Source organism: Pezoporus wallicus, unplaced genomic scaffold (assembly GCF_028554395.1).
Source record: "Pezoporus wallicus isolate ANWC-B61680 ecotype Strahan unplaced genomic scaffold, APGP_CSIRO_Pwel_v1 contig_5231, whole genome shotgun sequence".
Classification (NCBI taxonomy): Eukaryota; Metazoa; Chordata; class Aves; order Psittaciformes; family Psittacidae; genus Pezoporus; species Pezoporus wallicus.
The window spans coordinates 517,368-661,546 of NW_026635973.1; the positions used below are offsets into that span (position 1 = coordinate 517,368).

Sequence of the window (144,179 nt, forward strand, 5' to 3'; positions counted from 1 at the left end):
ACGGCAGCGACTGGTTTACGTGCAAGAAAACTAAAGGAATGTTGTGCTTCAGAGCGAGGTCGGGACAAATGTGGATACTAAAAGGGAGAGAAAAAAGCGCAAAAGACGATTTCATCAATTTCTCCCTAAATTATTGCAGTGGATATAGGTAATAATTGCATTCTAAAGGGAAAAATGGGGGTGATTCAGTTATCAGAAGTTTGCAAAATTACAAATGGTTTTCCAGGTGAGCTTGGTGTGGAAACAGATGCAGCCTCTCTGCTGGAGAACACGGAAAATAGCTGTAGAGCTACATTATGGACAAACCATTATTGATTAATTAATTAATTAGTCGCTGCTAATGAAGGATCCAGCGTGTCCTGGGCCCGACATAGCTCAGAGCTCTCACAAACTCATACGCTGCGTGCCTCAGCACAGAATCATTTTCTTCCAGACTATCCCAGGCTCATTTACCCGGGAAGGAAACGCATTTCCTCGGGAATCATTTCCAGGAGGACCGAACTGCTTCCAATCGCCAAGAACTGGTCTGCGCGTTTCTTTCAAACGGTTGGAAATCGCTGCAGCAAGAGCAGACACATTTTTGGGGGTGGTGGGTGTAAAAGTCAAGAGTGGAATTTGAGAGGGAGTACCCTGAGGGGCAAATCAGTTCGGGACAGGGCGTGCGTACGGGACACCGCGCAGTTGCGCGCAACTGCGCGCAACTGCGCGGTGTCCCGTGCCCACGCCCCGGCTCTTCATGGGCGTGTTCTGCAGGCGGTGCTGCCCGGCCGAGCCGATCGCCCATTGGAGGCGGGGAGAGAGCGAAGGCTGATCCGGAGCCGGGAGTGTCGCTGCCAGAGAAAGTTTTAGGGAGGGGTAAATAATACCCCCCCCTCCCCCCCGCGGTGCGAGGAAAGGGGGTTTGGTTTGAGTTTGTTTTGTTTGCGCTGCTCCTCGTCCGCTCGCTCTCTCCGTCTCGCCGTGGGTTTTGGGGACTTTTTTCTTTTTCTTGCTGTTTTGGTTTTGGGTGGTGGTGATTGCCCCTCCGGCAAGTGCTACTCCACCAGCCGCCCCCCCCCCCCCCCCCCCCATGAGCCCGGGGCAGCGGGCAGCTCCTCGGCGCGCACCCGGGAGCTGAACAGAGAAACGCCGCGTCCCCTCCCCGGGCAGGATGTACACGGCCGGGTTGGCTCCTTTCTACGCCTCCAACTTCAGCCTGTGGTCAGCGGCTTATTGCTCTGCATCGGGGCCGGCAGCCGGCGGCTGCTTCCCGCTGGACACCGCGGCGGGAAAGAAGCCATCCTTCTGCATCGCAGACATTCTTCACGCCGGAGGAGAGGCGGCGGGGGGACCCACCGACAGCCTGCCCGGAGCTCCCGGTACCGGGATGCCGGCGGCCCTGGGAGCCGTCCACCACGGCGGTCCCTTCCATGCCACCGCCTCCCCGCTCCGGCCCACTCCCGTCGTGGCCCCCGACGCCCCGGCCGCCGCCTTCCCGCCGCGCCTCTCGCCGCTCTCCGCCGCCTACCACCCGCACCACCGGCCCCCGCACCACCGGTCCCCCGCTGCGGCGGCGGCTGGCGGCGGTGGCGGCCCGGCCCCAGCACGGCTGCCCGGCGCCCACACGCCCGGTTCGGCGCCGGCTCCCGCCAGCAAGGACCTGAAATTCGGCATCGACCGCATCTTATCGGCGGAGTTTGACCCCAAAGTCAAGGAAGGCAACACGCTGAGAGGTAGAGAAACCGCCTTGACCGCTTTCCGTGCTCCTTTATTTATGCTCTAATAGTATTATTCGCGAAAGTTTTAAAACTTTATGATCTAGCCGAGAAAAGAGTTATTTGGGGGTTAAAAAAGAAGCTTTATAAATCCAAGCCTCTAATAGAGCTCCCCAAACAGCCCGGCCCCGCTCAGGCAGCACTTGCGCCGTTGGCACACATAGCGATAGCGGGAACATCGAGATCGGAACGGCCTCACTTCCCTAAGCGAGCCCGGGGTTTTTGCCTCCGAGGGCACAGCCTGTTTTAACGGCTTTCGCTGCAATATCCCCCCCTTTATCTCTCCGGGGAGTATAAACATACTGGTCAAGGGAGCGAATCCACCGGAGGATGCCGGATCGCCGGGGCACGGCCGCCTCTCCTAGGAGAGCCCCGGGGCACAGAGGCGGCTGCCCGGTCTCCCCAAGCCGCTCCGCCCGGGGTTGCCGGGTTGTGTCGGTTTCGACCGCGGTGTAACAGAGCTCTCCTTGTTCCTGTGCCCACAGATCTGACCTCCTTATTAACTACCAGCCGCCAAACTGGGGTTCATCTCCCCACCTTGCAGCCTTCCGCCGGCCAGTTCTTCGCGTCTCTAGACCCCATTAACGAGGCCTCTGCTATTCTGGGTCCCTTAAACACAAACCCAAGGAGCTCAGTTCAGCACCAGTTTCAAGATACTTTTCCAGGTACATCTCGTCCCTCGTCAACACTCCCTCCCGCGGCACAGGGACCTCCGCCCGGAGAAGCCCGGCCCCGGAGGGATCGGGTGTTTAATAGCGAGGCTCTGATTTTGGGCGAAAGCCGGGCTGAGTGGGGGGGAGGAAGAGCCGATTAGGGTCTGACACAAAGCACCGTCCCATTTAGAACAAAAATAATAACCTGCGCTGAGAGAAAAGGGGTAGGGAGGGGGGAGAGGAAAACATTCCGGTCCCAAACCGCTTCACCCTTGCCCTAGGAAGCACATGCTACCCGGACCCAGCTGTGCCGGCCCGGGCCTTGCCAGCACCGCAGGCCAGCTGTTATTTTGATCGATTTAAGGCCCCCTTTCAGGCACCGACATTAATAACGCTGTCTCCTTCTCCCTCTCTCTTTCTCCTCCTGCTTTTTCCCCCCCCCCCCCCCCCCCTTCCCCCAACAGGTCCGTACGCAGTTTTAACCAAGGACACGCTGCCCCAGACATACAAGAGGAAACGCTCCTGGTCCAGGGCTGTTTTTTCCAACCTGCAGAGGAAAGGCTTAGAAAAACGGTTCGAAATCCAGAAATACGTCACCAAACCGGACCGAAAGCAACTGGCGGCGATGCTGGGACTGACGGATGCTCAAGTAAGAACGGCCTCGGCTTTATTTCAAAACTTTACTTCCAGTTTATAGGGATACTGGGGGACGTGGGGGTGGTGGTAGTGTGTGTTTGCAAAGCGTTTTTTCCTTTCTTAATCCCTAGTGGGGTGGATGAGGAGGGGGGCTTCCCCCCGAGGATCTCCTGCTCGCAGGGCTCGCTGCGTTTCGCGGCCCGGTGCAGAGGTTTCGCCTTTGCTTTGGGCCACGGCCGAGGCAGATGATCATCAGTGTGTGCTTTACTGAAGTGCAACTCGCTGTAGGAGGCAGTTTAGGTCAAAGGAAGTAGAAGCGAACACACTATTTTTAATGTGTATCGTTTCCACCCCCCCCCCCCGTTTTATTCCTTTTTTCTTTTTCGTTCTAAATCTCTCCCCGCGTTGTGAAATCCTTAGTTCTGGGGAAGTGAAAAGTCTTCTTCAAACGGAATCATTAAACGCCACTCTGTAATGATTCCACTTTTGACGGCCCGCAGCGCACAGAATTGTATAACGCTGTGGTTTCTTGAGCAAGAGCTGGTTTCCTGGAAGAAGGAGAGAGAAAAGACAAAAACAAACAAACGAAAAGAACCCCAACCCAAAACACCAGCTCGGAGGGGGGTGTAGGTGGTAAATATAAACTAAAGCCACCTCTGCCGCTCACGGGTGCGGGCAGAGGGAGCTGAGGCCGGCGCCCCCTTTTTTTCCCCGCGCTGCCTGTCCCCGGTGGAAGGCTTTGCGGCCGGGAGGTGCGCGGAGCGGTGCGCGGAGCGCGGTGCTGGCCGTGCCACCCAACTGAGGGCGGTGCGGCCGCAGGTGAAGGTGTGGTTCCAGAACCGGCGGATGAAGTGGCGACATTCCAAGGAAGCGCAAGCCCAGAAGGACAAGGACCCGCCGCCGGAGCCGGAGGCCCAACAAGCCGCCGCCCAGCCTGCCGCCGCCGGGGACCCCGAGTGCAGCCCCAGCCGCTCCGAGGGCGACAGTGACAGCAGCGACGCCGACTCTCTCGACATGACCCCCAGCGACACGGAACGGACTGAGGGTGCCGAGCGGAGCCTGCCCACCGCCGGGCTCGGCAAGTCCTCCGGCAGCACCGGCCTCCCCTCCCCGCCGCAACCAGCCGCTGCTGCTGCCAGCCCGGAGCCGCGGAGCGGCCTATAGACGAGGCGGCCTCCGCGCCCGGACCTGCGCGCTAATTTATCTCCCTTCATCCCCCCCGGGAGAGCGGTAAGGCCGGCCCGGCACCGGCACCATCACCGGCCCGGGGCGAGGGGCCGAGGATGCGGGAACCGCAGCCCTGGGAGGGCGGTGCGGAGGGCGGCCTCTCTCCCTCCGCGCTGCTCGCAGGAGAGCGGGATTTCTTTATTCCCCACTTATAGTTTTTATTCTCCGTCTCCTGGCCCTTGTCCTCTCCAGGGAAATCCGAATGAGGGACTCTGAGAACGTGCTCTGAAATCCCTCTCTTTTCCACCTCTCCCCCCCCCCCCAAACCAATTTACAATGTGAAGTATTTTGCCAACGTCCTCATCGGTTGCAACGTGTTGCTTCGAATAATCCGGCCAAGAAATACTGCACTGACAAAATATAGAAATATATATATATATATCTCCTGTAAATAAAATGTTTGCTATGGTTTGTAACCACGCCAGTTTGTTGACCAGGACGCAGAGAGGAATGCTGAGGCTGCCCTGGCTCCTTCACCCCTCTCCAAAGGCAGCCGCTGTCTCTCCCACCGGGAACACAACACACACCCCCAACCCCCACCCTGAGGCAGAGCCAGCTTGTTTTTTTTTGTCCCTTTCCCCCCTTCCTTTTCGAATGGAGGCGATGACAAGAACTGGATTTGATGAAGTGAAATTATGCCCCCGGTGCGAAAGTTGCCAGTAACGTTTTGAGATGCGCGTGTCTGTATGCGGATCTTGCGAGGCGGTTTTGGGGGGTTTAAGGCAGGACGGGATCGCACCGTCTGACCGCTGGGGTGCTGCGGAGACCCTGCGGGGCTGGTTTTGTGGTGCGGGGTTTGTCTGTGCGTTTGCTTTGCCTTGGTGTCGTTCCGATTTGCCGCGCACCTCTCTGCAAGCCCGCGCGGCGGCGTGGGGAAGAAGTGCTCTATGACGTCACATGGGTGCTCTATGACGTCACGCAGGCGCAGAATATCGTGTCAGCATGGTTCCGCTCCTCTCTCGACGGGGCTCCCGGAGGGTTCAGGCCGGACTCCGCTAGGGCTCATCGTCGGCTTCGCTCCTCGATGAAGCGGTGTTTGGTGCTCTGCTCCTCCCGAGTCACCGGAGAGGACGGGGGGGAGGGAGGGGGGACCGCTTCTTGTTCAGCCTGCTTCTCCCTCCTCCCTTACCAGGCAGCGTCGATTAAAGCAAAAGCCGCAGCGGTGAGGAGCCCCGTCCTTGCCCACTGTTTTGTGTCTCAGGGCGTTTTGCGAGGCCCTAACAGGAGCAGTTATGTTTCCACACACCCGAGGGGCTGCGGAGGCCTTATCCTGTCCCGGGAGATCGGGGCGAGGGCAGGCGAAGAGAAGCCGCTCCCCCTCCTCTGGGCCGATGGGCGCTGAGCCTGTGACACCGCTGGAAAGAAAGAGAGGACGGAGAAACAAGGCGTAGGACCGATAAGTTCTTTGGGGCTGGGGGGGGGGTTGCCGGGGAGGACGCTATCCTCGGGGACACGCCTGCTAGCAGGTAACTCCAGTAGGAATAAACACCTGCTGAAGGCACAGAAAATACAGTATCCCCCCGCCACAAATACCAGGGAGAAGGAGCTGGAGCGAACGGCAAGCCAAGAGGCTGCTTTGCTGGGGGAAAAGGGGACGGTAAAGTTTTAAATAAGGTGTAACCGAGCGGGTAGAGGCATGACGGGCAGGTTCATCTCCAGAAGGGCCGCGCACAAAGCTCTGTTGCGCACCCAGATGAGCCAGCCCCCGCGCAGGGCAGCGCCCCAGTGGTGCTGAGCCCGTCCGAGCCCCGCTGGGGCAAGGAAGAGGGGAGACGAGTTGAGAAGGGGCTTGCGAATTGGTTTTGCCTTTAAAACGCTGTCAGGGAGGAAACGGGGGTGTCACGGCTTTTCGGGGTGCAGAACGGGCCACGCCGTTGGCTTCCAGCCCAGAAAGCGTTTGTTCCTCGGGCTGCTGCTGTGCCCGTCAACGCGGGGATCGCTATGGGATTGGTTGTAATTTCCCCCGAGAGTAAAGAAACCCATGGGATAGATGTCTGGCGAAACACTGCTGGTCCTCCTCCGACAAACCACCGTGATGTGGTGTACGGACACGCAGGAATTTGTTGGTTTTGCTTTCCTCTCCCCTTCCGTGCGGGAGAGAGGGGTTTGAGGTGGCTGTTAACAGATGAGAAAGGAAAAGCGCGTCGGGAAAGAGTTTCTTTTCCCCTGGGTTAGAAGAATCTGTGCCTCTTCCAAGCACAGGGCTCCCCCTTCACCTCCCTGAATAACAGGAGAGCAGTGCCCGGCTGGAGCCCGGGTGGGGGGGGTTGGGGGGGGAGAACAGGAGCAGCACCTTTATGGCACCTTTTGAAGGTAACGCTGCAAAAGGGGGTAAAAAATAGCACTGTTAGGACTCAGCAGGCTACGGGGGAAGATTCTCAGATCCGAATGAAGGAGTTCGGATGAAATTCCTTCGCCCTGCAGCCCATTTTGCTTCCCTGCCTCTCCACCTCCAGGTTTTGGTGCTCCGCGTGCCTCGGGCTGCTGCTGGGAGGTGGGGTTTTACAGTGATAGGGAAAAGAGAATCTCTCCCCTCCATTGCTGCCGTTGTGCACTTCCTCGGGCAGGTAGAGGAAACCCGTGAAAGCGAGTTTTGGGAAAGATGCGCGGATGGGGGGATTTGTGCCCGTCTCGACAGGGGGTTTTCGCTGTCCTGCGCTGCTGCAGTTACTACTCAATTTCTGCGGACAAAAAGTCGTAACAGTGTCGAGACTGCAGGCAGCTCGATCGCCATTCATCGGCGAAATCGACCTGGCAATAGCCAACGCACCCCACCCGCGCCGAACAGGTCAAAAACCTCCTGGGGTGCCCTTTTTTTGTTTGCTTTACTACCAACTGATAACGGGAAAGGCTTTTGACTCCGGTGATTTCTGAAGGAGCCCACGGTTCCCCCACCGATCCAATTCCTCGACGGTCTTTCAACGAGGGGGTTGCAGATTTTCTTTGCCCCCCTCCCCCAAACCCGTTGTGTCTCTTTCCAGACCCTTGGCAGCCGATCTCAGATCCCTTGGGTTGGACACCCCCCGCCGACACGAGTCTGTGCTGGAGCAGCACCCCCTGCCAGGGATCTCCTCTTAGGGGCCGATAGGGGCTTCCCCGGCGTTGCCCTCGAAGTCCGCTGCTCACGCCAGGCCAAGGCCAGGCTCTCCGGCACAAACCCGCTCTGCTTTCCCTCCCCGACTGCCGGGCACAGATTTTTCGAGCTTATTAGAAATTAGTTGTACGGGAGACCAAGAAACAGGAGCGATACGCAAAGAACCGAGGCTTCCCTGCCTCCTTCCTGCATGGCATGTGTGGGAAATGGGGCTAATACCGAAACAGGAGGCCGCCCCGACGTCCCAGCCCCGTCAGGAACATTCACACCCGCTGGGATGCACAGCCGGGGTGGTCAGAGCCAGCTCCTGCCAAGCTCCATCCCGGGGAGTAGTTCCCCAATAACCCTCCTTTCCCGGACTCTGTGTTAAGGTGTCCAACGAGATCCTTTTCCCCTCCCCTGATTTCTTCACAGAAACCTCCCATCTCCAAAGAAACTGGAGTCGAACTCAGAAATCATCGCCACGTTGGAAGAAAAAAAAAACCAACAAAACACAATAATAAACCAAATCAGACGCGATATTTTGAGCGATTTACGGTGCAATAAGGGCCGGGCGAGGAGCTTGCTGTGGGGTTTTGGGAAGGGGGGGTTAAAAGGGTCCCCCTCGACTCCCTGGGTCGATGCTGCCCCCCCTGCAGTCCCCGTCGGCAGCGAAACCCGAGTTCGCCTCCCTCGTTAGGTGAGCTCGGCCCGGCTCCTTAGGAAAATATTTTTGCTTTATTTTAATGTCGGGCTTAAGCTGTTGTCTTAAAAAATAATTGTTTTCAGACCCCGTTCCGCTCGGCATCGCCGGTTCACACTCGCAGGCACACACAGCTCTCCCTGCAGTTCATGCCTCGGGACTGCCTGGCGTCGGCAAGACAAACTGCAATCTCCGAAATGTCAACTTTTGCCACAATCTCGACTAAAAAAACCACCCCCTCCTTATTGCTGTTGAGCGCCCATCAGAAATAATGGCTGTTTACACAAAACCTTTATTCACTTTCTTAAATAAACACCAGTGAATTCAAATAAAGCAAACCCTCAGCTATAATTCAAGCACAACGTTTGCTCTGTGTATTCTCGGCTGCGGACCTGGAGAGACTCCTCGGAGAGAAATATGAAGTCTCCTTTCATAGTCCACCTCCATTAACTAAATATTCTAGCTCACCTCGTCAGAGCTTATCCTACCCCAGTGTTCCTTTCCCCCTCTTTATTTGATGTTTTCCCATATCTGAAGCGGAAATGCTTCCTCCTTTCCTCTGTCCGCTTTTACAAAGGTGAGGTCTGGATGGTTTTCTTTACAAATCACTTCCCTTTGCCTGCTTCCACAGCTCCGGGCTGCTGCGGGGGCTGCCCGGCTTAGCGGAACAGGTCTGGCCGAGGATGCTCGAAGCTCGAGGGGGGACTAAGGGTGCTCAGACGAAGGGGTGAGGAGGTGGATGAGCCCGGCAAGGTGATGCCAAGATCTCGTTTATTCGATAAAGCCGGCTAGAGATTGAGTTCACCAAACCCGTGAGCTCTGGCAGGTAGCGGAAAGCGGCAGGTACCCTCGGAGGAAGCCTGTCTCTGGGCGAAGGGAGCGTTGCCTCCCCGCTCACTTCATCCCCCCCGTCCCTGTTGCCTTCATCCCCCTGTTCCCCTCATCCTTCTGCTCCCAGGCCGGGACTCGCGGCCCCAGCCCTAATGAGATCCATTAAGCGTATTATTGATGTTGAGGTTCTCTGTGAGGTCCTGGCTGGAGGGAAGCGGAGCTCTGCTGCAGATACAGGCGCTCTGATCTGCACCACCTGGCTGAAACCAGAGAGCCGTCACTTCATTAATGGGTTTAGCCTTTGCTAATTGGTGTCTTTAGGAGCCTTGCCAAATTCAGCTCCGGGATCTTTGGAGGCAGCTTTTGTTTTTCCTTCTGCCGGCGACATTCGTTGACGGCAATTAGACCCGATACCACTCCCGCTCCGGCGGGCAGCCAAGGGGCCGGTTACTGCCTCCACCATCATCATCCTCATAAGTGCCGCAGGTAAACATTGAGGTGGGGGACACAGTCAACACTCCCTTCACCTCGGTGGCGGCTGCAGCAGGTGACACGAGTGGAGAGGGGGCAAAAGGCGTCCTGTACGCCCCCCAACGGGGCTGCGCTGCCCGTTTGCGGGTAAAGCGGCCGCATCCAGCCAGGCTGATCCCGGGGCCTGCGGAGGGAGCCGAGCCGAGCCGAGCAGGGGCAGTGCCCGGGGCCGTGCCAGCCCCACGGTCGCAGCATCCCGGAGCCGCCGCGGCCCTCCCCAACCCGAAGAACCGGCGCCGTGGCCGAGCTCCTTTCGCCACCCGCCCCTGGGGTCAGTTTCGTCCTCGGCCCGCGGCCCTGACGGGGTTTTCTGAGACTCGAACGGCCGTAGTTAATGAAATCCGCTCACCGCAAATCACAGACCTCTGCCGTACGCTATAATCAAATTTCTGCTTGCCTTAAAAAACCCAGGCCACCCTCCTCCACCCCTGTTCTCCGGGCAAACCCCAAATCAAAGGTTTCCAGCCATCACACCCCTCCAGCTATGCTCGGTCCCAGGCTATGATCTCTCCCGGCCTTCATCGCCTGCTCTCCCCCCCTCCCACCGCGATGACCGGTGCCTTTCCTCTATCTCGAATCTGTCCGGGAGTCCCCCAGCCTCCTGCATGCTGGAATTAGATGCCGTAGGGGATGGGGATGATGGAAGAAACAGGGGTGCTGTAGGGGATGGGGGCGCTGGAGGGGACAGAGAGACTGGAGGGTTTCCTGCATCCAGCACCCGAAAAGAGGGGTCGGGGAGAGACACTCCACAAATCACGCCAGCCCCTTTTCCAGGGTAATGTGTCACCGGCCACGTAAGTCAACTATTCAGGGGTCAGAGACTGCTGATAAATCACGCCGAGCTGGGATTTTATCCTCCTAACGGCACCACTGTCAGCGGGCTCTGTTCACCCGCTCCGTGGGCCATGCCCGGTACCGGCCCCCAGCAAGGCGGCAGCGTAGATGCCAAATTAAGAGGCACTTTCTCTCTCCCACATCTCCTTTTCCGTTCTCCGACTCGAGCAGCAGCCCAAAGCCGTTGTCTCTGGAAAAATGCCGCCTGCCACGGTGCCGCCGCCTCGCAGGGACAGGGAAGTGGCGGCGGGGTTATCAGGAGGGATAACCGGGGCTCTCCACTTCTTCCCCCTTTCCTCCCTTGACTCAGGCACTCTCTCCCTTCACTCTCCCGCTAGCTGGCTGCCTGCAGGCGCTAGAGCCCACCCGGCCCTGCCCGATTTAAGCCGGGCTATGGAGGACACTGACCCGTGAGGGACCGGAAAGAACCCCCAGCTCTGCCTGAAGCCCCAAGCCTTCAGCCTGTGCCTGATCACAACCCCGGAAAGAGGAAGAAAGAGGATGAGATGTGGCACAGAACCGGCCCGTCACCACGAAAACTTCCCGGTACAATTCGGTTCCCGATACTGCGTTTCTAAAGGCAAATCCTGGTGTGGACGCTCTGGCCCGAGTGACCCCAGCCCGGGAGAGCCCCTCTCAGTCCTCAACCACTCGTGTGATCGTAGCCGTGGCCCGTTAGTAATCAGAGGGAGAGGATAGGATGGTCCCTGCTTCCTCCCCCTAGCAAGCGCTAGGGGACGTCCCCGGGGGGTGGGAAAGTACCGTGCCGATGGGCTCCCTCCCGGGTGCGGGGTGTGCAGGTCCTCGCCGGCCCTCGCTCCTGCCGCCGGTGCCCAGTGGGCACCGGCCGGATCGGGCCCCTCTCTCTGTCTGCAGTAGACGTGTTTATTTGTGCGCCTACCCCTCGCCATAAATCCCACCATCTATAATAGTTATCTACATGGAAATATTTGCCCCCCCCCCCCGCCCCTGCAGCCCCCAGGACTTCCCCCTCCCCTCTAGTTAGCGGTGATGATTTTAAAAGCATGCGATGATCTAAGCCCTAATACTAATATTATGTATCATTTGGACAGGATAACCATGCCACCTTGTCAAACGCCGCCTCTTTACACAACCCATTTGCTGCATCGCGGAGTCATAACGGCGGTGATGGATGGGCCGGGCCCCCCCGTTTCCCTCCAGCGCGGGGAGGAATGCGGGCGGGCGGAGCCCCCGCGCCCGCAGCCGGCCCGCACCCCGCCGGCGGCAATTTATAGTCTGTATATATTTGCTGGCTCCAGATATCGGCAATGTAATGGATGGTTCTATATTTTATGAATCCGAGGCTCGGATCGCGGGACTCGGGAGTCCCTTCTCCTTGTATGGTGCACTCCTGTCTCGCCTTTAATCCGCCCGGCAGGCAATAAACTTCCCCGCTAAATGTGACGGGAGATAACAGCCAACTCTTATTGATTACAAGAAAATGCTCGAAGCTAAATAAAGGGCTTTTATGAGGATCCCTGCGAAGAGCCTTTCCCCCGCAAGCATTAAGCGCGGTACCGACGTTTTACTGTGTGTAAACTGTGAACTCGTTGAGCTCTAAGCGTGTGGAAGGCGGATGAAAAGCGAAACGCACCGGCGGTGTTGTGCCGGGAGGAGCCGGGCTAGGAGTACGCCAGGCTACAAACTGGAAGGGTTCCTTCCCCGACCCTCTCCCTCCTCCCTTGGTAAAGGCATCGATCCGGGAAGCGCTCCCAAACCTAAACCCAGGGAGCTCTGGGGAGGAGCAGCAGCAGCGGAGATGCCGGGCAGGGGAGAGGGCGGATGAAGCGGGACCCCACTCGCGTTTTAGGGTGGATGATCCCGGGAGGTTCATCCTCCTTCCCCATGTTTCGATGGGCCTGGGGAGAGGCTGGTTTTAGGGGTATATATTTTATTTCGACCATCGTCTTTACAGTCTCAAAGGTGTGACGAGTGTTAAGAGTTTCCACCTGGAAGAGGTATGAATTTTTGCTCAAGATGTTCCGTGGTTTCATTGCCGGTGTTATTTCTCTCCATAGGCGGCCGGTTTGGAAGTCACAAACACATTATTTTTCTCCTGCAACCTCACTGCCAGCCTTCGAGAGCGAGCGGCAAACGGTGTTTAGCTGGTTTTAATTCTTGTTGTTCTTTTTGCCACTCTTTAGAAAGGTAACTGTAAAATCACTCGGTGTCTGCGAGTTGTATCGCATTTTACTGCAAAGCTATAAAACTGTCGTATTCCCTGACGTTTCTTGATTAACTTAGGAGCATAAAGGAAATGCTTGAATAGTTCCCTCTGCAGCTCTCTTTCAGCAAGGGGAAGCCAAGGGAAGATGCTAATATTGTCATCTTATTTTACAATTTATACCGGCTGCCCGAGCCGTGTGTGTATACAAACGAAGGCTCAGTGGGGTTCAGTTTCTTAAATGCAGCCCATATATTTCAGAGATCATACTAGCCTTGATATCTGGCCCGGCGAATTATTTAGCCTGCCCTTTATTGCTGTTAAAACGTTGGCTTCCATTTAAATAAACAAAGGGATCCAGAGCCATTTATCAATTCCGCAGAGGTCCAGTTAACAGGATGTCCCGGCAGCGCTGGTGTGTGCTTACGCCCCCAGCAGACCCTCTGTTCCCACCGTACAGGATTCCCCCCTGCTAATAACCTGCACATGGGCCCTTGGCTTCCCCATGCAAACTCCAGCCTGCCATGTGCTTACACTTAACTTTATCTCTAACGCATGTGGATATCTGAGCATACACATAGAATATTATGCTGGGAACACATGGCTGGCCTTTTTTTTTGCCTTTTTTTCTTTTTAAATTAAGTTTTTTTTTTGTTTTGTTTGTTTGTTTGTTTTGTTTTGTTTTTTTTTTTGTTGAAACTGCAGTTTTGTGAGGCATACTTAGCCCATTAGCTGAATTAGCCATTGAGAAACGAACACAGAAAGGATGCGAGCATTGCTACTGGCAGAACTGGAAAACATTTGGAGGGTTGTTTTATACTGTTCAGGTAATGAATTAATTGTTGGTGTATTCTTCAATCAGGAAAAAGCCATTAAGGTTTGTTCAGCTCTAGTGTGTGGGAAAATGATCTCTTTGATTGAGTTTCCCCTAAAGACCCCCATAAGTTTTCTCTCCTCTGTCATGAACAGTCTGCTCTTTCCTGTCTTCCGGATGGAGGGAAGAATAGGACCTCCGGAGAAAAGCAGCTTTCCAGCATCTTGAATTTCACTTTACATCTGTCTTCCTACCTGCTGATTTAATTTCTCTTTGCATTCGGGACCTTTCAAAATCCATCAAGAGAAAACTATGGAATAATGAGTGGTGTATCACCTTTTATCAGCTTTTTCTTCCTTGCTGGTGGCCAATATTGCAGCTTTGAAAGAAACAGACATCTGTGTGTGTGTGGGGGGGGGGTTGGGGTTGGTGGTGGTGAGGCAGGCTAAAAGCTGGGAAAGCATGGCATGGGAAGAAATTCAATCTGAGGAATGAGAGGAATGGATAAAAAAAGGCAAGGCTGATGACTTTTTCATTGCATAGATTTCCTACAGGAGCAGTGGTTACCGATCCCTCGTCTGCTTGTTTATTTAGCGTGTTTCTGAAATGCATGAGCTCCTAAGCTGGCCCATGTTGCTGGAGCACTCTACACTGCCATGGATGAGGCCCAGACCCGGCCCACAGCCTTGCTGTTAGAAAGAAACACTCCAGTCCTTCCACATGCTAGGTCACTACGCACCATTTAGTAACTTGCTCCTCACCCCCTCTGGAGTCACAATGAACCTCAGAGACCATCAGGCTGCTGGAAGGCTGGGAATTTGATATCGAAGGGCCACCTGCCCTGAAGATGCCATCCCTCTTCCCATTCCAATTTGCAGGGTGCTGTTTTAGGGCTCTCTCTGGCTGATGTTGATGCAGATGCAGGTCAGAGGATGTGCTGCGGCAGAGGAGGTGGCAGTGCATAGATGGTAAACTGGCAATGGTGGAAATCCAGTGGGGTGTGAGCTGGTGAGCTCCCTGTGCCAGGAGCAGATGTGCTGCTGAAGCCTTGAGCCCTGCCCAGCTCTCCTTCACTAAGTGCCCCATGGAATACTTCAAACACAACCTTCAATGTCCCTTCAGTAGGGCCCCAGCTCTTCGTCATTTTAGTCTAAGACTGGTGATGGGTTACAACATGATGTGGTGTGTGGGAATTGGCCTGTGCAGCAGTGCAACCTCGTGAAAGTCCTGTTGTTAAAACCAGACACATCAAGACTTGTCCTGAGAAACAAAGAGCACTCTTTCCATCCATCCTTCACTTTTGCTAAAGGTTGAGGCAAATCCACCATATAGATGTGTGCTTTTGTGTGGACCTTTGTGTGATGAAACCCACTGAAGTCAACAACACAGGAACCTGAAGTGATGAAAACCCATGTCAAGATCCATCCTGCTAAAGGTAGTAACTGAGCTAGGAGTTTTCTGCTGGAGGAAGTTTTAGTACTGGCCCTAAGTTTCACTGGGCATGAGATAGGCTTACTTAGGTTTCACTTTGTCCAGGATTATTTGCCAGTTCTACTATAACCTTGAATGAGGTAGAAGAATAAATAGGGCAAAAAGGAAAAGCAATAGCACTAAGCCTGCTGGGGGAAAACAGATTGTGTTTGTTTAATCAATTTTTGACCTTTTTATTTTTTTTTCCATGATGAAGTATTTTAAAGGCAATTCACACAAAGCACAGCAGGTAAGATTACTTGACTGACATTGTTTAAAATGCCTGGTGTGGAATAGTAATCAGAAAAATCAGAAAAATGAGTCAAATAAGAGCCCAGGTCCTCCCTGTAGGAAAGAAATGCTAAGTGGGCATTTTTCATCCATAGTTGTCTTTTTTCATATTAAAGCAGTTTCCTAAAATATTCCTGTGATACCAATAGTGGGCCTCGCACACGTCTTCTTGAGCAATTATTTAATCTGCTCTTGCACTGAAATGTTGAATTATTTTCAGTTTTGGTTTTCCTAATCCTGTCTCTAGTGTAGTGAAAGTTTTTGCCTTGGTACTAACTAGCTGTGTGCAAGAACTGTTTCATCATGGTTTGGTGCCCAAAGCTGCCAAGTGTGAATTGGTTACCCCTTCTGACAGAAGTGTTCAGAAGTGAAGCTGAACTGTTCCCCTCCAAACCAGCCTTGCTAAAAGGCAGGATACACCTTCTATGAATGAATATTTCTGGGAATATTTTTTTTTTCTCTTTCAGATTTATTTTATCCCTTGAAATGTGAGATCAATCCAAAGTGCCTAAGAGGATGTTGAAGAAGGTTCATCTCAGGTGAGATGTGGTGATCCTTGATAAGACGCTGTTAGCTGAGAGAGGGAGTGATGATACTTTTTATTATGAATCTTAGGATTGATTGAATTTTCTTTTAATAGCTGGAAACGTGACATGAAAATGCATAGGTATCCTATGCTTGACCAAGCTAAAACATTCCCATCCACAGTGGAGTGGCTCCTGAGAGACAATTCCTTGTGTAACTCCCTTTTGCTGACTGACAGATTCAGTTTGTTCTCACTCAGGCATGTGAAATGAATCCAGCTTTCAGCTGCTATATTTATTCTTCTGTTTCCAGTGCAGATCCATTTGCTTGGTATCATTTTTACAAAACTTTGACTTTTGAATTGCACTGTCAATGTTAATGTTCAAGGATTGAGCTTACTCTGCTGGTGGAGGTGCCCTACTGCAAGACCACAACAAAGCCTTGCACAGCACATTGAAAAGCCACCTGTTGAAATAGTAGAGATCATGCCATTTTTAACATGTGCACAGTAAAAAACTGAAAAGATGGGCTGTCTGAGATTTCCAAAGCCAGGGGTTGTTGAAATCTTGATGGAAGAACACACTCCTTCACTTCTATGCTTCTGAAATACAAAATACCCATTAAAAGCGACAGACTTGAAGCCAAGGCAAACAGTTTCATAAGTTAAACTTGAATACTTTACTTGCAAATACTGATCTTGTGATGACAGATTCATTTTTCCAGCTCTGGCAAATTTGTTTCTACTGTAGCCTGCTGGAAATTACCCTGCAAGTGTTTATACTACCATCCTACTGTGAAGGACTCCATGTAGGACGCACTATTCAGAGGGAGGGAGGACCTCATGGCTATCAGCAAGGTGGGTCTACATAAGTATCATAGAATTGTAGAATAGTTTGGACTGGGATGAATCTTAAAGCTCATCCTGTTCCAACCCCCTGCCACAGGCAGGGACACCTTCCAATAGACCAGGTTGCTCCAAGCCCCTTCCAACCTGGCCTTGAACACTGCCATGGATGGGACATTCATAACTTTTCAACAAGTAGTTTTGGGTTTTGCCTTTTGCAATTGAAACCTCTGGCAGTCTTACATCACACTGCATATAACTGTATTTTAACTTGCTTTTAAATAAAAATAACCAGACAGTGCTTTCCACAGTTGTTAAACAACTGTTAAATACATAAATAGACATCATGTACTAAAATACTGTGTTGATATGAGCCATATAAACAGAAGAGAGCAGAAATACGGTAGTCTTTTTAACTTAATCTAATTTGGTGTCTAGACAAGCTTTACTCAGCACCAGTTTGCTTCAGTGCTGCTTACTGGTACTTGGAGAGAATACAGTTCTGGTAGGCACAGCACAGTCTTGTTTCCCAGTGCTATTAATTTTCTTAGTGGGCTAATGCCTCTAAGAAAAAAGGCAAAACCCCTTCCAAGACTGCCACTGGAGTCTCAGAATGTTTTCCCTGTGCATCTGTGGGTGCTCGGTAACAGCAAGAGTTGTTGGACCGAGAGAGATGTTTGCAGCCCTTTAGCACTATTAATATCACAGTTCTGCTTATGGCTGATGGGATACTTTGAAGGAAAAGGGAAAAAGTAAAAGATGAGACAGAGATGGAGGAAGCGCATAAAGCTTCCCTTTTTATCTGCATTTTTGTGTGCAAAAGAATAGGACTTCTGCCAAGGCCTCTATTTATCCGTTGCTATGAAAATCACTTTGTGTCCTAGTTTCAGCAGCATTAATATATTTTTCTTCAGTAAGTGATCATGTTTTATGACCAGTTTAGACTTATATGGAGGTGCAGTAATATGCTATAAAACTCTACACCATAAGCTGTATACAGGACACATCAACTAGTCTAAAGTGATTACATTAATAAGAGAAGAGCAAATCCTTCTTACGATTTCATGTTACAGCAGATGAGCTCACTGCTCCTGAGAAAGACATTAAATCACATTTGTGTAGAAGGTAGAGGGACCTGCTACATGACTACTGTTTCAAGAAAATATGATGCAGATACAGACCTAGATCCAAGTATAGAAATTAGCTGGTGGGCCCCTCAGGCTTTCTGGCAACCCACATGCTATGGAGGAAGAAGAAACAGCTGCTTCAGCTATCACTGGAAAAGATGACAATGAAGGAAATTAAGCCTGCAAAGGGGTCCATGTCTTGCTGAAGGAGCCAGGGAACCTTGGTCTGGTACTATCATGGAAAGCTGTGGTGTCACCAAACTGAGCTCCACATCTGGCATGCCCTGAAGCAGAGGATGAGTTTGCTGGGGGCTTCAAAAGGAGATGCATGGGGTATCTCACATGCATGCCTGCACACATGTCCATGCACAAGCGTATACCTGTGCTCTCCTTGTCCCTGGTATTCCTTAGTCAGGACAAGAGATACCAATCTCTACTGATACAATAAATACACGTGACTGAGGTTTACAGTTCAAACAAGCTATGAGGAGCCACCACAAATCAGCTTGTCATGTTGCCACCAGCTTTACAATCAATCTCCCGTAAAGGGCTTAGGCTCTGACTCCTTTCTTCAGTTTGCTTATTTTTGTGGGCTAACTGGCTGCAAGGGAGTCACTAAAAGATGAGTGGACACAGACCTTTGTGTTTTAAAAAGAGTGAAGCACTCTTACACTTCAGCAGTAGAGCCCACTTGAAAAAAAGAAGGGATCAGGAGAAAAGCAAACAAAAGCCATCCACCTCTGTGCTAATGGTTTGGGTCTAGCCCCAACAGTCAGAAAATGCTGCTGAGGCGGGAGAAGCTATGGGCAGCTAGGGCTGGAGCAGTTGTGTTATACTATAGTATATACTATAATAAATGAAACCCTGGTTTGTCCTGTCTGAATGCAGTGCAGTTAATCCCCATCATACAGTTAGAATTTGGATTCCCTTATCGTTATGTCTTTCCCTTCTGGCTTCAGCCCCTGTCCTGCTTTCCCTGAGGATGGTCTCATGGAGGAGTTTGGCTTCAAAATGAAGCATATCCCCTCAGCAAAGCAGGTACATGTGGCTTCTGGTGGGTGCCAGGTTAGGTCCTGGTGATTTCAACATCCATGTTTTGGCTGTGGTGGTGTGAGTCCTGAGGATGTGGTCCCTTGGCATAGGCAGGGGGAGCTTGGAAGTGCTGAACTATGATCTCCCCTTGGTCCTGCTCGCTGCTTTGGCTGGTTTACTTTTCCCATGCAGTTGGTGTCAGAGGGGCTCCCCTCCTCTGGCTTTGGCAAGCCAACAGGGCCCTCTGCACTTGGTGGGGACTATGGGTGACCTGCTGTGAATGCCTTTCTCTGGCACTGTTGAGATTTCTGCCCTAAATGCTTTGGACATTTTGGGTATGGGGACACCTTACCTAGCTGAATGGAACCCTCACTGTTAGTTGTCAATGTGAATGCCACCACAGCAACAAAAACAACTAGAACTCAGAAATAAGGCACTCAACTAGAGCATCATGCAAAAACAACACAACTTCTTTTGCTTTTTACCTTTCCTGCTACTCTGAACCGGGCTAATGGTTTCCATGTTTTTTTCCACAATGACTCCCAAATGTTTTTTCCTGATCAGCATGCTGAATGGCTGTTTCATTTAGCACATAATCATTAGTTGCACTCATTGCTACCAGACATGTTATTTTGCCTTTGCAAAATACTGAAAGGCATTTGCCATCTGCTGATTCACTCATAACAATATTGGTGTTGCCATATTGCTTTTAATAATAATAATATGAAGAATAATTATACGCTTGGCTTCCTTCTCGTGCTTTTCATCAGATCTTAAAGCGCTCAGAAATCCGAATTGCTCTGAATCCTGTTACAAAACTCATCATCACCAACTTTATCCATAAATGCTGCAGTCTGAGTTCAGCTATCCAGTTTCAGAGCAGAGGCCCCCTTACTTTTTGTATGAAATTCTCCTATCCCAAATCAATCTTTTTGATTTTGTAAAGCAGTTTTCTACCTATTTAGTTCCAGAACTCTCCACCTCGGTCCTAACTCTTGTATTGCCTTCTGTTGTTTTATCTGTATGGCAAATCCCCCTGTTGATAGGCCACCAGCGACACCCCCAGCGATATGTCAAGGTACTTGGTTACAGATTATCCCAATCACTTTTAGATTCATATTTACTGCAAATGACTGTAAGGGAATCTAACAACATCTTAGCACATAACTTTCAGCTGATGAAGTCAGAAATGGGTGTAAATAATACTGATGCTCCCTTTCAAATTTGGCTAAGCTGAATTCCTTTTTCTTTCCCATTCAATAATGTCCTTTAAGATCTCAGCAAGTGTCAGGCTCCCTGAGATAAACTCTTGATGTCACAACTCTCCAGCCACCTACTAAATATCTGTCACACCTTTCTCAGAATGCTTGTCTAGTATTTTATTTTGTCTTACTTTATTTTAATTACTCTATTTAGTAAGTAAAGGTATTAAAGCAACTACTCTGGGGGTTTCTTTTCATTGCCAGCTTTTGTACCTCACTTCAGGATTGTCACTACCGTTCTTATGTGGCTTGTCTTAGCCTGGAAAGCCCAAATTAGCAGAGGTAATACTGTGTGTATACAGAACAAAGCAAAAAGTGAAGAGAATGAGAGAAGTGATACGAAGGGATTTTCCAGCTCTGTCAATAAATTTACCACAATAATTACTTCCTTCAACATGTTTGTTACTATTAGACCTGCAATACAGAACTACTTACAGCATAATACTTCTGGAGATCAGAGTTCTCTTTTCTGTTTGCAGGATATCTGTGCACAGGGCTGAATGCCTGTAATTTTGTTATTTAGAAGCTATTCTTTAGCTAGTTGCCAATCTCGTCACTCACAGGGCATACGCATAGTGCTTGCTTATCTCGCATGGTGTAGCTGCCATTCTCTCCCCTGTCATTAATACCTCTTAAAGGCCTGAAGATCACCTAGGTCTGACTAAAGCTACACTTTAGTGCTCCCAGTTTAATATGGAAGTATGAAAGGACTCAAAGGCATATTCCCGAACACAACCAAGCAGCATCAAATGGGAGTAAAGATGAAGGCCGAAGACAGAGGAAGATGAACCAGACAATGCCTTTCTAAGGGTGCGGTGGGTGCTAGAAGATAACAAAACTCAAGAGGATACAACTTATTTGTGCCAGAAATACATGCAGCATCCCTGAGTATGTGAACTCATAAATGTCAGAAGTCTTAGAAGTGGGTAGAGGCAGGAGAGCATGAGGAAGGGAGCATTTAATGCACCCTCCCTGTTCTTACATTCACCCCATGCAGTTTCCAGCAGCCCTGCTTGAAGACGCGACTCCAGGTCAGAGTATTTGGTCCGCTTAAGAAGGCTCTGATTGCAAATGTTAAGAGGTGAATTTTACTTCAGACGCTCATTCTCAGGCATGCCAATCAAAATTGCCCCTTTCATTCACGTTATTGTCAGCGAAGAGGTACTTCCACGGAGAATGGTGAAGAAGTGCAGAAACAGCTATGGGAAGCAAATGCCATTGAACACACAGAACTTCACTGGGGCAAATGTCTGTGGGACACTTGTCTAAGTGTTTCCCCAGTGCTCACAGCTTAATTACACTATTGCAGAAATAAAGAGAGCAGATACTTCTCACAGGAAAAGTAAAAGCCTCCGTTCCTTGCCGTGTTCCGAACTCATTAAAACTTGAAAGCCTTTCACCCTCCCCATTAAAAAATGAAGGAGCAGACAATGCAAGAACTCACTGTGACCATCAAGGAAAATGGGACTGAAGGATTGACCCAAGATGGGGGCAGGCTCATCTTTTTTTGGGGGGGAGGGATTACAGCCACTGACCATGGATCTGTTGCTTGTTACTGAAGATGGCACTAAGGTGAAGATGAATGCCAGACACATTAGGTTTAGCAGGGTGGGTTTTACCAACTTGAACATGTGGATGAAAAAAGGAAAGCTAATAAATCAGCCACAAAGAACCAGACTGGGAAAGCCAGTCTTTGGGTTTTTCTTTTTTAGTATAGGAGGCTTCTGGGGCACAAACAAATACTGCAGACACATATTTGTTGTTTAAACCCAGTCATATTTGCAATCTGTTTAGAAATTTGGCTGACTTTAAACACTTCTTGATGTAAAACCAGGCTGAGAATCAAAGCCAATAGATTAACCCAGCCACTGAGAAACAGGCACTTCACTTCCCCTGGTTAGTCTAGCATGTGCATGAAAAGGACACCCCTCTTTCACCTCTCTGGCAACCATTTTTAAAGCATGAAATTATGGCAAGCTATTAAACAGTCCACTATTGTACTCATGCAATGGGATATATCATTGCATTTTGTGGTGTACTGTGAATTAGCCTCGAGTTCAAACCAGGCTGTAATCTGGAGTAGGTTGTAATGAGGACCAATAAACTCTAGGAAACAGATCTGAGTGTAGGGACCCTTTCTCAGGTCCCGTAAGAGCAAATTAATGCAGCCACCAGCATTAATATAGTTCTCTGTATCTTAAGATATATTTATGCACCTTTGCCAAGCACACTTTTTCCTAGGGCTTTTTTAAAGATAAAAACAAGAAAAGAGAATCGAGGAGAGTCTGAACTACGTCCTGTTTAAACCTATGTGTACCTGGCTGGAACTGTGGGAGTTACTTATGCAAAGATAGTTTTGCTTCCTAAGAAAATATGAGGGGGAACTTGAACCGTGTCTTCCCGTATTTGCTGCTCCTGCTTCCAAGTTGCTTCTTGCTCCATTACAGTGGTTCTCCATTAAGGTGAATGATGTTTTCCTGAATGGTGATTTAAGGAGGTATTTTGGAGGAATGCAAGAGCTATTTTAATTTCTGTAGCTATACTTAATAGCTGTTTAATTTACTAAAACATGGGTTTGCAGAAATCTGACTCAGAAATACTTATATACCAGATAAAAAATGCAGGGTGACCAGAACAGTGAAAGGAGGTGTGAAAAATAAAGCTTTTTCTTTCTATTATTTGAAAAACCATCCCCCCTCAACATCTTGCATGTCTGTCCTTCTTGATTCTATACAAATATCAATTTTCCAATAGTTTCAGATGTTTTTGAAAGGATTTGTATACCCAATCAATCCAATGAAACAGCGTGTAATAATAAATGCTGGTAAAATAGTGAACAGAAAATAGCAGGCACTTCCATGATTAAGCCAAACCATTTCCTTTCTGTGGCTGACGATCTGCAGGGTGTAAACAGGCCAGGTAAACCTTTCTTTCTCCTCTGATCTCATCTAAGAGTGAGTTCTTCTGACCACAGAATTCAGCTTCTTTCTTCATGGAGACAGGCTTGGCGTGACACATGTACATATGAAACTCCTGTTGTGAACTCATAACCTTAACAATACATATAGGCACACAACAACCAAGACTGCCTCAAGGCATTCACTAAAACCACTGATTTTAAACTGGGCTACTTGTAAATTCCTGGCAGAGAAACCAGATTTGTACGTTTGTGATTTGTACTGTACCGACTAATTGCATCCTTCCTGAGCAGAAACAATGCAATGGGCTTGCTGTAAATGCCATCGACACACCTTGCGCAATGCAGTGGCTTGCAAATGCTTGGCAGTTCAAGGGGCACTTAAGGACATTTGTAAATAGCTAATGCAGAGATTTCCACCTCATGCACACAACCCATTCACAAACGCAAACTGACAGCACATGGTGATCTGTACGGACAAATTACTGGGGAGAAATGACTTACTCTGTTCTAACACCCTGCTTTCTCTAAGGAAATTCTTACCTGTGTAATTATGTTGAAATAATTATTATTCCCTTTCTGGTTCAAAGCCCCACGTGCATTTTTTGCAGTGTCTTAAAGCAGTGTTTGCACTGGGGTAACTTCCTACAATGTGATATCTCCCTTTTCCAATGGGGAGCCCCAGGGCTTAATACATGCAAAGGTGTACACAAACACACATGTATAAATTGCACAGATAGGCAGATACCATATACTGGCTTTCAGCTAAATTAAGTGAACGCTGTCCTCAGATTATAATAGTTAAAGGCATCTTAGACAGTCTTCCTTTAAAGTGGACTCCGTGGAGTTTTCAAGAAGTATTAGGCTATTTTTCAGAGGTCAAATGAATGAGCCTTAAGCTCATGAAAAGGTAAACACACTGACGCCTGCATAACTTTTTTGGGTTTATGAGATATTCTGGCAAAGGAAATACAAAGAACCACCTTAAATCCTACTGTGCGCAGGTACCTAATTCCTGGGGTGCTGTGGAGGGGTTCCTCTGCCATTCAATGCGATTTCCCCTGAAACTATTACTGTGAAATAATAAATCAAGTAGAAACATTAGGAGCATGCTTTAACACAAGAGCTTTTTCTACAAGCCAGTTCTGAAGAAGTCACTGCATTTCAAGAGGGGGTAGAAGATAGATCAGGAGACATCTTCAGCCATGCTGTGTGGTACCATTTTGACACTACATAAACAAAATATTTAGTTGCAGATGAAAAATAACTCAGGATTACAGCCTGTGTTTTACAATCAATCCCTCTGAGCTTTTTATATTATCATTATTTTAATGGCAGTAGAAGCATGTCAGAAATCTCTTTCAGCGCATTCATATGTGTATATATAGATATGTATTTGAGTATACACATATACACATACACACATAAATGCATATTTATATATAAAAGCAGTTTATTGCAAATACATGCCATTCTATAAATGCCTAGACTATGCAAGGGTATAAATGTCTTTTAAAGACCTTTTCATTAGAAGAGCTCAAATTATAGGCTTTCTCATTTTTGAGTCCTGGCTTTAAAGAAATCTGGATGGATGTCAATATAGATGCCTTTAAATCAGTGACTGTAAGATCAGTTTATAAAGCAATGTAAGCTTACTTTTACAAACCAGGGCTACTAATGAAGAGAAACTGGGTTCGATAACAGCTTCTTCTCACAACTGCAGCCCTCAAACATGACTCAAGAGTAGTTATTTTTACCAGTAGGATACCAGGAGGATGCAGACCTCTGTTCTGGTTGGGGCTTCTCTGCTCCGTACAGACCAGGGGTTGACCTTGCCTCTTTTATTATTTTATCATAAATGAGAGAAACCTGCAAGTAGCCTCTGTGTGTGTGTGCAAATGTGTATCTTTTATTAATGCCTGATTTGATTTTCCCATTTATACGTTCTCTGAAGATAAACACAGGGAGATTGCAATTCAGTTAAGAGTAGTATTTTGGTAAAACACCCCCAGAAATCAGGAGAGGCTGATGTTATTTTAAATGGTCCTTGTCTCCATTTATACTAAGCAAACTGAGCCTGGGGTTTGTCTAAAACAGAGCAGAGAGACCACCGAGTAGTCTCATCAGCAGAGCACTAATTGTGGCCATTTATTATAGTCACTTATCTGATAGTAGCTTCTTTATCTGTGATAGTTTTACAGGAATAAAATCCACCAGGCATTTGCACCAGTATATAAACATGTTACCTTGTGGCAGTGTCTGTTACTTACTGTCAACACTTGCCTGCAAAAAAATGCCTGTCTCTAGCTTATATGAAGTAATGATGAGTTTAATATGCCCCAGTGAAAGCTGCAGAATAAACAAGGCATCACAAGTGTTTGTCTTGTCTGGCCTCTTAAACAAACAAAGGTGACTGAGATGTACAAACAACACCAGGTTGGGGCTTATCGGGGTGATGGTGGCAGTGCTGCTAATGTAAGCTCTCCTGGAGAGCCAGGGCTGTGTGCTGCTAATTGCTACAGTAAATATAGGGAGAGCCCTTTATAAGAGAAGTCTCTTCCTTAAGGCAATACTTTGGCAAAAATATTGTATATGAGGCTATAACATCGTGGCCATTTCAGAGCTAGTCCTGCTATGCCGGTGCGCATGGGGATGAGAGTGGATGCTACCCAGCACACAGCCTCAGTTCCACCAGCTTAGCCTGGCCCTGGTGACTCAGGCCAAGCAGCGCTCTCACGTGCAATTGTCCTGCTCAGCCCACCTTCTCCTCTCAAATACAGTGGGTAAATGAGGAAGACTCATGTTGGTGGTGTGAATTCCACTCAGTCAGAGGAAGGACCACCAAATCACGCTTGGGGCTTTCAGATCAGCCAGAAAAAACTCATTTTGCATATGCCCTCAATCACTGTGACCAACAAAATTGGACTGATGGACATAAACTGAAGATCGACACTTCAGTCTCAGTAGAGTCTTTGTTAAGGAATTGTCCCTATTAAGGGAGGCACTTCAGACCATCCATCCCCTGACTGACAATAAATAAGCTAGCACTTGCTTGGCTGCAGTGTTGATCTTTTGATAAGTGATGGAAATACATCCCATTTGTCATAATGAAATATCAGGGACAAGTGGAGTTAGCTACCTAGGACAGCTGTGTTTAATGTCAAACACAGCATGAAATCACCAGAAAGGGAAAATTCAATTACAGGTTGAATGTTTTGTAGGGGATCTTAATTTAGTAATCAGTCACAGCCCATGAGAGAGGATCCACACAGGCGTACACCTTACACAGAAATTGCAAAACCTCTTACAGTTGGCAGAGGTGTTTGGCAAGCATTGATACCATTCCTCAGCCTTATGGGACGGTTACTGATGTTCAGCTTTGCAGACTTAGCTCACCATGTTCTCCACGCAAAACACCACGTGTAAAGTGCGTTTGCTTGTGACAAATGGACGTTTCTCACGCAGAACTGCACTTCCTGCAAGTCAGGCCATCAGGATGGGAGCTTCCTGCTTTGGTTTAGCTGGAAAATGTGAGGCAATTGCAGCTTCATCATCTTTCATAGAGAACAACAGGCTGACTCGAAAGCTTTCTTGTCTGCTTTCAGCTTGGCTATTCCCAGGGCTGCAAGCAAAGAGCTGGACTGTTGGGTGGCAGCATGGCTTTCATTTGCACAAGATCATGTAATCTGGAAACTGTTTGAAGCGATAATTTCATTTTGAACAGCTTTGGCACTGCAAACGAAGTGACCCAAGACCAGATGAAACCCACTGGCAGTGCAATCCACCTGTCAACTAAAGCCTTCTCAAAATAGCTAAGTACATGGCAGATGTGGGAAAGCCACAGGGCTGTGTCAGCAGGAGGGATGGCATAGCTCAAAGGGGTTATCCAGCCACATTTAATATCAACTGTGTGCCTGTACTGCTGCACAGTTCCTTTTGGATTAGACTGAAGACAGTCATTTAGTGTAGTTGCTGGTAGGGGGAGACTCATTTTACCCCAATATTTGCCACCTAGATGATCTACTAGCCAGCTGCCCAGTTGTTTGTGGGCATGTGTTCTGTTTTGCAGCTGAGTCAAGCCAGAGGCATGTACCATGCTGGGTACCCAAGCTGCCAAGCATGGCATTTTCTCAGTCAGCCAGAGGGCAAGGTGGCTGCATCACCAGTCCCAGGGCATAATTCATCTTTGCATACAGAGGCATGTGCCAGGTCCAAATACATGCTCTTTGTGGCATGGTCACCGTCAAGCAGAGATCCCTGCTTGCGGAGGGCAGGCGGTGAGATGATGGAGGGTCAGATTTTCAGCTGTGTATGAGTGGAAAAAGTGGCCCGGTTTTTCTAGCCAGTAGCTCAGCGGGTCCAGCCCCGGATATGAAAGTCAACCTAATCTCTGCACAGGCAATCAAAACTCAGTGGTTAAAACTCATTACCAGTACTGTTGATGGTGCGTGAACCAGAGGAGAGCTGGCTACATTTCCCAGGGCTGTATAGTTTCTATGCTGCTAGCAGAGTAGAAAATATAAAAACAAGGTAGTATTTTTGTCAGTAAATGAAACATATCTGACTCAAATTTCCTGCAGAAGACAGCAGATCCATTGATTAAAAGCGTGTCATTTTTATAGTCACTTCTCCAAGCACAACCACATTTAAGAAAGCCACAAACCTGAATGCCAATATGATTTTACATTTAAAAAAGAGATTTAGCATGTTACAGTACATTTTCCCTGGGCTGCAGGGGAACTGTTTCTTGCTTAGCTGTGAGTTCATAAATTATCAGGTCGAGTTCATGCACTATCGTGTTTCAGGACAGAGCTGTTTTACAAATAACGCTACATGGTGGTTCTCTTTCATTGGGAAAGCCTTCAAATATGAGAGATTGATATTGCAGGGAAACAATGCAGAGTGGTGGGCAACTGATTCTGAGAGAGTTAAAAACCTGTTACCACTTCAGTGGCTGTTGCTTAATCTCCTTTTTTTTCAGAGTCGATAACATGATCATAAAGTTCACTCTTGGCTGAACACTGGCGCAGGAGTTTCTCAATCCAGAAGTGAATTCCAGATACAAACGTGAGTACCACTATTAATAAAACCTCCTCCTTTCCAATTACAGAAGTGCAAATAAATGCAGAATTTGATTTGCGATAAGAGCTGCTGGGGTCCAGCCAATATCTGGCTTTATAAAAACAACTTTGCAAAGACAGAAATATAAAACATTAATTACGAGGGCACAGAAGTACACCTCCTGTACTCAAAATTTTACAGCTCTCTATTAAGAGGTTTTGAAGCAAAACCAGGGCCTGCCTTTAGCTTTTTATTGCTCTATGATCAGCTGTACCACTGCAAGCAGAGAGACCCAAAGATCTCATCTGCAGCCTGTTGTCATCAATTGAGCTTGTCCATAGCCCACCTCCAGCACCTGCCTTGAAAAGGGCTGCCCTGTATCGATACCTATTGTAGCAATGGCAGAGAGGTGGGATGAGCTGCTTTGAAGGGAATGTGGCTTTTTCCTTTGGAAGGGGCCAGTTTCAGGCCTAGAAGAACCAAAATTCCTTCTCTGTGCAACCCTGGAAGAACAGGGAGGAAGTTTCACTTATTTAGGTCCAGCGAGCTGCTGTCTCTGCAGAATAGGTAAGAAATTGACTTTAGATCTGATTTCTAGTCCCCGTTTTGCAACAAACTGTTTTCAGCGAATCTTTACATTCTGCATTTCAGCTCCTGGTGTGGGAAGAAATAGATGTTGTGACTTTTGTTAAGCCATTTGTGAATCTCAGTGGGGAGAAAAAAATTCACCTAAGTACAACGTAAACAGCTCAATCTGAACAGCTTTGAGACCTGGATTAGTGATTACAAACAGTGTCTCCTCCTGTATTCCCTTGCTTTTAAAATCTGACACTGCAGCTGTGACAGCATTACAGGGATTTCACAGTTATATCAGATGCTGCTTGCAATGAGCTGTTTGAAAATGCTTAATGAAGACTAAGTAAAGCTGTCACAAGGTCTTAGTGTGGGAAAGGGGGGTTGCCTTTAAGATTACTACCACAGTTTAATGTTTTCTCTCTAGAAATGTAGTTTAATCATAACGAATTTTTAATAATTGTGTAATTTAATTTTATAACAGCAATATTTTCAAAGTTACTTATGAATTCTTAATGTAAACCCTGTCTTTGGGAAGGTAGTTGTTAGTGTCTTTGTCTGATGTTCTCAGTCCCTTTCTCTCCCCCTATCACCAGCTGGAACCTACAAAACTCCTTAGGAGTATTTTGATGCTTTCACTGCCTGCCAAAATGAGGAAATGTAAAACACACACAAACCCTTTTTTTCTTTTAATTATTATTTCTTATTTTTATCACAGCAAGCTGATAAAATTAGGAACAGGCTCTTATGCTGTCTCCTTCTCTATAGTATAACAATCTCGTGCCATAGCCATGATAACATTTATGCCTGTAAACAGTCTGATTAATTAGAGCATGATGCTGTGTTATGGGATGCAGGTGATCATGTATAAACCTTTGGGATGACAAGCAGGTGAAGCACACTGTGTGGGGAAGCTGATTCTCACATTGCACCAGCAATGGACTGGGAGGGACCCAAATTCAGGTAAAATAATCAGTGCTGGGAAGCCTCAGGTCCGTTGCTTGAAGACTGTTGTACTGTTTAGGCACAGAAGGATGGATTACAGATTTTCTGGCCTAAATTCCATCCCCAAAATCTGTTTAATACTTGTGTGAGTGCCAAAAGCGTCTTTTATTTGCTTCAGCAACAGCAGCCAGTTAGATGCTATCAGCTACTTCTTCATTCAGTTGTCTTTTGCATGCTGATAACCACCATGTAAGACAGGGGAGAGAAACCTTAAGCCATGAGCTTATCCTGCATATAATAGCATGCACCTTGAAACAATTTTGATGTCTCCATTGAAATCAGCTTAGGTTAAGCCTACATAAATAGTGTCAAAGGGGAACACACCCAGAACACTCTGGGAGATCATGATAAACACTCCTGATGTTCTGCAGCTGTGCTCATCATCTGTGCATTTCACAATAAAACTTTACAAAGCATCCAGAAACCCAGCTGCCTGTATTCACCAGGATGGCTTTCTTCACCACGGCATTTTGTTCTGGATCTGTTGCCCTGCTCTACTCCCTCCCATGCTTTTAGTCCCCATCACTTACTTCTTAGTAGATGCAGCAAATAATGATACTTTTTTTTCTTTTTTTTTAGATGTTTTCGACTTCAGGACTGAATTTTACTTGTTTAAAAGTGAGAAAATGCATAACTTCCCTGAAGAGAAAGGGAGTCCAATTTACAGTTAATTGCATCAAAGGACATGCAATTTCCAAGTACTTTTGAGTTAGTATTTGCTTATGACTTTGACTAATTCCCTTCTGAAGTGACTAAGCCTTGATTCTGAGACTTGTATATACATGGTAAAGTCTAAGTATGCGAGTGATCATGCTGCTTCTTCCATCTTTTTGCTCTGAGATCACCTATAGCCAAAAGTTGAGCACAGCTATCTACAGGCTCGGGGTCTCCTTTTGTAAAAGCAAATAAAGGGAACTCAACTAGAAGAACTCACACCTGAATCTCCTCTTGTTAACAGTATATCACTGGCATAATTCCCCTGATGAAAGTGGAATTCCTGCTGATTTACACCAAGAGCAGTAAGGAGAGAGGGCTCAGGTCTTAAGTGCTGGGCTTTAGCTGTATTTCTTCTGTCTTCATTCCTTTCCTGACGATTCCCAGGAAATCTCACTTTGGGGAGATAAGTGCCTACAAGAATGTTGAAATTAATTTTGGAGCAGCTGAAACGGCCGCACAGACAACCAACCAGAGGAAATGCCCCAGCAGAGGGATTTATTGCACTATCGCTCCTCTTCGCCAAGCTGTAACATCTTAATCTTTCATGATGACATTATTATGAACCAGCCAAAGCAGAGACAGCCCTGAGAGACTGACGGCTCAGTGTTTCATAGATTTCCTTGAGACCTGCTAATCCTTGATGTGACTTAAGCGGAGCTAAGGGAAATGTTTCACAGGTCACCCCATCCCATTCACAGACAGCGTGAATTATGGGGGAGCAGTGTGTTTCCTCCTGACCCAAGCTAGTGGCCCCTCACCACAGGGTATTGTAGCTCTGTTTTGGAGGTTACCGACATGCGGCCTCATCAGTGGCTTCCTTGGATCATCGGGGGATGGCAGGTCCTGGAACACAGAGAGCAGGTCCCTAGATCCAGGCTATGCAATAACCATGCAAAATGGGAAGGTTTCTAGTTCTCAGTTGTACTGGTGAATGAGAAGATGATGGAAAGCAGAGAAATGGGTCAATTGTCCCCTAGTAGGCACAGTCCAGTCTTCTACATTATCATTGGTTTCTTTGTGTTTCAAGGGGAAGTAAACCTTGAAATTGATAATATTAAACCTTCTTAATATGATAATATTAATAGTCCTAAATGGCCCATTTCTTGACAAACTGTGCATTGCACCTTTGCCTTTTAGAAGTAGAATTAAACATGTAGTGACCTTCCCTCCCAGCTTCAAGGATTACAATGGTTTGCTCCAATTTCATCCCAGTTACTTGGCTTGTAGGCTGGATCTGGGTTGGTCTGGAGAGTCCCATCTTCTCCTGAGGTTAGATGTCAGCGTTGAGTCTGAGACACATTTCAGACAGTTTGCGTCATTGTGTAAACAGTGATAACAATATTTAATGATGATAAATCTGAATTTCACCACAAAACCATAAAACAACCCGAGAGAATGAATTATGCAATTTACAGCTAGCAGCAAGAAGGCAGCCAAAGGGAAAGCAAAGGATATGTACAGCAGAGAGACAAATTTAGTGGTCTGAGACTATAGTGTCATTTGTTTTTGTGTTTAGTAGCACTTAGCAGTCATGGTGCATAAATAATCTTTATTGCAGTGGAACACAAGAATGCTGCTGGCGACTACTTGTCACTGTGCAGGATGCTGCTCCATGCGACACAGCAAGGTGTATCTCGGGTCTGGAGGGTTCATCTCAGGCTCCTCGGTTGCCTGATCCTCAAGGGCTGATGCTGGGGGACACCATGCTTCCACACCCTCCTGGGATGTGTGAAAACACTGGCACTCGCTGTTCCAGCCTAATGAAACTCTGCTGCTCATGCTAATTTAATTACCCCCATGAATTTAAAGTGTACAGTATTGAGGGCTGAACAATGGTGAGGAAGAAAAGAAAACCAACAATAAAGAATTTTTGCATAGAGGGGAGCCACAAAACTCGAACATTTCTGTCTTATTTGTGGTTCATTTGTTTATTTTTAATATAGGAAGACCAAAAAGAGGAAGAAAAATAAGGAACAGCATCTGTAAACTATATTCCTTCCCCTTTTCTCCTTTCAGTGCCATCCCATTATTCACTTTTTAATACTTTTGTTATAACAGTATCAAAATCCTTCTGGAAATGTACTGTTTCTCATACATTCCTTCACTCTTCCAGTGGAAGCCTTGAGACACAAAAAGTCAATAGTGCACAAAAGTTCCCCAAAATGCCCATCTTGAGAACAGCAAATACAAGTTTATTTTAAAAAACTATACATGATTTGATTTTAATACCTTGGGGGAAAAAAAAAACAAAACAATCAAAGCTGAAATACAGTGGTGATTTTACAGAATCAAGAATTAATATCAGCATCAGTGCCCATTTTATTACTGTGATCCCATGATGGTAATATGTGGGTGATTTGCAGACTATTAAAACAATGATATGTGCAAGAAGGAAAATTCAGCACCCTGGCCTGCTGTGGTCATGGATAACATGAGGTAGAGGGGTCAGCTCTGTGCCCCTTTTTCCCCCATCCCATTCCTGATGGGACTAGGGCACCACATGGGATGTCTGGGGCCAACCGGGACGTTCCTCTGCCGAGGGTAGCAGGGTGGCTGTGCCTATGGTGATAGGATGAGGAGGGCTTGCTCATGGCCCAGGGTGGATGAGTGCTTTGGAGGCTGATTTTTAAGGGAAGGTCCTTCTTTTCTCCCCAAATCCCCTGCTTGGGACAGAGGAGCTTCTGTACAAAACTTGGCAGAGCTCTGACCCCATCTCTGCAAGGCTGTTTGCGTCCTGCCTGTAAACAGGAGATAGCTTTCAGATAATGCTTACCTACCTCTGTGCATGCTGTGAATCTGTAGCCTCTGTCCTTAAGTCCACCGTCAACCACTTTAAGTAGAAAGTGTCTGAGCTTCCTCCAGCCCACAGTGAAAAAACAAAGTCAATATACAAGAGTGAGGAAATGCCAAATTGCTCAACCTCTCCATTCTTCTGACTTCTAAGAGGGTACTGTAAATTACAGGGTAAACAACTTTTGAAACAACATTAAAAAAGTGATGTGTCACTTGCCAGTGTCCCTTTAACTGCGAAAAATAACAGCAACATAGGAAAAAATGAAAATTTACCATCAGGCACATCTTCCCCCGCAGCATAATGCAGAATTTGATGAATAGAATGAATGAAACGGCAGAGGATCCAAGCATTACACAACGGCTATAATTGTGCTAACCAGCTGTAGTCATCTGCTGCTTCCAAAAAAAGTTCAGAGCATTTTGACAGTGTCGCCTGTGTGGATTGGAAAGCTGCAGCAAAAATGTATTTCCATTTATTATTCAAAGAAAAAAGAGGATCTATTCCTCAGTGTCAGATTTTGCTTGGGAGGTGCCAAGACAGCGGAGAGTGAAGAACAGGATTGCTTACAAAGCCAGGGGGAAGGAAAAGGAAAGGAAGAAAAAGGCAGTATCTCTTCTAGGAAAAGAAGATTTTAGATGAGGATATGCTGTGGGATCCAGTCACACTGGTGACCAGCTTTTCCTGCTGGTGATGGGAGCACTGTGCCCATCCAGCTCCCAGGAATACCTAAACTGGAGGCTTTTTGTTCCAGGAAAAGGTGTTTTTTTCCCAGCACAAAGGCTGCCACCAGACTGCTATTTTGAAAGCGTTACGGTGTGGCTGACTTGGCTGCTGTAGGCAAGGCTTGGGAATTAGGCATCACAAAACAGAGCTTTAAGGCATCTGTAGACAACATGTGGAGAAAGCTGGGGCCATGCAGCAGCTGGGCCACCTAATGGGAAAGGCCATCCCAGTCCTGCCCTCTCCAGACCCATGTCACTCTAGTGAGGGACCCTGAGCCAACACAGAGACCAGGAGCTTGCTGTGTGGAGCCTGTGCCATGCAAACTAGCCCTGAGGAGATGGATCCATGGCCACTGCTTCTGGGACTGTTGCTTTCCGTATAGCATTACTCAGAGCTCTGCTTTGAGGCTTTTTCCATGCTGGAGTCTGGTTCTATAGGGAAGGAGGGGTGATGAAGTGTATTAGGAGGATGCTGCAGCTCCATAGGCAAGGTATGACCTGGGAATGCAGATGAATCTTCTTCAGAAAAACTCACCATCATTATGATTTCAAATGGATTGTTTTTCAATAAATGTCTTTTTTGATATGTTCATGAGCTGTGGAGCTCTAGGAATGCTTTGGTGTGCATGGTGTGCAGGTCAGATTCATTTAATTTGGAGGTGAGGTAGGCAGTTTTATCCAGCTTTTAGTACTTGGTTTTGTTTTTGGTCACAGATCATTTACTGAACCTGTTTTAAGTGGAATGGAGGGTGGTTTTTTTTTCAAGCCAAGAGGGTTGGTTCTGGCTTGTTACGAAACAGCGGCTTTCAACAGGATCCAAATCTATCTTCAGCTTTTCTGGGTAACTCTAAATGAGTACTTTAACTTGGGGATTTCTGTGCTGAGGAAGAAGGGAAGTTAGCAGCTCAGCACAGAACTGGCATGTGAGTGTTTCTGATGTCTCGTGCCTCCCTTTCCATACTTGCACAGTAAAAAGTGAAGCTGGTGTGGGTAACCATGTACTTATGAATTGTGATCCTGTTGGTATTAACTGGATTTCAGCTCACTATTGCCAGAGGCAGTGGAGATGGCACCTCAGCTCAGGACATGTCCTACACAAGGGAGAAAAGCCTTTATCAAGGGTGGAAAAGCAAGAAAGAATTTAGGGTTTGCTCATTTGCAGAAATATATTAATGGAAAATATCAGGCCTAATCATGTGAGCTGAGATAAATTTAAGGGTGTAGACATTGCATGCAACTAAAATAAAAGGTTTTGAAAAGCCTTACAATGGAAAATTGGAGGGAAGAAAGAAAAGAAAAAAGAATGGAGCAAACACATGCGTCATACATTGAAATACATCCTTAGTGAAACACTGCTGGTGATAGTCCTGCTTTGAATGGGAAGTCGGACTAGATGACCTCTAGAGGTCCCTTCTAACCAAAATTTCTGTGATTCTGTGAGTCATATACATTTCTTCATAATTTCTTCTTGTCATTTTACCTGTTACTTTTCCTAGGGAAATCCTCCAATTTAAAACTTCATCCTCTTTTACACCAGAATATTTGAGCAGTAGCTTCGGACACAGGTTAGGCTATATGCAAGCATTCAGTTTCTGCTGCTAAATAGGTAGGAAGGACACGCTAAATCAATCAAGAGAATTCTCTTTTACCACTATCAGAAAAAACACTAGGTCTCAGGACTCTCAAATTCACTGGTATTTACCATGGTATTGCTATACAGAAGTGAGATGTGGTGGGTATTCTAGTTAAGCTTATATGATGGTGTCTAGTCACCCTGAGCAAGGGAGTGGAGATAGAAAAGGGCAGAGTGCAGGCTGGGCATCTGAATCGCACTGTATTGTTTCAGCTTTTGGCCTGGATGGTGGAGGCCGTTTGACAGGGAGACTGCTAAATAGCAAACAGCAAAGTAACTTGGTCTGCTTTGAGATATTTATACCTAAAGCACAGGAAACAGCAAGGATTTGGCCATCCAGCTGTTTGCAAACAATGAGCAGTATTGGAGTGACAGCAAATCACTCTCCCAGTATTAATTTTCAAATCATATTTGGAATAGGTCAGCTCAGACCCAGTTAGGAAAGATCCGGGCAGAGCAGATCAGCTGGAGTTACCTCCATCTGGAGTTCCCACCAGAATTCCCAGTACTGCTGCTCCTCATCCATTCACTGAGATGGAGGCGCAAATATTGCCAGCTGTGATAAGGTGTATGGGCCACATCAAGTTTGCCCTAACTGTTTCTTCATCTCACCGCCCAGCCCAACGGTATATTATTCAATTGACTGCCTATCCTGGGGTTTAAGATCAGAATACTTCAGCCTTCAGCTCAATTGACTGTGATGGGCACCCTCTTCTCTGCCAGTTCCTGCTGCTTTTACAGTGATTTGGGGACACTCACCAACTATTAGTGCTGTGGCTTTCAAGAGCATCATACTCTTCCCTTGCTTATATTCCTATTCAATTCAGATATGCTTATGAGAGAAGCTCTGGCCTTGCTGGGGTTGTTCCAGCTGGGACTGCATTTAGTTCAGTTGCTTTGGTTACTCAAAGAGGCTCAGATCAACCCCCTGGCCCCAGCACTCGCTGTCTGGAATTCGAATGGTTTATCTCATGCCCCAGCAGGCTCCGCAGCAGCATGCTGCACCAAGCCCCTGCTTATCGCCGCTCTGACATGGCTTCTCTAAGCAAATGTTTAGCCCTACTTGACTCGGGATGAGTGCTGTATTGATTATTAACTTTAAACAAACATCTGGTTTTCATTATGAATGGTAGCAGACCAGAGAGGGGTGCTGTACTGGGCGGTGCGGTCACTTAACAACCATCAGGGCTGGCTATAAAGAAAATTTAACATATCCTGTAATTACAGTCTGCACAGCACAGGGGGATTTGGGATCTGCAGATCTGATTTCAGAACAGAAGAAAATGTTTATTGTATCTGCTACGCACATTTATTTACTCAGTAGTAGCAAGGCTTTTGAAATATTGCCTGTGCAAAAGCTTATTCCTTGCTTGTGAGAAGGACTTTCTTGTTTAAGCCAGGAAACCTGAGAGAGACTCTCGGTCAGGATGGCCTGCTTAATGCTTTTACAGGCTTCAGGATTTCAGGGTTTGTCGACTACGTGGATCTGTTCTGCAATACAAATAACATCTTCCCCCCCACACCAGTCCTGCCAGCACCAACAAATCCCAGCTCCTCCATCCATGAGGAATTGCTGCACCTGGGGTGGCTCTGCAGTGGTCCTGTGGGGCGCAATGACGGGATGCTGAAGATGCCATGCTGGGGACATCTCCCCAAAAGCTCGAAATGGAAAGGATTTGGCCATCTGTCGGTGGTTCCTGACCTCAGAAGAAGGAGGGGGTTTGAAGACATCCAAGGGTGGCCCTTGAGTTGTCCCCAACACTGATGAACCCAAAAGGGTGAATTTGCACCCGGCGGCCACATCCGTAACCCCGCAAGCAGCATCAGTGCCCTGCTCCCAGGGAATTATCAGCCAAAGGGACGTTTTTGGGATGATGTAATGCTGTAACTTGAGCTCCAGCTGAAAGGACATGGTAGGTGGAGTTTCTATGGAGCCAGACAGAGCTGGGATCCTCTCCCTTTTTCTCTTTTTCTGGCTCATTCAGGCTGTCTCAATTAAAGCTTGGTCGAATTAATCTTGCACTCTTAATGTCAGTTGCTATTTTTCTAATTCACCTCCACACTCTTAAAGACTATTTCTCCAAACAAAACAGGTCTGTTCTTCAATTTCAGGCTGTCAATTTCATGGGCTGCTGATACATTTATTAGGTGTGTAATTTGCTATTTTTAGGAGGCTGCGGGGGAGCAGCACCATTTTTTTTTCTTCTCTTTTGCATTTATAAACCTCTTACAGTTCCCTGTCCACTGAAAATATTTTTACTATTTAAAACGTAGTACCAAAGTCCAGGTATCTCTGTCCAAATTCCTCCCTGGTGTAACTCCACTGACCTCTGTTTCACAAGGAGTAAATTTACTCTCTAACTAAGGCTCTATTTTTTTCCCCCTTTTTGGTAGACATGAACACTTTTTGGCGACTGCTGGATGCAGGAAAGCATCCAACCGTATGAACCAATGACGTGATCAGAAACAGGCCTCAGCCACTAACTTTGCTGTAGGAAATACTTAGACCTTTTTAGAGTTAAGCCTGTCCCTTAGTCCCACTATCTGAAATCACAAATGCACACACACCACACAGGGCACAAAATCTGCTGCCAGACTTTGCTCATTTCAGTGTAGTTGTGAAGGATATAAGGAGGAAATTCTTTCCTGTTAGGGTGGTGAGGCACTGGAATGGGTTGCCCAGGGAGGTTGTGAATGCTCCATCCCTGGCAGTGTTCAAGACGAGGTTGGAGGAGGCCTTGGGTGATATTGTTTAGTGTGAGGTGTCCCTGCCCATAGCAGGGGGGGTTGGAATTTGATGATTTTAAGGTCCTTTCCAACCCTAACGATTCTATGATTCTATGATTCGACAACAATTTGAGGACAATTCCTATGTGGTGCTGGGAGACTTATCTACACCCCTGCAAGAGGGCAGTCTTTTTTGCCTGTCTGGCCTCTGAAATGAAGAGATTGGAGGGGTGGTCATCATCACTTGAGGGCACAATCCCTTTCCTGTGCCAGCTATGCTCTGTCTAGGATGTTCAGCACCCACCAAGGCCAAGCCAGATGGTAGAGTCACAAGGGGATTGCGCTGTGGCCATACAGATAAAGTGGTGGCGGTGCATTTGTAGCAGTCAACCAGCCAGGTTAATCAGTGGAGGAGCAATTACATTACAGAGGTTGTAACTGGGAAGGGATGGTGGTATTAGGGAGAGAGAGGAGATGTTTGTATTTTTCTTCACACATGATGTGTGGTAGAAGGACATCTATGGTTCTTCAGTGGGTAGAAAGGTGCCAGGGCAGAAGATGTCTTCTGGTATCTCCTTACGTCCATATGCCTTTTCCAGCTGGTTGGAGAGATTTTCTGCATCATGCCTCACCCCTGAATATGGGGGCTCTGGAGTTACTGTCCCAGTTGTGCACAGCCATTGCTGCACACCTTTGTTGTGAACATTGGTGCCTTGTAAAAAAGGGGACTTAGCGTGATGTGTCTCAGACTTCTTCAACATTTCCGGTTCTTGTAGCCTATGCTGAAGCCCAGGATTTTTTACTGTAGCAACACCTAGCCTTTGCTGAGCCATCTCTTGTTTTGCTGTCCCTGTTCTTCCCTTCCACTCCCACATCTGTAATAAAGCAGTGCCAGGGGGCTCCATGAAGAAACGAATGTGGCCATGCAGACAGACTTGAGCTGGAGGTGGGTTGAGAGACAAGGATCAATGTCTCACTGCACTAAGTCACGCTAGACGGCCAAGAAGCAGAGAAGGTGTCTACTGCCTTCCCGGGGAGCAATAAATGACACAGAAATAAACAATGTGGGAAAACAGCTCTAGGGCCAGACCTCCAAGCATAATTAAACACCTAATTTCCTTGTGGGAGGTTAAATGTTGAAGCACCCAAATGCCTTTGGAGATCTGGGCCATCACTTTCTCATTATAAAATGCAAGAGATAAGCTCGCTTGTGCTATCCACATGCCAGATGAGGTCGGACCTATTTGCTCTCTTCTGTGTATCTGTGTGCTGGAATTTATCTGCGATCTAATTCTCGGCATATCCCCACAACATGCTGGTCTGCTCTGGGCATGTTTGAGATGGTTTTGGGTTTACTGCTGCTACCGAGTTGCTTCAGAAAGTATCTGAGGACTGCTGTTCTGTATGGGCTGCTGTGCCTCAGAGTCAGGCTGGAAATCTCTGCTGAGTGTACAGCAACCTTAGACTGGAGAAATGAAACAGAGACCAACTGCTCACCAAAAAAGTGGGGTGGGGGGCAGGATTGAAATGGAAATGCAGGAATGATAGCAGACACTCTAGAAATGTGTCTGAAAAGTCATTTTGTGAGAGTGAGGTGGGATGGCAGGGGCTAAAACCCTTCTTCTGCATGGCTATCCTTCCAAATAAACACACAGAGTTAATGAACAGCCACTATCTCCTCAGATTCGCTAGGTATGCTGCTGCTGCCTCCTCTGTGGTCTTCTAGCATGACCAGCTCAACAAATTAAGCAGCATAACTCCTCCATGCAGACTCACCCAGAGCTTGTTCCAGCTAATCGAGTGGCAAGTGATGGACACCCCAGATAGTCTGCTGGTCTGCACAGTCCCATTTATCTTCATCAGGAGGAACGGCTGATCCCAGCCTGTCCCTCCCAGGGCTGCAGGCAAATGCCCAGCACTGGCTGCTCAGTGGGAGGCCTCTCTGGGAGGCCAGGAGCAGCCCTGGCTGCTGGGGGTTAGGGATGCAGAGGGTCAAACCCCATGGGCTGGGGCAGCAATGAGAGTGGCCGAGGAGGACTGAACAGCAGAGATGCTGCGCTTGTTGGTCCTGCTGTATCCTGCTCTGTCGGTGCTGGGCTCATGGACTCTTGTCCTGTGGTCAGGCTCTTTGAGGGCTTGCACATGAAGCTGCTGGAGGATGGTTAGGCATTTGGGCTGGCTGCTGGCATTGCTGGCTGCTTCTTCCAGCCCAGAGGAGATGTGCTCTCCCTGGGGGGAAAAGGTGATACCATGAGGCAGCACATGGTGACAAGGAGCATCAGCACTATGGGGCGGGGGGAAAGCAACTTGGAAGCAAACTATTTGATGAAAGACTTTCACAGTGCATGTTTTATATAGATAGACATATTCAAAGGTAGCTTTTAGAGTAACTACGTCACACATGCAGAAGGTGACAAAACTCATTATCCATGTAGCTCCTCCTCATGTTTAATTGAGAAGGAAAAGAAATGGTTAGTGAAAAATTCAGATGGAAATGTTAAAACCTCTTGACCAACAATTGTTATTGTTTTTAACTGGCTGTGCTGACTACCCTGATTCTGTGTTGTCATGGGGGCTCCTTATCTTACTCATAGACTTGGAGGCCAATGCAAACCTAAAACATCCTTTTTCTTATTACAGGAGGACGTTTCCATTCACTCTTGCCAAGTGAACTTAGGGATGTCATGGTACTTTTTACTCCTGTCCATCCTTATAAGCAGCATCCAATCAAATAAATTATTTGCTGGATGACATTTATTTTTGGTCTGCTATTTTTCATGTGAAAATTTGTACTGGTAAATAATGCAGGGTAACAATTTTCAGCCACATTTTTTTTTCCCCACTGGTGAACATGTATTTAAGATAACTACAAAATTGCTGTAAAGGGAAATGAGTAATTGTTGCAGTTAAAACAAGTCTGAAAACATTGAGACATTTAATGTTGACATTTTAAAGACAGCCTTTCAGTAGCATTGTTCAAAACCAATGTTTATTTCAGATTTACTTCAGTTTCATTGAAATGGCTTGAGAATGACATTAAACGTTCATGAAGGAACCAAAATACAGCCTTCAACTTACTTTTCCTCCAACGTTTCAGCTATGGAAAAAGCAAACCAACCCCAAACCAGCACATATTTCAGGTCCACTTCAGGCAGTCTTTCCTCCTGGTGTTCCTTTTCTGTTGTTTGGTTTTGTCAGTGAACTGAAAGACCAGTTTTTGTTCTCTCTCTGGCCAAACAGAGCCTTTCAGTTACTCTCCAGCTACAACCATCACCCACAAGTGTCTCAGCCTGGCTTATTTTTGTTTCAGCCTTCCAGGTGACCCCTGTGCAGCTCAGCACCCACAAAAGGTCCTTTTTCTGCTTCCTGTGCTTCGGCTGCTGCCCCTGTGCTGTGATTACGAAGGTGCAATGTGGGGACACCGGTGCTGCAGGTATGTCTTTACACGCTGCAGTTTTAGCTCGTGACTCTCTACTTTCTAAGAACAGTGTGGACATAATTACACGGAAGAGTGAGTAAATGCTTTTGCAACTTTCCCGCCTGCCTTCAGCGTGCACAGCTGAGGGGGAAGTGGCTGGTGGTGAGCCGTATATAGGATCTTTAGAGAAGTAGGGAGATATCAGTGGTGTAATGCCACACACGTGTTAATCATGCAGAAGTGCTCTGTCCCAGTTGATGGGGGTAATCAAACTGTAAATAGCAGTCTGCAGGACAAGGTGTTAGCAAGGCGGGTTAATTCCTCAGATCCTGTGTCCTAACCCCAGAGCCCCTGGTGAGGGCACAGTAGTATTGCCTTAAAGGAGAGAACCTGCTGGAGGGTGCTTTCAGTTGAAAAGGGTCCTTTTGCAGACCAGCTCTGCACCAGATGGTTTTTTTTGGTGTGGTTGAATGGAAGTTTTTCTCATGAGCTTGACACATGGGGCCTGCTTTTCTCACCCCCTCTAGATGGGGAGACGGGTGGAAGAGGAGTCCTTAAGGGAAGGCAAATCCCTGTGCACACACTGAAGGCAGCAGCATGCACTGAACCACCCATGATTAGTAGTTTATAAACTACACAGACCACGGTACTCTGATTTCTCTTTATTGTGCAGGGCTCCTTGGGAACTGAATGTCCTGCTTTTTTATACAGTTTACTCCAGACAAAGGTCCCTTCCCTTTTCCTAATCTTGCCTTGCTTTTCCTTCCCAAGGCTGGCATATCAATAATTCATCTCCCTTGCATCCAGGAGGTTTCTAAACAACAGGAAACTTCAGGGATGGAACAGAAACATAAAACATTTTTGCAGCCTTTTGCTTTCTGCATGCTAAGAGAGACAGTGTTGCACTGACAGGCTTGGTTTTTTTTTTCTGAGCATCGTGGTTGAGCTCAGCTGTGATAAAACCTCATGGCAACACATATTTTTTAGCTTATTGAGTAATAGGGCAGGAGTTGGGCTTCGAGTGCCATGTCTCATGTGGGAGATGCATTTATGGGAGCTGGCAGCAACTGCTAAAGCTGAATCGGGACAAAGTTAGAAGAAATATGCTGAGGGTAGTTGCAGAACCCTGGAGTCATGGGCATCATAGCCTTTGCTCTAGGTCTGTCTTCAGACAAGCAGAGAAAGTCTCCTTTCTGCCTTGTTCTTTGTTAGTGGCTTCTTATTTGCTACTTGAGGGTATGTAGTATATCATTTCATCACTTGTAATAAGCCCAAGCTTTCCTGATCTGGCTGCATCTCCTCACTGGCAGGTCTGTCACTATCTTACAAGCAGTATGGCAATTCATCCATACCCAGACCTGACTTTACACCTCAGCAATTGCAAATCCTCTTTTTATTTTAAAAAGATGAAAAAAAATCCTTCTTTTGTAAGTTTAGTGGATACAGACTTTCATAGCTGGATTATTTCTCATTCTAAGAAATGGGATCACATTGTTCCCATCCACTGTCACCTTCTTATCCACTGCTGAATTCCATTCAAAACCACTTTCCTGCCTTGTAAAACCCCTCAGGACTCTACTTCACCTTCCCTCATTTCCTACCAGTGGGCTGCTCTCCTGCTGGACCAGATTTTTGTCCCTTCCTTGGGATAGGCCATGCTGTTTCACTTGCGCCTGCTCATTCTCTCTGCTTGGAGCCAAACATCTTGCCCCTCTAAATCAAATCCTTCCTCAAAGCCTTCATTTTCTCCCTAGCTTACATTTGGCGGTCTATAAAACATTTTTTAACCTGTGTATTTAAGATCTTTTATTACTCCCCCCCTCCAATTTTATTAGCTTCCTGCATTTGCACAATATCAGAAACACCAGCTCGTCTTGGTAAGGCACAGGCCAGTGATACCAGGTAAAGTTTTGTGAATCTATGCCCTTAGTAAACCGATGGGACAGAGATTTATCATGAGGAAAATCCACAGGTAGATAGGTTACCAGTAGATAAACATAGCTTTAAACTTGATATGGTAGAAATAATGGTAGAATAATGTAACTGGTAGAAATAACTGACAGAATTAGAGAACAGATGTAAGTTAATGATAGCTGATTAATAGAATTACAAAACCCTAGATGCATGTAGAGATGCCCTCTGCTTGGATGAGAAGTGTCTGATCACTACGCAGAGATCTGCAGGGATGGGCTGGGGTCCTTGCAGCCCTGTGTGCACACACAGCATACCTGAAGTGCAGTACTGGAAGATCAGTAAAAACAAGTTCTGACCTTTTTTTTCTTTCCTTTCGTTGAACAAATGGCCATTTCAGCAAAACATTAAAATCTTGCTTGTCAAAACCATCAAATAATCTGCCACTTTAGGAGGAAGGGTGTGGGGGATTCTTTTTTTTCCCCCTATATTTAATGTTCTTTAGTGAACAGCTTACATATATCCTTGCACACCCACCCACCCACACGTAGATAAATATAGATGTATGAAAATAATATGAAATGTAGTTCAATCTCATAGCACATAATAATTAAGGGCCCAATTTAAATAAGCATTTCAGCATATGCTTACAATCTACCTGGCTTCAATGGGACTTGAGCACACACTTCATTTCCAGCACATGCTTCTATGCCCTTTCTGAACTGGGATTTTACCTGAATGAAAGCTAAAACATTGAACAAGGTTTTGGGGCTTTTTTCACCTTTCATTACAGAATAAGTGTCCTTTTATAACTGAGATAGGAGACTTTCAAGCTTCCCAGTGCAGAAGACAGCTGTACAGAATTCCCAACTCCATAGTAAAAGAAGCGATACTGCACATTGTTCTGCTGGCACGTTATTGTGGTGAATACTTCTGTTTGATTTTAGTCCATTCATAGTGTGAAGCAGCAGTTACTCTGCCGCAGATAAAGTACGAGCGATTTGGATCAGAGCCATGGTTTTGACTACAATAACTTTATTGGCTGGAGTCTAGTTTGTGTAATCACTAAAATTAACACATGACAGTATGACTGCTGAGTTCAAAGCAGGAAACAATCCCAGATACAGCTACAGAAATTGCTCCAGTCCAATTACTGTAAAACAGATGAGGATAAAGTTAGTGTCCCAGTGAGTCATCCAGCCAAGATTCACATTTCAAAAAGGAGCCATTCCAGGGGTAGAAATGAGGACAGAACTGTTTCAGAATAGCCATGAAAAATATGTACAGAATACGGTCTGATTATACAAATTTGCAGGCTGTTCCCAGCAAAGTGAAGCAAAACAACTGATCCTCAGTAATAAAGGAGCAAATATCTTCCTGGTGAAGAAAATAGAGTGAATTTGGCCTAGTGTGTTTTTCATTAGCTCTTTCTTTTAAAGCAACACATTGTGCAATGAAGTTTGGCTTAATATTTAAGTTTTGATTAAATTAAATAATCTTTTACAGTATTTAAAACTGGTAGAAAATATTTCTATGATTCGTTACAAATCCCCGGAGAAATATTTAAAAACAAGACCAACAAGCAAACATATTATTAGCATATTTTCAACTCAGATTTTCTAGCATTTTGTTGAACACGAGAATCTGAAAGTAAAATTCAGCAGGAGATGACTGGAAACCAAACTGAATGTAGTTAGCTACAGTTTGGTCTTTATGCTGACCGAAGTGGGGGAAGGAAGAGAAAGGAAAAACGGAAGGAGAGAAGAGGGAGAAAAAGCTAATAAGAAAAAAGAAAAGACCTACAGAGGGTGCAAGGAATAAGAACCATATCTCTTAATATTTGAATAACCTCAAATGTTATTTGAAATGTGGCCATTTTCTTTAAAAATACATATTTTTCTGGATTCAGGCATCTAGTCACCACGACTGAACAGAGACCTTCCTGTGGTCTGATTTTCATTTATGCCAAGATCGATTTCTATCACTCTATCAGCCAAACTGGTCATACATACAATTCACTTCTATTTTCAGTTCCTTTACATAGTCTGAGCATGAAAATGAATCCCCAGGTTTTTTTTTTTATTTGCATTTTTAAACTGATAGTATCAATGGAAACAAGAAATGCTATTTGTACACTGCAAGTTGTTTCCATCATTTATCTTACTCGTAGCAAAATGTTTCCCAGTTGCTTGTCTTCCTTCTTGAGGTTACCTACTCCTAAACCTGCAGGCCGGCTGGCAATGCCTTTCTTTTCACCCTTGTAATAGCAAGAACACGACCCTCTCTGGAGAAAGCACTTAGGTGATGGGAGAGCACATAGTTCCCCATGGCTAAGTTGCCTCCTGTGGTACCTCTGCAGCTGATGAGCAACAAAAGCTTCCCAAATGAAATATTTGGTTTGTATTAGATTCTAGTGTGCAGCATAGAGCTAAGGTCACCAGCTAACGTCCCAACAACAACTGAAATGTAGTTTAGCCTTAGAAAAAATTGGCTTGTTCTGACTTAATCAAAAGAAGTCCAGACGTGCAGCACTGCACAAACTTGGGTCACTTGTGTATTTCAATCTGTGGTTTACCTCTCTCTTTGTCCTGGACCCAATCCTCTAAAGAGCCAGTGTTTTCAATAGTGCTTTGTATAGGCTGTTTTGCATAATACTAACATGAAACAAAAATAGAGAGAAATCTAATGCCCAGAAAAAAAGGAATTATTAGCCAACATAATATATTTTTTTTAACAAGCCAAACCAGAAAAGCAGGGGGAAATAGACACTGTCATGTCCTGGAGGATGGATGGAAAAAAGTTCTTTGTGCTGTGTTCCCAACTGTGGTTACTTGGTTCTGTGCCTATACTGATATGCTGTCTGTGCCATATGCATTTGTCATGTGCTTTGAGATCTCTCTAAATACAATCTTGGAGCCAAGTAACATGCTTATTATTACAACCTTAGCTCCAGAGTGAAAACTGCAGACCACTTAACACTGTTTTCTCTCAATCCAAGGAGATAAGGAGCTAAGCATCTTGAAAGAGAACTTGTGTTTGCAGTAGGTGCAATAATAACTTTTTGTGCGACTGCTCCATGGAAGGAGTTAAAAGAGGGTATAGGTGGCCATCCTGCGACGTGGTGTCAATGCAATTAGTGCTGCTTATTGTTGACTGGGCCAGCAGAGGTGGGGAAATTGCACCTTGTTAGTCCCAAATACATTATGGCCTCCTAATGAACTCCATTTTATAGCCAAACTCCTTTAAATTGTCTCTTTCCATGATTAATTCTCCTCTTTCTCCCCTTTCGGCAGGCTGTTGTTGATAGGGAGTGTCCAGTGTTGAATGAGTAAAAAGTACTAATGCATGTTCTTTCCAGAGGGAGATAACCCTTCTCTAAACATGATGAATGCATCTTTTACGGAGGAAGATACCCTGTGTGGCAAGGGCTTATGTATAAGTACTGGAAGGCATGTGTTGCGGGGGTTGGTGGGGTAACTTCTTGCAGCTCCTGGCTATTTGCAGAAGCTCTGTGGGCTTTTCGAGCTGCTCTTGGAGCCAAAATATCCTTGTCTCAGAGGAGGAAAAGAGGGTCCATCAATGCTGGGAAAAGTTGGGCTGGAGGAGGGACCATGTAGCAGCAGAAACATGGCACAGGAGCTGCATCCCCAGGAGAAGCTCCACTCTGCTTGCCCTGTTCACGCAGATGCTTTTGGCTGAGGATAAGTAAGAGTTAAACAGAATAAGAGGGGGAAGGTGATGGTACTTGGCATTCTGCAGCACAGAGGTAAAAGGCCAAAAGATGTGTAAATACAGCAGGCAGGCTAAAATTATACATATCTATTACCTATATCTATAGAAATAACTCTCTCTTTAAGTACATACCCACGTATCGCCACACCAGCAAATAATATTATAGCACTTGCAAATATTCATGCATCAGGGTCTTTTTCCAACTCATCTCTGGCAAGAGAAGACAGCAGTAAAAGAAAGAGGGGGAAAAAAAAATCTTCCCCAAGCTGATTATCAAATAAAATACTGTTTTATTTTCTGTCTAATAAGTACAAGAAGTTCCATAACTCCCCTGATTAGGCATATTATCCTTCTTCAGAAAGTCAGCGTGATTTATGCAGAAAGTGATTTGGACATACTTTCCTCTGGCTATAGAGATTTCATAATTCCTGGTGTACGTCTGGAAAATCTCCTCTCGTCCTGAGTCCAAACCAAATTAATGTCTTCCAGAATGACCTGAGGAATTAATGAGGTTTTTGCTGTCAGTTCTGCCCATGCAGGGTCAAGTAAATCATTTGCTGGCCCTTACTCCAGTGTTTTTCGCTGTCTTTCTGACTCCATGTACAATGATAACAAAGTTGCAGATGCCTTTGAAATACGGCATCACTGACACTCTCCGTCCATCTGTTGGGACATATTTTAGGCTCTGTTTCTCTGTCTGCTGTAAACTCTGCCTTTAATGGAGTCAGTAATTGCTGATAAATGGGGTATCAATGAAGTCAGTGTACTGTAGGTTTCCCCATTCTTTTCTGCTGATGTGTGCTATTTAAATCTCTTTGCCATTACTTAAAGTTATTGTGTGTTCTCGTCTTTAATTCCAGTCCCGGCATTCTTGGCCCCAGCCACAATTTTTAGTACATAGCAAAACTAGGTACTATGGAGAGCTGTTTGGCAGTAAACAAGTTATCCCCAATTCCCCACTCTGCTGTCCCCAACTAAAGAAAATGTGAAACACATTGAGAGTACGTACATTAAGTTCTGAGTAATTCACAGATTTTCTTTCTCTCATGTCATAAATATTTTAAACCAACCCAATTTTGACATTGCAGCCAAGCAATAAAACCCATGATCCATCCCCTTTCCCCCTCTCCTTTCGTCCCCACGTGGTAGAGAGCCTGAAATAAAATGAGCCCACACTTTACCCTACATTTTATATTGCCTTTCTCTATAATTTATCACAGCTTTTAAGGGTATTAAAATCTTACTTAAGATGAGTACTGTTTGTGTCTCTGACACTGTGTACTCTATAATCTATTAGGCTCTCTGCCAGCTATCTCGGCAGTTATATCTCATTTTCTTGCATGGCATCTAAGCACAGAATAATGACTCTAATTGCAAAAATAACGATGACACGTGCAGTAGCTTCTGCATTCAACAGGCTCTTTCAAAATACTCAGGCAGACACAGTTCCTCTACAAGCCTAAAGCTAAAGAAGAGGCAAAGAGCAGAAGAAATGAATGGGAAAATCAGATTCACCCTGTTGCATGTGTCCTGTTACTGGCTGCAGCCAAGAGCTGACGACCTAGGAAAAAGGTGTAAAGAAATTCATACTGGATAATTATAGAAATGCCATTACATAGGAATACTGTTCCCAATGCCCTTTAGTCAGTGGATAATTTGTGCCCAGAAACATAGGAAGCTTTTGCTACTGCCTGTAAAGTTAGGACTGGGTTTGCATCCTGGCTCACCCATATGTTCCTTAGTCTTCAAAGATTTTGGCTATGCTTTAAGGACTTTCAGTTTTCTGTTTGAAGCTTGTTTCATAGTTCTCATAGTCCTCTGGGAAGGCATGCTCACTCTTTTCTGTTAAGATGATGGCATTTGGCTTTGAAGGAAGAGTCCTCTGCAGCTGGCCTTTGGGCCAAGTAGGATGACTGAGGTAGTGATCAGTCTAAAGTCATGTTACACTCAGTAAATGGTACAACCTAAAGGACAGGAAATACACATTTTGTTGAGTCTAAAGCTTTGTGAGTAGATCACTGAAATGTTATTATGACATGGAGCTGGTGTGGCTTGTAGAAGGGAGACCAACGCAAGCACTTCTGGGTGATTGAGGAAGTCACAAGCACATTGAATGTGCACACCTTGTTTCACCAGCTATTGCCATCTGTAGGATTATAGAATTGCATGGCCAAGGTGTGTACATATTGACTTGAGACTTCACGTATGTAGCGTTTGGAGGAGAACTAGGAATTAGCTGATTCTTCCACTGAACCCTGAGAATCTGCCAGCCATGGACTGGCAATGGATTTGCAGTGAAAGAACATTTTCCTTCATTCATTTTGAATTCATTATGTCTCCTGTCCATTGCAAGCCTTCAGGTTCTTGGATTACAAGACAGGAGAACTTGACTCTTAGCCATGTCTTTTCTACCAAAAAGGCTGAATCTTTTAATTTATTTTCCCTTGTTCCTAGTTATTTCTATTACAGTCCTTGAATTTCTTTGTTTCTTTTCTACTTACTTCAGGAGACTGGAATAAAACAGAACACTTTGGTGGCTGTGCCTGGTTGTTAGGTTAAAATGTATTTGTGTTCCTGGAGACTAAGTGCTCCTGAATTGCATCAGTAGTTCACAGCAGAAGACATTTCTTTGAGAGATTTTGACTTTTAACTACCTGATTTGAAGACCCTTTTTTTGGTTGTTAATATTTCATAAAGTGCTTCAAAATTGTCTGTGAAAGATGGATCATTATAATAACTTTCGCTAAAGGACAACAATGTAAGTTTTGTTCCTTTGCACTTTTATAGATTTTAAGGCAGAAGAAATAGATATATTACGTTTATCTCATTTAAATTATTGTCAAACAAAGGCCATAAGCCATACATAAAAAATTGTACCCTTAGATTAAGTTAAAACCTACCTTTTCAAACATGTTGCCTTGATTTGGAGGCCTCGCATCATGGGAGAATCTGCCACGCATCTAGGGAGGTTACTGAAAATACTCCCTGTTATAACCAGTGTGCCTTAATTCTGGTTTCATCTTGTAGTCACTAGACCTTGTTATACTCTTGTCTGAAAGGGGAAACATGTCTCCCTGTGTAGATGGCTGAAGGGCAGTCAAGTCAACTCTCAGTGATCTCTTGGGGAGCCCTAGCAGATGTAACCTCTTAAGTCTCTTCCTGTTAGACTCAGACAGCAACCCCATGAAAGAAATTCTCCCTCTTTGCTCAGGAGGAAGCCTGACCTCCCTTTCGCTGTCCTTATTTTGCTGAAAACTTCCTTCCTGGTTCTTTTCCCTGAAAGAAAGCAGCTTCTGGATTTTCGTTCTTCTGGGAGAGATACAGTGTGATGACTCTCATTTCCTCTCTTCTCTTTTCAATTTCTTCCCCATATTTTCTCTTCTTTTTTCTTCTAAACATAAATGATGATTTCAGTGCTTTTTGCTATGGCCAATCTAATGCAAATGAAGAAGTCACGGTCTGCCTCTTGGGATGATGTTAACAAAAGTTTCAGGAATATTACAGCATGTTATAACTCTTATATTATTAAATACTGTTTGTTAGGTATACAACATAGCAAACGCACCTTCTCCAGTTTATTTTTAGCTCTTGTCTAAATGTTTCCTCCCTGCTTTTGTTCCTCTCACATTCACTCAGCCTGTAGCTTGTGAGACCACTTAAATTCTAGTTATCCCCAACCTGGTATGACTAGGGAAAGAGGTTGTGTAACGAATTCAATCACCTCTTGTTTCTGCCAGGTATGTCCAGGAAGCTTGGGGTGGTTTTGGTTCCCACCACAGACAGCCAGCATTACTTGCTGATAGCTGGCTGTGTGCCTGCTTATCCTGGCCAATGCTGGGTAGCAATGCCAAGTGCAAGCAGGATTGTGATGGAACCATTCAGTCTTAGGTTGAAAGTGTGCAGATGTTCTTTTACTCTTTTTTCTTCATGAACCATACTCTTTAAGCTCTGTAAGGTTGATCCCTCTTTGGACCGGGCCCTCTGTTGTCCATGTGAAACAGTGCTTTCTTGTTTTCCCATAATTAGCTCTTATGGTCTTTCTAAGAGAAATGCTTCATGAACAAAAGTCACAACGTCCGTCTCACATTTGGAAGAGTTGGTTTTGAAAGTCATGTCTTCAGACCTCAGCTCAGGGCTTTGTTCTTTATTTTCTGAATTTCACTCTATTCTTCTATATTATGAGGCAGTGGCACTACCATTACGTGAATGAAACTTCAGCACTTTGCTGTGCTGAATGACTGTTTAAGGGAAGGAACCTATTCAGATTGTTTGTTGCTGAGAAAAATGAGGAAGAGACCTTAACTACTGCCTGGAGATATTCTGTTCCAAAGTATCTCTGTTATAGTGCTTAAATATGCAAGTAGCTAGATCAGAGGTTTCCAATTGCTTTGGACAAAATGAACACCAATTTTGGAACCCATGCTCTAGATAATTGTTGAGTATATCCTACTAGGGACATCAATATCTTGAGGAGGCTCAAAATGTAGAGAGATGGCTTTTGCTTGTGATCCCTTTTTGTTTTTACTCAATCTCCCTCTGTTCTCCTTTAATTTCCTTCTTAGTTTTATGTAACCTGTATAAAATCTAAATTCAAGGAAAACCTTCCCGTTGCCCTTCACTTGCCCCTGTATGAAATATGTTAGCAGAAACATCTTAAACCTACAGATTAAACAACTCACGTGCATCCCTGGTTTCACATATGTAAACCTCCATTTAGTGTGTCAGTCTCAGCTGTGACAGGTTTTTATTGGTTTCATATTCATAGTTCTTTTAATCATTCTATTAAAGTTGCTTAAAAAAGTCTGTTATGGGAAATGTTAAAAAAAGAAGTTAGTTTCCTAAGTCTTTTGACAAAAGACTTCAATTTTTGATTAACAAAAAAAAAAAAAGGAAACTCAAAGCTTTAAAAATACAATTAAAGTTTTTGTGAAAATATTTAGATTTCCATTTAAATGTTTGTGGGATTTTTGAAAATCAAACTATTTTACGGGGGGGCGGTGGGAAATAATTTCCAGTTTTTGTCTAGAAAATTTCAACCTTAATGAAAATTTCCATGAATATGTTTGCATTGGTCTAAAAGCAGGCTTTTTACCCCTTTTCTCCAAAAATATTTCAAAAGAAAACATTTCTATATGCTACTTGATTTCCCCCTCACACCTGTGTAAACCAAATGCAATTCCATTGAAGTGAATGAAGTTATGCTGTTAGAAGAAAGAAAAAGCTTAAGTTCATTGCATTTGAATAGATGACTTTGTCATTTAATAAGCTGGGTTTGTTCTGAACAGAACCCTCTAAATCTAGAGATTCAAACACCAGCAGTGTCACAGTCAGTCCTTCATCCACGCAAAGCAGCTCAGGTGGTTCTCTACAGTTGACTCTATAATGTTTCTTTATTTAGGTGTAAAAAGGACTGAGGCATGGAAGAGGGAAGGGGCATGGAGGATCATGAGACATAAACCACTTACTCTTCCTGAGAGGTGGTCAGTGCTGAAGCCCTTTGACAACAATGTGGAATGTCTGTACTGCTGCTGGTGGTGTTGAGCAGGAACACAAAGAACTCCAGTCCTCTCATTCTGCTTGTCTTGAAGTCCGGCACTCATCCTCCTACAAATATCCAGGCCTGAATCTCCCATGATAGAGGAATGAAAATGACGGATACCAGCATCACCACTGATAATCTGTCAATGATCTGGGCCTTTCATTGCACTTGGTAACTGTAAGAAATGACTCCATAGAACTGGAGCTGAAATATTCTGAACTATGGCAATAGAAGCTAAAGGAAACACAGGCAAGAGGATAATAGTCTGGTCCTAACTGGCAACATCCAACATGTGCAGTAACTTATATGAAACACTACTTTTCTTGATGGAAAAAAATGAAAAAAATAGATGAACCTTGTATTCAGAGCAAGGGAAAAGCATACAGAGGTTCTGTTTCCAACTGATACTTTTCATTTTGCCTCAGAAAGGCCTGGGAAAGTCATCATAGCTTCCAAAATATGTACCCAACCATTCTGGATACAGACACTTCTAGAAAAGCTGCCATGACTTTTGATGGCACAAATACCTGCACAGAATACTGTAAGTGCAAGATCTGGAAGCAGGGCCGTGGTTAATGGGGAATCTGCCTTTTAAGTTCAGGGACTGAAGACTTGAAAGTTGACATTTACCCAAATTATACCCCTGAAGACAAGTTTAACGCCCACTGGTCTTCACCGCAACCATAAAACTACACAGGAACATCTCTGCAGCAGTCCTTTCTGCAATGCAATTTGTACTAATTTTTCCTAGAGTCCAACTGCTAGTATTACTTAGCAGCTGAGATGACAGACAAGACTTCCATCTTTAGAGCCTCTTTCAGAGAGCTCCTTCAGTTAAGTGCCCTGTGGGTTTTCCCTCCTATTAAGTCACTCCTTTCCCCCCCACCCACCTTTTTTTTCTCTTTTCATGAGACTAAAATGATGAAGGAAAATTAATTTTCATTGCAATGCAATGAACTGTGAAAGAGACTCTTAGTTGTGGTCTGGAATGCAGACACTGCTGGCTACCTTCTCAGACCATGGCTAATCACACCACTGACAGACTGGAGCTCACCGGCTGAACTGTAATGCCTCAGTGCAGCCTCTGCTGCTGTGAGCCCAGAACATTGCTGAAACCCTCAGAGTGCTGCATAAGGGATGACTGCTGACAGTAGATGAGGGAAAACTTGTCTGGAGCTATTTCATCTTGCTAGTCACTATGGTGGTGTTATTCTGCCATCTTTGAGATGCTTTGTTTGGTCCCTTCTTATTAATGTCTAGCTATAATTCTTGGTCTTGTTTTAGCAGGATGATGGCTGGTATTTCCACAATAACAGACTGTGGAACATTATTTATATTAACCTTAGAAGCAGTGGGAAAAGCATGTGCTCGTGTTGCCCATGCCCCTGTGTGCTCCTGGTGATTGCAGCTGAGAGCACAGGGAGGAAAGACAATTGTGGAACATGTCCATGGAACAGTTCTATGGAATGCTCTGGACTCAGCATGCTTCTACCACTCTCCTGCTTTATGACAGCTTCCTGCAAACACTCAAATGGGGGGCTGCTCAGCCTATTGCCACGCTTTCATTGTTCTTCTTGCAAATACCCATGCATGTGGGCAAGATACTCGTTTGTGAATGTAGATGCTGGGGATTAACGATGGAAGTACCCTCTCTCATGTATCACGTTTCATTCATTTCATCACAGAACTGGAGACCAGTCCCATATGCGAAATAATGAGTGATGGGTCAGACAAAAAGTCCTAAAAAAGAAAAGAAACCCACCCTAGAAAGTTTGAGTGGTGTGAACACGAAGTGCTCTGCAAATCACTGCAAAAAGTGAAGATCTCAGCTCTGAACTGAACTCAGGCTTTGTGGCTAGATAATCTGTGAGTCTGAAGAACTATATTTGTCTTTACTAAGTCAAATGCTTGTTCTACTCCAGGTGTGTTTGCATGTTTTGTTTAAAGTGGATGGGATACTGATGTGGAAAAAACAAGAAACAATACGAACAGCTACACAAGCAACAAAACTAGCCGTGACTATGATCTAATAATGTGTGATAGGCAAGTAATGCATCTTTCAGGTGGGAGGAACATCCTTCTTCCCACATCCATACTTAGGAGGGGTAAGTCACACACTTGAAGGTCCCTGAGCTGGGTATATGGACCTGCGATGACCTGGCATCTACAGCAGAGCCTCATGCACTACCTGGTCATCAGCTGCTGGCTCTTAATTTGCCTGAAGGGCAGCAACAAAGACTACTAAGATTCACTGAGCACTTCCCCAGCAAGACCTCTCTGTGCGTTCCCACCATGCCCACCACCTTTTATGGTCGTGGCTGGAAAAGCAGGCAACTAACATCTGCCGCTTACTTGAAGGCAATACAAGTTTGCAGTGTAAGCCCAGCCGGTAACTCAGAACCATGCAGCTGCTTGGCCCCCCCACTTCCCCCACACCCCCCCCCAGGGGGATGGGGAGGAGAACTGAAAGAATGTCAACTCCCACAGGTTGAGATAAGCACAGTCCAGTAACTAAGGTATAACACAAACCACTGCTGCTACCACCAATAATAATAACGATAAGGGAAATAACAAGGGAAGAGAATACAACTGCTCACCACCCACCGACCGATACCCAGCCTGACCAAGCAGTGATCTAGCCCTTCTGGGTAACTGCCCCCAGTTTATATACTGGGTGTGATGTGCTGTGGTATGGAATACCTCTTTGGTCAGTTTGGTTCAGGTGTCCTGTCTCTGCTTCCTCCCAGCTTCCCCTCATCCCTGGCAGAGCATGAGACTCAGAAGGCCTTGGTTGGAGTGCTTGACTGCTACTGCTGAACCCAGGACAGCAGGGAATAGCCTCTTCCTTCTAGAAAGCTGCAGCCCAGGGAGGTTCCAGCAACAGGCTGTGAGTTTCAGTTGTTAACAAATAAGGATACCAACAACCCCAAGAGACAGGGACAACGAAGGCTGCCACCCTTCTGCTTTCCCTGCAAATTCCAGTGACTCCCTAGAGTCCATTGGGGAAACCCAGGTGGACTGAATAGTATTACACTGACTCTGGGAAGCTGGGAGTATCACTCTTACGTAGCCCCCATGCCTGCTGTGGCAATACGCATCTCCTGTGACCAAAGCATCCTCTCCTAAATGGGAGGTTTGGCCTTGCTATCGGCTGAATTCGGGAGGCTGTAGCCTTATTTATTCTTCTAACCCTTGTGAATCCTCACTGAGAAAGCAAAATGAATCATGCCAGGTCTGAGTTTCCCCAGAGAAACGTCTGTGTTTGGCACACATGACTTTAAATTTGTCCCTTCCACCCTTTGGTGATTAATGGCCTGTGATCCTCTGTGATTCATGGCATCCAGGAGACATTATTTTCTGGGATGTAAGAGCTGGACAGCATGTTTTCCTCATCAGTTACTGACTGCGATTGTAAGCGCCTCATCTACCTTATCTAGGACGTCAGTAAAGGTTGTCAAGCAGGCAAACGGGAAGGTGGGGGAGCGGATGGAGAAAGCCTGTTCCATCACCAAGTTGCTCTTTACCCAGAGCCAGACAATTAGTGCTTCCCTCAGCCTCTGTAAACTGAGCTTTTCCTCTTCTTGGTCTATCCTGAGCCTTGTCCTGAGGCTGAATTAGCTCAGGCTCTCTGAGACCCTTGGAGGGGATGGTGTGGAAAAAGAAAACCATTCAGCGATCTCTTTCGGCTTGACAGTGATCCTACACACACCTGTCCATGAAGCTGGCTGTGCCAGATTGCTCTGAAAACCAGGTTCACGCCGTGCCATGCAGCCCACATTTAGGTTGAATTACTGTACTTAAACAAATTCTCATTTCCATGCACTTGATATACACTTTTTTCCCCCCTTTCTCCTCTCCCCATTGGCAACTTAAGGAGCCATTTTTCTTCCTGACGCCACCTTGGCACTCTCTCTACCAGCATGTGAAAACAGCCGGAGTTATACATATGGAGACCTCATCCTCAGTTGCCTAATGGATTCAGAAGACATCCTGAATATTCATCATCTCTCTTTTTATGAGCACCTTGGCAATTGCCTCCGAAGTTAAAGACTGTTGTAAATTAAGGAATGGCACTTGGTGAATACCAATTTATCCGCATTTCAAGACTTCCCTCACCCCCACCTCCCTTCCATACAATATTGAAGTTCCTGTAGTCTTTGTGAATACAGGGCATTGTTTCTGTGCTGCTGAGGCAGAATTGTTTGTGCATCCCTGAAGACTGTGAAATGTCTGCACCGGGGCTGCTCATTTAAACTCTGTGCACTTACTGTACCCTCTCTGGAACTCCTTTCCTGGAGAAGCCAGCAATGACCTTCTCAGAAGTAATGATAAACACATGCTGAGGAAGCTTGGCTCCTTGACAGGCCCTTTTAATTATTAGTTGTAAATTAGCAAATCATGGGGTTTTTTTTCAGTTTCATATCACTGTCTGCTTTGCTGCATGTGGGATCCTCCAGGTCCAGTCCCTGCAATATACTGGTGGCAGACTCATCAAGCCATGCCAATATTCAGTGCTTATTCAGTGTCTGTCATTTTAACATGCACTAATCATTATGCCTTCAGAATAATGATGGTGCAGAAATTATTGCAGAGGATTAATTGTGGTTAATAGTTACCAAGCGGTTTTTGAATGTATGTCAAGTTGTCAAGGAAAGTCCCTGCTCAATCAAGAGCAAGACAGAAGTAGCTTCATCTGAGGCTTATATATAGAACACTGAAGAACAAAAGACTCCATCCTGCAAGATACTGAGCACTCTCTGCTTGTCCTTGCCAAAGCAGACTCAACATCTTCATTGAAGCTAAGCAGGACCTACTTCCCTGAGGTGATACAGAAATTCAGTGGCAAATTGAAGGGTCAAGCCTGGATTTATCAGGACTCATTGTACTCTTAGTTCCATCTTAATTCATTGCTGGGCTTTACTAAGTTTTTCATAAATACAAAGAGAGTTGCTGACATTCATAATTTTAATGGAGATGCTTGCCATTTTTTTCCCCTAAAGCTCTAGCTCCTGTAACCACATTTATATGACAAACCTCAGCTGCAGAGGGGAAATAAATGGTTTCTAATCCTTGTTCTTGCAACAGAAAGCTTGGAAAGACAACCAGGAATGCTGAAAACCCAGAAAGCAAATGAAAAACACCCCCAAAATATTTCCAGTTATAACAATCTCACAGCTTCTAAGTCAGTCTTACGTACTTTTTAATTTTGGTGTGGAGAAAGCTGGTTCTTGCTCTTGCAATGCTCATGTCATAGGTGTTGTCTGGAGGGTGTGGGTGCTGAGGAGGTGACCTACCTGAGGGAGGTGATGGGAACTGCAGCTGGGTTCTGCTGCAGGTTCTCTTACCTGCCGTGGGGCTGCCATGGGGCTATCAGGTCAAGAGGGAGGCAGGCAGAGCACTGGAAGGTGTGACGTGGTAGGGACGTGGTAAGAATGGGAGCTGCCAGCAGACAAGGCAGAGGCTTGCTGAAAATCACTGTTGGTCTTACCAGATCTCTCAGGGGACATTTTAGGGATAGGAGACCACAAGCCACTGCTCTCACCTGGAGATGCAGGATGGGCCAGGAGCTCAGCCTGTGAGAGCTGGAAGGTGGGAGGCAAACTCCTGTACTCTGGATTCCATCCACAAGACACAGAGCTTTTCATTTTAACTTCAGTTATCTCGCTGCTGTCTGGGAGGCCATCAGAGGCCTCCTCTTCTTGAGCTGTATCAGGAGCTGTCCATTAACAGCTTAGCCAGTTTCCATGGGTCTAGACTAAATGGAAGGAGAATAATTTTGTTTAAAAGAGTTGTTTTTTATATGTATGTATATAAAACCATGTGTGCACACACACAGTAGCCAGCCATAGAGCTTGTGGAAGAGTATGAGCCCTATGGTAAGACCTTGAAAGACTGGTGCCACTTTCCATTTATGTTTGTACATGGACCAGAAAAACTCACCAGCTGTAGTTTGTGATTCACTGCTGATCTGGATCAGAATCCCAATTATTGGATCTTTATTCATTATGCAATATGCATAAGGAAAGACGCACTGAGAACAGGCATCAGCTCTTAGTCTTCCAGGACTAGAGTCGGCTAGGGAGAGTGCTTTTCCTTCAAGTTTAATCCTTCTATTCTTATTGCAAAAAGGGCTCTGAAATGGCTGAAGATGTTAGAAGAGGTGTAATTATTGCGGTAGAAAGTAGGCGACTTCTCACTTGTGCAGAATATTGTTTGTGAATTGAACTGCAGGAAAGTCAATGAAGCCAAGGGTGATGAAAAGCAGGATTATCATGGATACAGCTAAACTTTGTGTGAGTCTTTGTCATGCTTGCAGCAATTAATCTCCATGGTGATGAGAGACTGCAAACGTGTTTTTTCAATGAGAAATGGGTTTTGATCTGGTAAAATAAAGAAATAGATTTTATCTATTTTATCATGTTTTAAAGTGCCCTCAGAGGGAAGGAGGAAATACTTTTCACAAACAAGTAAAGAATAAGAAAACAAATGAGACCAGTCTTAACTGGCAAGGCAGCATTAGAGAAACTTTTTGCATGGGCATAAGTGAACAAGTAGTCTGGGTTGCAGTTAATGCATGGGAGGAAGGAAGACTCAGGAAAGTTTATATAATCCTAACTGGAAAAGTTGGGTGGGTTCATATTTCATGGAAGTGTGTTTACCCTCTCTCTATCAAGATGCTTCTTTATAGTTGAATTTCAAGTTGAATAATTATATTCTGGTGCTGTAACCACCCGATAAGCCTTTGCATTGCTGTGTATTTTCAACTCCGGACCTCAGAAAGCTGCCCAAGCAGAGAGCTTTGCATAGGATGTGAAATTGGCCAGTGATACAATCCCTTCTATGGGAAGTGAAGCACAAATTTTCTACAGATAATGTTAAAGGAAGTGGACAAGTAAAGATTGCAGGCAAGAGTTACCCAAATCCCAAATGGTACCCCAACATATTCCAGTTGGGTGAGAACTACAAGACATCTGCATGCTTGAAAGGTCTCAGGACAGGAAGGGAGAGGTAAAAGGGAGGGGGAAAACTGTTTCCAAGGCAACCCATGTCTACCCTAGGCCTTGGAGCAGAATAACTGTGGCTTTTGTAGTGTGGACTCCTTTGAGTAAGTCATTGGAAAACAGCAATCACACACTTTAGCTGCATTTTTAGATATCAAATCTTGGTCCTTTCTGATGGTGCACACATAAAAAAAAAAAGAGACAAGTGAAATAATCTGGTACTTTATGAAATCTGGCCCAGAGTGATTAGCTTGATTTCTGAAGGACTCAATAACGGACTCTAAGATAAAAGTCTGATCTGCTGCTTAATCTTCTCTGTGAATGATTTACAAGACCATGACTTCTATATTCATTCATTAGTGCTCATTATACACTATTGAAGTTGGAAACTGTTTTGCTCCTATCCTGCATTTTTGCCTAAGACAAAGTTGAGAGGAAAAGCCTCTTTTTTTCCCATTACGGAAACCAGTGTCCTCTCTATTGGGAAAATATGTGCCTGACTCTAAATCATCTTTGCCAGTCTTTGAAGAAATACATGTGAACATATGTACATGACTGCTCCCAGAACAGTCACTGCTATTGCCACCAAAAAACTAGATGAAATTATTACTTCCTGGTGGGCAATCTTCTCTTAACTTTCTATTCACTATGTTATGATGGGTGGGATTCACATCTGCTGCTCATCGTTGCATGAGACACGTCGACTTGTTAATACCTTGGAAGTGTAGGGGAATATTTACAATTGCAAATGCTTGTTTAAAAGGCTACAATTGAAGAATGCAGAGAAAGGCAGCAGAATCAGCTCTCATAAGAACATCAATTGGCTATCAAAAACCATCCACAATTTATTCAATGTCTCCTTCCAGCAGAATATATTGTTAGTTCAGCTGCAACTTCTTAACTTCATCATATTTTATATACTTTGGCCATCACGTATTGCCACAAAGTATACTATACAGTGTGATTTAAAATGTGTTCTGATTAAGTACACAGAAATAGTCCTATTCACCATGTAAGGAATGGGGGGGGGGGGGGGGGATCATCTGTAACCATTGTTTAAATGAAGTTATTTTTAATGATAATTCATTGTGTAAGCCTTCTAAATCTTATGCTTTGATTGTGCTGTACCTTTATTTGTATTCTAGGGTATCATTTCAATTGCAGACCTGAAGAAACAGTGTCTTTTGTCTCCTCCTCTCCCATCACACAAAAATTGAGAAGGAAAATGTAGGGGATGTGTCTCCATGGAAAATGGAAATGAGAAAAAATGGCCAAAAAAGCATCAAGAGAGATTGATCAGCTGAAAGATGGAGTGAAAGACCCAGATTCCTGGCTGCTGGACCTCATAGAAACCAAAAGTACTAGCGACTTCTGCAAGGGATGAAACAAATTTATTAAGGATAGGTCAACCAGTGACTCTTCAAAGTGATTGTCCATGTGTAACCTCTACCCCAGGAAATCCAAAACTATCGCTTCTCAGAAACTGGCTGAGGGTAATGGGGATGAATCACTCTGTGATACGTGCCCTAGTTCTGTGTTTCCCTAAACATCTGTTCCTGGCTAGTAGGACAATTCTTAGTCACATACTCAGAATACTGGACTCTCCATGATAAACTAAAAGGTCAGAGTCCACATCTCCTATATTGACCAGTTTCTATTAGTGATGTTACCATGGAAAGTCCTTTCCCTTTGACTTGTATGATGAGTGCTGCCTTCTAGCAGTAAAATTAAAGATGAGGATAATATTAAGCAAAACGAAACAAGCCCTAACGAGACAGGTAGAAGTTTATTCACACTCAAAAAATAATCGTTAATATTTATTTCCAAATGTGGTGAAAGATATCTTAGTGTTTTTATCAACTTTTAAACATACATAAACTAACTCCTCCTTCCCTGGGAACTTCCAATATCTAAACCAGCAAACACAACTTTTACTTACGAGGAAAGAAAAATGATTCCTTGGGAAAATCTTCCAGTTATTTTTTAAAATGAACCCTAAGCCTTGTCTTGTATGTCAGTTATGTCAACGCAGATGTTTCCAATTTGAAGATGAAGACTGAGTTTTGTCTGAAGGCAAAGTCTATGAGGAGCCAGATCTTCCTTCTTTTTATGGCAAAAGAGTTGGTCTCCAGTTTGCAGGGAGAAATCAGAGTCCAGGAGGGTTAAGAATAAGAAGAGATCAGCTTAGGTTCTGATAATGAGGAAGGGATTTGATGCAGCTGGGAAACTTGGGAAAGGCTTTACAATGAGGATAAAAGAAGGATGCACAAACGTGACCCTCATTGTTAGAGAAGCCTGTCAGATGTGGAGAGTAGTTAAATTAGACATTGTGATACTGCATAAATGGAGTTCAATTTTATGAGATCACAAACAAGGACTTAATTGTCTCAGAATAAGAATCCTGTTGCTCATTGATTAGGAATAAATTTGGGTTCCTTCACAGCTCAAGTTGACCACAGAGGCATCTCTATGGACTTCAGCTATTAGTCTCTTTACATTGATCTCATGTAAGAAAGGAAAATACTCCTGAAATTACTGTGTATAAGCTACCACTGAAGCTCTCTGTTATCAGCAGTGTGGGGCATTGTTGAAGGGGACAAGCTTTGCACATTTGGATTGGCCCTCTGAGATCCTGGGGACTCAAGGAAGGTAGAGCTTTCTTCATGGACTTAAACCACAGTCAGTCAGCCCAGGACCAGAGAGTGCACTCCTAAGCAAGAACTGCCCCTCCAGGTATCCAAAGGTTGTACTGTGGGTCACACAGGACCATTGTTAGTGTCCTGTTTCTGCCAACTGCTGTGACTGTGAATGTGGCTGCCTATTAGAAGAGGAGATAATGATCTGCATCTTACATATAAAAGAGCTATTCTCATAATAAGAAAACAAAGAAAATGCATTTTTTCTCTTCAGCTGAATATTCTGCTAATTTCTTTCTGCTCTAAGGCTTCCAGCTTTCTAACCTGATGAGTTATAGACAGTCATTCTTTCCAACATTAGCTGAATTCTTTTCTAATTATACATGTTCTGAATAGCACAAGGCAGACCTGGTGGTAGAACATTTGGTGCAGAGAGCATAATAAATTCCACAGAGAGCTTGACATGCCTTGCCATAGATGCAATATTCATTTTCACCACTACAGAAGAGATGAGACGCTGCGCCAGAGTTTAAAAACCCGTTGTGCTCCTTTACTCGGATGTGTGGGTGGGATTAACATTGGCTGTTCAGTTAAAAGGGCTGTATTGTAAGACAGCTTCTGTAGAATTAATATCTAGACATTTGTAAACCATATTTTGTGAACACAAAAAAATGAAGATGCAATTAAAACCAGAACTAGAAGATACAGAACTGTCACAATTTTAGCACTGTTTTTATTTTGGGACAAAACTGAAAATAACACATAGAAAGCATAAACTATGTCAAGAAATGATCATTTACTCAAAGATCTCTCTGGAAATTAGGTTGTAAATGCTTAGAGTAGAAAACAATTCTGAAAAGAGAGTGGGTTTATTGTCAGGCAATGATTTACAGAATGAATATATTCAGATTTAAAGTAAAAACATTTCATTTTTTCAAACACCAGGCCTGCAAATCCATCTTGGGACCTCCAAGCAGATTTTTTTCTTGCTTCTCATGGATAGTAATAAAGTTTCTAAAGACCATCTGTGGAAAAGGCCTGACATGTCTACAGACTGTGCAAGATGTATTCAATTTTGGAAAAAGGTGGAGAACGTATACATAGACATGGAAATTTCCCTTCTTTTTATAGATTATCCATTATCCCCAACTAATAAGATGTTAAGAGAATATTTACTGGAAAAATAGCAAACCAGCAGCAGAAGAAAAGAAAGGGAGGTGCTGTCTGGTCTCCTGCTCAATGCATTAGGACATGTTACCTGGTAAACGTACAGTGGTATGTTTGTTTTAAGGAGAGTTGAGGAGAGGGAAGAGTTGCAGCTCTTCCACTCTGTTGTTTGCTGGGGTTTCCATGTATCATGACATGCTGCTGGTCACTGGGACACTGGAAGATGTATTGCCAGTGCACAGCTCCTACCTGCTACAAATGGAAGGATGCTGTGGAGTGAAGCTGTTTGAAGACAGCCTTCCTTGTTCTCTCCTGGAATGAAAACTTCTTGGACAGACAAGTCCATGCTGCAGTGGCACAGCTGGCAGGCAGTGTGCACTGCTAGTGCAGAATCAAAGGCTGATCGGAGCTTAACAGCTAGGCTTGGGCTCTGATGCATCTTGGAAAGATGACAAAAGGGCTCCTGATACCTTAAGTGTGAGTCTCAGTAATCACAAGCTATTGCACTCTTAGCAGCAGGCTCTCCTAGAGAGCCCATCTAAGCCCCCATACCACAGTACCGTTTGCCCCTGGTGCTGTGGACACCTTCCTGGTGACCAAAAGCGTCCAGATGTGCCTGCTTTTCCTGCTCTGCAGTGCAGTGTTGCTTCCCTGCTGCTTCTTTCCAGACATTCAAGATAACTCTCCTGGCCAACCTGCTCCTGCCTGTCCATCTCCCCCTTTTTAGGCAGTGTTGCTTACCTGAAGGAGACATCCCTTGTATTGGCTGGATCCTTTGCCAGGTGGCAGACATGTATTAGTCACTGTATAACTAGATAAAAACTCATGAGTGAAAAGATAATTTACTTTTCTGAACCACAGCATTTATGCTGTGTGATTCACAAGGCTCCACTCTGTTTCGTGCATCTCTGCACTTTTAGCATGATTCTGTGGCCAGGGATGCTTGAGGCTGGCAAACAATTTCCTTTCAAGGCTGCTATCAGGAGTTAGCAGCCACATTTCATCCTCTCACAGAGATGTTACTTTTGTTCTCTCTTGCTTTGTTGTTTCCCTTTATATATAATACAAGTCATTCAGAGTCAGCATAAATGTTTGTTCAGAAAAGGGCATGGAAAAATGTAAGAATAATTCTGGTAATGGAAGTAGAATATAAACAAAGAGCTTAGAGAAAGTGGAGAAGCAGTGGAGAGGTTTCCTGTTTAAAAAAGGAAAATGGAAAAATTAAAATGGCTACTTATGGAAATGTAGAATAAACCTTCCACAGTTTAACAAAAAAGGAAGAATTTGGATCTGCTCACAGGTCCATAAGGGATTTTAACACAGACAGTGGCAAAAAAAGATAATCTTGCTTCTGCTTGGAAAATGACTTTTGTAGTACTTAAACCCACATGATTTTCATAGACATGAAATAGAGCATAAGTGCTTGACAGCGCAACGTAGACATAAAGGTGTGTTCAGATTGCACCACTCCTGACAGCACTGGAGTGGAGAAGGAAAATCACCATACTTATTTCAGTCCTTACTTATTTTAGTCCAGTTTACTGCCAGAAAGGAGCTCTTTAAATACAAGTATGAAGGTAATTAGTGACACGATTCCCACCATAGATCTTCCCTTCTTCCCTGAGATCCTAACGTCCTAAGACCCTCCCAAGACCTAAATCTTGCATCTCAGCAGGCTTGTGGGACACTTATTTTGGAGGATGAGATGTGTTTCAGAGCTTCATAGTCACCCTTATACTGCTGTGCCGACTGTTTCTAATGTGGTAAAGGAAAGAACATTTCCAAGGATTATTTTTTTGCTTAAATGTGTGTGTTTCACTTGTTATTTCAGATTTATTGGTGTTTATTCATTGCTGAATAATGAGCCTGAGGGCAATGGGAATCTTAATAGGCTAAAAAATTGGAGCCAGTGTCATCAAAAGCTTCCTGTTCTTTACTGGTGCAGTGTTGCCACTTTATTTGCTTACTCTGCAGGACAAATGTGTTTGTCGCAATGTTTTGGCTGAAATCCTGATTCACACTTACAGTGGGGCTGAGATTCCATCCTGTGAGCTGTCTGCCTGTGGGAAAATATGAGGGAGATGGCTGTCACTCGGCCCTACAGCACAAAGGGCTGTGTGTATGTGTCACCATGAAGGTCCCAGGATGTGCTAAGTGGTCGGTGACATTCAGCAGAGCTGAGTTCTTGTTATCCTGACAAAAGCTGGCCATTTTGATGATGCCAGCCGGGAAACATGGTATGAGTTGTGGGGAATCCCTGTGATGCTGTGCGGGCATGCAGAGGGGCACGTCATGGCTCAGATGTTCCTCTGTATGATGCTACCCTGGCTAAAATGTCACATGTAGCCTGCAGATGTTCATGTGGTCAAGTCAAGGTGAAACTCTACAGTTTTGGTGGCAATTTTACCACCTGGTATGGGCAGCTGATCAACATTTCTAAAAGCCATACGATAGTTCATTTTTACTGCTGCCACTGGTAGCTAAAGGCCCTTGGTTATGGGCGTTTCATGGAGGACCACCACTGCCTGAAGAGCTAAAGACTACATCAGCTACCCAAGGAATGGCAATGACTTCTTGCAGCCTGTATGTTGTCTTATGTTTCTCTGGGCTAGCTGGTACCCCTGAGATGTGGGTCTCTCTCGAGAAGTTTCAACCCAAACCTGTGCCTGTGGGTGCCAAGCAGTGCAGACTGATCTGGTCATTCCCGTTTGGTGGCAGAGACAGAGAAGGGGAAACATGTATGTACAGTACTAAGACAAAAATTACTTTAACCCGATATCTTTTTAACACATCACCCAAACTCAGTCCTCAAGCCTCTCTATTTTCAAGTCTCTGCTAAAAAGAAGGTCTTCTGATGAGCAGCAGGAGTGCTCTGTAAAGGAATTTGCAGACCAGAGGTGCTCACCATCAATTTCCTGCTGTCTACGATTACTATCATTGCATTTTTGAGGCACTTTTAAAATAAACTATGTAATGATGTAATGCACACAAAATGGCTGGGGTGGGAGTGCAGAGCAAGGAAAAGAAGCAGCATCTGGATTTTGACTGGTATCTTCTATAGAGCATCTTGATGTCTGTAATTAGTGTCATGTTATGAGAGCTTAAAAAAATAAAGGCGCCAGAGTTCCAAATAAAACATAAAATGGCTTTGATAGAATAAATGTTACTATCATTGTTTAAAAATGTTGTGACCTGTCTGCTATAGTTTCTGAGAAAGATATTTTCCAGTGCTGCTGCTCTTGCTCTGACTCTTTTTAAAATTCTATTATTACAGATAAGGACGGAGGAAAATCCTCAAGACAGACTAGTTTTAAATCTCTGTAACACAATGCCAGCATTGTCTCTCCTCAAGCTGAACTTTTAAATTAAAATAGGCATGATCTTTAACAGAGCTCTGAAACACTCTGTTCTACAGACACTTTATCCCCTTTATTAGAGAACATTAATAATTCAAATGTTATAGCTTAGGTTAGGCAGACCCATTTGTCTGGTGTTGGAATAATTCAGCTGTATTCCACTGTTCAGGGCTGTTTTGATACCCAGTGGGCCAAATTCTACAGGCTCTTTAAAAGTCATGGGAAATTTACCTGCATCTTGGCTATGTACTGGGGACGGAGACACAAATAAGAAGTCCTGGCAACCTTTTCCTTGACCTTTAGCATGCACAGAGAATGCACAAACACAGACTCCCAGACCAGTTTTGCAGACTGCATAAGGCAACATTTCCATTTCAGCCAGTTGGATTTTTGCCTGAGCAAGGCCTCTAGTTTTGGGATCTAAAAGCTCTACATAAATACACTTGCAAAAACACATATGCAACCCACCTCAGCACTAAAGATTTTCCCCAAGCTTTTATTTTGCCATGTGTGAAGCAGGATTTCTTCACTGCAGTGTGCACGTGTGCCTCCGAATGCATCACATTTTCAAATCACAGGGATTTACTGTGACTTTTTTCTAGACTTTGGGAACTGAGCCACTTTCTACCTACAGGTTATATGTAGAACACATTAGCAACAGTGATTTCTAGGCCTACACATCTATGAAGCTTTCTGTTTAAGATCAAGTGTATCAGCATGTAGTGGCCAACAGATTAATATGTAAACATAGATTTTCCAGGTGGTGTATTTCTTTGACATGAGACCAGCTCTACATCCAGATGCTGCCAGACTTGAAGTACTTAGGATATGGAGCTGACCTCCATGGTCTGACCAAACACTAATAAAACACAAGCAATGCCCTGAAGAGGGCATTTGTTTATCTCTTTCAGAAGAAGTAACATAGACAGTGGAGCAGGAAGAAATGTATTTGGATCCTATTCTACAACTTGTCTGAGGTAAGAGGGCCAATAAAGCTCTACTAGTCTTGTCTGGCTGCTACATGAGATGGTATAAACACCACTTCCATATGATGTTGAACCTTACTTTCTGTTGATACACAGTTGACATTGAGACATTAACCTTGTTTCAGGTTGCCATTATGAGAGAAGTAGAATCCTTATAAACAAGGGGTATTAGCTTTTAGCTATCTGGACATAGATAAAACACAGATTGTCTATTATATAATTTATGTTATAATTATCTATTATATAGAGTTATTTAAAAAATGTTGGATGCTTAGCTTCCACCAATGTCAGTTCCAGAGCATATTAAACAACTGTTATGTGCAAGAAAAGCAATCAGACAGACTTTCTCATATATGTTGGGCTTCTACATTATGAAACGCTATAAGCAACATGCAATTAAATTTGAAAGTGAGGAGGAATGCAAAAGTAGACATATTTATTATTGCACCACTGAAGACAGTCTGCCAAATGCAACTTACAGAGAAATTTTCTCTGTAATTGTTTAGTAGAAAAACAAATTGGTTTTCAGTGACTTTTGCTGAGATATAAGAAAACAGTATTCCGCTCACTGCTGAGGTGGGGTAAGCTCATTAATAAAAGTTTAAATAGCTGTCCCTGTCTTAGACCTGGCATAGGAAGGGAAGCTCCATGTTGCTTTATTGAAATAAAGGCAGGTCCAAGTGTGTTCACATGCTTTTTGGCAGTGTTTGAGTGAGTGAGGTTGTCTGTAGGAGAGTGGTAGATTAAATAGATAGAGCCTACCAGTTAGTTTGAGTGGACTAATAGTTTCTTCTGTGACTTTTTAAGTTAGTGTGTTTTTTATCTATTCCTCTGAAGAGCATCAACTCTTCTCTGTGTGTCAATACGTGTTTCTATGTCTGGATTCAGCTGGGTTCTTTGGCTAAGTTGCAATGAAGGCAGTAATGGCAAAGGGCCTCCTGTTGACAGGGGCCAGCAGTCCCCAGGGTGAGCTTTCCACCGGCCCAGGCATTTCCCCAACTTGTTCCTTACCATCCTATGATGCAGCCAGGGGACTCCTGGAGATGAACTGTCACTTGTGGCAACAACATAGGTGATCTTAAGGTCCTTTCCAACCCTAACTATTCTATGATTCTATGCATGATGTGTCATAGAACCATGGTTTGGGTGGGAAAAGGCCTTAAAGTTCATCTAGTTCCAATCCTTCTGCTGTGGGCAGGGAAGCTCTGGGTGAGAAGTGATATAGATAGCAGTGCTAGTGATATAGATAGCAGTAGCCTGGAGAACATAAAGAACTACAGAGCCCTGGGAGAGGTGGTTAGGGGCTTTGGAGCTCAGATTGCCTTTTTATCAATACTCCAGGATAAAGGGGAGGACCCCAAAAAGGCTAGGAGGTTTGGCCAGGTTAATAAATGGTTAGAAGGGTGGTGCCATACGCAGGGGTTTGGGTGTCTTGAACACGGGATGCAAGTTTGTAGGCCAGATCTACTGCGGGCTGATGGAGCTGGTCTGAGCAGCAGTTTTGGTATGAGGCTTGCCAGACTGGTCAAAGTGCTTTAAACTAGATGTGCTGGGGGAGGGGGCATCATTCCATCCCAACACTCCCAGTCAGTTGCCATCACCTATAATAAATGCTGGGAGCAATGTAGAGATATCCCAGCTGCTCCAGCCAATGAGCCGGCTTCATGTGGAGCTCGGCTCAGATGCCTCTATACAAATGCCCGTAGCATGGGGAACAAACAAGAGGAATTAGAGATGTGTGCGCGTCTACGGGGGTATGATATAATAGGGATCACAGAAACATGGTGGGATGGCTCCTATGACTGGAGTGTTGGAATGGAAGGTTACAGGCTCCTTAGAAAAGCCAGGCCTGGCAGGTGGGGAGGGGGAGTTTCCATTAATGTTAGGGATAGGCTGGAGAGTATGGAACTCTGTCTGGGGACAGGTGAGCAGTCCACAGAGTTTGTGGGTCAGGGTCAAAGGGAGAACAGCTATGGGAGACATTACTGTGGGGATCTGTTACAGACCGCCTGATCAAGAGGAATCTGCAGATGAAGCACTCTATAGACAGATAGGAACAGCCTCACACTCACAGGCCCTTGTTCTCATGGGTGACTTCAACCACTGATATCTGTTGGAGCGACGATATGGTCCGGCACAAGCAATCCAGGAGGTTCCTCAATTGTGTGGAAGACAGCTTCCTTCTGCAACTAATATAGAGCTAACAAGGAGAGGAGCCATGCTTGACCTCATGCTCACCAACAGGGAAGGGCTGGTTGGAAATGTCACGCTCCAGGGCAGCCTTGGATGCAGCGATCATGAGGTGGTCAAATTTGAGATCCCCAGGACAGTGAGAAGAGCATGCAACAAGCTCACTGCCCTGGACTTCAAGAGAGCAGACTTTGGTCTCTTCAGGAATCTTCTTAGTAAGGTTCCATGGGATATAGCCCTAGAGGGCAAGGGGGCCCAAGACTCTCGGTTGATATTCAAGGATCACTACTGCAAGCTCAGGAGTGTTGCATCCCGACTAGAAGGAAGTGCAGCAGGAGGGCCAGGAGACCTCCTTGGATGGATAAGGAGCTGCTGAGGAAAATTCAAAGGAAAAAAGAGGCTTATAAAAGGTGGAAGCAAGGACAGGCGTCCTGGGAAAAATACAGGGATGTTGTCCGGGGAGCTAGGGACCAGGTTAGGAAAGCTAAGGCCCAGTTAGAATTAAACTTGGCTAGGGATGTTAAGGATAACAGGAAGGGATTCTATAGGTACATAATGAATAGAAGACAGACTAGGGACAATGTAGGCCCCCTTTGGAAGTTATTGGGAGAACTGGCTACCCTGGATTTGGAGAAGGCTGAGGTTCTTAATGGCTTCTTTGCCTTGGTCTTCACTGGCAAAGGCTCTGACCACACCACCCAAGTCTTGGAAGGCAGATACAGGGACTGTGAGAATGAAGACCCTAGGCCCACTGTAGGAGAGGATCTGGTTCAAGACCATCTTAAGAACCTGAACGTGCACAAGTCCATGGGACCTGATGAAATCCATCTGCAGGTCCTGAAGGAGCTGGCGAATGAAGTTGCTAAGCCACTGGCCATCATATTTGAAAAATCATGGCAGTCAGGTGAAGTTCCTGATGACTGGAAAAAGGGAAATATAACCCCCGTTTTCAAGAAGGGGAAATGGGATGACCCGGGGAATTACAGACCAGTCAGTCTCACCTCTGTGTCTGGCAAAATCTTGGAGCAGGTTCTCCTGGATGGCATGCTAAGGCACATGAAAAACAACAAGGTGCTTGGTGACAGCCAGCATGGCTTCACTAAGGGGAAATCCTGCCTGACCAATTTGGTGGCCTTCTATGATGGGGCTACAGGGGTAGAGCAGTTGACATCATCTACCTGGACTTGTGCAAAGCATTCAACACTGTCCCACATGACATCCTTGTCTCTAAATTGGAGAGACATCAATTTGATGGATGGACCACTCGGTGGATAAAGAACTGGCTGGATGGCCGCACACAGAGAGTTGTGGTCAATGGCTCAATGTGCGGCTGGAGACCAGTAATGAGTGGTGTCCCTCAGGGATCAGTGTTGGGACCGGTCTTGATCAACATCTTTGTCAGTGACATGGACAGTGGGATTGAGTGCGCCCTCAGCAAGTTTGCCGATGACACCAAGCTGTGTGGTTCGGTTGATACCCTGGAGGGAAGGAATGCCATCCAGAGGGACCTTGACACGCTTGTGAGGTGGGCTGATGCCAACCTCATGAAGTTTAACCATGCCAAGTGCAAGGTCCTACACCTGGGTTGGAGCAATCCCAGGCACAGCTACAGGTTGGGCAGAGAAGAGATTCAGAGCAGCCCTGCGGAGAAGGACTTGGGGGTGTTGGTTGATGAGAAAATGAACATGAGCCGGCTGCAGTGTGTGCTCGCAGCCCAGAAAGCCAACTGCATCCTGGGCTGCATCAAAAGGAGTGTGACCAGCAGGTCCAAGGAGGTGATCCTGTCCATTTACTCTGCTCTTGTGAGACCTCACTTGGAGTATTGTGTGCAGTTCTGGTGTCCTCAACATAAAAAGGGCATGGAACTGTTGGAACAAGTCCAGAGGAGGGCCACGAGGATGCTCAGGGGACTGGAGCACCTCCCGTATGAAGATAGGCTGAGAAAGTTGGGGCTGTTCAGCCTGGAGAAGAGAAGGCTGCATGGAGACCTCATAGCAGCCTTCCAGTATCTGATGGGGGCCTACAAGGATGCTGGAGAGGGACTCTCTATTAGGGACTGTAGTGATAGGACAAGTGTAACGGGTTAAAACTTAACAGGGGAAGTTTAGATTGGATATAAGGAAGAAGTTCTTTACTGTAAGGGTGGTGAGGCACTGGAATGGGTTGCCCAGGGAAGTTGTGAATGCTCCATCCCTGGCAGCGTTCAGAGCCAGGCTGGACAGAGCCTTGGGTGGCATGGTTTAGTGTGAGGTGTCCCTGCCCATGGCATGCGAGTTGGAACTAGATGACCTTAAGGTCCTTTCCAACCCTAACTGTTCTATGATTCTATGATAAGGAAAGGGAGCAATTGAGGCACTGGTATTGAGATATGAGAAAACTGGGTCCTGGTCCCAGAGATCTTGGGCATGCTTAGTCTGTTTATTTCGTTTTTTCATCCCTCAAATTCTGATGAAAAAAGCCATTAGTGTATGTTAGGTGCTGAAAGCACATGGTTATCATGTGTAAGACTAAACACAGAGACAGTAGGAGTAGGAGCCTGGTACTTGCATATGTGACGTATAAGTCTCACAAAAGAGCAAGCATATACAGTTCTACTAAATCACTGTGGCTTTCAAATCTATTTAAATGAAACCTCTCGTAGTCTGCTCAGCTGTTCCTCATAAATCATAATTTTAGTTAAAAAATGAACTTCATATTTCTTCTGGGCTTTTGCTCTCCCATAGCCACATGCCTGGAACTGTTGCAGCTCAGAGGTCTATGGGAGTCTTCCCTGAGAAAAAATATCGTATCCTTGGACCTGGAGGTTGGAGTCAGACTCTGGAAAGGACTCAGAACTGGGGGAGGAGTGCACTGGGGAGAGGGAGAGAAACGGGAAGGACGTGGTGTTAGAGCTTTTACACAGTGTGTAAAAAGTGTGTTTCCTATTATCTCCTGTGCTTGTCTCACAAAATGACTGTTTGGAAGAGCTAGGTACATTTTAAAGTTTCTCTCCCCCTCCAATTTTGCTTGAAATGCTGTGGTTGTTTTGTGACTGCGTTTCCCATGTTTGCACTTGTTTTTCTCTCTCAATACTTTACCCTGAATTTATTCCCTGACCTGGTGGAGACACACCTGCATCCCATATTTCTGCTCAGAGGCCCAGTAAACTGCCTAAACAGCCTCTGGAAGACTCATTCCTCAGCCAAGGAGAACAGATTAACTTCCAGAGTCTTCAGGTTTCTTTGTGCACACTTACCAGTTTGCCAGAACTACAGTGGTTCTCCTTCTGCTGTGCTGACAGTGATCTTTTGAAGTGTGAGATGTATGCACAAATCACTTTCCTTTTGGTCAACCCGAGGTCTTCAGTTTTTGTCTCTCAACCGAGGCTGGATGTAAAGAGATAAAGTGATTGTTGTCCCTAGGGGTATCAATGCACTTTGCTGTGGCAGATTACAGGACATAGCAATGACTATGAAACTGCATCAGTAACAAGACCTTAGAAAAATCCTGGTATGCAAAACTGTTCTTGTATGAAACCCAGTCCTACTTTCACAACCATGATGTCACTTGTCCCCCTGGATTTCAGCAGGTCTGAAGGTCAGAACTGAATGTGCATGCAGGAGCTGAATTGCAGGCCTCCTTTGGGAGATGATGGCCAACCAGTTGTCTGGAGAAGTCCACATTTCTTCATTAGTAGCAGGACAGGAGTTTCCAGAAACCCTAATGTGGCCCTATTCTTTCAGGTGCTCTATCCATGGCCAAGAGCAGTCACTGGTCCAAAGAACTTACAACCATGGTGCTGCAGCCGTTTTTCTGCTCCATGTCACATTAGTAATATCAAATGATGTTCTGTTTATTGTAAACCTACCTCTCCTGCTAACCAATGCCTTCCAGTGCTGCTTTCCAAAACTGCAGGTCCTCAATTCCTGAATGTTGAAAGATGGGTCTTGGTGTGAGTCCAAGCAATGAGAGCTGGTCAGGTGTTTGCCTTGGGAGGGAGAGTTGGAGCAACTGCCTTGCAGCAGGTAAGGAAAATACCAGAATATTTCTTTGAGAATCTTACACTATTACTCTTTAAGAAGATAAGACTTTCTGGGGAAACAGAAGTAGCATTCATCAGCTATACCAATAGCTGAAAAAGAACCAGCTCTGGCCCAAACAGAGGTATCGCAAACATGACAAATGCTGCAATTATGTCATCTTCTGCAATTTCCACAGCTCTTAACCTGCCCTCCCAGTCCCTTGAGCTGCAGCCCTCTCTTGTCCTTCCCTGCAATAATGTCTGACTTGCCATGATTCAGAGTTGTTTCTCTCCAAACACACCATGAGGTTTATTTTTTTGCATTGCTTCTGTTGTTCCCTGTGTCCTTTAGCCTTCAAGCTTGGCTCTGTAATATGAAGGACTCAGTTCATGGGCCCGTCTCTATTTGTGCCTCTCAGTGAGAAGACACCAGCCAGTCTTCCAGTTCTTAGTCCTCTGCAGCTTTTTCCATAGACCTCCCGCTAAGCGAGTTTCCTCTTTCTCTATTTATTCACCCCCAAATGCTGCCACATATTCTTAATTAGGTCCATCTGGAAAGCATATGTTCAGCAGGGACTTTGGTCCTACATTAAAGGGCCAAGTTCTCCATGACAGAAAGAGTCCTTAATCTTCGCAGGAAGGCAAATGCTGAAGGGTTGGCCTGTTTGCCCCTTAATATCATACACGGCTGATATAGATGAGTTAGAGGAGTTGGTGACACTTGTTCTCTGATGGGGACAGAACCTTCAAGCTCTCTTGATCAGTAACAATTCTCCTTACTGGTGGACTAGCAATGGCAAAACAAGATCAAATCATACAGAAGTGTTCACCAGCCTTGGAGGTTTTCTGTAAGGGCCCACCAGATTCTTCCAGGCTCAAATATTTGGTATTACTTAGGAGAAATCTATGACTCCTAGAAGACTATGTATTCTTCAGACTTGGTATCTTCCTGGTAAGGATTCAGCAGGAGTGAAAAGAGATGACAACTTAGTATTGGCCAGGACAGGTGGCCATGGCAGACTGACCAGGAACACAAGGCTGTACAGCAGCATCACTGGTATTTCTTTATCTACCAGCCAGAAAGACTGAACTGTGTGTTTTTCTTCTTCTGCGACATTCAGGCTCATGCTACAAAGTGCTGTAGAGTTCAGACCTTGGTACATATGAATACAAGGCTGTAGCAAGACAGACAGAGCTACCTCTCACTCCTGTACCTTGTTTCTGTTTGGAGGTAAGAGAGCAAGCTAGCTAGAAGAGAAGCCACCATGGTCTAGACCATTAAACCTCCTAAACAGATGAACACAGACTTACAGGCTGGGTAGGGATAGTCTGAGTATTGGCTCTGTGCTTCAAACATGATGGCTAGTGGAGTCAAGGAGGCACAAGCTGACACAAGAAGGTAAGGCAGGTGGTGAAGAAATTCATTCAGCTTTGTGAAAATGGACAGCTATAATAACCGAGTTGTGCCTCCCTAGACTGCCCCATACTTGCCGAGACTCACCAGACATCAGTCCTCAGAATCACTTTCATTTATCCACAGTTGACTCTAAGAGAGCAGGAGGAGTGCGAATTGAAGACACCAGTAGGAAACATCATCAGAAGAGGTGGAGGGGACATCTTCTGAGGCAAGGCATTACCAGGAATGAATATCTGGCTTTTTTGACCTTCAACATGTTACAAAGCTTCTCTCTTTGCCTTGGCTTGCCTTGAAAATAAGGTGGAACAAGGAAGGTGTGAGTTTTTATGGGTCAGAGGGAATTCCTTTTATCAAAGTCAGCACTGGACCCATGTAGATATTTTCACTAAAAAAGTGTGCTTTTAAAGATCTACAGGTCCCACTTGGAGAGTTTAGTGGGTGATCCATACATTACAGCTGTAAAATTCATAGCTTGATTTTTCAGCCTTTAATGACATGAGTTGTCCTACACAGCACGGAGGGGCAAAACCCTGGCACTCTACCCATTTTTATCACCTGAAGAACTGGCTGTATGTATGGTTAAGAGCCATTCAGTGTGAGTTAGGGCTGTGAAATCACCTCCCAGAGAAGTCTGGGAGAAGCCTCTTTCTAGCCTGAAGAACTTTCCTTAGATCAGGTAGGAAAGCAGTGAGGGCAGAAACTCCTGAGCCCACCCGCAATCACATTTCCTTGTCCAAGAACATCAGGTTTTTGGGATATAGGCTGAAAAATAAAAACATCCTATAAGGAGACTGTTTAATAAGTTGGGGCAGCCAAGTATGTGAAAACTCCTGTGATCTTCTCAGGCCTTGTTGGGATTGGCAGAGAGGTTTCCGAAGCACATGGAGGTGGTCAGACACTTGAAAAGGACTAAAGTGTCAAGTGCCAGGTGGAAAAAAATATCTGCTAAATGTTATCACAGTATCTCTTCTTGGAGAGGTAAATTTCCATGCACTTGTGACACACTGTATGGCAACTTCGTGTGCTGATTCAGGCCATAAGCAGCCTATCTTTATTCAGTGTATATATGAGCTTCAGGAATGATCTCTGCATCATTTCAATCAGTGCATTGTGGCATCTCATTCCTGAAAATAATTGTGCAGCAGATAAGACCTTTCCTGTGCCTGCATTGACATGATTTTTCTACAAATGTGTACAAGAAAGCCTCTTTGCAGCTTTTGTGGCTTTTTAAAAATAACCACAGGCTCCCTGAGGCTAATGTTGCCTTAGATGAGCTGAGCTAAGCAGAGCAGTGTTCAGCATAGATGTGGTAGTACAGGATTAACCTCATCAATGAGGTAACAGATTCCTCTTCACCTAAGAGTCTCCATGCCCTGCACATCAAAGGCTCCTGTAACTTTGGGTCAATACTGGCACTGTCAGGTAGTTCTGCTCTAAAAGCCCAAGTCCCAGTACATGTACTGAAGAAAAATCTTTGTGGCTTGATCTTACAGTGCTTTTCTTTTCCCTGAAGGCTCTACCTTAACTCAAGCAAGATTTAATTAAGGGAAGTCCTGTGGTCAGTGTACACGAGAAAAATAGCCTCTAATGACTACAGTCTGTAATTAACGGACCTATGAATGTTTGTGAGGTTGTCTAGTAAGTTGGAGTGGTTTTGGTATTGGTGCTGGTGTAGACACACAAACTGTTTCCTCATTTTACTGCAGTCTATATTGGTATGCAGCTCTACCGGCAAAAACACTGTTCAGAGAAAAAAAATTAAACTATAATTAAAGAGCTAAGAATCAGTGATGATGCCTATGAAGAGTCAACTGGAGTAAGTAATGAATCAAGGAATTCAAGAAGCTGGGGAAGTTGCTGGCCTTAATGTGTATGTTATCTCTATGCAGTGTTTTCTAGTTTCATAATCCTGAGCTTTGTGCTAATATTTCTCATGACTTTCTTTTGCAAAGGTGAGGCCATCTTTCTGGGAAGGATTTTGGGCAATATAATTCATCAGATTTTGAACATAAGCAGAAATTGTACAAATTCAACAGTGATTTAATAGTATTCAAGTCGCTTCACACGCCATACCACATTAAGTTTTAAGGTCAGGTTTCTCTGGTTCAGTGTTTAAGAGCACAACACACCTCTCTCAAGATACTTGCACTGTCAGGATGATACATAACTGATCCTGCTCATAGAAGATAAAACTGGCTTTGTGGATCACAGTAAAACTCACAGGCTTGAATGCCATTCTGGTATTCAGAGGCACCGCTGCTGGAGATCCGACCTTACCATGGAAGCCAGCGTTTGCTGTATTCAAAGGGGAAAGTCCATGCTGTCTAGGGCTTAAGACATCTGGCTTGTTGTTGTAAACCTTAAAATTCCAGAGAGTAAAAGCCATTTTCAGGTACTCAATCACAAATCAGATTTGGGGTTATCAGTGTGTACATGTAAGGTTTAGCATTCCTTTTAATCTATGTAAACAGTGCGCTCAAGAGCTGCATGTATTTATGTAGAGATCAAAGAGGTGGCAATGTCTATAGAGAATAAGCAGCAAGAAAAATCATAGGGATGGTAAACGATCAGTTGTGAGAAGGAAAACTTGAAAAACTTAGTTCTAGATACAGCAAATAGGTTGTACTCAGACATGGCTCTGACATGTACACACTGGGCCGGTGCGTCACCCACTGCTTGCAGCCTCCCATTGTAGCCTCTCATTACCGAGTACACTGCGTTAGGTCCTGGGGACACAAAGCAGCTTGGCTTCCAGTTTTTTCCTACCAGCAGCTTCCTGCTTTTCCACCAGCTGCTGCCTGCAGCACCATGCAGAGACAAGTCACATTCCTGCATGCCAGGGCTGGAATCTTTTTCAAGATCAGCTTTAGCCTTCTGTCACAGGAGCATGACCAGCTGTACAGTCTCTCCCCTGAGCTCCCACTTTTGCACTAATGCGTGCTGAAGTCAGTGAGGAATTTCCTCTGGGCCTTGATTCCTTTCTCTGATGGCTTTGTGCTTGTTCTGCTGTGGCCTGAGGGTGTCCAGCAAAGCATCCAGCAACCTTCATGTCCACAGAGATCAACAGGCTCCCCAGCTGGCACAATACTGAAAATTAAGGCAGCAGCACTTGGCTTAGCCCTATATAGTGTTAGGAACAAGGACCAGGTCCAGTGAAACCAACCCCATCCACCTCCATTCTGGCTGTCCACTTGCTGGGTCCATGAGAAGTGTCAAACTGAGAGAATAAACAACTTAGCTGAGGAACAAGAATCTTTGGTTAATGGCTGCTGCTCCCCTTAAACTGAGTCTCTCCTTGCACCCACTTAAGCCAGTGGGGAAGAGTTCTGCTTGCTTTATCACAGTCATTTGTGTCCCTTCTCCATGCTGCTAGAGGTCTTTCCTAGCAGCTCCTTTCACAGAAAGCTGAGGGTGGCAGGACAGTGTGATGAAAAGCTGCTGAAATGTACTTTTTAATGAGAAAATGAAGTGTTTTCCATTGCAGTATGATTACTCTCCTTTTTTCTCAAATTCAGCAAAAAAGAGGAAACAAAAAGAGGAACGTGTTCATTTGTTGTAATTGGAGTTTGTGAAACAAGGTCTTCTTGAGAAAGATACCAAACATTAACTTCACAGAATGCGGACGTTTTGGCATCCAAATATTGTAGCATGTCCAGAATATAATTAGCTCCTGAAGTGGTTTGAACTTGTAAATATGTCTTTAGATCATAAACTGGTCCAGTAGCTATGCTAAGCTTTAAAGCTGACTCTTGGAAAAACAAGGCTTGGAAGGAGAACTCAAGCCACAATAGACATACACTAGGACCTGAGAGAATTTTTCACATACATATGGTTCATCTATTTACATATTTTACTGTAACCTTTTCAAAAGCCTTGTGCCTTGGGCAATGGATGAGATTACTATTAGACCAACATAGGTAATCGGGGATGGTTTGAGCTGTTTAGCTGCCAGTATATATTTCATCCACAATTTAGGCTTTAATTTTCACCAGGCAAGAGGGGAAGAATGAGAAACATCTGCATCTATGCAACCGTCAGAGTACCTTAGATGCATCCCTGAAGTTAAATCTCACAACAGGCAGGCAAGTGAGGCTGGAGAACACGTTCTGTGTTGGGTAAGCTAAGATAGGAAGAGGTGGAATGATTTCCTACAAATGGGCTCAGTGGCAAAAAATGAAAGAAGGACCCAAAAGACAAAAAGGTTATTCCTGCTTCTCTCTTCTGACTTCCCAGATACACTCTCCAGGCATGGGAGAACCAATGCAGATCAAATTCGCTGATCCAGACCATTGCCCAAAACCTAAGTAGTTAAAGTCTGCATAGTGCTTTCAAGCTATAAAGTACACTGTAAGTGCTAAGTATTATTATTACTTTGAATCAAACAAAACCCAAACCTGCTCGAGAGGTTCAAAAATATTTGCTTAACTTTTATGTATTTATTTTAAATTCTGGCTTGACTCTGAACTTCCTGTTGTCTCCAGGGACTGAAAACGCAGATACTCCAATGCCACAAGGTGGCTGTGCTAGCAGTATTTCTGACTTGGCTGGAGACAAGGCGCTCTGGAACACAAGAAAGGCTCCTGTGTGACTTTCCACAGACAGCTTAATCCACCTGAAAAGTGACTGCAGGAAAAGCCCCTGCTAAAGTCAGAGCGTGGGGCTGAGGGGCAGACAGGATGGTGTTATACTTGCCCAGCAGGAGCTGAAATGCTGGAGATAGCTCTTTCCAGAACAGGAAGATGACACTAGGGTTTCAAAAGGCTCTAGATGATTTAGGGACACAGTTACCTTTGATTGATTCCCTGAATTAGGGGGTTTAAGACTCTCATGAAAGCTATGATCAATGACTCCCAGCCAGCCAGCATGCTTTTGGAGAAGGGGTGGGAAGAGTACCGTCTGCATGAGACAACCTCTCCTGAAATTAGTCAAATCATCACAAAGCCTATCTGTTTTCCTCATTTGATAGCAGTCTGTTCGGTTCACTTCTGAGGTTTGCATTGTTGTTTGAAGTCGGATGGAGTCTCTTAACCTCTTAACTGCTTCTGGCCCTACCTGGCAGAACTACACACTACACTGACTTTGGTGGAACGCCAGTAAAATGTTGGCAAAGGAACAGATGGTGTTGGGACCCAACAGAGAAGTGGTTAGCTGCATGTATGTTGTTCAGAGCAGCAGCCTGAAAGCTCATATTGTGAGAAGCACTTTTCACCATGTGTAAAGTCTGACACATATTTCAAAGGAAAGCCTTTAATTACAGCTGGCAGGTCTGCCCCCACGGCTGAGAAGTGACTTAATTTTTGACCCCAGCAGCAGAGGAGTCTGTAAATCAGGCTGCCATTGCAGTACTAATTCACATAAAGTGCTGTGGCTTTATTGCCAGCATAGGACTGCTACGAGGGCTGAGTGTGGCCCACCAAAATGACTGTTGAGCTATGGATTATAAGATAAGTGGTTTAAAACAAGTCACTTTTTGCCTCAGTTTACTTGTTCGCAGAATAGGAGAAACAGTATGTCCATTCTTACAACTGCCTTTGGACCTAGGGATGAAACCCCCTCCCCTAGCTATTATTAATTACAGTATTCTGGGTTGCAACTAGATGGTCTTAAGATCCTTTCTAACCCAAACTATTCTGTGATTCTATGGTTCTATGATGGGCACCACAGACATATCCTAACTGTAAAGCTAGGTCCAGATTTACATTTAGACAGTCTCTGAGTTCAGAAGTGTTTCTAAGGTTTTAGTTCAGCCCTGTGATGTTGCAGCCAGGATTAAAACAAAGTCTACTTCACCCGAAAGATAGGAAGTTTGGAGAAGGATTCGATAGAGGATATCACTGCTTTGGGACAAGGGACAACTGTTTTGCAACAGGTAGTACAGTCCTCCAGCTCTTCTACATGTAGTCCTAACTGCACTGTTGCTCAGAAAAGCATGTTTTCTCTCAGTTTGGTACCTCGCTGCACTTCATATTTAGGCTCTGGCAAATTCAGTAAGAACCAGGCACCTCATGAATAGCACCATGCTAATGAGAACTCAGGCCCCTTTTCTCAGACATAAATGGAAACCCAACTTTGGTATTATTTCACTAAAATAAGCTGAAATAGAGTTATTGGAAACTCAACTCCCTTTTCCCCTTCTTTGGGTTTTGCTTTCTATCTCTGTCTTATTCAGAGCACCGCCTTTTTCCTTCTAACACAATTAGAAGAATGAATGCTGAAAAATGGAACTGATTAATCAAGAAAACGTTCAGTTAGGGGAAAAAAAATGTAAGAAGGAATTAGTTCTGAGAAAACCGCAGGTGCCAGCACCTTTGGAAGTAAGCACTTTTTTAAGATCCCTGGCTAAGGAAACCAGAGAGTTCAGAGATTTTAAACAAGCAATACACAGACTGACAGGCAGCTTGCTAAAACTAGGTTATGGTATGCAAGGGGTCTAGGAGCCCACCCTATCCATGTTCTGGCTTGCCCTGTAATCTGCACAGCTGGGGCAACCAAGCACTGGAGTGCTTCTCTTGCCCTCGTACAGAGTATTTATTTTAGACAAAAGAGGGGATGTAACATAGTAAATACAAGGGGACGAACCTGGCAAGAAGTAAGAACTGGCTGACAGAGAAGGGGAAGAAAAATTTCTCCTAGTGGTCATCGCAGTAGGCCAATATGGTTTTGTTATTACGTCAGGAAGGAAGCAGCAATGCATAGAACAAGACAAACTGTCCAGCTGTAACACTTGGACACCACAGTAATTTTCACCAGTGATTAGATGAGAAAGTGAGCTTTCAAGCTACTGCCAAGTATCTTTCAGATCGTTGTTCCTCCCAGACAAAAAGACCTGCTTTGCAAGAAGCCTGCTGGGTGATTTCACACTCTGACAGTGGTGTACGTATCGTTCTGTGTGCTGCACTAAGTATATACGCACATACTCCTCAGATACAGGTTTCCATAAGTAAGCCTTGTCAGCATTCCACTTAAAATGATGAGTTTGCACAACAAGCACCTTAGCTCACAACTGTGCAGAGCAGGATGGCTAGCTTACACATGTGCTGCTGCAAGATGGATTACAGCACCCATTCACTCTGGGCCCGGTTTGTCTCTTGTCTTTTTGCTCTTCTCAGAACAACCATGCCAATAGGCACCATCTGGTCCTGATGGATTTTAAAAGATGTGTGCAAGGACCTGGGTAGAAAGTGTGATTTGGCTGTTAATGGTAAAGAAGTGCCTAAACCTACAGATAATTTTAAAATCCCTTGGCTGGGAGCACTTTGGGGCAGAAACTTTGCTTTTTTTTTTCCCTTTAAGTGTGGTGCTTCTTAATGACTAGGCCACTTAAATGGTCTCTCAGCAGAAACTAGAGGGCATTCCTCTGTACAGCTTGCATGGATACTATAAGGAGGAGGTGGAGGACACCATCATAGATATTAGTGGTAGATTCTGCACTATGACAGTATGAGAAGAGTGTGAACTTACTTAATTTTGTTAATAACAATCTGTGAGTCCATGTGAGAAAGAAAAAAGTCTTTTCAGTTAAGACAGTCCAGTCCTGCATGGTCCAGTTTTATTACTATAATCACACTTTGACTGAGTTAATTCCATGGTTTCTGAAATGTGCTAATACCCGAATAAATAATCTAAACCAAATCAAACCACTTATACCTTGCTGAAGCTTTCTTGCAGCAGCTGACCCCCCCAAAAATCCCCATTGAAAGATTCCAGTAAAAAAATGCAGCAAAACAAGAAATAAAGGCCAGTATAGACAGCAGCCTTTTAAATCACTGCACCATTACTGTTGAACACCCTAGATAAGGGGTGGGTACTAAAAATAAATCAGACCTCCTTGAATAGCATGTAAATGACTTAGGAGAGAAGCTACATTTAATAATGTGTTTATTATAACAAATTCAGTATGACTTCATGCTAAAAGGTTTTGTGAGTGTAATTCTTCTCTAGCTGGATACTCTGAAGTTTATATAGAGAAGCTGAGTTTTTTGGGCTTGAGCTTTCATCATTCCACAAGCAATTGTAGCTGTGCACTGACACCACTAGGACAATAACAATGATTTAACATGATAGTAATAGCAATATAGTCAAAGCTTCGTCAGAATTTCCATTTTCAACTCTGTTTGTTTAGAAATAATATTTCAACCAGTTAAAACTGCATCAAGCACAAACTTGGCATTTGTGGTCAGCCTGGATGCCTGGATGTAATTACTTTCTTTTAGACAAAAAAAAAGTTACTTGATTTTGTCATTATTTCAAAAGCATTTCATTCTTTGTTGTTGTTGTTGCTGTCATTGTCCAGATGAGAAAAGTTTAATCTTAAACAACATGGTTTTGCAACTGCGCTGTCCATAAAGAAAACAAATTGCTCTTAGCATTAAAAACAGATGAGCAATTTAGGCCTGCATGAGACTGATCCTGTAGCCTGGAGATCAATGGGAGCTTTGCTACCTCCACCACTAGATGCGAGAGCAGCCTTGTGCTGTGGGATATGCGGGAGCTGAGCTCCCAGTGCTCATCCCAATCCATGTGTCACACCCAGGGGATGGGACTGGGAGTACCATTGACAAAACTGCTGGCCAGGAAGGAGGAGGAACTCCACAGCAAGATGATGATTTTGTCTGCACATTGATACTTCACCCTTAAACTCAATGGGCAGTACATCCAGGAGTGGAAAGCATTCCTGCTACTCTTCCTGGCCCTGCCAAAGAAAAGGTAATCCCAAGCACAGGATGCAAGCTTGGAAGTGGCTTGGCTATGGGGTCCAACTCACGGCATTATTCATAAGGGGATAGATTTGAATTCTCAATTGGAATTTGCTGGATTTTTTGAGAAGTTCAGAACTGTCCCAACTTTTTAAGCATATACCTATGATACCTTCCTAGATAGAAAAGACAACAAAACCTTACGTCAAAATGAATCCGAGATTGAGAATATGTACCCATCCATATTCAGAGAATAAAAAAACCCAACATGGTCATATAATTAGCCTAACCCAAGCATTATAAACCCCAGCCAAGGCTGCACTCACAACAAATCCAAATGCGCCAAGGGAAAAAAGGAAGGGCAAAACTACCCAGGCAACATTAATCCTCTCCTGAAAACAACTCAGACTGCTATTTCAGAGTTTATGACCTTAAATAAGAATGAATTGACTTTTAAAACCCTCATTGCCTTTTTAAATTCACCCCCTTTTCCCTTTCTGTGTGCCTGGACTTAAGGGAAAAATTAAGACTCGTCAGGTGCCTTGAAAGTATTTACTACCTCTGAAGCATAGCTTTAGTTTTGATTTACCAGACTTTTAAACGTCAGTTTAGGGGTGATTGCAACAACTGTGTAAGGAAATGTACGAACTTTGAGCTCAGATGACTCATTTTTATGCTTGATTTGTGCTTTAGCAGCAGCATATCAAAGTGTTGATGCTTCTAAATAGAACTGAAATATTTTCTTTTCATAAGGCTGTTTAATATCTAACAAAATGACATAGAAACATGTGGGAAGCTTACCTCATTGATTTTAATGGGAATTTGTTTCCCAAGAAGAATTTGCTGGTCCAGTATTTTCCTAGTTGTGCAAAACCAATTTGCATGGAAAACAGATTGCACTTACTTGGGCTTTTGATGCTGCAGAAAGAGTGAAAAACATATTTTGAGAAGGCCCTTGTTGTATGGCTTGGAAAAGTCAGAAGTCCTTTGCTGCGATGACTGCAGCATTCACAGAGTTGACAGCATGTGCAAATGCAAGCAAGTTTGTCAGACACACAGTAGGACTCATGTTTTAGGAGGAGACAACCCTGCCCATTTCCCACACAGCTGGATAGCCTAAGGCTGCAGGATCACAACTGGGAGGAGCTGGGCATGGATAGGAAGAGCCAAAACATGTTTCCATCCACCTCTGCCCCTGCTTGACCACACAAATCAGACATGAAGCAGGGTGGGTCCTGAGGCATCGAAGGGACCGTTTCTCTCTCTCATTTAAGACCAGCCTGGTGCATGTCTGTTCTACAGTGCTCTAAGACTTGGTACTGGGGATGAAATACTGACAGAAGCTGCTGAAAACTTCTCAGGGTTTCCAAGGCCAAATTTTCGTAAGAAGAGAATATAATTGTTCATCTGCATGACACTGCATAATATTGTGTAATGCTGCTTGGAAATAATCCTCCTCTCGGCTCTGAATGATGTGGCTGCTGATGTGTTTGGTGATAGTCTGTGGACAGCTCTGGCAACAGTCACACTGCTGCTTCTTCTAACCAGCAGGTCAGGCTCCATCCTGCTGATTTCTGTGGACTTACTGCTTCCATCATCTCTCTTTTCCCTCCTGCCTTGCCAGATAGAAATACCACCATGACTGTGTCCCATGCCTACAACGCATCTCACATCTACAGTTTTTCTGGTGCCAACTGACAGCAGTTTTCTCCTCAATTTACTTACTCATCCTTTAGCTGAATAAGGCCTCAGGTCAACATCGAAGCCTGGTGGAAGCAACCTTCCTTGGTCACCAGTGGATCCAATCTCCTCATCATGACACTGACATCACCCCTTGTTGCAAGCTTGAGTTGCATGGGAGCCCTGTGGTTGCTCCTGCCCATTGCACCCCCAATCCAGGCAGTGCCTATGCATACTCAGGACGTCAGCATGGTTCTCTCCATCAGCTTTGAGGACAAGCCCACCATGTAGAACGATGCTCCTACTAACAACACCACTCACAATTTCCAAGGGGTTGTGCTTTTAAGAAACTCTTCCTTTCTTTGTAACATCTTTCATTTCATTTTAGACTGATACTGTTGTCGTAGATGGTGGACTGAAGCAGAAAAGTTAGGTAGAACTTCATAACCTTTGGACTTCTTTCAGATTTCCAAGTTGACGGAAACCCCAGGGGAGTTTTCTGTATTATTTTCATACTTGTGTAGCTGGAAAAATGAAATTCTTCTGAATGAGCAAGATGATGAAAATACTTAGCTCTGACGATGCTGGGAAAACTCTGGGGTTATTTTTGTCTACACGTATAATTTCTGGCCAGAAAAGAAAAAAAAAGTATATGCCTCAAGTGTTCTGAGCATGTGAGTTTCTTATCTTCTATTAGAAAACATAAGCACTGGCAGGAGCAAGCAGACTTTCTTCATTAGGTGCCAGAATATTTAGCATAGGTTCCTCAATATTGGAAAAAGTAGTCAGAAGTAAACCAAGAAAAGTCATTATCTGTTTTGGTTTTTTTTTTTTTCCCCTTTTAATAACGTTTTCAGTAGCACAATGCATTCAAAGCTAGGCACATTCCCCTCAGTGCAATACAGTCTCAAGACATGATTTAGATGGAAAATTTAAGTAAGATTAATGCAATTTATTATCCGCCAGGATATCCCTACAAACCACACTGCTTGGCTGAATTTTTGATTCTCAATCTAATATTTCAGATGAGATTTCCAGACGGGTGTCTTATTCCTCTATTAGTTTAGTGAGGGTGATATAGAGTTTGTAAAACAGGAGAGGTTAAGCTAGTTTTAACACTTGATTAATCATTTAAATTACTTTGTTACTGTTTGAATCCATTGACTTTTGTTTACCAAGCAACTCCCTGAAACCCAAAGCCAACAAAAACGGCAGGCAGCTTTCCAAGTTGTTAATTTATTCAATGAGTTCTTCAAAGGAGTTCTAAAAGGGGAAAAAAGAAGCAAATTTATAGTTGCATTGAAAGGGTAGAGCAATCCTTGCTCATTGCTTGCTAAAAATGTCTAGGTTTTTATGACTCAGAAAAAAAGCCAATATTCAATTATGCTGGTCAGCTCCTGGAGACGTATATTTTTTAAGCAAATCAAACAAGTCCTTAATGGAGCCTGACTGCATGTTCATGCAAATACTGATTGAAATAAAATCAGCTCGTGTGACAAGCCACACTTTTCTCTGCTTTTTATGTGCAACTGTGACTTCATCTGAAGTGAAATTCTGTTTCCTCAAAGGAAAATGTGAGCACTCTCAGCGGGAGCAGGATCAGGCCCATAGGAAGTCAAGTCAAGAGCACAAGGACAAAGCTTTTTCAAAAGCAAGTATGAATGGGTGATTAAAAAGCCCCCTTCAGCTACACAATGTACATGTGTACGGTTTGCAATTGTCCACTGGGGAAAGGGGGGAAAAAAGTCCCAAGCCCTAAATCATGAAAAAAAGGCCAGCTTTCTATTCTGCATATTACAAAGTCTGAGTTTGGTAAATTGATTACAATTTCTTTACAGAGAACTATCAGGAATAAACCACTAAGTCTTAGACATAAATTTGAATTCCAGAGTCTCCAGCTAACCCAGCTCATAAATGAATTCCTAAATGCTGACTGTGCCAGAAGACCCAGCACTGCAAAACCACTTGGCAGAAGCCATTAGTTTCAATGAGATGAACTGCTCTATTTAGCTTTCATTCAAAACTTTACAGAAATGCCAGATTTCCATAAACACAGGTTTCCTTGAATTTCCAGGGCTTTGATTAACTGGTAGATGAGGGTGTCTTACAAATATAGATTTGTATGCAGAGTTCAGCTCAGAAAGCATGAGAGACTGGAAACGGACTATAGGCTTTTCTTTCTTTCTTACTTTCTCTCTTCCTGACCTAACAGAAAGCAGGAAAGCTGCTTTAGAACGTTTTGGAGCTGAGGCTTTAATAATTAATAATTATTCTGTGGTTTAACACTGTTATAGATCATTTTCTTGTCATTTATATCATCATGTGTTAAGCTTTTTATGACAGATTAATATCCTTCAGCTTTTATAGTATGGTTTTAAAGTCTTGCAATGTGTGAAGCAATGAACGACTAAAAGAGAAAGAAATTGAAAAACACCTCCTTGGCTTTTTCTCTTAAAGAAAATATTTGTGAAATCTATTAAAATCGAAGTCTACCCTTTTTGTCAAAGGACAGCATCTTAGTTTCGCTATTTTTTTCTTCTATTTACATGTACTTTTTGTGACCCATCAGTCAATCATGTTGAGACCAGCAATGCTTTTTGATATATTTAAATTTATGGTCAAGCTGGTTAGGTAAGTAGGAGTTTTGGGGTTTCTTTTGTGCATTCTAGGTTTTGGGCCAGGCTATGGACCAGCTCCTTTTATGGATTAGATTAGAAGATCAAGTCTCTCTCTCTGCCCCTCTCATTTTTTCCCTCCACCAGCAACTGTTCCTAAAAAGCACATAACCTCCATACTACTATGCTGATCATCATAAATCTATGAATTAATGGCGTTGCTAGCAAAAGTGCAAGAACTGCACAGATAATAACATGCAACTATGGTTTACTAACCTTAAACCCCCTTAAATCAGTCATAGAACCATAGCAGCCAAGAAAACTATTGTGGTAAAACGCCATGAACTCTAGCTTGCTTTTAACACTAGGAATATTTCCCCTCTTCTCCAGCTTTCCTACAATATCTCTGTTCCCAACCAGAGTTTTTATAATAAAAATTATAGTTTATGTGCATGTTTTTTGGTTAAGCACCGAGAGTCTGATTCAGCATTTCTCCCTTTTTTTCACTTATTTTTAGGGAAGCGCTGGCTGTGTGGGTGCTGAGCCACGGAGGCTGTGTGTGGCCCCGCGGCTTGGCGCGCACACAGTGGAGTCCTGCTACAGCTGGCAAAAACTGCTGGGATTTCAGAGCTGTAAAGCACTACGTTAGGCCTTTGGCATTACCCCACCCTTCCTGAGCGCTGCCTTTGAATAAGCCCATATCCTTCGGCCATCTATGGATAACAGGCTTTCCAGTGCATTCTGTTTGGCCATCAAATGAAAAAGGTTAATTAAGCCTGTACATGCAGAAATAAAAGTAGTCTGAGCTTTTAATTGAGAATTCCCCTCATTTACCATTGGCTTTTCCTATGGGACTTGCTACCAAGAAGCCGAGTTTGGGTATAAGTGATTGATTGACGCACATTGTTGTGTTGACAGAAGTGAATTCAGCCAGCGAGGAGAATAGTGCCACTGGAAAATGTAAGCAAAGCAAGCACAGTGAAATCAATGCAACTCTGAAGGCAAAACTAAAGAGTATTAAATTAACCAAACTATGCGGACAGTGTAAAAACATTGAAGACCTGAAAGGAACTGAGCCCAGCCCTCAGTCTTAGGGATTAACAAATGATGCTGCTGAAAACGAAAGCTGAAATGCAAGGATTTTGGGAACTCCAGAAATGAGTTTGAGGAGTTTGATCTCAAATAGGATGGAAATATAATGTTTATAAAGAACTTAGAGTCATGCCACGTTTTGGGTACAAAATCCATGTCTCAAATATTCAGACTTCAGGATGGGATAAACATCATATTGAGTATAAACTTCAATTTGACTATTTAAATTATATGGTCCTATTTACCAAAGAATAACTGGTGAAACAGGGAAGAAAAGCTAACCCCCAAACCACAAAGATAATTTACTGCTGTTGTACTGTATCTCCTTACAGAAAAATGTAACAGGAAGAAACCACTGGAACATAGTTTAGGTCTGAAGAATGATGTTTCTTGAGTATCTGTAAATCTATGAACATCCTGCTGCTTTGCCTGGCTTCTGTGAGCCCTAAAGCTTCAGCTTTGGTGAAAGGCCACACACAGATCACAGACCTTATAGGAGAAACCTTGATCTCTCACTTGGCATAACGCAGAGGCCATCTGTCTGGGAGATAGTGTCTAAGGCTCAGCAGCCTACCTGGTGTTTCATAAAAGAAACGGGCCATCTTTTCTGCTTCTAAAACACAGTCAAAAGAAGGGTCCTGCTCCAATGGCCAATGGCTGGTATACAGAGCACTCAAACTAGGAGATCTCCAACTGAGAGCTTTCCTCACCTGTGTAAGACAAAAACCTTTGCCTCCTATAGACCATGACAGCAACTTCAGGAAAGATGCTGAGGTTTGTTGGCGGAAGACCTAGAGCATGTAAAGGGAAAGTCTAACCCTGCTCTGAGAGCTGGCTGCATGTTTTTCAGTGGCTGTTTCACTTATACTTCACTGCTGAAGGCATGCTTGTGAGCATTATCAGTCCTTTTAGTTGGCCAAACTACTCTCTGCATCATGGAAGCAATGAGTCTTGAGAAGGTCTTTGGAAGAGTTTGAGAAAAGGAGTAAATTGTGCTCTCTGCTGAGCAGAAACATGTGGGATACTGTCATCGAACTATAGTACATTATCTGTGCCATACACAGGTAGCATAGATGCTACAGAATTCTCCTAGCAGGGATTTTGTGTCTTCCCAGGGTTGGAATGATTATGGGAGGCTACACAAAGCAGAGGGAGTGAAGAATAAGAGAAAGGTGGAATCAGGCAGGTAAAATGCCAAACAAGCCCTTCATTCACTTTGCCTTAAATCTTGTACTGTCCGTGCCCTGCCAGCCGCAGACTCTCCCAAAATTAGGGGTGCCAAACTCTGCAGGTTCAGCACTATGTAGCATCAAAAAAGATGGCAGAGAAAATGACCTGACCAAGCAACCAAGCAAAGAGATACCATGTTGTCTGGTTGACCTACCAAAACTTATCAGTCCCCTCTGACTCCAGGCAGTTTATATGTGGTTTCTTACATGTGCAGAGAGATGCTGGCGATAATAGGTTATTCTTACTGTGAAAGTGCACCAAACCTGGATGTGTTGCACACCTTATGGGCAAGTATGCAAGCATAGAGGCACACACACATACATACAGAGATGCAACCTGTCAGTGTAGTATTTGTACAAGATGGAGTCATGGAATGCATCTCACTGTTTAAGAGAGGGACAGTGATGTTTTCACATGTAAAGCATGCTAAGCAAAAAATCCTTCAGTAAAATTCACACACAGATTGGTGTACTTAGAAAAGGTTCCTAATGAAAAAAAAAGGAAGAAACACATCATTATTAGTTTTCTTGCCCATTTGAGTACATGAGGAATTCTGCCAAGAATCTTTATTTTAGATAACGGACTCCAAGCTCCCATTATCAGTGTGGAGGAATTAATACACTCTGTTCATATTTTTGCAAAGACCAAATGTGGAAAATGCTCAAACCACACCTGTTTTGGTTCTACAGCACATATACTTCTGCTTGTCAGCTCGCTAGCTGATAAAATTAGTTAGGGGATTTCTGATCCTTCTTTTTTTTCTATTGTTTTATTTTCAAGACAGTTACAAGGGCATGTGGTTAGCACACAAGGATGTGAGAGGGAAAGCAGAAACATTTTAAATCTCTCACAACAGTTACACAGGGGAAGATTTGGCTCTAATATTGAATGTTAGCTGGGGTGAGGGTGTCATGGCTGTGCCATGGGCATCGGCAAGGGGATGTGAGGTTGTGCTGTGGAACCAAGTGGGTTTGCTCAATTCTTCTTTGAGGTATTGTGTGATGGGATTCAAACACGGCCCCTGAGACTGTCCATGTTGTAAGGTAGGACATAGGAGAGCTGTTTTGAAGAAAAGGGTCTTGATCAGTTTAATGCTCAGTGGAAGAGACTGTGCGGTTGATGTCAAAGGGTGGCATGTCATTCAGATATGTAAGGGAAACTGATGCACTGAAATACGCAACATCAAGGAGGTGTATTAAATAATCGATTAAATTTTATCTATATTACACTAACATCATAGATTACAAAGCCAGCGTTTCTGCTACAGAAATAATGAACAGAAATAGTCTCAGAAAAATAAATAGTTTTCTTAGTAAAAATTGTTTTTATTTTTGATTTTTTTTTTTCTTTAGGTTGCTATTCTGTTTCTGACAGAAATATTCAGCTCTCTTTTACTTTAGTTTATACTTATAATTCCCACAATATTGATGCAGTTCTCCTATGGGAGGAACCTTTCATAATCTTAAAATCACAAGGGGCCTCTTGCTCTTCTCCCCCAAAAGAAGCTTTTCATTTTGTTTGCATTGTAGTTAACAATGAAAATAATGAAAGCAGCTCATGAATCACAGGTTATGAAAACTGTTAAACAGAGATCTACGTCAAGGTGTTTTGTGAAAGAAGTGTGTTAAACAGGGAAGTCTGCTTACTGTCAAACATTGGAGAGAAACTAGGGAGCATCAGTGCAATGGTATTAGAATGGCAAGGGAGACATAGCTTTGCAGAACGGTTTTCAAATGCTATTAACATTTGATTTTGGGAAGTTCAGATTTAAGGAAGAACAGGTCTGAGGTCAAACCCAAACCAATTTGTGTTCTTTAATGTTTATTCCTCAAACTAGCAGATTTTTTTCCTTTTTTATCTGAGAAACTGAATCCCAGTGTTTTTTCAATATCTTCCCAAAATAGCTGATTTGGAAACATGCAAAGGAGAGTTTGTCATTGTGGGCTAATGAGTTTAGGGCTGGGTGAGTAACGTTGTCTGCAGATATATAACAGACTGTATACACATCTAGCTAGGTCTTTTTCCTGAAAAACAAAGGTTTCTGCAGTTAGCCATTACTCCTGATTAATAATAGAATCATAGAATAGTCAATCAAAAGAGTTTAGAGCACCTCGCCTCCCTGTCCATGCCTATATGATGAAGATGATTGGGTTTTGGTCCCTGATGTTGGTTCTTTACAGCATTAAGCACATTGCATGCACTATTATAATGTGTAATATTTGAAAGCCTGAATGTCATCTAGTAGTAGTCAAAAGCCTGAAAACGTCTGTTACATTTATGCAGTCACTTTTATCAAGTAAATTTATAATCTCACCAGAGGATGAAATCAGATCTGCCCAAGGAGACTGATTGTTACTAAAACAATGTTGACTAGCATTATTTCTTTTCCAGTCCTTTATTTCTTTTTTGATTATATCTTGTGTCAGTTTTATTCCTGGTTCTGCAACTGGAAACCCACAATAACAGTGCTATAACGTTTCACAAATCTGCTCATGGTCAGCTCTCTTGTTGATTCAAGCTGTGAGCATTCAGCTTTCCTAATTTTTTTCTCTTATTTTTTTTTTTTCCCACCAATTAGGCAGAAAACATTTAAGTTATACAAGTAATTTAGGAGTCCTGGTAAGAAATGCATGTGGAATTTAAGCAAGACCCTATGTACTGGCATACAGAGCTGAGTTATGGCAGTATAACAATTTACCACCTACCCCTTGACAAGCTGTCTGTGCTTGATGTCTGTTCACTGTGACTGTGATGGGTCTATCCTGAGGTTAGGGTTACACCACATGAGTAGGATGAGCTCTCAGCTCAAGCATTCAAAGGTAGTTATAGTGCTTTGGCTGAGGAGTGGCAACTTCTTCTGGTGTTGCCATGACATTGTGTTGAATCCTCAACAAGGAGCCACTTACTTATAAAAATGAGACACTGGCTTCTAATTCCCTTAGGTCCATTGAAATTGTATCTACTGTCTCTTTCAATGATCCAGACACACACAGAGCCATATATGCACGCACATGCATATACCCTTGTTTCCACTGACACTCAGGCTGTATAGCACAAACCTCTCTCAGCCTCTTGCACTCAACAGGTATGTCTATAGCCCAGCAAAGCACGCACTACACTGACTGCACAGCCAGATGGTCTCCAGAGCAATTCTGCATATGCACCACATTTATTAGAACTGTGAAATTCACAGTGGTGCTTCTATTTTTTTTCCCTGTTTTCCTTCTTTCCCAGCTATTTATGCAAACAACATTCTGGATAACATGCAGAAAGCTATTCTTTCCTGGCAAAAGCAGGATTTCTTTTTTATATATTATTATTTGTTATTGGTTCAGGAATGCTTTTGCACTTAACACCTCCATGAACTTTTTTTGTGACAGAATGTCTCATCTGGAAGGTCTATTCAGAGGTGGCTGGATGGTGTGCCAAATGCAAGCTCCAAACCCTGTCTTCCCCAGGTGCTAAATTACCTTTCCTGATAGGCTGAGCTAAAGCTGGGGAGGTGTTTGGATTAGGATTGAATGGTACATTCAGATCCTGGCCATTCCCTCTTCCGGACACCCAATAGCCCTGTGAATATTCCAAACTGATAATGTCAGCCTTGAAAGGGAGGTGGTCTGAGAAAACACTTTTCACTGCATTTTTCCTGAACAGAGATCAAATACGGACAAAATAAAGAGCAGAGATCCATGTGGAAAGTCAGGGTTGTGGATGCACTCACCCCACAGCTGCTTGCTGTGTTTGCACTGGCATTTCATAGACAACTTGTTATGACTTCCAAGGGGCACCTCATGGCCCAGGATAGAGAATACAGGGGTCCAGCAATACTCCAGCAGACCATGTTCCTTGGAGAGGATGGGCTGGGAGTAGCTGTGGGTAAGGGGAGATAGGGAAGAGTTAGCCTGCTCTAGCAAATGGTAGAATGGTTGGAGAATGCTTTAGCTTTTCTCTGATTAGAGGACTAAAGGTGGCTGATTTCAGAGAGGGTGTTTTTTGGCCCTCCTTGTCTGAAAAGCATTGCCCCATTAAAGGGGAATTGTGTTGCACTTGACAAGAAAATGCACAACAAAATGATAATTGCAGGGATCTCAACATTTAGTCATCTCTGGTCTGTGGATGCATTAACTTGTCTACACATAAATCATGACCCAATGTATTGTGAGCATCATGATGTGCTCAAGAAAACTGCATCATGGGGCTACACAAATAGACACTGTGGTTGACAGCCAGAGCCCCTTCAGCTTTTTCATGATGGCCAGTTCCAGATGCCTAAGGGAGTGTACCAGCACATGATAGTTGCTCACTACTAAGGCGTGGTTGACCTCAGCCAGGATATTTCTAACTTCACAAGCTCTGGCAGCATCCCGGTGAGGAGACTCAACTTCCTACCCTTTGTATATCAACCCTGCTCTCTGCCTCAGGCCATGCAATCAGTGCTGCTGACCTTACTGTCCCTCTGCTTATCATTGCTGACTAGAGCATGGCACAACCGCTTCAGGACAAACCTTGTGCCATTTACTATGCCCTTAAGCAAGCAAGTCAGGTAGACATCACAAGAACACAGCATGTCTTGGTAGGAAGAGCTGTGATAGTCCTTGAAACAACAGCCCATCACCAGCTACCTGGTGTTTGCCCTAATTCTCTTTGCAAAAAGGAGACTGTTTTGCTTTAATTCTTTGTGGTTTTTCTTCTCTTTTTGTTTCACTAGGGTTTCATGCCCTGATATAGATGTATTTCTCCGGAAAAGCTCCTGTGCATCAGGATTTCTGTTTTCATTTATGACCTAAAGGGAAAACATCTGTTGCTGTTGCTCCCTTACCATTTGTCTTCAGCTTTCCTTGTAACTGTTGTTTTACTTGTGATATCATAGTTCTTTTTGCATCCCCACTATCTTTCTGTACTGTATCTCCCTGTCTCTGTGATAGATCACATGCTGGTGTCAGTATTTTCCAGGACAAACTCTCATTCTTTATTTTTAGGAGGTGTTTAAGCTAATGTCTGTTACTGCTCTTTGGGATTCCAACGTTCTATTCTCTTGTTCCAGAGTCATTTTTCCCATCTGAAATAGTCCCAGAGAGATAATCTGCCTCAAAATTGAATCTTCTATTTATTTTTTCTACAATGGACAATTGCTGAACTTTCTCTGGTTTGGTTTTTAGTTTTTCTTACCTGTATTATTGGTGTCTTGATGCTGTTTGTTGATGGCTGTTGTAGGAAAATACTAAATACAAAACCGAGGCCCATATTCATCTGACACATGCTGCTTCTCCAAGTGTCTTGACACTCTTTCACAAAGCTTATGGAAAGAGGACAACAGAGATCTTAAGTGAGAGAAATTGTCCTCACTTCTCTTTCGACTAAACCACCACCAGATTACATAGTGAGACCATAGCACAACTGTGCTCCTAACTGAGGCAATTTAGGAAAAGGGTTAGAGTTAGATGAGTAGAAGTCAAACCACAGAGGGAAGATATAAGCCTTAACAAGGGTGCCATTGAGGGACCGATCAGCACAATATACCAACAGATTATCTCTTCCATGTTTTATTCCAGTAAGGGAAAAGAGGGGAAATGGCAAAGACAAAAGAACATAAAATCACCAGTGTCACCAGCTTGAGTCAGTCCTATGTTGCCTTCAAATGTCTCTTTTCTTGAAACTAAATTGTGAATTCAGTCCAATTCCTTGACACCTTAACTCCTGCCACCGAGACCTGAAAAAGCCGTATACACTGAAATATTGCCTGGGTGTCAGTGACTGATAAAGACACTGATTTCTTTTCCAAGTATGTTATGAAGGGCTTAATACAATTAAGCTACAATTGCCAGGCACACGTCAGTGTATGACAAAAAATCTGATTCCCATGGAATATGATTGAAGAATAATGTGGGCAGGCATGGTACTCTTTTATTCCAGATAATAAAATATAGGAGTTGGTTTCAGGAGATGCAATGCAACCTTTTTGGATGCCCAGGACTTAGTATAAACAAAAAGACATGTTGTTTGGAATAGGCAATATTGATACCATAGATCTTTGCAAGATCAAAGGTAATGAAAGCAAGATCTTCCAAGACAGCTCATCTGCTGGTCTCTCCATATGCCACATTCCCTTCAGCTATCTCCTGTTCTCTAAAATTAAAAAGGACACTTGTCCTCTTCTGAATACAAGGTGTTTCTATAGGGCTCAATTTACAAACTGTGTTATACCTGTCCTACAAGGGGACTTGTCAAGTGTCTCACTGCATTGGACTTTCACCTCTGGATGAGATGTGGGATAAGATTTGGATTTTAGCTTTGACAATGAGCAAAGGCTTCAATGGAGTTTGAATTCTATTACGCTCAAGTCTCAGTGGCTCTTTTCCTTTGAGATCAACTGCCTTCCAAGGCTGGTCTTTGTGTTGTTTCCATCACTAGAAGCTGCCTGCACTCTGCCAGCTCCCTCTAGTTTTGAATTCCACTCAGGATTTAAAGGAAAGGAGTAGATCTAGGTCTAGAAGTTCTCATGTCAGTTCCTTTATGCCTGCAGTAATGGGAAGGAAAGAATTGCAGATGCTATTGCTAAGAACACAGCCTGTCTCTAATCCTAGTATATAAAATGTGTGCCAGTAGTTCTAAGGATCTCCCACAGCCTTTATACATGGTGTTTTCAGAATTCAAGCGAAAGTTGTGAATGAAAATATCTTTCTGGATATCCTAGATTCTTAGAGAATGGAAAAAAATCCTCATGTAAATCTCTGATAGCCAAGGCTTTCCCCTCTTGCACTTCTGCAAGATTCCATCTGAGTGGTGCAATACAAAATCAAACCACACCAACCAACCAAACAAAAGAATCCCAATTGTATCCAAACAAACCTATGAAGCTCTCTTCAAGGATTTAAAAATCTTTAAATGGTAGAGACACCTGCATCCATTCAAAGAGCCCCAGTTGAGTTAAAGACATAGATTCTGTGTTGCGGAAACTCAAGTCAAGTAGTGAATGATGAAAGAAAAGCTCTTCATTTAATTTCTTGGCTTCTGCAGTCTTATCAGAGTGTTCTGCCCAGCAGAACTAAGCCCTGTGAAAAATGTATATCCCCAAGTTCAAATGTGCAGTGTAAAACAATATCTAAAATAAGTTAATTCCATTGCTTGTTTCTTGAATAATTTTCAGTGCGAGAGATGTTTTTATAATCATGTGTCTATGATCAGAGACTTTTGGATAGACACCAAATCAAAACATCAGCAAAGAAAATGGGGTGATGTGGAAAACTGACTTATTCATTCATAGTCAATAAAGTAAGCATGCAGTAGCTGGATTGTAAATAGCACTGTGGAGGAGATTTATAAGTCTTAACATGGGGAGACAGGTTTATCCCAGTTAAAAGCACATTTTAACTGGAAGAACTCTTCACCATGTTTATAAAATGAGGCCTTGGGTGCAAGATGAAACCTTAGGCCTGTGTGAATTTGAAATGGGCAAAATATGTCATCTGCAACCATGTTTTTCATCTCCAAAGTAGAAATCTAAAATCCATCTGAAAATGTTAAGAACTAAAGATAAAAATTCTAAGAAAATAAAACTAGCCCTCAGCAGGAGTATGTACTGTGCTTAAAACTTCCCTTTGCTCCAGATTGCTGTGTTTATAAATCAAACTTATATGTCCAGTGGGGAAAAGGGAAGTAAAACTGTTTCCAAATGAAGAAAGAACAAGTGATTCATTTATGTTAAAATCATAATTGAAAATACAGAATGTAGGAATGCGCTGGGTTTACTCTTGTTTTTATTTGTAACATTTGCTTTGTTGCAGAAAATATGATCGAGACTGAAAAAGGATACATTTACCACTGTAAATCTTCCAACTATTTGAGAAATAATATACATTGCAGGCTTTCTGCACCCTCTAAAGTAGAGCCTCATCTTTATCAGGGATAAATGCACTTCCTTCGATTTCCTGATAGAAGAGACTATTCCAGAATTTCATTTATTAAACAAAAAATATCTTTATTGACTGTAGTGTATAAACATCTCTGAAGATACCCTAGTGAAATCTAATGAGGTATTTCCCTTTGCAGCATGACAGGGTTCAAATATGTGCATATGTGTAGTAAAGGAAAATAAAATTGACTCTGACAAACACATAACCCATTGAGCTTCTATCTTTGCAACAAATGTGCTCTAAATTCCAATGTGCTTTGACAATCACCATTTATTTCAATGCATCCTCCCCAGACACTTATTCTTATGGGCCAAATCCCTGTCTCATGGAAGTCAGAGGGAGTTTTGCCATCGATATCAGTGTTGGAAAGATTTGATCCTATCTGTGTTTAAAAGCTATCAGATGGATGCAAAATTAAAGGAAATGAATGTATTTACCTCTTGAAGTTCCAAGGACATGGAAAAAGCTTACAAAACCAGTACTTTTAGTTGGAAGCTCTTAACATGTTGACAGAATACCAACTGCCCTTCACAATTTAGCTAGATGCCTCTTCGAGGCCATCATGAGCCATTTAGGAGTGTCAACAGTTGTCTGCCTTCTGGTACACTGAGTCAGATTCATCTTCCTAAACAAAACACAAAGTAATTGTGAGGAAACTGTGATCTTACTTCAGGCAATTCCACAAATTAAACAGCAAAGAAAATCAAAAATGCTCGCTGTGCATTGGTCACATAATCCTGGAGAAGAGTTGCTTTCAAACCAGTGCAGCTGGATACCTGTGAAGACATGAAAAATAGAGAAAAATCAGTTCTTGACTTTTCATACAGAAAAAGGGCTTGAACAGCACTTGAAATGCAGTATTTTACTTTTGATGCCTGTTTCATGGTTCTCATCAAACCTGAAGTGACGGTCTATGTGTCTACTATCACTGAGGCATTAAGACATGTAAAAGGAAAACCATGACAATAAAGGACAAAAGTCTCCCTGTCTCAGAAATTGTGCTAGTGCTTCCAAGCAACATCTTCAGTTGAGGCCTTTGCTATTTTTCTTTCCATTCCAGCTGTTCCTTAAAATGTGGAATCACACTTAAAGCAAGGTGACACCAAGAAGGTTTGTATTGCTCCTCCAGCTGTTGGTTTTATTCTCCACATTTTAACATGGGCAAAGAGAAGACCTTGTGTGGCATAGCTCCAATATGCTTTGTAAATATACTCGTTAGGAGCTGTAAAGCTGGGTAAGGGCTTCTGCTGTAATTTCTGCCGCAGTATTTTCTCACCCAGAAGAATACCGTGCCCCAACACTTATCTCTGACTAGCTGTGTAATTACTACACGCCTGACAACACTTCCCATTTCCTAGAACTGCTTGAATTAACAGTAATTTTCTTTTCATAAAACCAGGAATACAACCAGTAAAACTTTCATTAGGTTGCTACTGCCTACCAGGGGAACATGAGCCTATTGAATGGGAGATCAGGACTACATCAGTTCCTCGCTGGTGCATACAAATTGCTAAAAACTTTTGTGGGTCAATCTGGTTAATCAGACTGCAATTTAATGTGCAGTTCACAAAGAGATGTTAATGTCTGTGCTGTGGATCAGGATGCTCTCGGGAGGTGTGACATTAGAGATGCTTTTTCAGAGAGATAAATAATCAAAAATCCTTCATTTTTTCACATACTTAAGGCTCAGATGAGGAACTGGGTGACAAAGAGATTGCGTGACTTAACCAGGGTCATACAGGAAGAGTGTGTCAGAGCTGGAAGCTGAATGAAAAATTTCCAGCTCCCAGCCAGCTCCTTCATTATTTGATCATCTTCTGCCACAATAAAAAAATTACAGCCATTCCTTACATAATTGCTGGGAATCCTGAAAGATCATTCCAAGTGTACACAGCTAGATTACAAAAATGCAGCTTTTAAAAAGATGTGCACCTTAATCTGTCTTTTCTCGTCCTTGGATTCAAGTGGCTTAGTTGTAAAGGTATTAACACATATCAAAACTCTGCATACAAAAGCATACAAAAACTCTGGAATACTGCCTTTACTATGTTCATATTATCCTCTGTAGAAGGACAGTAATTCCTGTCCTTATAAAATTGTGGTATGCTTTTTATTTATGTCTAGCAACCCTATCAAAATCAATGATTATTTCTCATCTTCTAGCTTAGTAAATAAACCACTCAAAAAGTGAGAGCTTGTGGCACTTCTCTCAGCTTCATAGGTGAAGCAGTTACTGCAGACTCCAACCTTAGCCAGCCCTTATGTTATATGTTACTTTGCATTTCTCCCTTGATGTTGCCACTATTATTTTCATTTTACTTTAACATCATTAGTTATGGTTCTCAAAGATGAATCCATTCCTAATGTACTCGGTGTGGCTACCCTTAACATTTGCCAGTGGTTTCAATCGATTTGAGTAGATACCATACAAACAGAATGGATCTAGTTTGACCTGTGAAACCCAGACTACAGAACTTCATGTACTCGATGAGTAATACTGAAGTTTTAAGTTATCTAAATCTCTTTGGTTTGGTTTGTTTTGGTAACCAAGAAAGCCCTGCAGGGGTACTTTCTAGTCAACTGTCTTACCCTATTGCATTGTTTCTTGCTTTGCCTTTTAGTTTCACAGTTGTCTTTGCAATGAAACAGCAATTAATAAACAATGCACAAAAGCAGAAGAATATCAGTTGAAAAAGGGTCACTAGCAGTAGGACTGTGATATATGATACTCCTGAAAAAAAAGTCAAAGCAATTTGGGGAAAAAATGGTATGATGAATTACAGGAAATAGTAAATTACAGAAAAGTGTATTCTTTGCTACTTTTTCACAAATCCCTTGAAACTATTGTCATGAGATGATGATTAGAAATTTCAGTAACACGGTGGTAGAATCAGTCTGACTCGAGAGACTGTATTTTTGGTTTTGTCTGCAGAACTTCCATCATTGTATGCATGAAAGTGCAAGAAAGTGTATATATATGAATTAACATCAATCCATGCAAACAATGAGTAACCTTATACATTGTCATTTATCTTCAGATAAATTATTTGCAAATTACAAGCCAGATCTGTGGAGCTGCGCCCATTTAGAGATCAAATCTGGCCTCCCATTTTCATTATAAACCACAGTCATAGATAGCTGAATAAAATTGTGTAAATAATTTGCTCTCTTATCATTTCCCTTCAATCTGCAAATATTTCCTTGAGCACAGTTTTATTATATAAGTGCTCTTAGGATCTTGGCCATCCAAGTACAGTTACCAACCAAGATTTATACAGTGTTGTCAATCTAATCTCTCCTAATTTGCTATGCTTTTACCTACTGTTGTGCCCTTTTGTAAATTAGCAGAGGTTTACAGTTCAGTATTTCCTTACTTGATCTACTATGCAGAAATGAACTTAAGTAGGTAGTCCTTAACATGCACTGCTACTAATGTCTTACGTGCAAGACTGCTTTATCTATTTACATGGCATAAACCCCATCTGCTTCCTTCACAGAGGAGCTCCTATAATAAAGGTGTCCTTGCGTGTGGATTCCTTATTTTCCCTCTGTTAATTTCTGTCCACCAGGATTTTATACAGTGCCCACTTAGACTGACACTAGGACACCTATTGACTATACAGGCTTTCTGTCATGCTCCAGGAAAAGAAGGAAGGCATATTGATTTTTTTGGCTTGCTGTTAAGGCACATTTTGCAATGCTGTGGTTTTGGCTGACACTGTGGACTTGGCAGGGGCTTAAACCTGCAAAATTACAATCTAAAAGTTGCCACTTCCCCAGCTCACTGCTGTTCATTGCCCACACCAGAAGTGCTGCTGTGGTTCTCTGACACAGCAGCCGTCAGCCTCCTGAGGCACATTTTTAGCTCCACTGGACCTACCCTTACAGCCTCCAACCCAGTTACACCACATTTAATATGATGGGAGCAAGTGTGTGGTCTGTCACAAACAAAAAGTAATTTTAATGCATTCTCCTTTTGTAAGGGAAGAGATCTCTGGTATTTCTTACAGAATGTTTCCAACTAGCTCCTAGCTTCTCCCAAAACATTTCCCTTCACTGGCTATGCAATTTAATGACTGAGCACATGATAATGTGCCCATTAACATTTCCAAATCGAAGTGACAGTGCTGGGATCCTGGAAAAGGTTTATGGGAATTATACCCTGGATCCCCCATCCCCAGTGAGACATGACCACATAGCTTTCATTTCTACTGCAATCTCACCTCAACTCCATGTGTGCCAGTCATAGGCAATAGTCTCAAGTCCAGCACTTCACTCAAGGCTATGCTTCACTTATAAAGTTATATGAGTTCTCTGATTGCAGCCCCTGCCATGACTAAGGACTCCTATATCAGCTGGGCTTTTAATGCACTGGTGCGCTGGGTCCTAATTTCAAAGCCAGGCAACCAAAGAAATTAGAAATATGGTTTCCAGAAATGCTTCATATTGCTTAAAAATAAAGCTGCTTGCATGCACGTCTAAATAAGGATTAAGGTGGGTTGCTATAGGCACCAAACTTTGGAAATGTTGGCCTAAATGACTTGGATAAGGAGAATTGTTTTTTATGTGAGATGTTAAATAAACCCCTTGAGTTTCAATAAATAAACACAGCTATTTAGGAAGTGGTGACAATGTGCAATCTGCAAAAACGGGAAGCCTAGGAGGTGCTGTGGTAATAATGCAGTTACTTGAAGCACATTTAAGATACAAATATCTCTGTGGTTTTTTATTTGCTTCCACTCTTTGAGTCATTCTGAGAAACTTCACAAAGCTGTGCACATTCCAGTTATGGCTGAAGCGTGATGCACTCCTCACTGTGTACTAAAAACTTTACCCAAGAGAGCTACAGTGTGGGCTGAGAACAGATCTTCTCCAGGCACTGGAAAATGCAGATTTGAAGCTCAATGTAATGGAGAACTCTGTTTCATGTGTATAAAAGAAGAAGAAGAAGAAGAAAGGCAAATATTCTTGGCACGAATAGACAATTAAAAAAAATAGGGAAGTAGCTATGCTCAAGACTGAAGCATTTCTGTCATAACATGTGCTGCTGCAGTCACCAGAATGGGGTGGTGGTGTGGCTTTGTCCCAGCTGAAGAGGGGCTGTTCTGATAGTAATTGAATATTTATTACAAAATTACAAACATAGCCAAATCCCTCAGAGGGTTTACCTGAACTAAAGTCAGTTGGTGAAAAAACAGTTCAAAACAATTTCGCATCCCTTATTTTAAAATCAAGGAATGGATCCAAGTAAATTGGTTTCCCACAGCTAGAGTACGGTAGCACTAGAGAAGAGCTCATTTTGTCCTAGAAGATTCAAAATCAAGAGAAACCCAGACCCAAATACCTTCAAAAAAAGCAAAACAGCAAAACAACAACCACAATTTAATTTACATTGTTTAAAGAGAGATGATTTATTGTTTTTTTTTTTTTTATGCTCTGGATGCGTTGTGGAGCAATTATCTAGTAATCAGGATTCCTAGGTTATGGATCCAGATCTGCAGCTGTTATCTGCAGAGAATCAGCTGCCAAATCCTCCATAATACCGCAGCTTACCCATGCACTGAAAAAAGTAAATACCTATAAATTTACCCAAGAATCTCAAATTAAACATTCAGCACATGTAGAAATGCTCACGATCACTATTAAAAGACAGCGTTTTCTTTGTGGTTTACTGACGTCCACAGGACTATTCAAATTTAGCCAGGGTTTGCATTAGAGATCTGTCCATGCCTGCTCCTGTTCCTGTCAGTTATTCAGGCTTTTTCCAGCTTTCCCAAGAGAAGTTGCTAAACATTTCCAACCAAGTCTGACTCTTCCCTCAGTTTTCTTGGAGCCATCCATCTTCCAGCGAGCTCCATGCTGATAGGTCCCTGAGGTCGTGCACAACCCCAGAAAGAGTCCAAGGCTGCCGTGCAGATAGAGGAATCTGCCTGGGGAAGGCAGGGTGGTGTTATCGCAGGATGGGGGCCTCACAGGTCATTTAAAAGACCAACTTGGGGGGATGAGTTTTTAGTCTGAAAGGAAACGCGCCCTCTTGTAAATGCAGATTAATATCTATGTTTGCAGAAGGAGCTCAATTCCCCAGAATCTCATTGGTAGCAGTGCTACGCATGACACAGTATTTCAGTGAAAACCCATGAAACTTCTTCAGATGACAAAACCCCAAGCCTAATTTGAAATGCTTGCTGGGCCAGGCCCAAAAGCTGAAATAAAGACCTGACCCCTACCACACACACGTGTGACCCATCCCTCTAACTGCTCGTAGAGGAAAAGGTTGGAGGTACTGAGCACGTCAACACTTACCTAGGCTTGGAGAGCAGGGTGCTTTCCCATAATCAGAGGGAAGTGTTGGAATGTATTGTTGCTATGTTTTTTAAGACCGTTTGAAACCGTGGCCCTAAGGAAATGAGGAAATACAGAGGATGAGGTTACATTGTTATTATTATTTCGCCTTTTTGAACACAGGATTATATGGCTAGATTCACATTATATTAGCTTTCTAAACCTTTAAAAACACAGGGTTTGCAGTGCAGGTTTGATGCTTTATTCATTAAGTGAATGTATTTCTGTTTAAAAAATCCTGCCTACCTCACAAGCATTGCTTTTCTGCTCTCTGTGTCTCACATACTCCTTGAAAAACTCTTGTCTAAAAACGTGTGTGCAAACTTTCTGTTTCTTAAATAAAAGATTTACTTTTTGGGCAATAAATCAGTGTTTCCTCCTTTTCTTAATTTTAGACTCGATGCTGACAGCCACTCTCTGACCAAGTTCCCCAACACCCTCACACAATGAGCAGCCGCTGCCTTAAAAACAGGTGGGATCAGTCCCTTCAGACATAGAAGAAGTTGTCCTGTTTTCCAGAGAAGTATTTTCCACACATGAATGTGTTTCCAGGTGCTTCAGGTAAAAGGTAAGAGAGGCAATGTTCATGTTTCCCCTGAGATGTGGAGCCTGATCCTGCACATACCACAACTTGGGTAACTGTCAAGTTGGTTGGTGTCAGTGGAATTGTTCCTGATCTGTCCCAGTATCAGGAAGATCAGAGCTCATTAGTTCACCGATCCCTAAATCCCAACACAAGCAAGGTTACGATATTGCATCCACAAGAAACAATCTGTTTGACATGATAACACTGCATTATCTCAGACCTTTCGGTGTTTCTTTTCCATGCAGATGTTAAATGTTCCTATACTGAATTCTGAAATAGTATCTTCATATATGTATATATATATACATTTAACATTTTGGTGTGATGTACATTATATAGTACATAACAAGAAAGAGATGAAGAATTACCTCACTAATACTAATTAGCCAGTTTTGCAGGGTTTCTCTTCAACTCAACACCAGACTTGGTTGACCTCTTTACATCATTTCATCAAATACTATTGATGTACCTTCAGGTAGCTGCAGAGGTAAATGGAAATGACAAGTGACAAATGAAATCAAATCTTTCCTCTGATGGCAAGCCTAGGAGTTGTTAGAAATGATTCCACTGCCTTCAGATGTACAGGCTTGTGTGGCCAGGGGCCTTGCCCCTTTGGATATCTCTTCCTTTCTCACTGTTGTGTTATCCTCCTGACAGTTGTATTTGCCCTTATTTGATTCTTTTTCTCCCTTTCCCCAGTTGCATCACTAGCAAATTGAAGTTTCCTGATAGCTCATCATCCACCCCAGCAGAAACACAATTTTCCTTCAAAAATCACCCTTTTCTTCTCCCATTTTCATGGATGGGTACAAACTAATTAACTTCTAACTGCCGTCACAGCATTTCCTCAACAGCCCTTGGGCAGCTGCTTTTTGAAAATGCTGTGAATAGGAAAAAAAATCATTAGGATGTTTTCTTCTAGATTGCAAATAATTGCACAGTACTGCACGTCCTGTTCAAAATGCCACGACAAGATACACTCTGCTGAAACACGAACTTTATGCGCAAATCCGTGCTTCTGCCTAGCAGAATTTCCTCTGTAATACATGGGAAATTTCGCAACATCCAGAGGAATCACTTCTCCACTCCGCTGCCCCTTGAATATCTACTAACTAAAGTCCTTAGCTCATCATTTTGAACGGGACAAAAAGGATGGTTGAGCAGCACTGGTGTGAAATGCTCTGCCAGGCACCCTTTACTCTGTGTCACAATGGCCTCTAGTGGATTAGCAGCAACTGACAGAAAGCCCCATCTTCCCCCTGGGGCTTGGCATGGCTGCAGGGCCTGATGCACCCCCATGGGGTACACACGATCTGCTCTCAGATGGTTATAGCGTTAGCCTCTTGCTATATCAATATAGGATAACTGGTTTCATTAAAAAAAAACCCAAAAGGATGAATTCATTTCTAGCAAACAAGCTTATTTGGCTTTGACCTCATACTGGTTTTAACTTCATCTAATGCAACCTTGTTGGTATTGCTTCTTTTTTTGTTAAGAACAATGAGTACAAATTGAAGAGACAATGAAAAATTGAAAGGAGAAAGCATTTTGAGTACACAAAATAGCTTGCACAATGCAGCCTTTTAAAGGTCTAATGTTATGTTTGTGTAATTTATTCTTCCTCCTTCCTAAAATATGTTGCCTTATTGCTGAAGATTTTGTGCTGCTATTTATCTGTGTTACTGCTAATGGCACAGCAGTGAAAGCGTTGCCAGACACAGACATCTTGAACTTTTACCTGTTAATCTCTTTCTCAAGAGTCAGCACAGACTGCTTGTTTAATGGTGGATCATCCATCAGAGGCATACGTGAGCTAAAATGCACGGACGGATACTTCACTCATGGTGCAGTCAGCACCATCCCCACCTCCAGAGAGCTGCCATGAGAGCAAATGAGACTGGACATAAATAAATGAGGTCTTGTCTAATGTAAGTCTGGGAAAAGGATGGCAGCTTTTCAGAAACAAGTCAAGTGAGCAAACCCTTCTTCAGGATCCAACCTGATCAGCTACTGCAGGTAGGAAGGATTTTCTCCCCTCAAAGTGCAGTATGAAATTCCAGTGTATCCCATACATTTAGGTAGAAACTGGACAGAGAAACCCTTGTTTTGCTAAAAATGAATGCTTTACCATTAGCTTCAGTGAAGTCTGGATTTTCCTGCTCTTTGAAAGCATGGATCAGTCTTCTTACAAAATTGCGGTGTGACAGGAAGAGAAATAAGCTTAGGCAGCAACTCCTTTCTTTGGCCAGAAAGTCTCCCAGCTTGCTCTTAAAGGCTTAATGTACAAGTAAAGGTGAGACATGGTCCTCTGAAGAACTGTGTATGGTCCCTACTAAACCACTTATCACAAAGATCAATTCCATGGATCTCCATGGGGAAATCTACCATGAAACTGGAAGAGAGGAAGTAACTACCTCCTTGGGGAACACCTGGAGCTTGGTGGTGTTTATACCTTTCAGGCACACTCAGATGGAGTTCATTCTTGCACAAGGCCTTGTGCATTGTTCGGATTCAGGGAACCGTGTACAGGAAAAGGCAAGCCCTTTAGAAAGAACAGCGTTCATCTCGGCATCAGGAGCACCGAAGAGCAAGCAGTACACCAACAACTACTCCTGTTCCACAGTGGTGGTGATGAGCATGGGGCAGGCAAGATTCCACTGCCTCTCTTCCTTGTCAGTTTCACTGGCTTGTAAAAGGTGATTTTCATTCCCTTGCAACATGCTTGGAAGCTGTAGGAACTAGTATAATCGCTTGTAGATCAAGCAAAGCACTTGATATAGAAACCTCTTACAACAGGTTCAATGATAGTGAACATTTTCATAGATGTAGGTACTTGGAGAACTTGCAATAGCACATATGTTCTTTAGTTCCAAACATCCTGGGAATTGCCAGGAGCACATTATGGCCCTGCTGTGAGTCAGTGTGAGACCAATGTTTGGACTCTGCACAGAAGGCTGCTGTGCAATGCAACTCCTTTAGACACTTCAGATACCTTGCAAATGACAGTTTAACTGCTATTAATTAGTCATCACACTCCCATGTTTGTCTGATTTGCAACTGCAACAAGTTCTGTGCCCTGCTTTACCAAGGAAATAAAACCCCAAAGCCTAATTTTTCTATCAGAGGGCCTCCACAGCAAAAAGATAGAAGAGGAGAAATATAAAACACACAATACAAAGGCAGGCTTGTGTCTTTGCTGAATATTTTCATTGTTTTCCCTGAGGGGCCAGTGGGTTTTTACACACAGCACTAGCACATTTCATTTTGACAACGAGTCAGACTTTCCAAGTCACTACACCTTTCACAACACACTGCAAACTGTCAGTGTGGTAACTTCCTTAAGTTTAATGAAGTTACCTTATGAAATCTCTTGACAGAGCTGTCCAAAAACAAAAACAACCAACCAAAAAAAGGCGTAAGGCTACTCAGAAAATAAGAGGAGTACCCAATGAAACGCGATACAAGCAATCTGGAAAACCTCTGAGGGGAGAAGGAAGAGTTGTGTGGTGACAAATGGTACAAACTCCTGGCTAAGATTAGATTTCTGTGGGCCGGATTTAGATAACGGGCCCAATTTTCCAATGGACTGAATGCCTGCTGGCTCCCAGTATTGGCCCTGCAAGCCACAGGCAGATCATTAAGCTTGCAAAATCCAGGCACTAAGTTTGAGTGTAAATAAAACTCTGGGGCCAATAGCTTCTAAAAGACTCAAAGAACTATTGCCACTTGAAGGCTAAGCTTTTGGAACGTCTTTTTGCAGAGCCAACCTAGAGAACTGTTCCTAAGAACCCATTTTTTACAATCTAAGTCAGTTTTCTTTTTCTTCTTTATGGTGGCCATATGATGAGCTTAGCGATGTAGCTTATCCTTCACTGTACAGCTGAGGGAATTCCAGGATAACAGTCACCAAAATTAAGGCATGTCTGTCAGTGACTAAGAGCAGAGACACCCACTTAGACCAGATTAAAAAAACATCTATAATTTAAGGATTAGCAGGCTAGCAGAGTTGGAAGAATTTCAAGCTCTTTACTGGGCTCAGGAGGAAATCTCTTTTAATATTCTATTTCATTCAGAAGTAGTCACAGATTAGTGGTTTAAGAGGAACAGGTCAATAGTGATGCATGAGACCTCAGGGGAAGGTGAGTACTGTTTGTCCTGAGTGCTGTGGAAAGGAACAGGTATCACATCTTCATCTGTGTTGTCTGAAACCAAAAAGAGTATGTAACAGGAAAGGGTTTTTCTTGTAAGCTTTGTTTTAGCTGGATCGCTGTTAATGTGCAGATGTCTACACTGAGACAATCTCCTGCCTGCTATTCAGAGTCTTCTGGATGATTTCTCTATTATGCTCCATTGCAGTTCTCTTCTGTAGCTTTAGTGTAGAGTATTCCTACACAAAAGATCATCTAGAGAAATCCTAATTTTGATCACTGCAGGGCCGATCCTGTTCCAGATCTCCTGTTGCTTTCAACAGTAGGTCCAAGGCCCTGGTCATTGAGAGTTAGTTGAAAATTTTTGGTAAAAAGGAACTTTAAGACAAACAAACTCAGTCCTAGGAACAGTACTTGAGGTTCCTACTAAGTGAAATACGGGTTTACTTTTCTGGAGGTTTTTGGTTTGTTTTCAGTAATTCGAACAGCAGGATTTAATAGGCTGTGTTTTCTGTTCTTTGATTGTGAATGATTTTACTGAAATAAAATAAAGTCTGTTTTGTTGGGTTTGTTTTTTTTGTTGTTTGTTTTTTTTCTCCCAGAGAAAAAGAAATTAAATTTCCTGAACAGCTCTATAAATGATTGCAGATCCTGATCTGGGCTAGAGAAAAGCCCTTTGGACTAGTCAGACACAGGCTGAGAACTGAGCCTTCTGCCTGATAAAGTCTACTCAGATCCTGGCAGATGGTTTGTGTACTTGGAAATCAAGCTGGTCACACTCCCACACTCCCAAGACTTCATGCACCAACAAGTGAAACCAAGAATACAGTTTCCCTTAAAAATTACTGTCCTTACTCTTAACTTCTCTTACTGTAACAGCCACAAGGAGGAGAAAGAAGAGGTTAACAGATTAGCACGTATCAAAGATGGCTGTTAAGAAAACATCACTGGAGCTGCTGAAGCTAGCAGGAAACCAATTGAATGGGCTGAAGATTACAGAGTTAAAGTCAGGATCAGCAAAGTTGAACTTCCCTGTGCTTAGGAGGCAGAGAATTTATTAAATCTGGGGGAAAGGACACAGAAGAAATTCTTTAAGTTTCTGAGTAAGGTTCAAGCATCACTTTTCAACTCGTTTTTTTAATTGCTTGAATCTGTGCATTTAATTCATATAAAAGAAAAGCTTCAGGTGAAAACTAAGGTGAGACAGCTTTCATATCGGCATATAGCTGATGGCAGGTCTGGTCTTCACCAGCTACCAACTCAGGATTTTTAAGTCCATTTCCAATTTCTAGGCGCACATCTTCCTTTCGATCCTTTTCCACAGCTTGCTGACAACAGCAGCATGAGGACCAAAAACTCCTAGGGGTTAGGGTGAATTCTCTTGGCAAGTAGTCAGTAAGCTGGCTTTGGTGACACCGTTTCTGTGAGCTGCTCTGATATTCTGTGCGCAAAAGGAGTCATATTTTTGCTATTGAAGCAGCAATGAAAAGGTTGCCTGTGTACCAGCTGGTTATATTTGAACAATTAAACTCTGTATTTATCTCCTTTACTAAACTCAATCAGACTGAATATGACGTTAAATAAACCCTGATGAAATATTGTCTCATTTGCTAAGAGCTTGTTTTAAGTATAGAAACGGCTTTGTCAAGTGCTCTTTAAACACAGGGCAAAACTCCCATGATGGCAATATTTAAACTAACTTTACATTCCCATTTTTTTAATCAATATCCTTTATTTATTGTGTTTACTCACATGGGAATGACCTCATTTTATAACTTTGATTTTCCATAGAAGATCACTGAATTTGAACCCAATGTCAATGTATGACAGAAAAGTGACATGATCAAGCTGTAACTCAACGTGACACATAATCTTGAGCATAACTGCTGCTGTGCTGACAGTACTGAAAAAGCAAAGGAAAGAGAAAATAGGTGCCCAGGGGACCACTTGTTAGGGTGTGCAAGCTTCCACATCACATGGTACTGAGTCCATAGATACTGCTGTGACTAGAACTGTGTTGAGAATTGTGCTAGGTAGATACTGGAGCAAAATCTGACATTTAAAATACATTTTCTACAGACTAGGTGACGACACCTTCATCTTCCCTAAGATCATTTGTCCTTCCTATTTTGCTTTACTAATCCTTCTATTTTTCTCTCTCATTATCTGCATGAATCCAGTCCATGCCGGTGAAGTCTGGCCAGATGGGTTAATTCAAGAGGACATGAAACTATGTATGACTGTGTTTATTTGTGTGCAAAAGTCTCTGTCCATAAATTAAAACCCTCTCAGAGAAGCATGTGCAGACACACGTGCACTCACACACACTTATGATTTTTCACACCCTGTATAAGAAAATCTCAAGCACTTTACAAATCTTGAAGAGTGCATTGCACTCCCATAAGATGAGTAATGACTGAGAACACATTTGCAGGACCTTAGTTTGGCCTGCATCACACATCACATTTCCATGTCTGCTGTGGGAATTGCCCAGTGGGATTCAAGAAGTTCATTAAGCCCAGTAGCACATCTCATTGCCAGAACATGATCCACTGGCCCTTTTGAAGTACAAAGAAGTGCAAAAAGCAGCAACATTCTATATTAGTTTTTAAAATTCTTCATTGTGTTTCTTTTGTATTTTCCTCCAAACTGAACAGTTTTACACTTCAGCCCTTCCTATTTGGAAGTCTTTCAGTAATCCCTGCTCTGAAGAATGTCTGTATATTCAGCATCAAGTTTATCTTTACTATGATGTGAAGGAAAGATCATATTAACAAAAAATGATTAAGAAGATATTTGTTTGGTATTCAAAGTCAGCATTTATAGGGCATGTTGCAGAATTCCATAAGAGCCATGAACTAAGGGTGTGCAACTTTAGCATTTGGATGTTGTACAAACCAACACTTTTTCAGAATCAATTCGCCAAATATCTGATTAATTACTTTTGAAAGACTGGACCTAAAAGACTGCCTACAGAGTGTCACAGGAAATCTGTAACAGAGCCTGCAAGAGATTCCCAGTCTCTTCTATTCCACTTCTTACTCTTTTGCCAAAGCATATGCAGCTCTGAAAGCCCAGAGACAAACTGTCATTGAATTCTCCCACATGGCAACACTTGATCATGGGCTGGCCTCTTCAGGACAAAATAACGATGGGACATGATGATCCAATATACCTGAGCCCAAAATGGAACCTGCATTGTTGTTTTCTGTGTTTTTTTTGTTTTTTTTTTCCTTTTTTTAAATTAATATTTCTTCTCTCCAGAAAAAGCCTAAATGGAAGCCTAACTTTGTCTAAATACTTCCAGGATAGTTCCATTCCATCAGAGTAGATGGAAAGTTTCTCAAGAAGAGCATGGAGCTAAAGTGACATATTTATGAGGTGAAAAAATCAATGGAGAGACTGTCACAGGGATCTCTGTTTATTAAGTAAGTGTTCTCACGCTTTCATGACACCTGACATTCAGGGCTGTCTCCAGGAAACAACATAAATCCAGAATCATGATGCACTCTTGTCTATTACAAGAAATCAGTTTACCAAGTCTTACATTCAAGATAAACCTTTTTTATTGTTCTTCTTGGATTCAAAATCCCACGGGACTTCAGCAGGTGTTTGTTCCATAAATGTCAGGGACCCCTTTATATTAAATCTGGAAGGAAAGATCATGATAGAACCAAAATAAAGACAAAGTCAAGACAAATCAAGCTAAAATAGACTTACTGGTGAAATGCCAATGTCCTAAGAAAGATTTTAGTGATGTAACCCAGATGTAGGTGCTAATAAGTACACATAAACCAAATTAGATTAGATTTAAGGTGTTTGGCAGCATGAGGGCTTTGAATAGCACAGATGTACTTCCACGTCGTGTTTTGATCTGCTAGACTAAATGATGACGTTTGTTATTGAAAGTAGCTTTAAGGAGCAGTTTTGTAGAACAGTAAAATTTAGATGTAGTTTCTATATGCAGCTTCTACAGCAATATCTTCTCATGCCTGCACGTGTGTGGCCACCACTGACTTTCAGTGAAAGTACCATCTGTATACTTGTGAGGTACCATTTGGTTTAAGCACATCATATTACCTTAGCTAGGGCCATGTGGTGCAAAGTTCTAGGCATCAGGAGAATTGAGGCCATTCAGTATTTTGCAAGAGAGAGTGCTAAAATTGGAAAGTTACTTTTTTCTGCCAAGTGGCAGGTAGTAAATCTGTGTTAGAGAAGAAGTCCTGCTCCCCTTGTGTTCAGAACACTCTGAAATCACCCACACAGTCCTTAGATATGCTACATAAAATACGCATTCATGTTTAGATGCTTCTTTATGCTTGAGTGCAAAGAAAGATAGATACAACCATTTACATGCACTGCAGTGCAGAAGTGTGAGCAAATTCAAACCCCAGAATGTACTCTAATGACCTCATCACTTGATATTACTTGCCCTATTTCTTCATCTTAAAATACTGCAGAACTTCTTTTTCATGTCACTTGCATTGGTGACACGACACGTTGTTGTAAATCAGTTATTTGCCACAACAGCCTCTTGTAATGGTAGGAGCATCAGTTTCCTCACACATTTGTAATTCTACTTTCTAGCTTGTCTCTGCTTGCAGACCCCAAAGAGTAAAATGGCCCTGTGTTCTTGCTACCTAGAAACCTGAAAGTCACTAATGAAGGGTAAAGTCAAGGAGTCAAATGAAGATCTTAATAAGAGAGACCTGTAGGGTAGAGTATATTTCTTTCTAGTGAAGAATACATCCCTGGGAAATAAAAAAGGATTTCAAAGGAGCTTAGTCACTCATAAAGAAAGCGTTCCTTTCTGATGAAAGGTGATCTTTCCAGCAGATGTGTTACAAGGGATGGTGAAGAGACTTCCTGTGTGTATTGCTTAACAGCATTTGGATGTATGTGAATAGGTACAAAACACATTTCAGATTATGATGGTTATATATATTTGGGTAAAACAGATTAATAAATCTCTTGCGTCCGAGTCTGATCTTCCATCAGGTTTACACCAATACTGGAAGAGCTACTGCTAGTTTTCACTGCTGTGGGAAATAACAGAAACACAGTCATATAGCAGTAGCCAGAGGTCTGGGAAAAAAACTCATGGAAATTCTCATACAGTATCTGAATTCATTCTATGGCCTGTATTTCAATTATATTAGCATTCACAGTTGTATTTGGAGTCTTCTTGTTTTACATTACTTTTAATGCCCTACAGTCTGAGACTGAGCTGCAGGGGCTCCAGCTCGGGCCACTGTAGTGGTGTCTGCCATGGGAGCAGGGAACCCAGGAGAACCTCATGGCAACCTATAGGGCTACCTACCCCACCTCTTAGGGTGTTCTCAAGTCTAACTTGCAACCTTGCACTTCAAGAATTTCTCTGAGACTGGACTGTCATTGCTCAGACCCATGAAGAAGGACTGAACCCATATGGTGGGTTCTTTATTATTATATCACTTCCCTTTTGGCTTGGCACATCAGTGTCATAAATTTTTGTCCATCGCTTTTAAAATGGAAAATGTCTGGTAGCTGTATCTGCATTCATACAAATATTCATTTCTAATGTAATCATATTTTCCTATAAATGCATATTGCAGTTTACCAAACTAAGTTTAGTCTCTTCTTCTTCTCTATTAACCAAGTTTCCCTACATGTAAGTTCAGTAGAAATAAGTTCCATGGTACATAGGAACATATTTTTTTTAATATGAGTGCAATTTCTTAAATTATGTTGCAACTCAGTAAGAAGAAAAGATTCTTTAAGGAGAAGATAAAAGCTACTGCATAAAAGATCAATCTGCACAAATGTTTATCATCTGGGATTATCATCTGCTTTTCCTTTTTTTTTTTTAACTTTCAGTGCAAACAGATGTCTCAGGAATCCCCCTTTTTCATAATTTTCAGCAACATGTTATAGATACACTATGTGCAGTGTGCGGAAGAAAAGCAAAATTGACTTTTGGCAGGTTTGGTCTATCAAGTTCATAAACTCTACTGTGTCTGTCTTGTCCAAGATTAGAGACAACCTGCTCCAAGTCCGTTTCCCATTTGCACTTAATTAGGGAGTTCATTTTAGAGGTCCATGAAAAATGGCACAGGATGTTTTCATAAGAACTCTCCTCACAATAAAATTATTTCACAGGCACTTCTCCAATTTTCTCTGGAACAAGGGCAAGAAAAGTGGGGACACAAAATAAAGTTATTGGATACCTTATCTGGAACTATCCAGCCTGTTGTCCACTATCCAAGGAACACATAGTACATTCTGGATCTAAGGAAAGAAGCCAAACATTGCATCTTTTCAGACAGTTTTTCTAACTGTAAAGCTTCATTTTCTTCTAATAACTGGGACAGAGATTTTGAAAATGTTCTGAAAGATAGGAAAGAGTCTGCACAAGTGGTTCCTCAGAATCACACTTACATACATACTTTTTAATTGCTGTGGACAACAAGATGTTCTTGTGGACGTAGTACTTGGATTCATGAGGAAACAGCAGTGAAGGGAGCACTGAACAACAGTAGGGCTGTTTCATGCTCTTTCAGGCTGGTGGCATCACCTGCAGGAGGAAGAACAGTTCAGAAGATGCGCATCAGTCACATCATGAAGTTCCTCAGAGGCACTTTCAGCATGAATTTGCTGTTATGAAGTATCTGAGAAAATGCCCAAGTTAGGCTCCATGCCTGAACTTCTCCAGAATTTTAAAGGTGCATGGATCCTGGATTTCGAGCTAATGTCAGCTCTATTTTATGTTTTCCTGAAGCTTGGCTGAATCTAAACTATTTTGTAGCATATGAAATATCTTCTCGGAAGAAGACATTCCCATCACTTCTTGGTCAGCCAGATTCCAATACACATCTAGTGAGCAGCAAAACCAACAGGGTGTGGGGACTTGAAGTACTTTGAGACGAGCTTGGGGCAAGGAATTAGGCTCATTCATGTTTTACTATAATAAACAATCAGCTGGTTACAGATTCTAGTATATGGAAGTATGATTTCTTGGGCCAGAATCTGGCCAAGTGGGTATGATCTTAATTTATCTGCTGTGGTTCCTGTAACCATGAAGAAACAAAGAATGAGCTGAGAAAAGCCTATAGCCTGTTGGTCAACAAAAACTCATGTGAGTTACTGTTTTCATACATATCATGCTTTGACTATGAATTATGTTTCTATTTGGCATTACAAGAGATATGTTTGACCTGTGCAGAACAATTAATACCTGCTCAGGCAATCTCCATGCTATCCAGATGACTGACTTTTGCTAAATCTGGTGCCTGGCCTCTCTGAAAACACACGCATAACCATACCTGATTTCTTGTTCAAAATCTCACCTACAGTGGGCAGGTCCTGGGAGCTATGGTTCAAATCAGTCCATCAGACAATGACAAAGATGACACCAAAACAGTTGGCTTTGGTTCTGTATTTTAGGTATCTTTTTTCATTGACTGGAGGAAAGGTGCCTTGTTTTCCACACAACAGAATTGCTTTCAAGTAGTGAATCAAAATACTTTTTAACATAATAGTATGGTATGTCAACACCAACAGCCAACTTAGAAAGAAATAGTTGGGTACCCATCTCAACACTCTTTAGGAATGACCTAAAGGTCAGGTTTGCTTTTTAATCTTCTTCTTCTGGAGTGTACAGTGAACATGTTATAAAGACATTTCCTTGACATCTTAGAAGATATTCTTTTTCTAAAGAGCTAGGTTTTGTACCATAAAGGGCATGAATCTCAATTCACCTAGAACCTCATTCTCTCTTTCTTTATGAAGACTCTAGCTTTCTTTATGAAGACTAGCTGAAGCTTCCAGTTTCCTGGAAGCACATGAAATGTAGGAATCAGTGTAACTTGGACCACTGTCTCAGGCTTCTGCCTGACAATAGTTTGCTCTAGGACAGAAACACTACACATACAGAAATTCAGCATCTTGCAAAGACAGACAAATCTCTCGGGAACAAAGGTGGCTTAATGAACTGTGGTCAGAGAAACTTAGTTGGTAGTTCCTTTGTTTTGTTTTGTTTCGTTATTGAATGAAACAGAACATAGTAACTTTACTTACAACAATGAATCAAGGCAGGCCATAACTGTGGTAGGTGCTTCCCTAAATCAGGTTTCATTTACACTTTTGGCTTACTGTCATCCTTCTGAAAAAAGGAAGAAAGATGTAAAGAGTGGTTCAAATCATCTTGCAACGCTATATCACATTTCAGATCATTTGCACTCCCCGTCATGTCAAGCAAACAGACATTTCAAATTGATCAATGCAGTAATTGAAACAGCAAGAAGAACTAGAGGTTATTTTGTAAGCAACAACATTCTTTATGAGACTGAACAGTGATGCCTTAAAATGGGATGTATCCAGGGAAAGCAAGCTTCCTGAAAATGTTGTGGCCATTACTTTAAAATAATATTATTTAGCCTTCATGCTCTATCCCTTGTGGGTTTTCAATTCCCTAGTAAACGTCCTTTCCAACACATCTTTGATCCTGGTCTCAAAAACCTGACATTTTCATTTTGCAAAGACTGGATATACAATGGACTAGTCAAGAATAAGGGCCAGATGCCCCAAATTGGTGCAAATTGGTGCTGCTCTATTGCCCTCCACACTGATTTACAGAAGACAAGATTCTGGCTGAAAGCCTTCCAAAGCCTTGGCTGCTTTGCTTTGCTATTTCATGTAAACACTTCAATTTTAGTCCTGCTTCCTAAGGAAATGGAGTTTATGCAATCCTGTTCCCTGTGTGTGTACACGGGAGTGTCTGTGCGTGTGAGTGTATGAGTGTATGAATATTTGTTTTCCCTTTCCCTTAAATAGTTTTGAATGTGACAGTTATCTCAATAAGACTGTAAAGCAGGAGGTTTAAGAGAGGAAACTCCTGCAGACACCATGCCAGTGTTCTTACTGAGAAAAAGGCTAATAAGCTGATTTCTTGCAGCCTTCAGAAAATTTGCACTGGCAGAGATTGCTTAGACCTGACTTGATTGGTTCTGGTCTTCTTGGATCCACTTGCTCAACTGTTTACTGCATCAAAACGTGAGCATCCAAAGCTTGGATTAACCCCGTTAAACTGGACCAGTGTTTATGAAGAGCTAGGTTAGCCTGGTTTTCTCTATTTGCTTCAGAGCATACAAATGCTAATTATCTCATTGGTTGAAATCCTTAATTCTCACGTGGTATTAATAAGCTTAACATCACTTAAGTTGTTTTCATCCAGCTGTTGAGCCAAACAAATTCAGGCACAGCATTTCCCATGGTTTTATATTCAATTCCACTCATTTTGTTCTGTTCTTGCCAAGGGTCTCAGACAGAGAGATCAGAGGGCAAAGGGAAAATTATAGATGCTAATTCACAAACAACCTCATAAAACTATCCTTCTTAGTCCCGTGAAGAAAGCAGCAAAATAAAATGATGACTGTTTCACTGCTGAATCTTTGTGATAAATGAGGTGATCCTTGGGGGGGAGGTGGGTATATAGAGGTAGCAGGCTTCATTGCTTAATGGAGTGATGTGTTTAGCAAGAGTGAAAGAGAACTGCAAGGAAAGTTATGTGAGAAAAAAGCCTTACCATTTGCCAAACCAAATAAATAAATAAATTATGTTTGTGGTTGGCAAAAACCCACACTGCACCAAACAAACAAAAATGAGCTGTTAGTTAAGCTTTGTTTGATAAATGTGGGACAAGGAAGTTATGACAAAAGACAAAAATGAAAGCCTAAGATACACTTAAATAAAATATGATCTGGAACTGAGCAGTAATCCGCTATTCAAATGATGTATTTATGAGATTAAAAAAGCTGTGGGGAGAAAAGTGATTTTTTTTTTCCCCCACTGAAACCAGAAAAGCAGGTGGTGTTCTTCAGCAATCTTCTTTATTTACTTAATTAGATAGTTTATGTGAAGAAAAGGAAACCCAGAGAGCACCCTGACCCACAGTAGTAGTGGGTGTGCAAGGTAGGCCCTTTCTGTATGAAACAGCAGGTAATGACAAATGAAAACAATGATACTTTCACATCCTGAAGTGGTTTGCTGGATTGGGAATCAGCATCTTACAGAAACACTCTCTGGATCACATGTATTTTTTTAACCTATGGACACCATTAAGTTAAGACTGAAGCACAAATTTGTCCACTCCTGGTGACTGCCTGACAAGAAAATAGGTGGACCGCGGCCAGCTAGCCAGGCTATGATCCCCTCTGTTGTACCTACCTCTCTATTGATTTAAGCAAAACATGACCAGATCTTTCTCTTGCATAGCAGGGCTTGCTGACTGCTCGTGGTGACCTCATCCATGTGTAGGTCTTTTGGCAGACAGTTACAACTTTTTAAAGAGCCAATAAGAGTAGTTTTATGAGGCTGTTTGTGAATTAGTATCATTCTTTTGCCCTTTGCCCTGTGGTCTCCTATTTAGCCTGGGCCCCTTGTCAAGTGTTGGACAAAAGGAGCTCAAGTCAGCATAAAACCCTGGGAAGTGCTGCCTGCCTTTGCTCCTTGCTACAGCTGTATGTCTTCTGCTGGTTGCTTGGTGCAGCTTTGTGGACAGAGCTATGCCTGTTAATACCAAAGATGTAGCAATTCAAAGTGTGATGCTAGTTTATGAGTACTAACCGTCCTGCATCGTTTGACAGGAACATGGACACAGAGGAAAAAGCACTCAGTCTGTTCTGTGTCAGGTGAAATTTAACTGAACTACTCTTTCTGCCCATACGTACTCAATACTTCTATAGAACTTTCATCATTCTCACTGTACAGACAGGGAAATTGAGACAGAGTGGGGTGAAATGACTTGTTCACGCTGATCTGTATGTGTGAAGCTCCTACTTCAGAAAGAAGTTTCAAAATAAAACTGAATGCAAGCAAACTGCAGAACAATTATCCTATACCTCTTTAAAAAATAAAGAAATGCAAGGGGGCAAAGACCCTTAATGTCAGGGTCTTTGCACCAAAATACTCAAGGATGTGAGTTTTTCACACCCCAGAACCTCAGCTCCCCTTAGGTGTAAGGGATGTAGTTACACTGTTGTACTTCACAGACATGTCATGAGTTCAAATATATTAAAATACTTTTTTTTACCCTATATTTGAGACCTAGAGGGAATAATTTCCCTTAGGAAAAAATTAAGAATATTTCTCCAGATTACCCATATTACTTGGAACAGCAAAACTGAACTATAACTTGTTTGATGAACAGGCTTTCTTGCAACATGTCCAATGCTCCCAGGAAGGGGAAGCAAACAGACTTTTTCCTGTTGTGGTGGTCCTTGCAAAGCAAAGGCCATAATAAAATGGATAGCTTGCATAACAAAATATGTTGCATAGCAAAATGGACTCAATTCTGCAGCAAAACTCTTTGATTCTCTGAAAGGTCTGTTTAGATGAGAAGAGATAGGATTTAAGTGAGTTAAAAATACACCAAAGAACACAATCAGTGCAACATTACTCATTTTGATATTAAACGAGATTTATTTGACAGTAAAACCATATGCTCAGTGGTGCTGTCCACAAAATGACAATTCCACTTTGCAACAACTGTTGAAGTTCAAAAATTGTTTTCATTTGGCTTTGGAATAAAAACAAAAAAGCCTTTCAGTTCTTTATGGAATGGAATTGAACTGAAATGGCTGATTTCAGATAAAAAAAATCAGACTTCCCTTTTGTGAGGCCTTTTTTACTTCTAATGGGTTCCCCAAAAGAAGTCAAGAGTAAATGGGGTCAAGTTGTGCCAGGGAAGGTTTAGACTGGATGCTAAGAAACATTTCTTCTTCAGATGGGTGGTCAAGCATTGGAACAGGCTGCCCAGGACATTTGCTGCGTCACCATCCCTGAAAGTATTTAAAAGACATGTAGATGTGGCAAAGGGACATGGTTTAGTGGTGTACTTGGCAGCGCTCCATTAATGGTTAGACTTGATGATGTTTAAATTCCTTTTTTAAACAATTCTATATTCTAAAAGGCAGGGCTTTGGGAAAAGGCAGGAAGACGGCCATGGATAATCTGTAACTTTTCAGAGGCCTATTCAATATGCTTAATGAATATTGAAATTGACGCTTAATGAAGTGTCAGCCTACCAAAAACATTTCCATCAGCACTACTATACAGTTCCTAATACTATTAAGACTTTTTGTATTGATTGGGCATGTCTGTAGTGTACAAGCTGTGTCAAAGATGAGACTGGAGCCTTTTTCTGATGAGAAAAGGGAAGCTGAAGATTTTGGCAACGGGAGAGCTTTGGAAGCACCTGAAGTGAACATGGCAAAAGCTGTGTGCTATTGCTAAAACATCCACCACCGTATGCCTCAGAATGTCATTGCTCACAAACATCAGGATAGTTTCTAAATTCAGTGGATTAGAGGGATGCAGTCTTTTACTCTCTCTGCTAGAAGTTTTCTTTCACATTGATTGTTGGCTAAGAAATATGGCACAAAAATATGTAAATACCAAACCCTAGGGTTTTTTCCATTAAAAATGGTGGAAAAATACTTTCTTTCTCAGAGATACTTGAAAACCTGGATTTTCATCCAAAATACCTCCAAAGGTGAAAGCTTCTGAGGGGAGGGAGGGGAAAAGAGGAAACTTTCAATTAGGAAATGCTGCTGTGGCATCTTGTGGGGATTAGTTGCCTCAGGTATCCATTTGTGTGAATGGTTCACAGTGACTGTCCCCCCTGAGATGCATACTGGAGATGGTATTTAGCTGGGGATTCTAAATCCTGAAGAAGAATGGGGCAGTCAAATTACTATTCCTGTGAGGTACTACAACAGCATTTCTGAATTGAATATAACTGTTGCTGGTTTTAACCAAAATGTTTTGGTTCTGAGGGTTTTCAACTCTTCAATGAAAGGTAAAAAAATCTGACAAAAAGCACACATTGTGACAAAAAAACTGTTACCATACATAACTTCCATTGAAATAGATGTTTGACAGGAATCAGCTTTTTTAACCATCTCTAGCAAAATAGCTATAAACACATCCTAACAGCGCCATAAATTATCAGAAGTAAGGGAGTTAACTAATTCTTGTAGAAGTTACATGTCACCAATGGGACTACAGCTCTTTGGGCTCTCAGAGTTGTCCTTTGCCTGCAGGATCATGCTCTCCTTTCTGCTGCACATAGTCAGACACAGAGAGCCCTGCTTTCCAGTGTACACACTTGCACATGCACTGTATATAACAGCTATATAACCAGAACAGTTTTACATTCTTGGCTCTAACGGTCTCAAAATCAGGCACATACAGTTTATACGAGGTGGCACCAGTGGAAGAGCTCTATTTGCTTTGAACTGAAAGGTAACAGGAGCAGAAGTAGTTGTCAAGAAAGACCCTTCTAGTGATCCTGTGTGTATGTGTGTTGCTACTGTTTTGAGCTTCTCAATAAAGCACATAGACAGAGGAAGATGACTGTATAGCCATCACAATGTGCTCCTTCCTGACACAGAATTCCAGGCATCATTCCTGGGGTGATGCCTGGTTCAAGGGTATTAGACAGAATACACTGCCACCAGTACCTGGGGCAGTCCAGCCCTTGCAGGCACAGAGAAGGTATGAAAACTCAGTTTGGCTGGCGGAGAATGTGTGTGCATGTGTCCTCGTACTGCCTAATAAATATGTTCATCCAATTAAGTGGAACAATGATTCATTAACAAAACAGGTACTAAAAAATACTCATTTAGAACAATCACTGTTACTTCCTCAGCTTTTCACTTCATCACTGCTTGTGAGAGTAAAACCAACAAACTAAATGAAGCCCTTATGGGCACCAGGGACCAATTAATGCCACGTGACTTCCTCCCAGGCTTCCATGAAAATAACTGTATTATAATGGTCTGTGATATTAATATCGACTTTGGGAAAGTTAGGCAGCAGCTCCGTAGGGAAGGATGTAGCATGAGCAAGCACTCTGGAATGTGCAGTATTTGACAGAAGAAAAGTGGCATCTCTCTCTATAGGTTGCATCTCTTCTTGCTATTGAAACACAAAAGTCAGCTGGGAAAATACAAATGCCTGGGGGAACCTGAGAAGTTTCTTTTATAAATAGATACCTTTCCAGTATCTGTTGGAATAAATCTCAGAGCCTCTCTGCTTTCGATATAACAAGTGTCATTCTACAGATTAAGCCTAAGGATTAAATTCTGAGGTGACTTTGGGATCCGGAATTTACACAGCCTCAGAGTTCACTTTTTGGGTTTTAATACCTCACAGCTTAAATAATTTTGAGGATTTTATTTGAATCTCATGGCTGTGTGGAACCCCACCAGATTTTTGCTGTGGAGTATGGAGCTTCCGTAAAGGAGCATCACCTCAGCACATATAACTGCTGCCTAAAGTCCCTACAGCTGACAAAGCTATATGGGGGTTGCTTTACAAGAACTTATTTTTCCTCTTAGGCTGGCCTGGCTGGTTTGCAACACAGTTCTGCTATTTCAAACTGTATCTGCACTGAGACATGCAAGAGGTGGAATTTATTGCTCTCCTTACACTGACGGTGTATAGATAATGGTTAAAAGCCCTAGGCAGGGCCTGTGAGTGCCAGTGGAGCCACTCTGAGGTAAAAGTAGCAATGTCCCCATCCCAGTCTTCCCTTGGGACCTCACACTTCCTCCCATATTTAGACCCTGGCTTATTTACTAGGCACCATGACTGTGCACTAATACCGCAGCGACACCATAGCTTTTTCATGCTGAGCTCTTCTTGCAGTGGAGGTACACACAGAGACCCCCTTGCCCCATTGCCAAGGCTGGACAGTTTAAAGACAAAGGCACTGGGTAAGACTCACTGGCAATCCAAGAGAGCACCATGTAGCAGTGAGATCGATGGTCTGGCAGGGAAAGCATCAGCCTGAGTGATAGCAGCCGTCCAGCCCATATCTCCCCTGCTGAGTCACGTACCTGAGTGTAAGGGATATATAAAATGGTTTAATGTGCATGCCAAGGCACCACATAGAAAGAGTACAAGGAAAGCAAGCAGGAGGAGGGCAAGGTTTAATGTCTTTCACAGTGACCCTGGCCTCAATTTCTGCATCCCCACAGTAGGAATCTCAACTCCAAAGATGCATGTTAGTAAGCAAGCGCAGGCAGGATGAAGGCAGTCTAATAGCTGAGCATGAAGTGGGTTAACTGAAAAAGTGATCTAAATAATATCGCATTTGGAGGAGTGATTTGGGTTAGAGGTTCAGTTCAGCTCAGCGTTGGAAAGTTCAGGTACTGGCTAAACTTTGGATAAACTTTTGACCCCTTTTTCTTGTAGGAGTCAGACTAGAATCATACAAACACAGACTCTCTCATGAGCTTTCCAGTACTGCTTGTTTTTGACTGAGCCAGCAACAGATTTCCTCACGATAGTCCTGTACTTCTGCTTCCAGACTCACCCAGTTTTTCTTTCCTTTTCCAAACCTGAAAAGTTTTTCATTCTATTCCATATAAGATTTGGATGACAGCTGAGGGCAGGTCTGGCTCTATCCTGACTGATTTTTGCATCTCTGGGGGTAACTGTCATATTTGCTGACCTTTTCCCCATCCAGTGTTAAATATTTTCATCAATAACTGGAGAATTAGTCAGTCTGATGATCGTGCTTTCCAAACATTAACTGTTGCTCTCCTCCTTACCAGAAGTGTCCTCACCCCGGGCAGCTCTGCAGTAGCTGACACTTTTGATTCTATCTCTCCAATTTTCTTCATTTGGAGACTCTTCATGCCTTCTGCTCCTTCCTCTGTGTCCCTGAATCCTCTGTTCTCATGACACATGAACAGCACCTCCCACCTATTATATGTGTTTTCCCTCCCCAGGCGCTATCTAAAAAGGGGAAGAGGGAAATATCTTCTGAAAATATCAGCACTTTCTTCAAGCCCACTCAGATCATCTGCTGATTCCTGTCCTGTAGCCCGTGACCTCAGCAGTGTAGGAGTTTCAGTTCTGTTTTCTTCATCGGGCTGATTACATTGTCAGCACTCAAATAGGAATTAATAGCAGTAAAAATAACCGACACTTGGGAGTGAAACCAGCCTTAAGATTGATGGAATCAGCTGGTAGGTGGTAATTAGAACCAGCCAGAAGCTTACTCTTAAAACTTATATGTAAATTTCCTCCATGTTAGAAAACACACATTAAAACTCCCTCCCACAGCGTGCAACTTTCCTTGTTCTTTTTTGTATCCTCACAGTTTGGCAGGTCCTGTGTTGGCCGCAAAAACAAACAAGAGCATCCAACCCTCACCAAATATTGCTTTCCCACATTTCTGGCTCATACAAACTTGAAAAGCACCAGAAATATAATTGAGCCTGAACTTTGGAAATTCTTGAGCCTGTTTTTCAGGCCCAAGAGGTGTAGGAAACATCTGACTGAGCTCTTGAATTCTTTTTCCAAATGGATGTTTCTGTGCTTTCTCTGTCAGCGGGTGCTGCAGTGACTGAGTCTGCATGCTGACATGAGCATCCCTTGCCTGGGTGGGGATTTTAGAGTCAGCGCTCAGCTCAGGGAACCAAGCCCAGCACTGTATTGTGTACCCATCCCTGAAACCAGAGCCCAAATTCATCTGTGTTATAGCAGTATGGAAGTTATTCAGCTATTTCCATTGCATTCAAGCGGTGTTTGCCTTCAGAGTAACCAATGGTGTTCAGCTGCAGAAAGGGGTAAATTTATCAAAGGGGACACCTTTGATGAAGATCAGGCATAACAACTAGAAATACCTTTGATATTGTGCTTCCTAGTAATTTTCCTTCCCTTCCTCCTCTACCTAGATTGTAGTGGGCAAGGCTCTGTGCTGCTGCTATTGTCTGGAGCGAGGAACACATTCAAGTCCTGCAAGCAGGAGCAAGATGTGGGCTCAGGAAACAAGTGTAGCATCTTTGCCATTGCGCAGGGAGCAACATCTTCAGAACAACTTGGTGTTGTGGCTTTGATGGTTTCTTCAGACGCTGTGAGTAGACTGACAAATTGACTTTCAAGTGAAAGGTCATTGAGAAGAATTGCGGATAAAAGCATCTGGATTTACAATTGAAAAGCTACAGAAGTTTAGTTTACAGCTCTACTGGGTTCTGTGCGTAGGAGTTTCTATCATATAATTTGGCAGCTTCTTCTGCCTTCTGATTGGGGTTGTACAAAATAAAAATTCCTTGTGGTTTCTTTATTATTTTTTTTTCTTTTTTAAACACAGAGGAGAGTTGTGGTGTTTTGGCAAGTCTGATACAAAAAAATATTGTACTGGCATTGTCTCATATTGTCTCGTAGGTGACCTCAGGCCTGAACTATACAAGGGCAAAAAATAGGTCTCTGTTGAATACAGTGCACATGTGCTTGAATCAGATTGTAGAGAGAGTGTGAAAAGCAGAGCATACACATGATTCATATAATACCGATGTACAATTAAATGCAATGCCCAGTTCTCATCTCATCCCACTGGTGTAAACAAGGAGCAGCCTTGTGGCATTAAGGCTCACTTTGCTCTGGTGCATGCATTTCCTCTCTGCGTCCCTCTCCCTAAGCCATGCAAAAGGGCATTTGAAAAACAATTAGGTGTCTGAGATTACTTAACATGTCCATATACACTCAACACATGACTCCAGTATGTGGTTGCCTTTCAGAGTGTTTGGGAGAAGACGCTTACGGATCACATTTCTTTTTTTCCTTATCCCCCTTTCAGGAACCAGGACGGGAACACTAATCCTGGAAATCCTTTCCCATAAGGGCAAACACTACACGCAGAAAGGCTCACTCTCTCTGTGTGCCTCCCTGGCACTCCCTCCTCCCTTCCCCTTCTTTGTGGGACATAAAGCTAAACTAAACAGAGATTTGTCCCTATCAATATTGACTTGACTGATTTCCCTTTTCCTGACTTCCCTAATGCTGCTGTAGATTTTCTGTGACATTTGTTTCCGGTAGCAGATTCATACAAATGTTAAATCTAGAAACAGAACATTTCCAAACATCTATTAAAAAGCAAAACAATGTGGTCAAAGAAAATAATGGGGTATGTTTTTCTCCTCAGTTTAATTTCAGCAGCTTCCGGTATTTTCTTTCAACTTCAAAAAGTAGTTTTGCTCCAGAACGTAAGAGTTTCCTTTCATAATAAAACAGACTCAATAGAGCTATTATGTAAAACAGTGCACTAAGCCTTCTTGCACTGTCTTCTTTGCAGGAATTAGTCACCTAATATGGCCCAAAGAAAAGATGCCATCCACAGCTACCTGAAAGCCCAGACTGCAGTCATTAACAGAAGCCTGACAACCTTCAGTTGGGTACCTATGGTGGCCTGAGTCAACTGCACTGATTTTCCTTTTCTCCATCAAAAGGTTGCTTTGTCCTCATGGGAGAAGACAGTGATCTGCCCTGGGTTTCCTTAGAGCTGCTTCTCCTGGTCTTTATGCAACAGGAACAAGTTCTTGGGGCAGAAATCATATTGCTGGATAAGAGCTGTCCCAGTCACATTGGAAACCTCATGGTGTTGCCAAAGGAAGATGGAGTGAGGGAAATCATATTCTCAAAGTGCCTCCACGGAGGGCAGAGGAAATACGGGCAAGGTGATCTGCAACCACTAGAGTAGGGTGGAAGGACCCTGCCTGCTCCCTCTTTGAAAAATATGTGCAATGACCCTTCTCTCCTGCTTTGATGCATCCACATTGCACAATGCGTGTTACATCTGTACTATACCCAGACTAAGCGAGAGGGAAGAACCAATGACAAATTTTGAAGTGTCAGGGAAGAACTAAGCACAAATTATATTTTCCTTTCAGCAGAACATCCCCATTTTGCTAGGGAAAAGTGCAAATATGCCCAGAAATGGAATACTCCCCATTTCAGGAAACTCAGGCTCCAGCGTGCAGGACCTACACTGATAAAGGCAGAAGGGAGAGCACTGAAACTGAAAATCTTTGCATGAGCCTGGAGCCTGCATAAAGAAGACTGATTGTACTTGGGCTGAAAGCTGTACATGGCTTCTGCTGCCGACCTTTACCATAGACACGGTGCTGTAGTCATAGCCTTTGGCTAGCTGCATACTGGCAGCATGAGGGAATGGTCTCTGCTTCCCTGTGGAAGAGATCCACACAGGAGAAAAAGGTTTCCACCATGTGCCCTGCAGATACAGCCCTCAGAGAGAATCTGGTGGTTACTGAGGGCCAATGGCTTTGCTCCACATCATTCTCTCTGCCAACTTATCGTACACAAACACTGGGCTGAGCCCAGGTTTCTAAGGAACGAAACAGATAAATCTTACCTTTCTGCTCTAAACCAGCACTGTTGGGAAATGATGCTGTCAGGCACAGCACATGTAAGAAATCTTGCAGTCCTTGCCAATTACAAATTCATGTGTCCACTGTCAGGATGCAAACAACCTCAAGCACTTTGATCCTTGTAGAATATAATCATAGAATCACAGAATGGTTTGGGTTGGAAGGGGCCTTTAAAGATCATCTAGTCCAAAACCTCTGCAATGAGCAGGGACACCTTCAACTGGATCAGATTGCTCAGAGCCCCATCAAACTTGGCTGTGAATATCTGCAGCTACAACCTCTCTGTGCAACTTGTAAAGACCCCTTTATGCAAGTCACAAGGCATTAATACTTCTCCCCTAAAACAAGTAGCAATGGTTCATTCCCAAACAGATTTCTCTAGGAAGGCAACAAAAATATAGATCTTCTATCTTTTGATAAATCTCTAAGGAAATACCCTCTACCTTTTTAAGGATAACTGATTCTTATTACAGAGAAATATACAGACAGATGCAGATGAGGTGCAGCTATTTTTTCTCCACGCCACAGCTCTGCAGATTTAATTTTAAATCATTGTTACTACACACTGCTATAAGGCTGTGGCCATGCTTTCATCCAAGACCCTGAATATGAATAAAAACTGCAACAAAAAGAATTCTGTGGCCTCGGAACTTGCCCCTCTGGAGACAGGATTTGCAACATCCTGGCAACAGGATTTGGTTGCTGTGGCATTCCACAGCTGCAATGGGACCTGTGCAGGGGAGGAATACATGTTAGCACAGGGGCTGAGTGTCCATCTCCTCTTCCAGCTACTCTCTCTTTCCCGCTGTATTCATACCAAACTTCCCACCCCATCCTAGGGGTGGAGAGTCCTGGGAAACACACATCCCACTCACAGGACAAGGGCCACTGAATGAGATGGGGAAAGCAGAAGAAACTTGACTTTGTGACTCACCTGCAAACTGAACACTTTTTTTCACAGAGAAATAAGTTGGAGTATCACTTAGGTGGACAATTGCTAAGCTTTCTGTTTTAGTTTGATTTCTCCCCCTCCCCCTTTTACTAGTTTTCCTTTAACTCTGCTTTCCAGTGTCACTGAGTTATTATTATCCAGATCCAAATCTCAGTTTCACTGAAGGAGAACGTGTATTAAAATACCAGATTTACCAGAAACCATCTGCAACTTGCAAGCCCATTGTATTACTATTATATGAGCAAGCCATTGTAAATTCTTTTAAGTCTGTAACTTATTTCACGTTAACACACTGTGTGTTTTACAACACCATTTCAAAGTTTATGGCCTTTTTTCTTTAGCCGCTTGTTCCAATTGCATCTTATATTTCATCAAATATGGTAAAGAAAGCATGAGAATAAATTGATGCTCCATATGAACCCCCCTATAAAGGGGTGTTGCCAAATTGCTGTAAAATGATTTTCCTTTTTAGCCTTTCAGAATTGTTAGTAGGTTTCTCAGGCCAAATTCTACAGGGAAACGTTATGACCATTTAAGGCCTCCAAACTTTATGCTTCAGTACAAAAGGCCTAAGGGCGAGGATTTAAAATGGATGAAGTGGAGAAATTTGCACTTCCTTAAGAAAACACAGAGCATTTCCTTCCGCGTGTCAGAAATGAAACCAGAAAATACAAGCTAATTTGTCAGGAAATTTTCCTTCTATAATTCCTTCTTCAGCCCTTCCCTCCAGCTCCCAACACAGCCCCACAAGCCTTATTTTCTCCCCCTCCTTGTCATCTTTATGGCTGAAAGTCCCAGCTCCAGGAACCATGATGGACGACACTCTGCTCTTCATCTCGCGCACAAGAGCTCTGCTGTAATGTCTCCTCGTGTTCACAGCTTGCTCCTGCCACCCTCTTCCCTGCTCACCTCCCTCATGCCTGCAGACAATCCTTCAGGAGATAAGTACCGCCCGGGGATACCGGCTCAGCTGTGAATGACTGTTCGTCATTTGGCTCTAATTGGACGCTGGTGTAAAGTGAAAAAAGCACTTGTCATATTTATGAGTTACTGTGAGTTAATAATATGCTGGGATCCATTAGTTAAAGCACATTTGCTGCAAACATGTGGCTTCAGCTTTTTGTTTTTCATTCAAGCAACTTTTCTGCAGATGAAATGCTGCTGCCCCTTTTCTCCCAGGAGCTCAGTGAGCCTCAGGGAGTTACAGCATCAATTATTCTTCTCCTCATATGTGGAACAAAAAGTTAAAGGAGCATCCCAGCCAGAGAAGCTGGAGTTATTACCCAAAATAATAATAAAAGAATATCAAAACATCCAGAAATCAAAAGCTGCAGCCAGCTGAACAAATGTAGTCAAAATTGAAAACACTAAAAGTCTGCAGAAGATTCTCTTGCAAATAAAATGGGCTCTGCTCTCTGTATTTTTAGTAATCTTCTGTCCTGCCTGAGCCAATTCTTTTTCTGTTAAAGCCTGTCTGCTGGAGTCAATTTTCTTTGACTATGTATTGAACGATAAATTCATTAGTGCCTTGCAGGTGGATTTGTCTGAATTCAGAGCCTCCAGAAAGGACTAAAATGACAAGCAAAAATAGAGCATGAACAGAAACTTTTCATACTCTTGCCTCTGAAATGGTGCTGCATTTATGCATAATAAAAATCAAGATGTTCATCTTTCTTTCTCTCCTCCTCTGCAATATTTTTTCAGTGCTGCAGATGTCAAGAGCAGAGTTTACCCTTCCCTTGATGCCATCTTTTTTTTCCCCTCCTGTTTCATCACAGCTGCATGGACTCCAGCCAACTCAAACTGTACCTTCGCACTTCACTGCTTAGGACTTTGCTGCACTTTCAATTCAACAAGACTTCTTAACGTAGATAACTGACCAGGAAGACTGAAACTTCAAACTGGTAACACCAGCACTTCACACTTCACTTCTTGATCATTAGTAAGGCTGATTTCTCTAAAATCAGCACAGCAAACTTTATAAAAACACAATCACTCTCATTACCTGTGGCTTAATTTACAATGCCTTGTTTGGAGGAACAGAGCAAGATCCACCTGCTCTTTAATTTGAATGTATTTTGCCAACCATTCCTAGAAAACATTTATGGAACATTTTACATATCGTTGCTGATTTGTTCATAATAAGGCTCTTTTATTTTATAACCTTGAATTAAGAAAAAAGCTTCTCCACTGCTGACTCAGCCTCCAGAGCTGCACTTTATATATGTCAAAAAACATATATAAATTTATAAGGTGAACAATGGTTGTATTTAAGTACTGATTTAGTAATCATGAACTTTGCTGGCAGTATCCTTTGGAAACTAAATCCATAAATTTTATTAGTATTAAATATTTCTAATGGGAGTTGACAAATACTTGAACTGAGTTGCTTTTTCTCTGCACTTGGCAAAAGGAAAGGGACAAAAATTCTTGTTACACAATGAGAAATGCATTAATACTAAACCCCATTCATCTCAATTTTGTACAAATATAATTTAAGACCTTTTATAACCATTGGTGAAATTACAATGTGCTGTGGGGAAGTTGCAAAAATTTTATGAGAGTAATAAAATTGTCATTGTAATACCATTATAGGGTGCAGGGACAATATAGATATTTGAATTACCTATTGTCCTTATGCCAGGTTGAAAAAGCTACATGCAGGAATTACAGCATGTAATGGAGACAACTGTTGAAACAAACCAGAGCAATGAAATCCAGGTCCGCTTTAGCTGGCCTAAGACAAATCCTCATTAGAAACCCGGCCTCAGAATAGTCTTCCCACTTGTGTCAACAACAATGAAATTTAAACGGGTGGGCTGTTTTATATTTGTGTCAACGGTAGCACAAAGACCAATTAATTAGCAAAGATGATGTGTAATAAAATAGGGATGCATCCAACAAAACTGATGTTTTTAGCTTCTGTGACATATTTCCTCAGGTTTGCAGGCAAGGTAATCATGGTGGTCCTCCTTGTTCATGGCCAAAAATCTTCTCAGGTAGCTCATGGTAAACCCATGAAATCTTACCTGGGATTAAAATGGTGTTAACTTTCTAGAGGTGAAAAGTCCTTTCACTGAAAAATAGTGTTGCTGGGCTATATCCAGGGAAAGAGCATTGCTTTCTCCCTGCCTGTCCAAGAGACGAACAAAAGCAAAAAGGAGAAGGGAACACAAGAGAGGCAATTGCAGCCTTGTACGTTAGCAACATTTCACTGGCTGTGTTCTAGAGAGTAATAAAAGAATTGAAATAGTTCAAGCATTTGCCCTTGGCTGAGGGACTCGTAATTATACACTACAGACTCCACTCCCTTGGAACAACTGTCTTTGATTCCTATCTCTTCTTTTATTGCAGCTGAAATGCAAAACTCCTGATGAAACCATTACATTTCCATGTGAAATTCACAGCTATAAGGGGAAACCTCTGCAAAGTTGCCAGACTTGTGAAGGGGGGGCAGAAACATATGGGCAAAGGTTGTAAAGTTCCCTTCCAAGTTTCAAAGGTCCAACCACTTGGGGCAGCCTGCTCTGGAGTTTGGGGTTTATTTTCTCCTCTTTTCAGTAAACATTTCAGAATGGGAATAAGAAAGTTTTATTTCTTGTTTATTAAGAGTTACATATTGTGAACCCCTGCAGCTCAGCTGATTGCTCTCCTTAAAATCACTGTTTAGTCCTCACATGGATTATGAGATCCCTGGCAAAGTCTCCCAGTAAACATTTCCAAACACCCACAGACTCAGTGAGACCTACTCTGCTTTTAATACCCCTTAATGTTTGTGTCCTAACTTCAGATGATACCCTCCCACAGGTGAGAAAGACTCATAAACCTTTCTAGGGCCCTCAAAGCAACAACTGGAGCTTGCTCTGTCTGCCTAACTCTTCCTTGGAGGAGGAGGGCAGGGATCGGAGATGCCAGCCGGTGCTCACCTCCTCTTTCTAAGCAGGAATCCACATTCAGGCATCTGCTCTGAAATCCCCAGCAGGGTGCACAGCAAGCGGGAATCCCTGAAAGCAGGTCCTGGTCAATGAGCATCCCGTTTTGGGTCCTCCTTTAGTGGCTTCTGAAAATGCAAGTTGAGATAGTGCTGCTGCCTCTGCTGCGCCCAACCTGGACCACTGCCCATGAGGAAAGCCACTGCTTCACTGGCACAGACAAAACATCAAAGGGGTCCCCCCCTGCCCATTCACGCACACTTGATACTTTACTGAAAGAAACTTCAGAGAACGCTTTTCAGTGCTCAGACAGCCTAAGCCTGCCCCCTCAGCTAGGGAAACTGTTCAGCAGCCTGAGCTTCCCGTCATGCTCATTCCCATGTTTCACACGTTGCCAAGAGGCAAGAAGGTATTTCCCTACACTGCAACCTTTTATTTTCTGTTCTTTTTTACTCTGGCTAATATGTCTTCTTGGTAACCACAGTATAATAAATTTCATAGAGCATGACCGGCATACTTAGTTCATATTATTCATTTGCAGTCATTTATTTTTTCCAGCTCCTCTTCCCCTCCTGGTCCCCTCTCCCCGGCGCTCACTCTGTTGAATGATAATAATACACACAGAGTGCCGGCTGGCTGAGAAGGACTTAAAAACAACAAGTAAGAGGATCTTTCTGTGCTCACACCTGTTTTAAGATTTGTTATCCTTAAAAAGGAAAGCTGTAGGGATTCACTCTCTTTCTTCCTTGTAGACCCCGGTGGAATATACCATTAAACCACAGGGAGGAGAGAAAGCCTTCAGTGCACTTAAATATACTTATGTCAAATCCATCTCATTCTTCCTGCCTTCTTTCCTCAATCTAGCCACCGTTCCCAAGGGCTGGAGAACATTACAACCCATTCACTTTATATGAATGGGCACAGACAGACTTTTTCACCATTCCGATATGTCTACATTTGCAGGCATATCCTGTAGGCCAACTGAAACAGCCTTAATTTCAATTTACTGTCTCCCTGAGGAACATGCCATTCTCCTGAAAGTGGAAAAAACCCCTCAATGGCCATTCCCTGCCCCACCCCCCCACCCCCCCCTTCCCTCCACCTCAAGTCAGGATCTGAACTGGAGGGAAAATTTCTCCCAAGATTAATGGACTGCAGTTCTGATGCTTATAACAGGGCACATGATCTTTATTAAACAAGTAATGAACAACTTTCACTAAAGCACTGCACTTGGAAGGTGCTCAGTGTTACTTTACACGACTCATCTAAATCCTTTTCCAAGTCCCTGTAGAATGGTGTTATATTAAGAGAAAGAACTCATTTCTCAGTGGTCATTTAACTCTGCCTTGTTTTTCAGTGGTGCTATCAGTAATGACAAAACCAACACTAACAAAAAAGCAGCCAAGGTCCCCATTTACTGACTTCAGATGCATAAAAGTGAGATGCTCCCACCTTCTAAGACAAGTATTAGAGGCTAACTCTCAGGGCAACAAACCATAAACAAAACAGATAGCAAATAAAGATTCAATGAATAGTGGGAGTATGGAAAAACACCAGTATTGCTTGCCAGCCCTTTGTGGTCACAGCTTTGATTTAGAGCAAACCAGCATGTAGAAATTTGGATTTAGGAGAGGGATATGTGTTTCTATATAGAAACACCAATGGCTTATTGTCATTCAGGCTCTGCTGGTGCCTACTATTGCAGGATTTTACTGGGCCTTTGGTAATTGTTTGGAAAAACTGCCAACATAGAAGTCAATGTGTAGTATTGCTGCAGTGCATAGATCTACAAGGTTATATTTAGCCATTTATCATGTAATAGCCACAATACAAACCCAGTTATATCTCCCAGTGCTGCAAATACCATGATATTCCAACAGGCTTCTTAAGAAAGTATCAGACACTAGAGCGTACGGCCAAACAGTGATTCATGTTATTACACTGAAACAGTTTTAGCTTTGCTGATGTATTGCTGAATACTTAATGTTTTCTGTGTAGTCTCTTTTGGGAGGATGATAGTTCATAATTGATGGGCCTGGCCTAAGTTATCCAAGTGGCCTGACGCTGCATATTTGTTCACAGAATTACTGCACTTAAGGCAGCTCTTTCTGGTGTGCTTGCATTTAAGTTGTCCAGTTATCAGAAGGCATGGGTGGGCATAAAGGGGAAATCTTCTGGTCAAAAGAAGTCAAGGCGATTTGGGCTGCGCCAGAACTGTCATCTCAGCTTCCCACAGATAATCACAATGACAATAACCACCTCTGTTTTGGAGGCTGAAGATGTCCTTTTTTTCTGTTGTAGGCAAAAGTTTTATTTATTTTAGCTACATTGCAGTTAAAAATAGCAGCAAACCAAGAAGTGGTTAGAGCAAAGGCACAGAAGAATCGGCCTCAATGGAGAAATGAGTTTTGCTTCCCACAGTTACAAACAGCCTCTGCTTAGTAAATTGGATGTCTTTTCAAGATTGCAAACGACTCCAGAAAAAACAAAGTCCCAAATGCAACTTGAAGGCCAGAGTTACTTCTGCTGTATGTGGCCGTGACTAAAGTAGGGAAGACAGCAGTCTCACACAGCATTTTCTCCCTTGAAAATGCCCATCTTTAGATCTGTGGGTTGTCCCATTACCATGAGATGGAAATGGTAAATCTTTCCAGGGAGTATCCAGGGAAATTCTTAGACATATCCATATTCAGGATATGGCACAAGGCTGTCTCTTAACCAAGTTAATACATACTTTACAGCAAGCCATGAAAAGCCTTTGGAACCATTACTCTAAAGGTTTGTTCTGGTCATTGCTTCTGCATTAGCATTACACCATAGTTCCCTTGCAATCACGGATGCTTGCATAAAAGAAACATTATGCTGAGACTAATGCTTTTCATGCTTAGGAAATCTTTTTCTTATTAGTAGCAGGCAAGGAGGAGAATACCTCTCTCCCGTTTTCCGCTGACTGTACAAGTGTCCTAAATTGTGGGGGTTTTAAGAGAAATAGAGTGAGAGAAAGGCTAAAGCCTGATCTGCAATCTGCCTGAGACAACCTTCAATGCTCTTTTTGCTCAGTTTGAGTTTGTTGAGGGGTGGAAGCACTGGGGGCTGAACCTTAGAATTGCACAAGGAATGCCAGCATATCTCACAGCTATGTTTGGTGACCGAGCTCAGAGCTGCCTTTTGCAGCCTTCTGCTGCTGGAACAAGGTGGTGTCGGGCTCCTGCAGAGGTGTGTACTGAACATGTGAGTATAGCTATTTAACCTCACAGCCAGACTCCCAACGGTGGGTAAAGCGTTTGTGGTTATTAATTGACACAGATTTTACACTAATTGGCTTGATTCTTTTTCAAACACCAAGGACAAAACCTGTTAAACCTCAATTAGAATGCAGGAAGGAAGGTGCAGATGACCTGGAGTAATTACAGGGCAGTGGCTGACAGGACACTATATTTGGCCTGTATTTTCAGCCAGAGCAGGTGATTTTGAAACCAAACCTCCAGCTGGGCGGCACATTTGTTCCACAGAGGCTGTCCAGGGTGGCCCGTTCCCACTGATAGCCCTCTGCGGTTTGTTGCACATGGACATGACATGAAGCTGTTGGAGCAAGTCCAGAGAAGGGCCATGAGGATGATCAGGGGACTGGAGCACCTCCTGTATGAAGACAGGCTGAGAGAGTTGGGGCTGTTCAGCCTGGAGAAGAGAAGGCTGTGTGGAGACCTCATAGCAGCCTTCCAGTATCTGAAGGAGAGCTATAGGGATGCTGGGGAGGGACTCTTCATTAGGGACTGTAGTGATAGGACAAGGGGTAACGGGTTAAAACTTAAACAGGGGAAGTTTAGATTGGATATAAGGAAGAGGTTCTTTACTGTTAGGGTGGTGAGGCACTGGAATGGGCTGCCCAAGGAAGATGGCAGTGTTCAAGACCAGGTTGGACAGAGCCTTGATCTAGTGGAAGGCATCCCTACCCATGGTAGAGGGCTGGAACTAGATGATCTGTAAGGTTGTTTCCAACCCAAACCGTTCTATGATTCATGAAGCAAATATGTATACCTTGAAAAAACAGGCAAGCTCTTGTGTCTTACATTGCAGCTCCTGACATGGTAGACGACTGGGAATAATGTACACTGTGACACCCTAACCCAATGCTTTCAGGTGGCTCTGTTGCAAGCCTGGATAGCCGTTTTCCATATTATCCCATTTCACTTTCCAAAAAGTGAAACCTAGGGTAAGGGATGAACTTGCTCAAGTTCACCTGGCAAAGCACAAGTTATAGAGTACGTCTTGTATACTGCCTGGTCTCTACAGCCAATGCAAACATATTCATGCACATTTAAAGAGAAAGGATCCTGTGAGCAGAGCTGCACCTACAGACTTTTCTTAAACATACACTCAAAGAAGAAATCATTTTCAGAGAGGAAACCATGCACCTGGAAAACGTACTCAGTTTTAATGTATATTAATGTTTTGTAAAAACAAAACAAAGCCTGGAACTTGATAATTTGCCTAAAAATAAAGACCATTTTGTTTCTAGTGTTATACCAGAATTAAATTATTCAGCACATGTTTGACATTCCTGAGCAGAAGTGTTTCGAATCTGATGTACAGACATTAAATTAGGTAAGGCAACATGGTGCAGTGGATGGAAGGGAGGAGAAAACAGGGGGTAAAGGTGAGCATGCAAAGAATGTCACCAACACTGGCTCCTGAATGAAAGCTGAAAGACCCAGGTATTGGAGGGCAGATGGAAAATACAGGAATGCAGTTCCATCTGTGGATAACTGTTTCTTTTCATGGCTCTCACCGCCTGACCTCTTTTTCCCATCAGCTCCTCAGTGACGGGATGGAGGTGAATTACTCTGGATGGGTGAGTCTCGACAGAGCAAACACAGCTGCTGGCAGAGAGAGCTGCTTGGAGACACAACATGGAGAAAGCAGGAGGCTTTTCTACACCAGCCCTGAAAAAGGTACTTCTCCTTTTCTCTCTCAAAGGCTTCGTTACTGTCCCACTGCAGTCAATGATTATTTCCTTCTTAAGTAGGAGGATTGAGCTTCTGGAGAGCAATGGCTCCTGACCTGGTTTCTTCTCCTGTTATATTAGGCACTAAGCCTGAAAAGCTTCTCTTCTGCAGGCTTAAATGTAGCTGACTTGTATTCCCTTCAGAACAATCTTCCCAGCCCTTATATTTCTCCCCCATCAGGTGGTTCAGACAAAGAAACAGCTTGCGTTATGCTCAGCATTGCTGAGGTGAAAGTAGTCTGCTCTACCGAAAAGGTGGGTTAGGGGCAGGGGCTCAAATTCAGTCTCTCATGGAGATAGAAAGATGGAAGACCCTTCTAGGAAACTGAGGCTGCATTGCTTTGCCTTTTACAAGAATAAGGGTGGGCTTCTGCTGTACATCTAGAGTGTCCTTTTAGGCTTTTTTCAAGTCTCCCATGTTTGTTCCAGCAGTTGAGTTATATGCATATTTTGCTATGCACATAATACATAGCTTGGCAAGCAAAAGATAGGAAGGGTAAGTGATGGTATGTTTACCTTAGCTCATGGGGATGCTTTAGTGGTTTAACCTTCAAATGTGGTACGCCTAACTTTTCTCTAACCACAGGTCCATGTCCCAGCTGGGCTGACTCAGCCTTTATCTTCCTCAAGATAAATTCAGTCCCATTCACTTCACAGTGGGTGGGTGTTTCAGAAGAAGTTTTAAAAACGAGAGTTTTGTCTGGTCTGGGTGGACCCTAATGATCTCTTAGCACTTTTCATGAGAAAAAACATTGGTTATGGGCCAGAATCCCCATTCTTCGCTGCCGCAGTGCGCTGCGAGTGCAAAGAAAAGGCTCTATGGTGCTGAAAGCACACACACGAATGCTGTGGTGTTGAAGCAAACGTGGTGCTGTAAGTCAAGCCTTCTGAACCCCTTGGGCATACTGGGTATGCCCTAAAAGAGCTGGGATTTGAACTCTCTGGCTGGCTACAAAGTATTGTACAGCCCACTGAAGTAACATCGGGTAACAAGTGCTTTTCCCTATCTAGGAAATTTAATCCTACTGTGGAACAGGGAACAAAAACATTCAAACATTTGCATACAAAGCAGAAGACAAGGAGCAGAAGATCTGTTATTAAGGCATTGCACAGGCGTGAGAGAGGGTGACATGTCAGAGCTCACTCTGAGCATATGGGAAAAAAGGATGTCTCTTGTTCTGTGAGTGACTACGGATATATATTCCATAAATCTGGGAGTGACTTCAGATAAAAATGACCCTAAGAAACCTTTCCAAGTACACCTCTATCAAGATAAGTGTATTTCTGCAAAGTAATTCTTTAGGCAAATCACCATTTAAAAAAACCCAAACCAGCCCCCAAGACCTCGATTAGATCTACTTTTCTGACAGCATAGGCACAGAAATGCTGCAATTAACACAACATCAGGTTCTTTTCATCACCTGCAAAGGTAGCAGCCCTTGTCCATATGCCACAGGCTCAGGCAAGCAAGTTAAAGTAAAACAACTCCACACAGTTTTGTCAGAGCTCAAATCATTTCTGAAACCAGTTAAAAAGAAAACAGGTTTTCAGTTGCATTTTTCCCTCAGTACATCCTTCAAGGCTTGAATGTCTCTGCTCTTCCAGGGCTGGAGGCACCACGACGGTCTAGGAGAGACTAATGGCTTTGTATTTCTGGCCAAAGAGGAAGGAATGGAAAGATCGTGAAAGATGACCAGTTTGCCTGAGATCTCTATCTGTTTTGCAGGCACAGGTGGTTTGGTTTAGCATCTGAAAGGTTGGATCATGAAGCAAACCAAAAGCAACTTCCAACCTCTAGGGAGGAGCCCATAATTAGTACAAAGAATGGACAGTGCTGGCAGGTCATATGGGCCTTGTGGAGTTATATTTCCAGAAGAAGGCATTTGTTAGTGTAGTCAGTACACTTCTGATAAGGCAAGCACATTTCAAGCATTTAGGCTTAAACAAACGCACTGATTGATGTGCTGTAGGTGGAACATAACTTTGCAACATACTGAATCTCTTAAAGTGTTTTCTATTCTAGCAGGCAGATCTGTGCAAAACGTTGTAAAAGGAAATGCCATGAAAATGTTGGAGATGATTTGGATGCATTGTAATAAAAGCTTAAAATGAACAGTATTGTCCAGTCAGTATCAGGGAATTTTCTCCTTGGCTTCGACGTGGCCTATTATAGGGGTGACCCAAATAAGATTTCTTTCAGCATTCCCTGGTGTGGTAAGGGGATTGAAAAGTATTACTTGCATGTGAAGTGAGTTGAGAGTGTGCACAAAAGCACTACAGAAGTGCTAACTAGTATTATCAGCTGTGAATAGATAGCCTTATTATCAGCAGACACTCTTCAACAGTCCCACTCTTGTGTGTATCTGCAGCCAACAGTGATCTCATTTTTTACAGCAGCAGCCAAAGCAATAGGTTGGGTTCCTTAATATTAAAATGCATTAGGGTTTAGTAAGCAACTGTGTAACATTTTTATTTTAGGAGGGACAAGGATCAGTACACAGTTAAGTAAACATGTAAACATGTAGTATTGCTAGGTTCTGTTGTCCAAGTCTATTTTATACTCCGAAGATCTTAGCAATATAACTATTTTAGTTTAGATAATGCTTCTTTAGATAAAAAGTGAGAATGAAACCAATAAACTTATTCTTACTTTAACTTCAGGGTCCAACTGAACCATTCACATTCTCACCTGCACTCTGGGAGCTGGCAGAAGTCTGGTATAACTTTACAATGGCTATATTTATCTCACCCATATCTGGCTTAACAATTCCAGGACTGACATATTCCAGACACAACTGCAAGTAGAAGTATACGTATGCATACATAAGAAAGCATGAGACTTGGAAACCTTGACTTAAATCAAGGGGATAAAGTGAGGAGGAAGAGGAGCTGCTGGCAGCAGTGTGTACCTTGGCTCAGCAATGAGAATCCCCTTTTGTGTCAGGCAGACTACACAACAGTAACAGCTGGCAGAGTACCTTTAGTTCAGGCAACCTGTGTTCCCTAACAGGAAGGCCTCCTCATGTTATGATGTTCTTGGAAACCCTGTCTGCAGAATAACATCAGTCCTCATTCCTTGGAGTCCTCATTTCAGGAAAAGCCAAAAGCACCAGAAAAAGAGAGCCTAAAATTTTTTAGCAGCTCTGTAGAGTGAAGGAGATGAAGAAAACCCCAGAAATGAACCCCCCTCAAGCTTCAGGATATTTGAAATTCGAACTTGAATGCTGTCCTAAGCAATGCAGCAATGTCTTGGATCATAAAAAGAAACCTCACTTTGAGTGTTGTCCCTGTAACCTTAGTCAGCTGGCTCTTGAAGTCAATAAGTGGATTAAACCTTAATTGAGGAGGAGCTTTTGAGAGGTCACAATCATCCATAAAGGAGCTGAGCAGTGAGCGCAGCCCTTCTTTGGTGGTGTCTCTTGTTAAATGCATGTGACTTGAGCCATGAACACTGGTCCTCCTGTAGTAACTGCCACAGAATGTTTCAACTCCCTTTTAAACTTTGTATTATAGGAAATACCATGTTATTTGACCTTCTGTTTTGTCACCCAGAAAAGCCAGGTTTAGAAAAAAACAAACCAGGTACAAGAAGAAAATGCAAGAGGAAAGGCTGCACTTGTGCTTTGAGAAAGTGAACAAAATCAAGTACGTTCAGGAGCCTTCAAGGCATAAACTGATATAATCAGAGATATTCTCCTGGAAATAAGCTACCAAGCTGGCAGGAGGCTTCTGAAATGGACACAGCTCCCTTAGAACAATCCTATAACTTGCAATGCACCTCTTGCCTTCACCTTACAGTACAAGAGGCTGGAGCCTTTTTCTTATTTACTGTGGCAGGATCTTCAATTGGTACAAAAAAGCCAAAAGCACAGAGCTGTGCTGCTTCACAGCAGAGAAGGCTCTGGTCTATTAACAACAGTAAAGATGAGGTGAAAATCCAGTCTAAATGGATGTGATGTAACAATCAAAAAAGGCAGATCTTCAGTTTGCCTTAACCACCATACCTCTACTGACTCAGTGTTTAAAGTCCTTTTCCAGTGTGCTTCCAATTCACAATATCCAACTATCTAAAACCCTTTTGCACAATCACTGCTTCTCAGTGAGATGAGGTTTCTGTCCTGCTGATGGGTAGGTAAACTGAGGCATGAACTGGCAGGGCAGGAGATTTGGAATTGCCGTGGTGGTCAGTGGCTGACTTGTGTAGAAAGCTAGACAAGCTGGCTGGATTACTAACTTTTGTCTTTTTAATACTGGGTAATTTTAATGAAAAGGAAAAACAGCAGCAAGCTAGGCTTAAATGAAGAATTATTGATTTGGTCTCAGAACATATTTAAATATTTTATTGCACAGATGGAGCCCCTACAACTTTCTTTCCCTTCATCTCATAAAAGCCTTCTTTTACAAGGATACTTGCTGCCCCTTGGGAGGGCTGGATCCTGTTTCCTCTCCATTTATGTGTGTTTCTTGGGGGGAGGGTTAGGCTCAGGTAAGGAGAATCGATTACTCGAGTGCAGGACAAAGCAGCTTTCCCTTATGCAGGGGCTGAGACTGCTGCCTTTGCTGTTCTCCCACCTACCACCCTCAGGGCATGGCTGTCCGAGGGATGTTTGTGTGGCTGCAGATCTCCCTCCTGCCCGTATGATGCCATCTGTATCCCAGGGGAACCCGTTGCCACCTTCCAGAGGGGTCTTGTTTAAAAATAGACTTGTTAAAAGTCCTGCACCCAAGACTCATCTCTCTTGGGCATTCTAACTCAGCGTAGCTGCGTTTCTGTCCCACCTAAAGGAAGGGTAGGAGACTGCAGGGGAAGTTACCTTTTTATTTATACTAAGGTTTTCCCAGTAGTGATTGCTCAGCCTTTTGCAAACTGAGAGGTCTACGAAAAAGCAGAGTGCGAAAGAACCCTCTTTCCCTCATCGAATGAGAATTTTTAATGTTTTCCATGAAAACAGCTCACAGCCTGAAATGGATGGGCTCCACAGAGTAGGACACACGGCGAGCGATAAGCTCTAGTTGGCTTGTGTAAGACAGTGAATTTGGAAAGCTCTCCCCCTAGCTTCTAGATAAGAGGTTTCCTCTCGGAGGCAGTGACAAACACCAACCAGCCAAATTGCAGCTTTCTGCCTAGCAGCACATCGCTTATAATGACAAGCAGCAGACGGAAACTCTTCCAGCAGTCATCATGACCGACATGGAATGAAAAGTCTGGACAGAAGTCATTTAAATAAGAAAAATAAAAACCAAGTAGAACCATTTAAAGGATCTCAAAACCCCACAGACCAACAGAATTGCCTTATGATTTACCTGATTTGTAAAAATTGGATTTCTGCAGCTCTGCAGCCCCATAACAGATGTTCATAAAGTACTGACAAGTGACTTGCTGAGAGCACAATCCAGCAGGAACAGAAAGACAACCTCACCAGAAAAAAAAAGGCCATCTCAGCAGCCACCAGCAAATTCTGTTTGATGAGGATACA

At 43.2% G+C, this 144,179-nt stretch overlaps 1 protein-coding gene and 3 long non-coding RNA genes across 6 annotated transcripts in view; 1 reads left to right on the plus strand and 3 right to left on the minus strand.

The window, feature by feature from the left end:
• Nucleotides 1-1,069: 1,069 nt before the first annotated feature.
• On the plus strand, nt 1,070-8,402 carry HLX (H2.0 like homeobox). 3 transcript variants are annotated; one of them, XM_057398778.1, is made up of 4 exons: nt 1,070-1,712; nt 2,240-2,419; nt 2,872-3,056; nt 8,133-8,402. In XM_057398778.1, exons 1-4 carry the CDS (start codon nt 1,151-1,153, stop codon nt 8,316-8,318), a joined length of 1,113 nt encoding a protein of 370 aa, XP_057254761.1. In that variant the 5' UTR covers nt 1,070-1,150; the 3' UTR covers nt 8,319-8,402. The 3 variants fall into 3 exon arrangements, with proteins under 3 accessions (XP_057254761.1, XP_057254760.1, XP_057254762.1); XM_057398777.1 differs by lacking the exon at nt 8,133-8,402 and adding an exon at nt 3,863-4,303; XM_057398779.1 differs by lacking the exons at nt 2,240-2,419; nt 8,133-8,402 and adding an exon at nt 3,863-4,303.
• A 36,951-nt stretch (nt 8,403-45,353) lies between these two features.
• LOC130593544 (uncharacterized) lies at nt 45,354-54,027 on the minus strand. Its single transcript, XR_008970821.1, has 4 exons — nt 53,172-54,027; nt 52,468-52,628; nt 46,329-46,965; nt 45,354-46,279 (listed from the first exon to the last, which is right to left on the minus strand). It is a non-coding gene; the product is annotated as an uncharacterized LOC130593544 (long non-coding RNA).
• Nucleotides 54,028-103,951: 49,924 nt separating this feature from the next.
• Nucleotides 103,952-144,179, minus strand: part of LOC130593546 (uncharacterized) — a 175,331-nt gene continuing 135,103 nt past the window's right edge. The window contains exons 4-6 of the long non-coding RNA XR_008970823.1: nt 124,364-124,475; nt 104,824-104,917; nt 103,952-104,534 (exon numbers count right to left, since the gene is read on the minus strand). This is a non-coding gene — a long non-coding RNA (uncharacterized LOC130593546). The remainder of the gene's footprint in view (nt 104,535-104,823; nt 104,918-124,363; nt 124,476-144,179) is intronic.
• LOC130593545 (uncharacterized) lies at nt 114,299-118,372 on the minus strand. The gene is made up of 4 exons (XR_008970822.1): nt 117,652-118,372; nt 116,022-116,448; nt 115,803-115,863; nt 114,299-114,635 (listed from the first exon to the last, which is right to left on the minus strand). It is a non-coding gene; the product is annotated as an uncharacterized LOC130593545 (long non-coding RNA).

Excerpts from the sequence above, each read along its gene's own strand:
- HLX (XM_057398777.1), top strand. The coding sequence starts at position 1,151 with ATGTACACGGCCGGGTTGGCTCCTTTCTACGCCTCCAACTTCAGCCTG. Across the intron at positions 1,713-2,239 it reads GGAAGGCAACACGCTGAGAG|ATCTGACCTCCTTATTAACT; the intron begins GTAGAGAAACCG and ends CTGTGCCCACAG. Across the intron at positions 3,057-3,862 it reads TGGGACTGACGGATGCTCAA|GTGAAGGTGTGGTTCCAGAA; the intron begins GTAAGAACGGCC and ends GTGCGGCCGCAG.